Here is a 144,179-nt window from a genome sequence, read left to right on the forward strand (position 1 = left end):
TAGGCGCCGAAAGGCGTGATGAAAGACGTCTTGATCTGATCGTCCTTTTTGAGAGCGATCTGGTGATAACCAGAGTAGCAATCGAGAAAGGAAAGGAGCTCACAACCGGCGGTTGAATCTACGACCTCGTCTATGCGAGGTAAGCCAAAGGGGTCCTTAGGGCAGTGTTTGTTGAGATCAATGTAATCAACGCACATTCTCCATTCATTATTCTTTTTGTGTATAAGAACTGGGTTGGCTAACCATTCCGGATGATACACTTCTTTGATAAATCCGGCTGCCAAAAGCCGTGTCACTTCTACCCTAATCGCCTCCTTTTTGTCGCGAGCGAACCGTCGTAGCTTCTGCTCGATAGGTTTGGCCTTGCTGTTGACATTTAAGGAGTGCTCGGTCAAATTCCGAGGTACACTGGGCATGTCGGCAGGTTTCCATGCGAACACATCCACGTTGCTCCTCAAGAACCCGATGAGCGCATCTTCCTATTTGGGATCCAGGTTGGCCCCGATAAGGGCCATTTTGCTGGAGTCACCGTCGACCAGCTGGATCACCTTGTGCTCCTTTGACTTGATGTTCTTGCATGGAGTCTCGAGGTCTGGGATCTCCAGGTGGTCAACTGAGGTCTTCTTAGCGTCGAGCACGGTCTCGGCCATGCGAATAGAGAGGTCATGGGCCTCTGCTATTTTGAAGCTGTCGTCCTCGTAGGTATAAGCTGCGTATACGATGCCCCTGAGGGTTAGAACTCCTTTCTCGGTAGGCATCTTGAGCACTAGATACCTGTAATGAGGTATGGCCATGAACTTGGTGAGCGACGGTCGACCAAGAATAGCATGGTAGGTGCCGTCGAAGTCAGCAACCACGAAGTTGACGTAGTCGGTGCGAAAGTGGTCCAGAGTCCCAAATTGCACAGGTAACGTGATCTGCCCGAGAGGTGTAGAGCTCTATCCAGGGAGAACGCCCCAGAACTATGCCTCGTACGGCTTGAGGTCCGCCTGGGCTATTTTCAAGGCAGGCAGGCTGTTCTTAAATAGTATATCGATAGAGCTGCCACCATCGATCAGTACTCTATCGAACTGAACCTTGTTGATACAAGGATCAAGGACCAGGGGAAAACGCCCTGGCTCAGGTATGGCGGCCCATTGGTCCTTCCTGCTGAAGTAGATTTCGCGGTGAGACCACGGAGGGAGCCGTGGATCGGTGAGAAGGTTGTCGGTGTTTGCCACATTCAAGCAAGCGCGGGCGAGCAACTTGCGTTCTCGTTTGGTCTCAATGGACACCATGCTGACAATGATGGTGTGTACGCGATCAGTTGGCTTGACGTATTTATGACGAGGGTCTACATCGTCGTCGTCGTTATCTTCGTTGCGCTGTTCCCCTGCGTCGTTAGGCTTGTCGGACGTATCCGGAGCCTGTTGATGCGTGTAGATAGTCTTGAGGACGCGGCAATTCTCCATGGTATGGTTCGACTTAGGATGGAGCTGGCAGGGCCCCTTCAATGCTTTGGTGTAGTCGTCTTCGTAGTTACGACGTCTGCCCCCCTTTTTAACGGTATTGACCTCGCCGTCGTCTTCCCAAGCACGCTTGCTCCTGTAATCGTCACGGTGGTTATGCCGCTAATTACGTTGGTCACGGTGGTCGCGGGAGTCGTTGCGCTGGTTGCGGCGGTCAAAATTGTCGTTCCGACCACGACTGCCGTGGTAATCATCGTGGTGTGGGGGGTGGTCGGAATGTGGAACCCTTGCTGCTTCTTCAACAATTATCTTTTTAGCGTCGTCGACATCCGCGTATTTCTTGGCGGTGGCCAGGAGCACTATGACTGATTCAGGTCTCTTGTGGAGGAGCTTGTCCCTTAGGGCGTCATGGAAGTGAAGGCCAGTGATGAAGGCCTCGATTGCCTCGTTGTCGGAGATTGATGGGACCTTGATGCGCATCTCCGAGAAGCACCGGACGTACTCACGTAGTGGCTCATCTTTTTGATCTCGAATTCGTTGCAGATCGTATTTGTTGCCTGGCTGTTCACAAGTAGCGATGAAGTTGTCGATGAAGGCTTGCTTGAGCTCCTGCCAAGAGTCAAAGTAGTTTGTAGGCAAGCTAACCAGCCATTGGTGACCTGCATGGCCAACAGCGACTGGGAAATAGTTAGACATGACGTGTTCATCCGCCATGGCTGATCTGCACGCGGTCTCATAGAGCATGACCCATAATTCGGGGTTTTCCTTGCTGTCGTACTTTTGAAGTTTTTTGAGTTTGAAATTTTTGGGCCATATGACTTGGCGAAGGTGTGGAGTAAACTGCTTCAAACCCGGCGGGCCATGAGCAGTGTCATATTCCATACGGCGATAGCTTTCATGGGATGCACGATCATTGGCTCGCTGGTTGATGCGAGCGTGCAGATCATGTCCACCGAGGTAATGGCGGAGATTGTTATTGCCATCATGGCGATCTCGATTGACATCTTGATTAGCCCTACAACCGTGGTTATCACGGTGATTGTCGCGGTTATCTCGGCGGTTGTCATCTCAAACGTCGTGGCGGTTATCCTCCTGGCGGCGGTTGTTGTCCTGACCACCATCATGACCACCGTTTCTGCCTTGACGGTTGTCCGATGGGTCGTTGTTGCGCGAGCCACATTGGTTGAGTGGCTGTGAGCGACTTGAGTATTGGCGGCTGTGGCTTGATTCCACTGAAACGGATGGAGCCCAGGCTTGATTCATCATCTCTGCGGTCTGAGCCATAGCAGCCGTCAGATAAGCTTGTATGTCGTCGCGAACTGCCTGGGTCTCGGGAGTGTTGGGTAGCCACTGCATTGTCGCCATGGCGACGGCTATGTTGGCGCTTGGAGTCTTGAAGACTTGTTTGTCCCCCACCCTATCGAAAGCATTGTTGAGGTCACGTGGCTGGACCCTTATGCGTCATGCCTCCTGGTCTGCTTCAGCTTCGATCTGTCGGTGATTAAACTGGTCAATATTGCGTGCTTCGCGAGCAGTTCTTTCTTGTTCTGTTTTGCCAACTGCTGGTGGCTCGTCATTGCCGACAACATGGATCAAATCCCCTCGTCTTGGCGGGAAAGACGGAAATTGGGGGAACCCGGGGCGTGGTCTGGGAGATCCAGATCGTATTTGACGCCTTCATCTACGTGATGCTGAAGCTCGGTGTGGACAGATGCATTAGATGCGATGCCAGACGAGGAGCTGGAGTCACCCTCTCAGACTGTGTGGATGGATCCTTCTTGATAATCTTCAATCTGGACCATGTTGATGAAGTTGCGTGGCTTCGGCTGAGGTCGGTGTATAGGACACAGATCCAAGCAGCGTTGTAAGTTATACGCATAGCTGGAGGTAGCGTTTTGCAGGCCGTAGGGCTGGGCCTGGTGTCTCTCCGTCGAGGCTTCATACTCAGAGAGTTAAAGACCCGTCGCGAAGATTGGCCGGCGACGAGCGGAGCGCCCCTTAGGAGTAGATATGACCACGAGATCTATACCAAGTCATGTAGGACGACTGGCCTAAGCTGGTCGGGTAGATCTGTTGTGGGAAGCGGTTACCTGCTTATTAGGTTGACTTTGAATCGTACTTACTAGAGCTAGGGTTTCAGCGAGTTTGATGCCGACCCGATCGATGGAATCGAGCAGGTCGGTGTTGTCGATCTGCTTCCCTTTGTAGCGGGGAAGCGGATGATGGGTTGTCGGCATGGCTGAAGACGATGTAGGCGTGGTCGGAGCCAGATGTACCATGGTCGGAGCCATATCCGTCGTGGTCGGAGCCGTATCCGTTGTGGTCAGAGCCGTAGCCGATGCAGGGGAAGTAGTGGTCGGCACAGACTGAATCCACGCCTTCTCCGTGGTCATGGCGACGAAGTCGTCGGAGCCGGCGGTCCATGTGATCTGGCCGACGGTGAACGTGAGGCCGCTCGGCGTAGCCATGGAGCCGGAGGAGATGACCATCTTGTTTGCTTGGAGAGCAGTACGCACACCCCCTACCTGGCGCGCCACTGTCGATGAAATATGGTCGGCAGTCTACCTAGGGGTATGCCCAAGGTAGTAGATTGTCGGCAGACAGATGCGCAAGCCACAAACAAGACGGTGACGCAAGACGGACACGAGGTTTTATCCAGGTTCGGACGCCAAGAAGGCGTAATACCTACGTCCTGCGTCTGATTTGTATTGTTGTATGTCAATGAGAGATGTTTTTAGAGGGATCCCCTGCCCGCCTTATATAGTCCGGGGGCAGGGTTACAGATCTGGAAACTAATCCTAGTTAGTTACAATTGCCATACGTGGCCGGATAAGGATTCCTATTCTAACCGACCAGGATCTTGCTTGATCGCCAAATCCGCCTTGACTCCTTGCGCGGGACTCCAACCAGGTTGGTCGGGCCGCACGTCGTCTTTCGGATGGACCGGACCCATCGATCCGGGCCGGCCTAAGCTTAGCCGTAAGGGTATAGGGGTTAATACCCCATAGAAAGCCTACACAAGTTTGGTAAGGTGTAGAACCTGCTTCAATTACGGTCACGTCTCAGCTATCTGTCTCTCAAAATAGTGCCTTTAATGCCGCTACCGCCTAATTTTCTGTTCGGAAGATGGAAGGTCATAGAGCCCCCTATTATATTCCAATCAGTCCCCCCATCTCGACACCTCCATCTCCACTGTGCACCCCATCTCCCCGCATACACCAACAGTACAACCCACTTCCACCACCGCCACAGCGAACTAGGCGGTTGATTCGTGTCCTCACATCGCTAAGGGCTTCAGTCTTGCTGAATCAGCGGCACACCCTCTGCTATGCCATGAGTTCTTTGTGACAAGCTGCTACACACTACAGAATGAAGTTGTAAGGTCCTTGTTTGGTTTTGATAATTAAGTGACAACCTAGGTGGACTAATTGTGTTTAATGTGAGATACATAGGAAATTAGTCCACAGGTACATGTGTAATAAAGGAGCTTATTGCATATGAGACATGACATGGAGTCATGTGACTAAGGTGGAGAAGATCAAGACAAGACTTAGCTTGATGGACTGGTTGCAAGAGTGAATGGCAAGTTAGAGGCTTTGAAGCGATGGACTGCGTGGCGGTGAAGCTTGAGCAAGACTTGACACCGATGGACCAAGGCAACGGTAAAGAACAAGTGTGAACCAATAAGATCACATGATGATATGAAGTGGATCATATCATTTTTTATCGTGTTGGTGCATGTGTTGTATCGACATTGGAGGAGATGGAATGAAATGCGCAAGGCAAATGCATAACCTATAGGGCATTTTATTTCACCGATCATAGGTGTGAAGAGAAGTTTATAACTGGGTTTTGGATAGATGGCCATACTATCAAGAGGGGCAAACTTATTTGCATATCGGCCATCTAGTGCTACTCCAGTGATCTAACTTTGCACCGTTGCTAGGATCAAGTGGCGTGGTGAATTGTGTGACTAATCCTTTGAAAAATGTTAGTGAAAATGCTAACACATATGCACAAGATGGTGAACACTTGGTGGTGTTAGCACATTTGCAAAGGTGTTGAAGAAGGAGAAGAAATAGCACATAAAATGGTGAATTTAGTGGTGCTAACTCTCAATAAGCAATTTCCATTTCTCACAAAGAAATTCTTGTTGTTAGTGAAAGAGAAAGTAGCTCAGCCAGCAATTCTCTTTTCTAACCAAGAATTTCTGGTTGAGGAAAAGTGTGTGTGAGAGAGAGCTAGCGCAGCGTTGGACCTGCTATGTCTGACGGTTTGGCACCACGCCCTATAGCCATTCGCTTAGAGCATCGGACCGGCGCACGTAGAGGTGTCGGACTGGACGCTGGAACTGTTCACACGAACGCAGAAATGATCGCGCGCAGCTATAGGGTGTCGGACCCTGAGACTTTGGTCCGACACCTTGCATAAGACCGGGTCCAATGATCCCTGAAACTCTCGGGTGCTCTCGATGTAGAATTTTAATTGCATAGGACTGAGCGTTGGACCGGTCCGACGGTACAGTTCAACGGTCTCCTGAGTATGCGCGTGAGATAGCCGTTGTGCTCCAATGGTCGGCTTTGAACGGCTAGTAACACATGGCAAAATCTACGGCGTAGGACCATCACTGTAGTAGTCCGACACTACTATAGCAGTCCAGCCCAACGCCCCCATAGAAAGCTTTTGAGCAACGGCTCTTTTGCCACTTGTGACTATAAATAGACGGGGTGTTCGGCCATGGCTAAGGTGGAGCACCTTGGGGATGTGTTGTCCTTGTGTGTGCTTGGTTTGATAAGCCTCTAACCCACTTGTGCTTGCGAGAAGTGTGAATCCATTGTGAGTGAGTGATTCTAGTGCATTGCATTGAGAGATTGCAAGAGTGGCACTAGGTGATCGAGTTGCAAGCTGGTGGTGCTTGTTACTCTTGGAGGTTGCCACCTCCTAGATGGCTTAGTGGTGGTCTGCATCGAAGCATGCAAAGAAGATTGTGTGGTGCTCCAGAGAAGTGATTGTGAGGGGGATTGTGCTCACTCGCGGGAGCCGCGAAGAGCAACTCTAGTAGAGCGAGACACGAAGGGCGACAAGTGGTCTGACTAAGTCAAGTGCTAGAGCTTGTGGTAACCACTCCACGTGGGAGAGTGTGACTTGTGGGTCACCACTAGCAAGAGGACCAGCAGCAACCTTGGAGCTTGTCTCAACGGGGACTAGCATGTTGGCAAGCACGTGAACTTTGAGATAAAAATCACTATGTCATCCTTGTATTCCCGTTGGTTTGCATCCTCATTACACAAGCTTGTATTTATTTCATTTACATTGTGCTTGAGTAGTTGATTTTGTAATTAGTTAGCTTATGTAGCTTACTAGTTACCTTCTTGCTTGTGTAGCATAGAAGTAGCTCTCTTACATGACTAATTTGGTTTGAGTAACCTTGTTAGTCACTTTGCTTAGTTTGTGTTGCTAAGTAACTTGCGCTCTCTAATTTGGCATCAGTTGCCTTGTTATTGAGCATTGCTAGTGAACTTAGGTTTTGTGCTTTTGCTTACTAGTATGTGTATCCCTCGTTGTTTAAAGTACTAGTGGCATAGGTTTGTATGACCTTGCTCCTAGAATTGGTTAGGTGAGCTCTAGCTAGCCCGGCACCTTAGTTGCTTGTTTAGGATCTTTGTAAGGTGCTAGGGAACTTACATAGAGGGTATAGTCTTGGCTAGACTGATAGTTTATTTCCGCATTTGTTTCGGTTAGCCGGTGCGTTTAATTTTAGAAAGGACTATTCACCGTCCCTCTAATCCGCCATCTCAACCCTACAGAAGCTGAACCCACCGGTTTGGAAGGTGGATTCCAATAGTCTTGCCACCGCCCTTCGCTCCTTCTTCCAAGAGATTCATCTAGTTCGAATCTCCAAGATCCAACCTTGCCCTCTTGGTAATGCATATGTTCGGTTCAATAATCCTTTAGAAAGAGAAAGGTTTCTAGGACTGCCATTTCATTTTGGCAATTACACCATGTTAGTCATTAAGCATGATGAAGCAGAGAACGCTCGTTCAATTGACCTTGATCGTGAAGCCTGGGTCCTTCTTGTCGCTTTTCCTAAAGATCTGAAGAATGCGGCTGGAATTGCTAAGGTAGTTTTAGGCTTCGATATCCTGGTTCATTAGCATGAGACCAACAACCTAGCCAGAGTTGTTGCTAAGGTTTATTTAAACGATGATGCCAATATTCCAGACTTGGTGAAGGTGAATGTGGGCTTACCAGAAAAGGGACGCTCCTAGACAATGCACTGCTTTGTCTTAAAGAAGCACAACATCACAGTTTTGCCTAATGAAGAAGCTTTTGTCACTAAAGGATCACTGCATCCTCTCCCATAGCCACCTCGTTGGGATGGTCTAGTGCCCCTGTAGGATTAGATGCTACTCCAGCTGAATCCAACAATGGTTCATTCATGAATGTTGATGGAGTTGGACCTAGTCATTGGTAGTAGCAGGTAGCCCCTAGGGAAATAGAGCATGATGCTGTTCAAAAGGAGACAATCCTAGTTGAAGTTCAAGGCACTACTGACAATGTGGATGTCACTCCCACTTAGCTAGCAACTAAGATGTTCCAAGTCTTCAGTGCAGTTCAGGCTCCCCCTAGCCCTAAGGTCAGTCATCATTGGCCCATCTGCTCCAATGGACCCAAAGGATCCTCTTGTCACTATGGTGGCATCACTGATCCAAAAGGTACTTAACTTTTTTACCTCTAGCCCATCTGCCAATTTATTTAGTCTCTTAACTCATCTTTATATTGATTATGATATTGTCATTCCTCCCTATTTTAATAAAAATCCTTACTATTCCATCTGGCTTTCATTCTCCATCCCCAGAATGGTGACCATGCTCTAGAAAAGCTTGATATGGACCACATGGAAGAGGAGGATGAAGATTTGGATGTGGAGGTGCTGGAGACTGCACCAACTGTGTTCATGACACCACACAAGAAGACCTTCAAAGTGAGGGAGAAACTTGATGACAACTTCTTAAGGCGCATCAAAAGGATTTCCAAAAAGCTTGATGGCTTCAAGGATGAAGAAATTGCTAAGAAGGCTAAGCAAACTAAAAAGGAAGATGAGTGTTGACATTCCTTAGCGTCACTACTAAGAACAGAGTTGAATCTAGTCCCCAACAATGACGTTAGAAATGCTTGTTGGTATTTATTAACTTGTCACTTGTTTAAGTAGCCACCAAATGTTGTTGACATTTCTTAACATCACTTTTGCTAAGTTGTCATCCCTAGCTGGGATACCAGAAATGCTTGTTGGTACTTTCTAGCATCACTTAAAATGACACTAAAAAGTACTCTAGTATTTTATGTGACTAGAAAGCATATAAATATATATATACGGATCTACAAGCACACAGATAATATACCATTGTAGCACTTCACTCGGGAGTAATTCAGGTATTGTTATTTATATTTTTACCACAAGGAAGGATGGGCAGTTAGAATATATTGATAACTTATACGTATGATGGAGAACTAAACCATAACAAAACTTCTACTCACAACAGGGGTAAGTTAAGAGATAAATATGATAAGTAATGATAAATGATAAATGATCACTCAGAGTACTCCTTTATATGGCATTAGCATTGCTAAGTAGAAATTAGAGGAATAATTCCTAAGTCATTCTTAATTACAAGTCAAAGCATACGTTGATTAATGCAATTACACTTAGTAGTCATCGCTAAGATCGACTTCATATCTACACATAAGGGATATTACTAAGGAAGATTAAGAATAGAGCTTGTCTTCCTTCATAACTAGATCCTACTTGTCCTATATTCAGGGAGTGGACTATAAAGGACTCAATGAGAGTGTTACATCCGCAATCTACTACATGGCCCGGAATATAGGGTGCATCCATAGGTAAACAACATATAAGCACCGCGCTTACACAATGTTGACCACTCACCCCGTGTACTTTAGAGCAAGTGCTATATGAACTTATGCTTGAATATAATGATAATCTAGCTATACTTAGCATATAATCAAAGTAAATGATGAACATGATAACTAGGAACATGAATAATATTAAGAACAATGTCGAATCAATTGTAGCAAACATATGAATAAAGAAAATTACAAAAGAGGATACAAGGGGCTATACTAAGCCACGCTTCTTAACACGATTAGGAATCCAAGCGAAGCTTGCCTCCCTCTAGATCTATCCTAGCTAGCTATGCCCCAGGATATGGTGGAGCTCTGAGGATGATTAGGGTTTCTGCCTTCTTGACTAAATGACTTAGCCAAAGGGAGGGGGTAGGGGCCGGTATATATTGGGCGAAGCATCTATTCTGAGCCCTCGGATCAAACCGACTTGAAAGAACGACGTAGATGCAAACCCTAAGGCGGTGGAGAACTGACATTTGGAGGAGGATGCTGACACTAGGCCCAGGGGCCGGCCGGCCTACAGGTGGGGATGGCCCCACTTGGCATCGCTTGTGGTCTTCTTCGGTGGTTTGGCTTCTGGTGTCCTCTAGAACCTTCTAGAGTTGTTTTCGTCGTGGATAAGCATAATTACTTCTTACATATAGGTCCACCTTGACGGATTTTTGAATATGCCCTGCTAAAAATATAGATTCACCAAAACTCATGAAATTTGTTAGTTTAAACCCCCTAAGTCTAAGTTGATGATTACTTTCATGCCCTTATCCAAGTTATATTGATAGTTTATAATGTTTGTTAATTATCGTCAACAAACTCCCCCAAGCTTAACCTTTGCTCGTCCCTGAGCAATGCTAAACTTAGCAATGGATCAGTAGTTTCTTCAATGTTTTTACTCCTCAAAAGAACGCATGCGTTCAAACAAAAATTCTCCTCCGGATTAGAATAAACTAATCTGACTTTCAAACTTACCCATATTACCTTCAACCATGGGGCTTCTTAGCCTTCACTTGGATCTTGAGTAATTGAAAGACAGAATGATCAAGTCAAGCACTATGTCGCAAGTTCTTTGCTCAACCATTATTCTAGAGTTTTTATAGGTTTTCAAAATAAAACTCAGAGCTTCTATTATATGACACTCTCAAGTCTCTCAATATATGTGGTATTTGTAGATCCTCACCAAGGCAATAGTGATGTTATGCCTTTCTTTCTTCCTACAACTAAGGCTTATGTGGAGCTCATAGGAGTGGAAATAGCATAAAAGAGCATATTTGCAATACATGTATTGTAAAGTCAAACCTCGGATCCAAAGAGAGTTGAGTCATACAATCAAATCAAGATATGCATGTGTATGGATATATATGGTGGCTAACCTAATTCTACTATGCTCCTTGAAGACATCTCTCTTTTAAAACTTGGAAATACTTCTGCAAGAAAACATGGGCTATCTTATTCATCTCTTTCTTTTTTCTTCTTCTTTTTTCAGGTGGGTATCTGAGTACCCATTGTTTTCGATATCTCGGACACTTGTCCATTTTTAACTCTTTTCTTATTTTTTTATGAATAACTTTTGCATAGCACCATGCTTCTTTTCTGCAATAAAATTTTTGAGAGATAGCAACAAGAACTTAGAGCATTTATTTGGTGGAAAATCCTATCCAAGCATATTTTTGATGTTCACTCCCAGTGTAGGAGTAAATTTTTTTTGGGTGGATCTAGATGGAATGGCATGTTTTTGTGCCTACCCCCAATGTAGGAGTAGTGCATATGTGGGTGGTGTGTACTTGATCTTGATTTTAAGAGTATGACAAACCTCTCATAAGGATCAACAAAGCTTGACTAAGCACAATGTAAAACAAGCAGTATATATGAGTGGAAGTTTTTCTAGTCTAAATAACATATATGACTCTGGTAGGAATTCAAGCCTTGTCATATAGGAACTCATCATGTAGTATTTTTATGTTTTCAAAAAATAAATCTCCAGAACTTTAGTATTACTTGGAACAAGATAAACAACAGCTCAGACCATCTCATATCATATCCGTCAATTACCTAGACTTAGATCAAGCATATGCTACCCACGAGTTTCAAGCTTAGAGTAAATTTTTATATCAAAGCAGTCTTATCCCAAACTCAGCAGAATTCAAGGCTAAAAACTAGATACTTGAAAGGAATTACAACAGAGTAACTATTCATTATTTCCATTCAAGAGATTATCTTTAGAGTCCATTTTATTCAGCTCTTAAAAATCAAACTTAAAGAAAACTAGACACACACTTTTTATTTTGTTTTCATTTTTTAGATCACACATTACTAATATATCTAATACAAAGACAAATTTTTATTTTGCTTTTAGTTATGCATTCTTTTTATGACTTTTAAATAATAAAACAAAAGAGAATAAAATACTTATCTAGATACATGGGGGACGTCTTTCCCCCAAGCTAGTTGTTGGTGTGGTTTTTCTTAGAGCGATTTCACCGATGGATGTTCTTCTCATCCATTAGGAGGTTGGGTTTCTCAATGGCTCTAGCCTGTTGGAGCCAGTTTAGGAGGATATGTACTCCTTATGGAACAAGATGAAGTCGACCGGATGAATTTGCTCTTGATCTCATGTGCATCATCCTGCAAAAATGTCAACAAGAACACCAAAACTCGTAGAACGGATTAGGATAAAGAGTTAGTGGTCAGCTGTCCTGAGATTAGTTGTTCTTGGAAATATTTTTGAAGTAGCAGAATTCTAGCAGGATGTCTGTCTAATATTTTTTTTTTGAATAATGCATGCATGGTATTTTTATTTTTACGCCACCACGGTGAATATTCTTGCAGGGTTTTACACACCGTAGAATTATTCACATGGGGCTTAGGATTTTATAATGCAACAATGAAAATTTTATTTTATTTTCTCAATGCAATGTAAATGCGAAAAAGTAAATATGCTAAGTAAAAATAATTCATGCAATGCTGAAGTAAATATAGATAACTACCGATTTATCTCTCGGCGTGGGTTCGGATTTTTAAGTCCTCCAGACAGGACTTTTCTCCAGTCTTGTTCATTGCTTGGGTGCATGTGTTGGTCCTAGTGATGGAGACCTTGATGGTTGCACCTCTTGTGATGGTGACTCTAATGATGATGTCACCTTTTCTTTCCACACCTACTTGGTATGTGGACTTGATTTTTGCGGAGTAGGTTCATCCTTCACAACTTCTTCATTTTCCTCCCAATCATTCTTGGGGAGTTGATTCCTTTGACGTTGAGATGCTCAATGTCTCCTCTTGGAGCGAGTCTTCTTTGACAGTTCATAAGTGGTATAACTATTAAAATAACATTATACCTTTTGTCTAGAGAATTAGAAGTGGACTTGTCTAGATCCGACGTAGATGATCGCGTTGGTAGTGTTGAGGAACGGTCTTCCAAGGATGATAGGTACGTCTTCTCCTTCTTCTCCCATGTCAAGAACCATGAAGTCGATAGGGACATAATAATCTTGTATTCTTACCATGATGTCTTTTGCTATTCCTTCCAGAAATTAGATTGATTGGTCTGCCATCGGCAATTGCATATATGTAGGGAACAAGGGTTCATCACCAAATAAGTAGTCATACATTACCTTGGACATTATGTTGACACCCGATCTATTGTCGCACAAGGTGTTGTGGAAAATTCTTTGTCCAATTGTACACTCAATCATCGATACACCAAGGTCTTCTTTCTTGGTGAGGAATGGTGAAGCGAGGAGGTGGTCATACTCTAATCTAAGTGTATTGATCATCTTGACTGATTCTTCTTGTGACTGCCTGGCCTTGTTCTTCCTTCTTCGGTTATTTATCTTCTTGGTTACTATTATCTCTTCAGGCAGGTATGCCATCTGTGGATAACTAGGAGAATGTAAAATACGATTCTTGAAAGTGAATTTCTCCTTTCTATCATTTATTGTGAAGCAAATCTTGGCACTATCCGCGTAGATGATGGCTTTTGCGGTGCTTAGGAAAGGTCGGCCCAAGATAATGGGTGCTCTTACATCTCCACCTGTTTCCAAAACCACAAAGTCTATGGGTACGTACGATTGCCCAACTCGAACACAGATGTCTTCAAGAATTCCCTTGGGGTAGCAGAGTGACTGATCTAAAAGCTGCAAACACATGTTTGTGTACAATAGAGTATCTCCATTGATTTTATCATAGATTACCTTTGGCATGATGTTCACACTTGTTCCGAAGTCACAAACAGCTTCTTGGAATATGTGAGGTCCAATAGCTATGGGGACGACAGGTCTTCCTAGATCTCCTTTCTTGATGGGCAAGGAATAATAATCCCATCTTCCTGTCAATTGTTCTATGTAGCATTCTGCAGCATTGTGAATATCGACATGATTTGCAATTTTGAGATCTTTCGGTTGCTCCGGAATCTTACCTTTGTTGGTCGGAGGAATAGCAGCCACCAGCTAAGCTATTTGTGATTCTATCATTTTATTAAAGCTATGCTGATTTTTAATGGTAGAGGAGAAGCTATCCATTCTATTATTTATATTTTCTAAGATCTTATCATTGGGAAGCTAGTTTTCTAGATAAGCCTTCCATAATTTTAGCTTGGCCAGAAATATCAAGGGTGGCTAGTTATTGAAATTATTATAATTATTATCTTGATAGTTACCTTGGTAATTACCTTGGTAGTTTGGCCTTCGTTGTTGATTCCATCCTTGATTCTATTGAGGACGATAGTTGTTGTTGTTGATAAAGTTCACATCCTCTTAGGATTCAGACAGTTGTTCCCTGAATGCCTAGTGTTGCCACATTCATCATACGTCATGTGGGAATCATGAATGTGCATGACTTCTTGCTTCTCATTGGCTCATTCTTCAAGCTTCTTTATGAGCAGATCCATCTTGGCAGACAACATGTCTACCTCCTTGAGTTGATGGATACCTCCACCTCTCTTGTGGGTTTGAAGACTTTCTTCATTCCAACCTTGGTTGAAGACCATCTTCTCCATAAGAGTTGTTGCTTGTGCGATTGTGAGTGATAAAAATGCACCTCCAGCAGTGGCATCCATATTCTCACAGGTGCTATTTGTCAACCCATGGTAGAAAGTATGCATGAGTAGCCAATCCTCCATCCCATGGTGAGGATATTCCAAAATGTAATCTTGAAAGTGTTCCCATGCCTCTAGGATAGATTCATCATGTTGCTATTGAAAACTTGAGATTCTTCCACGTAGAGCATTGGTCTTGCCTGTGGGAAAGAACTTTGCTAGGAAGGCAGTGGAGCAATTCTCCTAGGTAGTATTTCTATCTTTGTTGGCGTAGAACCATTGCTTCACCTTCCCCAAAAGTGAGAATGGGAAGAGCTGAAGTAATATGACGTCTCTGGTTACTCCCTTGATGGTGAAAGTGCTACAAATCTCTAGGAAGTGTTGGAGATGAGCACTCACATCTTCATGTGCCTTTCCATAAAACTGGTTAGCTTGCACCATGTTGATGAGAGCTACTTTGAGCTCAAAAGCATTGTCTCCGATGTTGATTGCCGGTCTAGTATGGATGTTGGCCATAGTTGGAGCTAAGAATTCATGGAGAGTCTTGTTGGACATGGCTTAAAAAACTGGTGTTAAGCTTCGCCTTGTCTGGTTATCATCCGATTCTAAAGCTGGAACTTTCTTGAGTTTAGCTCTAGTCCTCCTGATTAATGCTTCTGGATCTTCAATGTAGTTTATCGAAAGGTCAAAACCGGTCATACATTACCCTGCATAAGATATGAAAACTCAACAAAACAAGGGTAAGCATGTTTGAGCAGAGGTCAATGGTTTCCTCAATCACATCAATATGTAAAAAGTTTATCAATATTCCTTTTTACCTAGCTACCTTTTCTCGACAACGGCGCCAGAAATGCTTGTTGTCATTCCTTAGCTTGCTACTAAGAACAGAGTTGAATCTAGTCCCTGACAACGGTGCCAGAAATACTTGTTGGTATTTATTAACTTGTCACTTGATTAAGTAGCCACCTAATGTTGTTGACATTTCTTAACATCACTTTTGCTAAGTTGTCATCCCTAGCTGGGATGCTATAAATGCTTATTGGTACTTTCTAGCGTCACTTAAAATGACACTAAGAAGTATTGTAGTATTTTATGAGACTAGAAAGAATATAAATATATATATATATATATATAGGGATCTGCAAGCGCACAAATAATATACCATTGTAATACTTCACCCAGGAGTATTCTAGGTTTCATTATTTATATTTTTACCACAGGGAAGGACGGGCAGTTAGAATATATTGATAACTTATATGTATAATGGAGAAGTAAACCATAACCAAACTTCTACTCACAATAGGGATAAGTCCAGAGATAAATTTGATAAGTAATGATAAATGATAAATGATCACTTAGAGTACTCCTTTACATGACATTAGCATTGCTAAGTAGAAATTAGAGGAATAATTCCTAAGTCATTCTTAATTACAAGTCAAAGCATACATTGATCAATGCAATTACACTCAGTAGTCATGGCTAAGATCGACTTCATATCTACACATAAGGGATATTACTTAGGAAGATTAAGAACAGAGCTTGTCTTCCTTCATAACTAGATCATGCTTATCCTATATTCAAGGAGTGGACTACAAAGGACTCAACGGGAGTGTCACATTTGCGATCTACCCCATGGCCCAGAATATAGGGTGCATCCGCAGGTAAACAACGTATAAGCACCGCGCTTACACAATGTCGACCAGTCACCCCGTGTACTTTAGAGCGAGTGCTATACGAACTTATGCTTGATAATAATGATAATCTAGCTATACTAAGCATATAATCAAAGTAAACGATGAACATGATAACTAGGAACATAAATAATATTAAGAACAATGTCGAATCAATTGTAGCAAACATATGAATAATGAAAATTACAAAAGAGGATACAAGGGGCTATACCAAGCCACGCTTCTTGACACGATTAGGAATCCAAGCGAAGCTTGCTTCCCTCTAGATCTAGCCTAGCTAGCTATGCCCTAGAATATGGTGGAGCTCTAAGAATGATTAGGGTTTCTGCCTTCTTAATTAAATGACATATGCCTGAGGGAGGGGGGTAGGGGCTGGTATATATAGGGTGAAGCATCCATTCTGAGCCCTCGGATCAAACCGACTTGAAAGAATGGCATAGACGCAAACCCTAAGGCAGTGGAGAACTAACATTCAAAGGAGGAGGCTAACACTGGGCCCCAGGGGCTGGTTGGCCTGCAGGTGGCATCGTTTCGCGATCTTCTTCGGTGGTTTGGCTTCTGGTGTCCTCTGAAACCTTCTAGAGTTGTTTTCACCATGGATAAGCGCGATTACTTCTGACATCTAGGTCCACCTTGATGGATTTCTGAATATACCCTGCTAAAAATATAGATTCACTAAAACTCATGGAATTTGTTAGTTTAAACCCCTAAGTGTATGTTGGTGATTAATTTCATGCCCTTATCCAAGTTATATTGATGGTTTATAATGTTTGTTAACTACTATCAACATTGAGCCTATCCTCTAGTTATCATTCTACGACCAGCTGCTGATGCTGCTCACCTGTCTAAATCAAACCTTGTAGGCATTGGCAAGGCTTTCCTGTAGATTCAGCCTGAGGCTATCACTGCTGCTCTTCTGAACAAGGACATCTCATATGATTAGTTTCAAAGTAGGGATCCAGGATGTACTACTCCTAGGGATAGTGCATCTCTTTCATTTTGGTTATGTTAGTGTTAGCTCCTGTCTCCAGTCTATGTACCGGACAAATAAGAACTCATGATGTTGTAACTAGTGTTTTAACACCCTTTGGAGCACTTTATCTTTTAATGATGTTAAGTTAAACCTAGTTGTTTACTCTGCTTTGATCCATATTTTTTCTATGTATTTCTTTATCATCATTTCTCTTGATGTTACTAGCTTATGCAATTTGATAGCCTCTGCCCATCTCTGGTTTGGCACTTGGTTGACCAAACAAGTATTTTCCCCCAACTTTTATTCTTGTGGATAACAACAAATTTAAGAAAATCTTAATTTGGAGTATCAGGGGAATCAATTCACAAGAAAAGTGGGATGCAATCGGAGACAAAATTAATGAAATTGCATGTCAGATTATCTGTTTGCAGGAAACAAAAGGGGGAGTTTTGATACATTTTACATCAAAAAATTTTGTCCAAGGTCCTTTGATAAGTTTGTCTTCTCTCCATCTATTGGAGCCTCAGGTAGACTCTTAACAGCATGGAATAGCTCCATCTATGATGGCACAATGGTTTAGGTCAACTCTTGTGCTATCATAGTCAACTTCCTTTGCAAGCTAGATCATAAGAGCTTCCACATCACTAATGTTTATGGCCCCTCTAGCTCTGTCGAAAAACTTGGCTTCACTACAGGGCTTATGAACTTTGATACCTTGGTTTTGAGGATTGGGCACTTGTTGGTGACTTCAACCTTATTAGGCATCCTAAAAACAAAAACAAGCAGGGAGGTGATATGGGTGAAACGAACATGTTAATGAGCTTATTTCTGATTTAGACCTGGTTGACATACCTTTCAAAGGCAGAAGCTACACTTGGAGCAATATGCAGTCTGACCCTCTGCTAGTCAAACTAGACTGGGTCTTTACCTCCTCCAGCTAAACTCTTTCTTTTCATTCTACTTTTGTTCAACATATATCAAGGCCTATGTCTGATCACGTACCTTTTGTCCTCCACATTGGTAGCAGTATTCCCAAATCTAACATTTTTAGATTTGAAAAATTTTGGCTGGATCACCCAGGTTTCTTTGACACTGTCAAACTTCATTAGAATTCTTCTCCACACTATGCCAATGTAGTAAGAAACGTATCCTCAAAGTTGAGACAAGTCAGAGAAGGCTTAAAGGTTTGGAGCAAAAACTTATCTAAACTAAGAAAGCTCATATAAACACTGTAATTGGGTCTTGATGCTCCTAGATGGCCTAGAAGATCATAGGCCTTTATCTAGAATTGAAACATTTAGCCTCTCTTTTGGAATCAAAGAGAATATACTAGAAGCAAAGAAATTCAGTTAGATGGGTTAAGTTGGATGATGAAAACACTCATTTTTCATACTTTGGCCACAATTTTCTCACAAAAGAAATCACATAGTTTGTCTGATAGATGCTGATGGCAATTATGTGATAGATCATGATCAAAATGCCAACTTGATCTAGATAGCTTTCAAAATGAGATGGGGAATCAGTGAATTCCAAGGCATGGCTTCCAATCTTAACACCCTCTTGATAGAGCATAGAGATCACCTGGATGCAGACTTTAGCCATGAAGAAATTGATGTTGTCATAAAAAATCTCCCCAATAGCCATGCCCTAGGGCCTGATGGTTTCAATGGTATGTTCATCAAAAAATGTTGGCATATTTTTAAACATGGCTTCATTAGACTCTTCAAGGATTTCTGTTCAAATAATGTTGATCTTAGGAGCATCAACTCTTCTTTCATAGCACTTATTCCTAAGAAGGATAACCCATAAATGGTAGAAGATTACAGACCTATTTCCCTATTGAATTACACTCTCAAATGCATAACAAAGTTTTGTCTACAGGGCTTAAGTTTGTTATCCTTCAACTAGTTTATCAAAATCAATATGGATTCCTTAAGGGCAGAACCATTCATGACTGTTTAGCCTGGTCCTTTCAATTCCTTCACATTTGTCACCAATCTAAAAAGAAATAGTTATCCTTAAGCTAGATTTTGAAAAGGCCTTTGACAAATTAGAACACCAGGTCATCCTAGAAGTGATGAAACATAAAGGTTTCTCAGAGAAATGGTTAAACTGGATTAGCAATATCCTGAACTCAGGCCCTTCATCGATCCTTCTAAATGGTATTCTAGGGAAAAGTTTCACCTGCAAGAGAGGGGTTAGACAGGGTGAACCCCTCTCTCCACTTCTTTTTGTTCTTGCTACAGATCTCCTCAAAATAGTGATTAACAAGGTCTGACATATTAGTGTGCTTAAGCATCCCCTTAGTGATCATTTTGATGGAGATTTTTCTATTCTACAGTATGCTGATGATACCTTACTCATTCTCCCTAGAGATGCTAGAACCCTTTTCAATCTCAAAGGTATCCTAAGATCATTTTCAGACTCCATAGGGCTACATGTGAACTTTAACAAATCTTTTTGGTGCCCATAAACATCTCAGGTGATAGAACAACTCACTTGGCCAATACTTTTGGATGCAAGATTGGTAGCATGCCCTTCACTTATTTGGGGTTCCTCTAGGTACCACAAAACCTTCTTTGCAAGAATAATGTCCCTCTTAACCAAGATTGAAAGGAGACTCTCTGGAATTAGCAAGTTTCTCTCTTATAATGGAAGCCTCATTCTTGTGAATTCTATTTTATTAGCCTTACCAACTTTTTATATGTGTTGTCTAAAGCTCCCTCCCCAGGTTGTCAAACAGATTGATATCTATAGACAACACTGCTTGTGGAGCAATGGTGACATCAACAGAAAAGGTAAATGTCTTGTAGTTTGGGAAACTGCATGTAAACCTAAGAAATAAGGAGGCCTGGGAATTATTGATATAAGCAATAAAATAATGCCCTTCTGATGAAGCATTTGGAGAAATTCTACAATAAAGAAGACATTCCATGGGTCTCTCACCTGGGCTAAATTCTATTCAAATACCCAGACCCCTGCTCATGCATGAAGCCTTATGGGATCCTTTTGGTGGAAAGATATCATGAAGCTTTTTGATAGTTTTTTTAGTTTTGCTACTTGTAGTCCTCATAGAGGCACCACCACACTCTTTTGGTCTGATTGCTGGTATAGGGAAGCTCTCAAAGACTCCTATCCCTAGCTTTTCTCATTCACCAAGAAACCAAAGTGGTCCATAAGATTTTTTATTGAACAAGAAGTTGACAAGATTTTTAGCCTTCCTCTATCAGTACAGGCTGCAGAACAATTGGAAGAAGTAGAGGCAATTCTGGCAAAAAGAACATGGGATGAGGATACTAATGATATATGGAATTACTCTTGGAGACCCTCGAAATACAGTAGTAATAAAGCATATCTTGTCCTCATTGGAAACTGTTGGTATAAATTAATGCACATAGAATAATCCGCAAGCGTACGGATGTTATATCGATGTAGCACTTCACCGGGAGTACCTAGTTTTATATCGAACTCGAGGAAACATTTGTGAGAATAACCAAATCTATATTAACCCAACTTCACAATCAAGGCTAGATAATAGGAGCATAGAGGAGATTGCTAAGGTCTTCTAGTTCTAACTTCGATAAGCTTTGTCTTCTATTGTTTAATTTTGGGGATATTACTAGAGAAAACACAGGCAGAGTATGTTTTCTATAATAACAAGGTCCTGCTAGGCCTACTAACGGGAGGTAGACTATAGAGGATTCAACGAGGCTATAAGAGTCACCCTCGCAAGCTACCATTGATCCGAAAAGTAGGGTAATCCATGAGTAATCGAGTCTAAGCACCACGCTTACACTATGAATACTACTTTAACCCAGGAGCTACAAGGATTAAAGTACTCAAAGAGAGAGTCGCAAACCTGAAGAATAATATGAACAAGATGCTTACTTGAATTAGAAGTCGATTACCTGAGAAATCTCAAAAGCAAGCTCAAGAAGAACTTGATTCCATCAGGGTACAAGCCATAGAGAGAGCACCGACAGGTCCGGACTCCTCCGAAACTCTTCCCTCTCACTCTCTCTAATACAAAACTAAATCCTATTGTTTGGTGATTTGAACTACAAGAAACAAAGTCATCTTTAACCAAGGTCAGGTTAACATCAGTGATTGGAAAAGAGAGTTCAAAGAAAAGCTTGGCTTAGTGTGTACCAAAGCCAAACCAAGCAGACAGGGCCCAATTAGTTTATGGAGAGATAGCCTTTATATTTAAGGCATTTTTTCTTTTGGGCCTAGCTGCCTTGTACTCCTATTTTTTGTACATAAACCATTATTTCCTTTAATGAGAAAAGAAAAAAAAAGGTAGGGGGTCCCCTACCAGTTTGGTCAAAAAAACAAGTTATTCATTGTATGGTTAATGTTGGATCGAAGCAAGATGTGGCTTGATAAGGTGAAGATAGCAAGAGAAGGTTTTTGAGGTACTAAGCAAGGGTGAAGTGCAAGCAATGGCTTGGCGGCCGAACGAAGGACCTAACTAATTAGGGTGAAGAAGAGAGTACTTGCATTTAGTCGAGGTATAAATCAGTGCAAGCTATGATAGTCATGTTGATGTGAAGGATCAAATCATATATGAATGTGATTTAAAGCCTATGGATGGAATTCAAATTAGAAGTGGTTCAAGTCACATGCTCAAGGTGGACACATGCTCAAAGTATGAAGTGATGAACTCAAGTATGCAAGATCAATGTGGGAAGCAATTGATGGATGAAAGCTCAAGTTGAGGTTAAGTTGTTTTTTGAAAAGGATTAGGCAAGCCTAGAGGGGGGTTGAATACACCTATTTAAAATTTAAACTCAATGTAGTGGTTAGTACAGGCGTGGCACTGCCGTACTTGCGCGCTGCTGCGCGGAAGTTCCGTGTACAACTGCAGCACTTTCCCGGATCAAAGTAACTCGAAACCACAATTCGAAAACTAATAAAGGAAAAGTAGATCGAGTGAAATACTAGTGTTCCTAGTAGTATAGTTAGGTCCTATTCACCACTTCTCCAAGGTCAGAAGCTCTTGTAAAAGTAGATCAAGAGCAAACCCTAGAATCACAACCAACACAAGTATAGCACAAAGAAAACAGCAAGAACACAAGGACAAGGTGTTTATCCCGTGGTTTAGCTCTCCACAAAGGCTTGCCTACTCCATGTTGTTGAGGAAACCACCAAGGCTTGGGTATCACAGAACCCTATCATCTTCTCAAGTTAAGAGAGAAAGTCTCTAGCTTGAGAGTTCTTACTAGATTTTTGGAGAGTGTACAAACTTCCCATAGCACCCACAAAAGGTTGTAGTGCTTTACCAGGCAACGCCTAACCGGCTAGGAGCCCTTTCTTAAAGAGTAACAAATGCAAGATGCCGGCTTGAACACGAACCAAGTGTTCTAGGAGTTGAAGCTCAAGATGGCAAGCTCTTTTGTGAATTCTCTGGAGGCTAATCTCTCAAGGAATCGCTAGGGATTGATGGGGAGAGATTTTATGCACTTCAATGGCTTAGAGAGAGCTTGTCTGCTGGCTGGTGTGAATGAATGTGTCAACTGACCGTTGGGAGGAGGAAGAAAGGGTATAAATACCCCCAGCCTCCCAACTAGCCGATAAGTCATAGAAGTTCCGCGGAATACGTGGCAGTTCCACAGTGTGACTGTGCTCATATTTATGCGGTACTTCCGCGTAAGCCTGCAACAGAAATTAGGAGTTAAGCTTTGGCTGGGTTGGTTAGATTGTGAGGAAACATGCAAGGTGGGTTAAGGTTGAGCACTTGGTTGCACATTAAAGTATGCATTTGGCATCCCCCTTGATAGTACGATGGTTCCTATACTCAATTTCAAAATATAAAATAAATTTAAACCTCCATAGAGTCAGCCATTGCAACCTTTTGTAATTGGGCGCTCCACCAAGACAATGTAGTATCCTCACTAAGTATTTTTTGCTTGTCAACTCGATAAATCTTATTAGTCCTCAAATTATATGGTCGTCATCACCAAAACCCACACTAGAGCCTGACTATACTTACAATCTCCCCCTTTTTGATAATTGATGACAACAAAATTTGAGCTTACAAATGAATAAAATATAAACTAAGATTTTTGATCCATGGGTCTAGAGACTCCCCCTAAATATGTGAAGCAAGATTTGAATTCTTGAATTAGCTTGAAAGGCCAATGTTTCACATATTGAGATAAGTGATGGCCCCCCTATATCCATGCTTTTGCGGGGTGCTGCACGCTATGTCATATAAAATAATCATGATGCAGATGGCAATTATGCACTTCAAAAAGATTCTGAACATGCCATGCGCGGCACTTTCGCAAGTGCACGCGGCACTGTTGCAGCATTTTGCGACACTGCCGCATAAATGACACTTAGTGAAAAAGAAACAAGCACTACACTAATTCATGTAGCTCCAGCAAATTAATTTCATCACCTGAGTCATCTGTACAACACTTCAAATTAAATGCATCTTTGTGTAGATTAACTGTGACTTCAGGAGAGACACATTGCCTATCAAACTCCACGTGTTTTAAAAGATTTACCGACTTACAAATTTTATTATTCGAGGATCCTAAAAAGACACCCACGTTGTTAGGGGCTGTTTGGTTCTGACCCTGGCAAAGGTGCCTGGGTTAGGCAGCTCCTCAGGCCATCGATTTTGAGCGCCTGGTGGTCGACGAATGGACCTGCCTGGGCGAGCACCCCAGGGCCACGCTGCAAACCAAACAAACCCCTAGTATTCTTGATAATTCTACTATCAGAAAAAATAGAAAAGGGTGCCCCAATAGTACCTTTCTTGTCTCGAGTATCTGGGTTCTTAGGTGCCTTGAGTTTAGATGCTTTTTTTGTTGAATGTTGGTCTGTTGTGGCCTCACATCTTTTGCTCTTGCGTGTTCGGGTGGCAGCTATTACTGATGATTTAGGTGTGAACGAGGGGTGAGGGGTAGGCACTTTTGTCTGTTGTATGTATCCCAGGTGACTTGTTCACGAAATTATCATCTAGTGCTGATGTCACGGAATTATCATAGTGTTGATGTCACGGAATTGCTTGCTGCCGAAGGAGAATATCTCAGCGCCCCTTGTTTGTGCCAACGACGCGGTCCAAATAATCCAAATCAATAGCGGAAACATCGAAGCCAATTGTGGGAAGGAGCACCATTGCCTGCAAATTACTTCGACCAGGATGTACTAATTGTAGTTTCCTATGCAGAGAACGAGCTGTGCTGTTTGTCTTATTATGTATGGCATAGCGCTATAACATCTAGCTGTATATGGTAGCGCAGCTTCATTTCGTGCATATATATAGTAGTGTACACATATGTATATGTGCTCACCCAAGTGTTATTCAGCTCCAAAAAGAAACGAGGAGGCAAGAGCTAGCAAAAAAAATGGTCGCAGTCGACTCTCCCTACCTTAAACTGATGCCGTCCTTTCAGTTTTGCTACTTGCTGCTGTCAACATTACTGTACTTGCCTCGTTATTCTACCTCACTTTCCTTCAACTTCGATTTCTCCCAACCGGGAGGTTATAACGCCGCAAACTTCAGCTTCGACGGCGATGCATACTTCCACACCCAGGTGATCGAGCTAACAAGGAATGACAGGAACCAAGGCTTGGACAACAGCGTAGGCCGGGCGTCGTACGCTCAGCCTGTGCCCATCTGGGACGAGGATTCCGGCGAGGTCGCGAGCTTCACCACCACGTTCTCCTTCAAAATCCTCCGAGACAACCAAAACAACATCACCGCTGGCGACGGTATGGCCTTCTTCCTCGGGCATTACCCGTCGAGCATCCCAACCGCGAGTGGTGGCGGTGGTCTCGGCCTCTTCAGCGCGGGCGAAAACAGCACGAACGCGACGGGGGATAATAGGGTCGTGGCAGTCGAATTCGACACGTTTAAGAACACAGAGTACAAAGACATCAGTGACAACCACATAGGAATCGACATCAACTCCCTCATCTCAAAGGCGTACACGGATGCCAGCGTCCCTGGAAAGAACCTAACGTCGGGCCTCGTGATGAGCTGCCAGGTGAGCTACGGCAACAGCACAAAGCGTCTCACTGCTGACCTCCAGATTGGCGACGCGACCTACCACGTCGAGACTAGTGCTGACCTCAGGTTACTCTTATCGAGCATGGTGGCAATTGGCTTCTCGGGAGCTACTGGTGCGGCTGTCGAGCTACACCAGGTTCTGGCATGGTCATTTTACTCCACACTGGATAGAGCCCCTGCTCCACCTGCACCTGCACCGTCATTTACACCTTCATCTTCAGCTTCACCTTCACCTGATGATAATGGTAATCGTCGTGGAGGTTTCTCCTCGAAGGTTCCATGGAAGATAGTTGGAGCAGTAATCGGAGTAGTTGCGGTAGCGGTAGTTGCCTTGTGTGCTCTCCTAGTACGTCTGCGGAAGCTGTGTGCAGGAAAGAAGCCAGCTTCAAATGACAAACTAGATGATGAGCAACCAGAAACACCAACTAGTTTAGACAGGGCTCCTACTAACGTTCCCAGGCCTTTCAGTTACCGTGAGCTGGCCAAGGCGACAAACAACTTTTCAGTGCAAACTAATAAGCTCGGGGAAGGGGGCTACGCCGTCGTCTACAAGGGCCAACTGAAGAACCCAGACCGATTTGTGGCCATAAAAAACTTCAAACTAGGAAAATCTGCCACTGACAGGAGGAAGGCATTCGAAGATGAAATCAAGGTTATTAGCCAAGTCAGGCAAAGGCACCTGGTTGAGTTAGTAGGCTGGTGTATTGATGAAGAAAAGGATATCGTGTCACTTGTTTACGAGCTTGTTTCAGAAGGTAGCCTCCACGACCATTTGCACAAGGGAAGGAGTTGGTTGCCATGGTCCAGAAGGTATGTACGCACTAGTTTTCTTATCTTATCCTTGAGCTGACACAGACATTCCTTCTTCCATTTATAGCAGAACATAACATTTTGATTATTCTCCTGTCTTTTGTTCAATTATAATTGGAGGTACTTTACATCAATAATTTACCGGTGCTTTGTTTGGTTGTTGCTTATATATTAGGTATCAAATCATCCTCGACCTCGGGTGTGCTCTACGGTATCTACATGGAGAATGCACGGGCTGCATCTTACATGGTGACATATCAGCATCTAACATATTGCTTGATTCACACTATGTTGCGAAATTAGCTGACTTCGGGTTGTCGAGGTTGATGGACCATGCGATCGAGCTGAAAACGACATGTAATGTAGCCGGAACGCCAGGCTACATAGATCCAGATTTTATAAACATTGGGAAGCGGAGCAGGGAGTCAGATGTCTATGGCTTTGGCATTGTTCTACTAGAGACAGTCACCGGCCGGAGCCCTGCTGCTGCTGCCGTCGATCCCACTACCGTCTCCCCTTTGCTAAAATGGGTATGGGGGATAAAGAACAGCGGCGCAGTCCTTGAAGCATCAGATCCGAGGCTCAAGCATGACTCTACGAGAGATGAACAAGAACAGATGGAGCGCGTGATACAGGTCGCGCTCTGGTGCGCACACACCGATCCAGCTCAGAGACCATCCATCAAAGAAGCCATGAGGGCCTTGGAGTCCACGAACGTGGCGATCCCTCCTTTGCCACTGCCGGGATTCATGCATGGGCCATCAAACCTTGTTGCTGATGACATGTCATGTGAGACCTCAGATAGCGTTGTATCACCTGCTGCAAGCCGGGCTTAGCTTTCATCTTGCTTGCATATTTACTTTCCGAAGAATAATCTTTCTTAACTCTCACATAGGGTACAAGTTTAATCTGTCTGCACAACTTTGTTCTTACATCAAACGTTAGATATTCCTTTTGTTCACATGTTTATTAATGTGCTGTCCCTGCGACCCTTCACCAATTCTTCCTTCGTCCATGTCTTCTCCCTCGTCTCTCCAGCAGTTATAAATCAAAAGATGAGCTCCTTGCAACCTTGTCTTGTTCCCATCAATCAATGTTCTCTTCTCCCTCCATCAGTTACTCCTCCAAGTAGTTGTCCTATCCGGTGAGACACGCTTCTTTGGAGAAGTCCATCTGAGATGAGATGGTCTGCTCTCCCATGTCCGATCATCTGAAGGATTTGAGAACCAAGATTTGGGGATACATGCATGTAACGACCCTTAAGATATGTCGCATTGCAACTTTTGGTTTGCTTATTATTGTGCCTTTTCAATGTTCCAACCAGATGTGTTCTTTTTGTTGCATATGTCATTGCACTTGCTCTAGGCATGGTTGTCATTTGGTGCATCTTTGCCACTGTACTTGTTGTAGCCACGAGTCTCATTATTAGAGCATATTGAAGAACCGAAATGGCGACTAGAGGGCTAAACCACATGATCACTGATATAATTACATGAACACGATCTAATCTTAGATGGATTGTGAGACTACATAGCCGGGAGGTGGGTACTCTGCCATCGATAGTGGAAGCAGAGGTCGTCGAGTGAAGTAGACGAGATGTGTCAATGCCTCTGCCTCCTCTGGACGCCGAGGAGGAAGCAGAGACGTCATGAGGGGTGGTGTCGGCGAGAAGAAGAGGTCGGTGCCTGTGGTGGCCTCCCCGTCACTTCATCACCTTGGTGATCGGATCTTAGGTAGCAATACAATACATATTCATAATTGTTATATACTCTTGTATGCACCATGTATAGTGCAACGAAAAATAATAGAAATAAGAAATCACATTTCACAAACCATACAAGTCAAGGTTTTAGCCAGCCTCCGTGTTTCATATATCATGTATCAACCACACAGCAACCAGCCAACCAACCACCATAGTTCATATATTATGTATCAGTAGTCAGGGTCTCAGCCTCTTGGACGTGGCATACGATGCGCAAGCTAGAGCGCCAATGCGTCATCACCGCCACCACAATGTGGTCTGGTGGGGGAGGGAGCACACTATCACAGTCGGTTTCAAACCGGCTGTGATGACCATGCCATCACCATTGACAATTCACTGTCGAGGCTCAAAACCGCCGGCGATGGGGGGTTACGAGCTAGCTGTGGTAGGCCTGCTATAGTTGTGACTCCGCATGTCACTTGCTTTCCATGACTAAACTTCATAGTTGAGCCATGTACATGTTCTTATGCAAGTTACTATCAGGGAGTATTGATATCCATATAATGCAACTCCAAACCATAATCAGTGGCAAGCAAGCATCATGACAATTCTAAATGATGTTTATGTGACACGGGAGGCAGAACTCACATGAACTATACTACGAGCCTTGCCTTGAAATTTTCCACCTTCCTTTTGAAATCACAAATAATTATATAGAGCCATCGGTAGTCTACTGTGATGATCCCATTAGGAATTTCTACTAAGTCCATACTTCATTAGAGCTCATATACTTTAACTCACCCTTTCATGGACTTAAGGCATTTAGGTGAGTATTTTCATTATGGCTCCTTGAGTAGTACAGGAACATATACCTTTTCAAGTCACAAACGTCTAACTAATGCCAGTGACATAGTCTTCATTAATGGTAGATTTCTACACCACTGTGATCTAAACAAGTCATTAGTCATCATAGGGGGTCTATACAGGCCATAGAGGTTTAATATCACAATTACCTCGCCATTACAAACTATAATATTGATCCATTACTCATAATTGAGCACTCAACTTCAGAACTTTAATTAGCAGATGTAGTCCCATATTTCATAGATGAGGAGTAAAGTCCCATGTCAATACCCAAACAAAAGAGTCGCAGCAATATGCTGTCAGGTAAAGATAAGTCTGGGCCGGCGTGTATTAACAATGAAAGCCCAGCCCAGGCTGCACCTATAGATTCCTTCCCGCGCTGCTCAAAGTCTAGGATCGCCCTTGGTAGAGAGACGATACAGGACATGGAGAAAAATACAAGACAAAACTTGTCCTTAAGTTCATCCTAGTCCCCATTCATACTTTCTACGGTGTGTGAACCATTTCTTTGCCTTCTCCGTGAGAGAGAAGGGAAAAATTTCCATTTTAGAGTTTCTTGTGTCATGCCAGAGATGCTCAGGCATGAACACATTTCCTTGAACTCTAGCAAGTGATGGCAGGGGTTTTCGTTATCAAGCCCAGAGAAGGGTTGTGCCCGAACCATGGCTATCAAGCCAGGGCGGAGTTCATAGCCAGATGAACAGGTGGTTTTGATAGATGGTGGCTCAGAGAACTCGCCCTTTGAAGCGGACTGGCATTGTATAGGAGTGGTTTTCATGGTGAAAATATTTTGTGCTTTTTTATATAAAAATGAAAAGATATAGCTACGAGGACGAACTAGGTTTGAAGGAAATAAAGCAACCGTTCCCCGGCAACGGCGCGAGAAATGCTTGTTGGTATTTCTTAACGCAAACAGAAATGATCCGCAATCACACAGAATTACCGTTGTAGCATTTCACCCGGAAGTATTCAGGGTATCGTATTTTCCGCAAGGAACGGAAGTAAATCTTTTACCTAGTTCGTCCAAGGACAACACAAGGATAGAGTAGGTAGAGGGTAGAGAGGATTCCTATGGTTAAGAGTCTAAGGATAGATAAACTCGACTATTACTTGCTTACTTCAGGCACCGAAGCGCACCTGGTCTGCCAGGCGATACCGGCTTATGGCTCTACGCCATGCTCGGACGTGGGGGATTACAAGGGACATACATGGTTGCCACCACATGCCGCCTACCCCTCAATCATGGAGTACGAGGCAAACGAAGGTAGCCCCTAGCCTAGACACCATGTATACGCTATCGACTACTACTCTAGTGTCATATAGGGTGATCCGCCTTTATCAGGAGCCCTCTACTAGACCATCCGCCATGGGGATGGACAACGAACCCGCAAACAAGTAAGAGTAAAGATTAACTAATCAAAGACTCCATAACCAAAACAGCCACAAACACTCACTTAGCGGGAGAACCCAACGAAGTATAGCGTAGGTGTTCGTTGAGCTACAAGACGGGGAGACACCGATAAGTTCAGCGCTTCCCCAAGCTCTCCCTCACATCTCTCCAACTACTTGCTCTAGATAGCTAGCTAGGGCCTAAGCCCTTGGGATGGTGCTGTTGGTGTTGCCCTTTGCTCCTTGAGGTGTTGTTCAAATGAGGAGGACGGAGCCTCCTTTTATAGGTGGAGAGGAGGGGGTTCTACGAAAAATTCCCCATTCCCTTATGGAAGGAGCAAACCGCCCTCCTCGGCATTTAATTTACCACCAAACCACTTGAACTGACCAAAGAGAGGCAGTATAAACCGCCTGGAGAAGGTTGGGCCCAAGGCGCGCCAGCAGGGGTGCGCCCGCACCATGGGTGCGCCTGCACCCTAGGTGGGCCACCTTGAGTCTAATTTTGTTGTGAGGTTTTCTTTGGTCTTCTAGAGTGGGTCTATGTGGGTTTGACGTTGATTGGTGGTGTTTGTATTTGGGTTTGTCATTGTTCTTTTCCCGTATGGGCCCTGATTCTTCTGGTGATTGGGCATGTCTCCTTTAGGCTTGTGTAGAATGGTGTTAGTGCTCCATTCTTTTGCACATTTCTTAGCCCTTTATGTGTACTTCCACAAATGCCCTCGTGCAAATAGTCAAACACTAAAACTTGTGGAAATTCTTAATTTTAAAGCCCTATTTCTAAGTTTGGTGTTTGTGTGCTAGGATTTTATGAGAGTGTTAACGGTTGATTATGTGAGTTAAGCACCACCAACAAACTCCCCCACACTTACCCCTTTGCTAATCCTCGAGCAAAGCTTAGGGATAAAAGTAATCATGAGCATAACATCCTAAGATGTATGGCTTACATGAAAGTTATTCCAACACATTCTTTACACAAGTGGGATTTGTGGCATTAGCTTACATGTTTCCTTGGGTTGTTGAAAAGAGGAACAGTTCTTAAAACAAAGTCATCTTCCCAATTTTACATCTTAGCTCATGTCTCTTCTTCTAAACCACATATTTAGAAAAAGATCATTATCTTTTTAGAAAATGGAGTATTTTTCTAACAAACATAGTTTTTTGTCTACTCCCGGTGTAGGAGCAGAATTTTTAGTGGATCTAGATGGAAGCATGTTTTTGCGTACTCCCAGTGGTGTAGGAGCAGCATGTGTACGTGATCTTGATCTTGGGAGCATGATAAAACTCTCAACAAGGGTCAACAAGACTTGACCAAACTCAACACAATAACAAGCAGCATATGTGGAAGGCTTGAAACTTGTAAAATGTTATATTTGGCTTTGGTAGGAGTTGCTCACCAAATGAGGAGTATGTGATACTATGGTTTTATAATATTTTTATCAAAACAAATTCTCCAAGCACTTTGAATAGAAATGGTAGGATTTCCAAGTCAGAACTATATCACACCTCCCAACAACTTAGTCAACATGATTGTCCTATTAGAATATTTTCCCACAAGTATAAGTGTATGTATATGGAACAAACTTTACGCAAGCTTCTATCTTAAAATATTGTAAACATGTCACTTTTCAAAACTTTGAATGAAGTGTGGTTTGACAAATTTGTATAGGGGCATTGTTGGTTCATTGAGTTTATTTTTAGTGATCAAGATTTTGTTTTAAACTCAAGGTTGTAGGGAGTTGAGGGTAGAGTTTGCACAAACCATCATTGAAGATAAAGGAGCTAAATGAGTCAGAAGTGGTTTGGCTAAACCTCTGGTTTAGCCAATCCTCTCTGGAGCTTTCTATCATGTCCTTCTACATGCTTGATTGTTGATGTTGTGCAACATGTTTGGGAGGGGGGAATCTCGAGTGTGTGTTATGCTTCAGAGATCTCCCCCACACTTATTCTTGTACCTGCTTTTGTTCAACAAAAAAATAGAAGTGGAACAACAAGGGGCCCTGCCTGTTTGAACACCGGGGAGCCTAAATGTTATTATTATCATGTTTTTTATATATTATTATTATTACTATTGTTGTTGTTATTATATATTATTATTTTTTAAAGTATTCACCAACTTTTATCTTTTAACATAACTCAAGCAAGGCTAAAGGTAAAGTTTGCAACATAATCATAGCCTTGATTTATCTCCATCATGTATTACCTCCATTGTTTTATGAAAGTAATTGCTCAAGTTCATTAACCAAAATTAAACACCATGTTTAAATTTGATTAAAGAAGATTATTTTAACCTGAGAAGCATGCTTAATTTAAAACGCCTATGGATGTATTGCTAGAGAATGCATCCAAACTAGAGCATACAACATAAACAAGGGAAGCATGATTTTATATTTCCATGAAGACAAATTTGAGTAAATGGGTTGGTGAACATTTTAGTTTCCTTTGCATACCTGAGTGTTCTTATTGGCTGCACATGTGGATGAATATTTGAAGTTGCTGCAGCAGTTGCAAGATTATGTGTGGTCCAACTCAGGTGAGCCTAAGGCTAGGCCATACACACAAATAGTGTGTATAGACCATGGGCCTCGGTGGTAACAAAGTTTTTAGAGGATGAGAGTCCTCTCTTCTTTTTTTGTTTATATATATCATTTTTTCTCTCCTTTTTTCTCTCTTTTTTATATATTTTTTAGCAAGATAGAGCTGTCATCATTTTTTTCTTCTTTTTGACCAAGATGGCTTTTGGTGTGTATGGAACTTGTGGTGATACACTCACCATCCTCCCCCACACTTGGACTTTTGTGTAAAAACCAAGTGTGTAATGTCGGGGTCTCCTTTTCGAGCATGTTCCATCACCAAAGATCATCATGGTATGTAGTCAATGCAGCTTCCATGTTTTTTAGGCATCATATGTCCCCTATTCTTCTTGATCTTCACTTGAAAGGGTTAGCAAACAAGAATACCCAAAGGTGCATATTATATTGACAACATGTTCTTGCTTTTTATTGAAGAGGAAGTAGTTGTTGTTTTTTCATTATTTTATATATATATATATATTTATGATTATTATTATATTATTATTCTTTTTTTACCATAATGCAGGGTATCTTCCAGCACTGCTTAGTTTATGGTCATAAGCTTAACCTTGGGAACTTCATCATGCGATTATTAATGGTGGTGTAGTTCCCATCTTCGCCACCAAGCATTTAGCAATGTCGTTCCAGCTGCAAGGTTAGTACCATAGTGCTACTACGGAATTTGTAATATTTGTCATAAACATATGCATCCACAACCATTCTTCTAAAAGTTTTGAAATGATGATTAGGAGAAGGTTGGAATCCTCGTAGAAACATCGGGTACTATAAGCAAGATGTCCATGGCACATAAGTTTTCGTTCTTGAGAGATATATCATGTAGAATCAACGTTGAATCTCGACCACTATTGAGAACAACATTTTGATGGTCAGTGGGACAAAGCTTTAGTTCGAGAGAGAGTGGTGATGAACATTTTGTTTCACAAGAAAGCTCAGGTGAAACAAACGGGGATATGAATTTCACCTCCCGAACTCTTCACTAAGGTTCCCTTGAGACGTTTTTTCTTGGATAAGCTTTTCAAAAGGGAAACCTATGAGGAGATCAAACTCGAGGATGGCATAGATATGGAAGTCCAAGCGAATCTCATTTTCATCTATTTTGATTGGCACGACCCGAGTAATCCCACAACATTCAAAGATGAATCCCGAGGGAATTTTGAAGAGCTTGTTGGTGGAGACTACCGGCATTTTGCCCAACAGGGTTTTTGAAAGGAATTTAGACATAATATTAGTCTCAACTGTGGGGTTATGTAGGGCTTTGACAATAGTTCCCCTTAACGAACAAGGCATAGTCATGGAAGGTGAAAGAATTCGAATGACTTCAGAAGAACATTTCACTTCCATTAACCATTCCTTTGATGGTTCTACCTTGGGGAAACTTCTTTGTGTGCTTTACGTGCCATGATATCTTCGAGGTATTGCCATAATCCTCGAATTTGATAGGGAACTCTGAAGGATGAATTACTCTTTCCTTCATCGTCCGTGATTCGGGTGAGAGCTCAAGAGTCGAATCTAAGAATGTTATGGGTTTGGATTTGGCTAATGAGGGCTCCTCAAAATCTAACATGACTTTTGCCTGGAAGGGTTTTATGATGGAAGAAGTGTGTTTGTCCATGAAGTGCTCAAGGAATGTCACCTGTTCCGTCATGGTTTTGTGTGTAAATCTACCTCTGGGGGTCATGTCAAGGCATAGGTCAGCTTCCATGTCAATACCCAAACAAAAGAGTCACAACAATATATTGTCAGGTAAAGACAAGTCTGGGCCGACATGTATTAACGCTGAAAACCTAGCCTAGGCTGCACCTATAGACTCTTTCTCACGCTGCTAAAAGTCGAGGATCGCCCTTGATAAAGAGACGATACGGGACATGGGGAAAAATGCAAGACAAAACTTGTCCTTAAGTTCATCCTAGTTCCCATTCATACTTTCTATGGCGTGTGTGTACCATTGCTTCACCTTCTCCATGAGAGAGAAGGGAAACAATTTCCACTTTAGAGTTTCTTGTGTCATGCCAAAGAAGCTCAGGCATGGACACATTTCCTCGAACTCAAGTAGGTGATGGCAGGGGTTTTTGTTATCATGTCCAGAGAAAGGGTTGTGCCCGAACCATGGCTATCAAGCCAGGGCGGAGTTCATAGCCAGATGAACAGGTGGTTTGAAAGGTGATGGCTCAGAGAACTCGCCATTTGAAGCAGACCGGTATTGGATAGGAGTAGTTTTCATGGTCAAAATATTTTGTGTTTTTTTATTAAAAAAAAGAAAAGATACAGATACGAGGATGAACTAGGTTCAAAGGAAATACAACAACTGTTCCCCGGCAACGGCACGAGAAATGCTTGTTGGTATTTCTTAATGCAAACAAAAATGATCCGCAAGTGTACGGAATTACCATTGTAGCATTTCACCCGAAAGTATTCAGGGTATCGTATTTTCCACAGGGAATGAAGGTAAATATTCTATCTAGTTCATCCAAGGACAACACAAGGATAGAGTAGGTAGAGGGTAGAGAGGATTCCTATGGTTAAGAGTCTAAGGATAGATAAACTTTATTGTTACTCGCTTACTTTGGGCATCGGAGCGCACATGGTCTGCCAGGCGATACTGGCTTACGGCTCTACGCCATGCCTAGACATGGGGGATTACATGGGATGGATAGGGCTATAACCACCAGCCACCTACTCCTCACTGTGGAGCACGAGGCAAACAAAGGTAGCCTCTAGCCTAGACACCACGTCTACGCTATCAACTACTACTCTATTGTCATTCAGGGTGATCCTCTTTATCAGGAGGCCTCTACTAGACCATCCACCACTGGGACGGATGATGAACCCACAAACAAATAAGAGTAAAGATTAACTAATCAAAGACTTTATATCCAAAAGAACCACGAACACTCACTTACGAAGTATAGAGCAGGTGGTACAAGACGGGGAGACACCGACAAGTCCGACGCTTTCCCAAGCTCTCCCTCACATCTCTCCAACTACTTGCTCTAGATAGCTAGCTAGGGCCTAAGCCCTTGGGATGGTGCTCTTGGTGTTGCTCCTTGTTCCATGAGGTGTTGTTCAAATGAGGAGGGAGCCTCCTTTTATAGGTGGAGAGGAGGGGGTTCCTTAGAAAATTCCCTATTCCCTTATGGATGGAGCAAACCACCCTCCTCAGCATTTAATTTACCACCAAACCACCTGAACTGACCAAAGAGAGGCGGTATGAACCGCCTGGAGAAGGTTGGGCCTGAGGCACGCCAGCAGGGGTCGCTCGCACCATGGGTGCAGCCGCACCCTAAGTGGGCCACCTTGAGTCCAATTTTGTTGTGAGGTCTTCTTTGGTCTTCTAGAGTGGGCCTATGTGGGTTTGGTGCTGATTGGTGGTGTTTGGATTTAGGTTTGTCATTTTTCTTCTCTCGTATGGGCCCTAAATCTTCTAGTGGTTGGGCCTCTCTCCTTTAGGCTTGTGTAGAATGGTGTTAGTGCTCCATTCTTTTGCACATTTCTTAGCCCTTTATGTGTACTTCCACAAATGCCCTCCTGCAAATGGTCAAACACCAAAACTTGTAGAAATTATCAGTTTTAAAGTCATATTTCTATGTTTCGTGTTTGTGTGCTAGGATTTTATGCAAGTGTTGGCGGTTGATTATGTGAGTTAAGCACCGCCAACACCCATATTTCCTCAAGATCAATGTCTCAGCTTCTAAGCTCAACTAATTCTGATTTCCCAACACAACTTGTTGTATGACTTTATTGGCCAAGTACTTTATCTGAATTGAATGACTTAGTGTTGGCTAAGCAGCCCATACACATCAGTAATGCAGCTGCCATTAATACCATAACTTCCACAAACTCATTGGCAATATGAAACAATTAAGCATGTGAACCATATGTATAAGGGCACAATTTCATTCCTCAGCTCCACATTATGTTGAAGTTTGCTATGAGTCATACACAGAGTAGACATGCTAATTAATGAATATGGCAATAGAACCAAGGGTTTGACTATTCTCTCATAATATTCCCCTTGTTGATCTGAAACTTGCGCACCTTAATATTAAGTTATGCTGATTTCTCATGCCAGCCTTTATGAAGTGCTTCAGATTAGTTCACTAAATGGAGAGATTTATCCATGATGAGAGTCAACATTAATTAAGGTAAGTAAATGAACTACAAGTCTACTAATGCCGCAAGGAAATGAACTACAAGAATCAAGGTTTCGAATTTCTAAATTCCCATATTATCTCAACTATTTGACATAACTTCTCTTGGTACAAGGTAGGAGCTGAGTAACATAAGTTTTAAATTAAGCCTGATACATGAAGTATCTCAGCTCTAATGAGAAGCTTTATTTCTCCCCTTCGAAATGTGGCTTAATCAATAAATGTTATAATTTCGATCAGGGTCTCATTTGTCATACTTCTCTTTATCATTAGCATAGCACATAATCATCATAGAATAATCATTTAGAGGCAATATGTAAACAACGACTCACTTCAAGAAATAAAATAACGTCATTGTTACATTTAATTCAATAAATTAACCCCGAGCGTACAAACATGATCAACTAATACAATGAAGAAACTCAACTAATATTCCTTATGCTGGGACATAGATTACATCGTTTGAGAAGACATAAACTAATGGCAGTATATGGCCTCATCTTCGATATCCTCATACGCTTTAGTTTGTCGGATTTGGAGCAGAGCGGATAATACACAGGTGTGGATGTGAATGTGGATTTTTCCGGATGTTAGAACTAGTATGGATACGGAGCAGAATCAGATCAGATACAAATTTAAATAGTCAAGTAATATGTGCATACATAGAGAATTATATCCTTGTCAATAATTAATTTTGTAAAGAGCGAATAACAAGTAGTAGTCAACAATCCTCCATTGTATTCCATGTTGGGGCTATGACACCAACACAATTAACACTTAACAAGTTACCCTCACTCACAAATGATAAGTTTTATCCAATATATAATAAGAGCAGCAAGATCTCAATTCAAAATTTATAACGTCAAACAACAACATCACAAAATAAGAGTTCTCAACTAATAAGCATTTTTTAAATCCTAAATTCCTCTAGGTTTTAGTGTAGGAACATAAATTATTGGATATCCTATTATAAACATCAGATAATCTGCATAGAATTTGCGGGTGATCCATATTCTTCGAATTTTGTTGATTCCATATTCTACCCCACATCCACAAATCAGATTTAGATTATCCATATCCTAGATATTAAAAGTTCTTCTTCATCTTACTATTACTAATTAGATACCCATTAGAAGCACCACGTTAATTCTCACCAGATGCGCTAAGAAAAAAGATAAATTCTAGAAATTCTCACAATAATTAGAAATATCTGACCTTTAGTTTGGGAGACTATAATCATCGTCATCGATAATAGTCAGCCAATCTATCATAATTTATAAAAACATTACCCACCTATGCCGTTATGAAAAATACATAAAGTAACCCTCTAATTTTCTATCTAAATTACCCATCTCTGCCATTACGAAAGATAATTGAAAATACCCCCCTAAATTTGTATGTAAGTTACTCACAATTGCCATTGTGAATTAATTCAAAATAATCCCCTAAAGTTATATCTAAATTACCAAGCTTTGATATTATGAAACATAATTAAAAACCCTAACATTGCATCTAAATTACCCACTTTTGACGTTATGAAAGATAATTTAAAATACTCCTAATCATTTTATAAATAAACCACTTTTGTTATTGTGAAAGATAATACAAAGTAACCTCCTAAGTTTGTATTAAACCTACCAATATATGTCATTGTGAAAGAATATAAAATATTATTACAGAAAATATATTTGTATCAGCTCAGCCAATATAAAAAATAAAAAAACATGTCTCTCACATTTACATATAGATACTATGTTATTACAGAAAATGAATCAATATCCATAGAGTGTGGGAAATAATTTCTGTATATATATAACTACTCTATAGCTACAATAAATCAATATCTATAGAGTGGAAAATAATTTGTATAATCAATATCCATATTCGGTGGCCACACTAAGTTATGGTAAATACTATTCTAATTCACGAGATTATAGTAACTCCCTCCAAAGTGATTTACTATAATATTATGGTAAATATCATCATGAATTATACTAACACATATATCGTAAATATGTATTCACTTTGTCGTAAATTAGTATAAACATTAACGTAAATCAATGTGGCTATAGAAATATCTATAACCATTCTAGATAGATGATAACAAATTCAAAAGTTGTTAAGCATAAAGTTGTATAACATTTCGAGATTTAAAACTTTTGTCTTGGTAGTTCTCCATCTGAAGTCGTTTAAAAATTTTGAATTTTAATATGTAGTTTTACTGTTCAGCGCCTATTTTTAAAGGTAGTCATCTCTACGAATCTATTTGTAGGGGTGGTTGGATCTAGAGCCACCCCTAAAAATAGAGTCATTTGTAGAGGTGGCTAGAAATATCAACTGCCCCTACAAATCGATTTGTAGAGATGACTCGTTTTAGAAACTATATTTTTAGAGTCAGTTTTAGATTGAGCCGCTCCGCAAAAGAAAAAAGAGGTGTCTAGTAGTGATATATACAGTGTTGGCCACGACACGATACTCTGCTTGAGCGCTGGTACGAGATACTTGATCAGGAAGGACCATTGAGACGAGATTGTCACTAAAAAATGACATAGTCAGATGTTGACTTGCCCTATCTGGACAACCTGCCCAATTAGCATCAAGCCACAGGAGGAGACACAAGTGACAAGTGTAGAGTGCTGCAAGCATCTGATTCATATGTAGGTTCCTTGTTAGGCTGTCAGTTACAACTTTTTGAAAGTAAAACTAAAGAAATTAGCATTAGTATTTTCCTTTATGTTTACAAGTTCACATGATTGAGTAATAGTAATTAATGCAAAGAAAAATAACTAGGGATGTATTTTCAGTGGGATTCTGTTACGGATCATAAACAACCGCTAAAGCATTGCATAAATACATATCGAATTTCATCATTTGGATCATTCGCTCTTCATTTGCTCTCTGAACGAGAATTGCAGCCGCCAGTCGACGTGTCACTGCCGGTGGACGTCTCCCCGAAAGACAGATCGCCGTAGCCATCTCCTCCCATGGTTACGGTATGAAACGTGTCGCCGCTGTACATCTGCGGCCGCAGCACCGGCAACTTCACCACATCCGCCGTGGACTGCAGGACGTGCATGGCACGCGCGATGGACGGCCGTTCGCTGCGGTCCGGGTGAGCGCACCAGAGCCCCACGACCAGCGCTCGCTCCATCTGCCTCCGCTCCTCCACCTCGCCATCATCGCCCTGGAGGCTCAACAACCTCTCGTCCACCGCCTCGGCGATGGCATTCCTTCTGTACAGGCGCCACACCCACCTCACCAGCACGAACAGGTCGTCGCTGTCGTCGGGCTCCTCCACCGGGCGCCGGCCGGTGACGAGCTCCAGGAGGACGACGCCGAAGCTGTAGACGTCCGACACGGCGCTGGGGCGGCGCGTGTTGACGAGCTCCGGATCGATGTATCCCGCGGTGCCCAGCACCACCTTCGTCGTGGCAGGCCTCACGCCGTGGTCGATCAGCCTCGCCAGGCCGAAGTCGCCCAGCTTGGCGTCCAGCGAGGAATCCAGCATGATGTTGCTCGGCTTGATGTCGCCGTGCACTACACACTGCTCCCACTCCGCGTGGAGGTACCGCAGCGCAGAGCCGAGGCTGATGATGATCTTGTACCTGTTGATAGAAGATGATAAGGTTTGTATGTATGTATAAAAAGGAAAATTGTTACCAGAATAGTATTTTGAAACATAAGATTGCCAAATAATTAATACCATATAAAAAATTGTGGCATTGCTAAAATGTTCAAGTTCATGGGAGGTTATAGCATCTTAATTTTCACTACACCATCATTACCCGTGGGTGTGCTTGGATTATATGACCAAAAGTTACCATATTTCTTTCCCAAACTTCATAAAATGCGTGGCTAACAATTTATTCACTCACACCATAAGTATTGTTTGGCAAAGAAATGGATCAATTGACAAGTGGGGCCGAAGAATGGCATTATGGCAGAGAATTCAACAATAGCTTAAGAAATTATGGCGCACCTAAACTATAGCGTGGCTGCGCTTGCCCATAAACCAAACAAGCGGATACCATTACACCTAGATAGTGCCTATAACTCATGGGTAAAATTAACTGTAACTTTATTATAAATAACTAAGGTTTAAGAAAGTTCAACTGATAGCATCTCTAAGAGTACCTAATATTTTCTTCCTAAAAATATGAAGTTTTACAACTCCTTAAAAAAAAGTATTGGAAGGAATAAAGAAGGCCATCTCTAAAAGTTTCTAATAATCCACTCCTAAAATATAGAAGACAATTTTACATCAGGAATCATATACTATTTCTAAATTATCCTAACCACTTTTATATATTCTTTCTCTCTTGTACATTTGCATCAGTAACTCTTTCCTACTATTTATTCTTTCCACGCCCTTCCACCTTTAGATTGGCCGACAAACACGCGCGGAAGAGAGAAGATACGCACGACTCAGAAGCGTGTAACTTTACGCGGAATAGGGTGATTTTTCCCAAGTTCTAAAAGATTAGGATGATGGATTAGGAGTTGTTGGAGAGGGGGGTTTTCTTATCTTGCTAAAAACCAAGGATTAGAAATGGATTTAGGAAACTCTTGGAGATGCTCTAATACCCACACCATCCTAAAGCATGAATCTTAGTTAGGTTTCATGTCTATTGGGAAACTAGGCAAAATAATCTTATGTACTCTACCCGTTTTTCAAAATAAATAATATTTTTTCAGAAATTTTCAGACAAATTAAGGACTCATCTTCTTTTAATTTCTTTTCTGGAGAATATCTCTTGGATTTGGTAGTTATTGTTTATATGCCCTCATGATTAGCTTCCGCATTACGAGGCAGTGTCCTATGTTTTTTATAGAATGTTTTTTTTTTTGACAAATTATAAACTTTAGAAATTTATTTATTGGAGACGAAGGGAGTATGTCTTAGTAATTGGCAAAAAAAAACTTTGTATGAGCTATTTATCTAGATATAATATTTATCTAGATATATAGTAAAAAGCTATATATATATATATATATATATATATATTAAAAAATCAGAATGTTTTATAATTTGGAACATATGGGGTAATTGAGATGATAGGAAGGGCATGCATTTGATACTTCAACAGTATGAGCTATTGAATGTTGAGGAATTTCCAGCACAATCATTATTCGTATAGGAGAACAATTAAGGCTTTGCTCTTCGACAGTTCCATGTAAACATGTAATGCAGCAAAAAAAAAAAAAAAGTCGATCATACCTTTGAGGCCAGGTAAGCAACCTCGTGTTTTTATACATGTGCCTGTCAAGGCTGCCCTCCGACACGAGTTCGTAGACGATGAGGAGACCTTTGCAGCTGTCACACCAACCGATCAACTGCACGAGATTGCGGTGCCTCAGCCGGCTGATGATCTTCACCTCGGCCTCGAACTCCTTCCTCCCCTGCACGGACGACTCCGAGAACTTCTTTATGGCCACATGGCGGTCCTGGCCGTCGATCTTGAGGCATCCCTGGTAGACGTGGCCGAAGCCGCCTCTCCCCAGCTTCATCTCTTCAGAGAAATTGCTCGTCGCGGCCGCAAGTTGGCTGTAATAATACCTCTTTGGGCCGACGCCTTTCTCAAACTCAGCCTCGCCGCCGTCGTGTTCCTCGTCGAGTTCGCCGCCGCCGCCGCCGGATCCGGATGCTTCCTTGGATTTCTTCCAAATCCTCAGTTTCCGCCTCAGAACAAACCCAATTAAAGCGCATATAACCACAAACACAGCTGCAGCAGCAGATACTGCTATCATGCTGCTATGCGCCTTGGAATGCCTTTTGGAGGTGATGGCTTGAGAGGGCACAGGTGCAGGTGCTTCCCCAGGTGACATGGCGAGAGAAGAGTTGAAGGACCACGACAGGAGCTGGTGCGCCTCGACGTTTTTGCCGGTGGCAGCGGAGAAGCCGACGGCCACCATCTGGGGCAAGCTTCTCCTCATGTCGACGTTGGCGCTGACACGGTACGGTGCCCCGTTCATACGGAGGGTGACGGACAGCGTCTCCGTGCTGTTGTCGTAGGCGACGTCGGCGGCCAAGGTCTCACCAGACTTGATGCTCTTGTTGGGCGAGATGGAATCAGCAGAGAAGATGGAGTTGACGTCGATCCCGACGTGGTTTCCGTCCACCTCTCCCCACTCGGCGTTCTGGAACGTGTCGAACTCGACCGCCACGACGCGGTCGTCGCCCCTGGCGTCCCTGTTGGTGCTGTCGTTGAAGAGGCCCAGGTTCCTGCCGAAGCTGCCGGGGGGCGGCACCCCGGACGCGTGGTGCGCGAGGAAGAACGCCATCCCGTCGGCGCTCGGCTCCGGCGAGTCCTGTCGAGCCGGCTTGATCCGGAATGTGAAGGAGGTGGTGAAGCTGGCGAGCTCGCCGGTGGTGCCGTCCCAGAGAGGCATCGGCTGCGTGTACGTCAGCCGGCCGACGCTGTGGTTGTTGCGGTCGCCCATGTCGTTCTTGGTCAGCTCGATCGCGTTCTCGGTGCTGTGGAAGTAGGCGTCGCCGGAGCAGGCCAGCTCTGCATTATGGGCGGTGCAGGTGGAGTCGGGGTCTGAGAAGTTGAAGTGGAAGGAGAGCGAGGCGGCGAGGGGGACGTGGATGGAGGACAGCAGGTAGAAGAGGCAGCACAGCGTGGACAGAAGGCAGCGAGAGCTCGTCACCGCCATTGTTGGAGCTTGGTCGTAGCAGGGAGAGCTGCTAGGCTTGGTAGGAAAATTGTTGCACAGAGACACTCATGCTGACCAGGTCTGCAGGTGTCTCCATAGGAGCAGGACTAGGACGCAGCACTGCGGCTTACCACGGAGTGTCCAGCGGGAGCCCTGGACACATTAGCCATTCTTCCTTAGGAGTTGTCTATGGAGTACATCTCGTATCGTCCTGTTGTGTTCTGGAAGCAAGCATAGTAGCCGGCCTGGATGCTGGATTGAAGTGATATCCAGCTATTTATCAGGCCATTTGGCTGGTTTGGGATTTCGAGGAGGAGTAAATAGGTGTGTGCAGGTGAGCACCAGAGCGGCCATACAAACGAGACAAATGAACACGGCCAAACTGAAAATGGACAGGTTGTTGATGGACTCCAAACGGAGGAATGCGATGGGAAGATCGGGTTCAGAATTCTGAAGAGTGCTGAGAGCCATCTAGCCATTCGGGAGAGAATCCTTCTGCTTTCACCTGATGGGCTGCGGAGGAAGAGTCCAGGTGTCCGGCGCAAAAGCATAGCGTGGGTGTGGCTATAGTAATGGCCTAGGCTAACCCGTTTGTAACCAAACTCGGTTGGTAAGGCCACACCAGTCATCACTCATTAGTAGGACGAACGGACAGGATACCGTCCTATACAGCGACAAGGTCTCTAAAACTTAACTTTAACTTGTTATTTTTATAGAAGTACAAGGTAGCGTGCCCTTACGTTGCTACGGGGTAATTAAACTTTTGTACTAAAAACACATGAATCGCACGATAAGATAACAATACTACAAAATTAAATACCAACATGAAAGTAACATTTAATCAAAAAACAAGGTTCGTAAAATTATCATAATCACGGATAGCGCGGAGTCGTAGGCTCACAAACTCTATTGTATTGACATTTCCATGCGTTACAACGGGAACAAATAATGCCCTGATAGTTCGAGCATGAACGTGTTGTATTGTTACAAAAAACGATAATGCGAGCGTAATGTTCGGAATATCAATATTACAAATTGAATTTTGTGCATGGCTAAAATTCTCATTGACGGCTTGCAATCATCAAGGTATGCATTTATAGTATTGTGCATTTGTGCATACGCACATAAAAGTTCATATCACCATGACAAGATTAATTGATTCCTCAACCAATTTTCCTAGATCTAGGTGACCACAGAAGCACCTTCTGCTATCATAAATTCATAATTACGCGAGAGATGTGGCCATGGCGGTGGTGCTGAAGACATTTGTTTCATCAAAGCCATGGAATGCTCCGCTGCAATAGTTGCATCTTAGGTTGCACCTCAAATTCATCAAACTGTGTCATGATCTCTACAGTTGAATTGGCAAGCACTGAAATAATGTCATGGGAAGCAGGATCAACGAATACACGAATACGGTTTGAGGCGCAAGTGATGCAAGATTTAGATGTTTTTATTGAGCAAACTTACAAAGGGGATCATATGTATTGTTATCAAGTTTTGTTTCCACAGGACTCAGCAATCGTTCAGCATGTATACATAGGACATAAAATTCTTTAGAAACATTCAAATTTTAGGGAATGAAATTTTGATCCTGTAGGAATAATATTTACAGATATGTTTTGGTGGTAATTTGTCTACACAACAGTCATTGGTTCTACTCATGGCCATAATATTTTATAGCAACAAATTGTAGGGTGTTGTTCAAGGAAAAATGAGGACCTCACCTTCAGTTCTTTACCGTAATCAAAATGTGAATTGAATTTACCAACACTGGAAATGACCTATAATCAATTTGAAAAATGTTCGGAACTTTGTAAACTTTGGTTGGGCCAAAAATCCAGCCTCCTCCACCATCCATCTTTTTCTTTCTCTTATTCGCAGCCCAGCTCCCTCCCAAAAAAGATCTCTTTCCCTCCCTCTCGCTTACACATAGGACCTGCTCGTCAGCCACAACTCTATCCCCTTCCCTTCTTCCTCCTATGGGAGATGCAGACGCCGCCGCCCTCGTGCGTGGGTGGCCCCCCACACAGCAACCCCGGTGCCCCAGTCCTGCCCCTCCCACCTACTCCCCGCCCCACCTTCGGCACCGCGCACGCACCTGCGTCGTCCCAGGCCCCACAACCGCCTCGACATCTCCCTATGTGCGCAGGCAAAGAGCTGCCACTGCCCTGCTCGTCACGAAGCGCCCGCGCAGCCCCTCGGCCCCAGTTATACTTCACAATAACTCAAAAAAAAAGCTCTATAGCCGCTGCAACTCCATGTATTAGCCAAACAAAATTGTTAAGCCCAAATATGTCTACGATATCATTTTTTTACCATCAACACCTATACATGAAAATTAATAAAATTTATGAAGGTTTATTTATGGAATATAATGTCCCAAAATATTTTTTCATGGCGGTTTTTTGAACCACCTTCACGAAATATTTATTCCGTTGGTGCAAAGGAAAGGTAGCTCAAGTAGTATTCTTGAGTAGATTTCTTGTACCCAAGGGTTTCAAATGAATCATCAATCATTTTGGGGAAAATTGGATGCATACCATTAAAAGATCCTGACTTTGGACAAATACCATCAAAAGATTTACAGAAATAGCATTGAAAGGTTGCTCCGTTGTTGATTTCAACCATTTTCTGTTAACTTGCCGTTGATTTGCTCAAGTTGCTCATAAGATAAAAGAACGCAGGACTCGCAGGAAGGCTGCCATGACCAAATCCACAGCCATGAGCAGTCGGCAACGCCACTGCTCGCATTCAGTCCGCCCTGCGCTGCAGTTCACGGCCACGGCCCACAGCCCATGGAGCTGCTCCCTCTCCCCTCTCCTTCACCACACTAAGCTCGTCGTGCCATCTCGAGCTGCTGCTTGCCGTCCATCATCTCCAATTTCTTCCTTTTCTGTTGTCGAGCACAGAAGGAGTTCACACCTGTCGATCCATGACGCCTGACCACCGCGCGGTCCGATTCCTTCGACAGTGAGCATCCATAGACTCTCCTCCACCTTTTCCAAGCCGTGCCCCTTCCTCTCCTTGTCTGTACCGAACTGCTCTTGATCATCAGAGCCGCAACAATGGCCGCCAATAGCGCTCGATAGTCGATACTCCCCTGCTCCCCCCCCCCCCCAACACACACACGCTGTGAACCCCCAAAATGGAAACCCCTCATCCTTCTATCTCTCCCTATACCCTCAGATTTAGGAATGGTAGCCTAGAACTGGATTTCAGATTCAGGAATGGTAGCCTAGAACTGGATTTCAGATTTAGGAATGGTAGGTGAAGCTCCACTAAGCACCATGGTGAGCACGGTGGCGGCTCATGTCGATGGTCGTCGTCATTGACTCAGCCCAGGCCGGACTGAACGGCAAGTTAACAGAATGGTAGAAATCAACAACGGAGCAACCTTTCACTGCTATTTCTCTAAAGCTGAATCTTTTGATAGCATTTTTTCAAAGTCAGGATCTTTTAATGGTATGGATCCAATTTTCCCATCATTTTGGGATTTACATCTACAAATGGGATGTCAACTGAAAAAGGTATAAAGGATACTATGTACCGAGCATTTTCAGAATCAAAGCTAGATCAAAATTAAGACAAATGCAGACAAGATAGCCTAACAGACATATTGTACATAATCTATTCCCATTTATGTAACCATTTTTTTCTTCAAATTTGTGCGCTAAGTAGTAAAGGTGCAAACTACAAAGGGAGATGCAAACCTGAAACCTGCATCTTTCTTTTGGCTGTAGGAAATGAGACCAGCATGGAACCTTTCTAGAAACTTGCCACTGCTTATCCCAGGATTGTTTGGTGTAAGAAGTTGAGTTGATGGTTGAAAGCGTCAATAGATTTCGAAAATATACGTCAACAGTTTTTGCTATTTGTGGGCAATCAGCAAAATAGATCCCAAGCTCCTTGATCAGCAATGCACGTAAAAGTAGTGCCACACAGGTTAACCAACTTGCTTTCTCAGCACTATACTTCAAATGAAACCGAACTTTTTTTTTGTCGGGTATACCTGAGTAAGGGATTTCGAATCATTGTTTGCTGACCCTATGTACACATCCTTTTTATCTGATATTAGACCTTTGAATGCACAACACCAGATCCCCACCAATACCCAAAAAGAAACAGCTACATTCTCAACATTTGGTCTTCCTGTGGCCAGATCGGTGCTCTCTTGGTCAAAATCAGGAGAAAATCCAGAGTGTTGGACAATCCTGAAATGATACTGCAGTTATCAAAAGAGAAAATAAATCTCTTCGTTTGCCTTATCACTTCTTCCTTCTTCGAGATTCAGTTGTGACACCAGGTTTGCTGTTGGCATACAGCTATGTCAATATTCCATATTTTAGACCGACATCCTCTCACTACTAGAATCGGGATCTTTGCCGAGTGCAAATTGCTTTGCCTGAGTGTTTAAAAATTGGACACTCGGCAAAGACCTTCTTTGCCGAGTCTTTGCCGAGTGCCGCACTCGGCAAAAAAAGGCTCTCGGCAAATGACTTATTTGCCGAGTGCCAGGCTCTCGGTAAAAGTGCGGCACTCGGCATAGGCTATCCCGCGTAACGGTGTTCGGCCACGTCCTTCTTTGCCGAGTACCTGTTGTTAGGCACTCGGCAAAGAAGGTTTTTTTTAAAAAAAATTCTTTGCCGAGTGTCCCAAATCTGGCACTCGGCAAAGATTTTTTTTAAAAAATACTTTGTCGAGTGCCCCTGACACGGCGCTCGGCAAAGAATTTTTTTTCGAAATGTCTTTGCCAAGTGCTCTTGTGAAGGCACTCGGCAAAGAGGATTTTTTTTAAAAAATTCAAAACCCTCTTTACGAGTGTCTTATTCTTGGCACTAAGCAAAGACCCCCAACCACATATTTAGAAAAAGATCATTATCTTTTTAGAAAATGGAGTATTTTTCTAACAAACATAGTTTTTTGTCTACTCCCGGTGTAGGAGCAGAATTTTTAGTGGATCTAGATGGAAGCATGTTTTTGCGTACTCCCAGTGGTGTAGGAGCAGCATGTGTACGTGATCTTGATCTTGGGAGCATGATAAAACTCTCAACAAGGGTCAACAAGACTTGACCAAACTCAACACAATAACAAGCAGCATATGTGGAAGGCTTGAAACTTGTAAAATGTTATATTTGGCTTTGGTAGGAGTTGCTCACCAAATGAGGAGTATGTGATACTATGGTTTTATAATATTTTTATCAAAACAAATTCTCCAAGCACTTTGAATAGAAATGGTAGGATTTCCAAGTCAGAACTATATCACACCTCCCAACAACTTAGTCAACATGATTGTCCTATTAGAATATTTTCCCACAAGTATAAGTGTATGTATATGGAACAAACTTTACGCAAGCTTCTATCTTAAAATATTGTAAACATGTCACTTTTCAAAACTTTGAATGAAGTGTGGTTTGACAAATTTGTATAGGGGCATTGTTGGTTCATTGAGTTTATTTTTAGTGATCAAGATTTTGTTTTAAACTCAAGGTTGTAGGGAGTTGAGGGTAGAGTTTGCACAAACCATCATTGAAGATAAAGGAGCTAAATGAGTCAGAAGTGGTTTGGCTAAACCTCTGGTTTAGCCAATCCTCTCTGGAGCTTTCTATCATGTCCTTCTACATGCTTGATTGTTGATGTTGTGCAACATGTTTGGGAGGGGGGAATCTCGAGTGTGTGTTATGCTTCAGAGATCTCCCCCACACTTATTCTTGTACCTGCTTTTGTTCAACAAAAAAATAGAAGTGGAACAACAAGGGGCCCTGCCTGTTTGAACACCGGGGAGCCTAAATGTTATTATTATCATGTTTTTTATATATTATTATTATTACTATTGTTGTTGTTATTATATATTATTATTTTTTAAAGTATTCACCAACTTTTATCTTTTAACATAACTCAAGCAAGGCTAAAGGTAAAGTTTGCAACATAATCATAGCCTTGATTTATCTCCATCATGTATTACCTCCATTGTTTTATGAAAGTAATTGCTCAAGTTCATTAACCAAAATTAAACACCATGTTTAAATTTGATTAAAGAAGATTATTTTAACCTGAGAAGCATGCTTAATTTAAAACGCCTATGGATGTATTGCTAGAGAATGCATCCAAACTAGAGCATACAACATAAACAAGGGAAGCATGATTTTATATTTCCATGAAGACAAATTTGAGTAAATGGGTTGGTGAACATTTTAGTTTCCTTTGCATACCTGAGTGTTCTTATTGGCTGCACATGTGGATGAATATTTGAAGTTGCTGCAGCAGTTGCAAGATTATGTGTGGTCCAACTCAGGTGAGCCTAAGGCTAGGCCATACACACAAATAGTGTGTATAGACCATGGGCCTCGGTGGTAACAAAGTTTTTAGAGGATGAGAGTCCTCTCTTCTTTTTTTGTTTATATATATCATTTTTTCTCTCCTTTTTTCTCTCTTTTTTATATATTTTTTAGCAAGATAGAGCTGTCATCATTTTTTTCTTCTTTTTGACCAAGATGGCTTTTGGTGTGTATGGAACTTGTGGTGATACACTCACCATCCTCCCCCACACTTGGACTTTTGTGTAAAAACCAAGTGTGTAATGTCGGGGTCTCCTTTTCGAGCATGTTCCATCACCAAAGATCATCATGGTATGTAGTCAATGCAGCTTCCATGTTTTTTAGGCATCATATGTCCCCTATTCTTCTTGATCTTCACTTGAAAGGGTTAGCAAACAAGAATACCCAAAGGTGCATATTATATTGACAACATGTTCTTGCTTTTTATTGAAGAGGAAGTAGTTGTTGTTTTTTCATTATTTTATATATATATATATATTTATGATTATTATTATATTATTATTCTTTTTTTACCATAATGCAGGGTATCTTCCAGCACTGCTTAGTTTATGGTCATAAGCTTAACCTTGGGAACTTCATCATGCGATTATTAATGGTGGTGTAGTTCCCATCTTCGCCACCAAGCATTTAGCAATGTCGTTCCAGCTGCAAGGTTAGTACCATAGTGCTACTACGGAATTTGTAATATTTGTCATAAACATATGCATCCACAACCATTCTTCTAAAAGTTTTGAAATGATGATTAGGAGAAGGTTGGAATCCTCGTAGAAACATCGGGTACTATAAGCAAGATGTCCATGGCACATAAGTTTTCGTTCTTGAGAGATATATCATGTAGAATCAACGTTGAATCTCGACCACTATTGAGAACAACATTTTGATGGTCAGTGGGACAAAGCTTTAGTTCGAGAGAGAGTGGTGATGAACATTTTGTTTCACAAGAAAGCTCAGGTGAAACAAACGGGGATATGAATTTCACCTCCCGAACTCTTCACTAAGGTTCCCTTGAGACGTTTTTTCTTGGATAAGCTTTTCAAAAGGGAAACCTATGAGGAGATCAAACTCGAGGATGGCATAGATATGGAAGTCCAAGCGAATCTCATTTTCATCTATTTTGATTGGCACGACCCGAGTAATCCCACAACATTCAAAGATGAATCCCGAGGGAATTTTGAAGAGCTTGTTGGTGGAGACTACCGGCATTTTGCCCAACAGGGTTTTTGAAAGGAATTTAGACATAATATTAGTCTCAACTGTGGGGTTATGTAGGGCTTTGACAATAGTTCCCCTTAACGAACAAGGCATAGTCATGGAAGGTGAAAGAATTCGAATGACTTCAGAAGAACATTTCACTTCCATTAACCATTCCTTTGATGGTTCTACCTTGGGGAAACTTCTTTGTGTGCTTTACGTGCCATGATATCTTCGAGGTATTGCCATAATCCTCGAATTTGATAGGGAACTCTGAAGGATGAATTACTCTTTCCTTCATCGTCCGTGATTCGGGTGAGAGCTCAAGAGTCGAATCTAAGAATGTTATGGGTTTGGATTTGGCTAATGAGGGCTCCTCAAAATCTAACATGACTTTTGCCTGGAAGGGTTTTATGATGGAAGAAGTGTGTTTGTCCATGAAGTGCTCAAGGAATGTCACCTGTTCCGTCATGGTTTTGTGTGTAAATCTACCTCTGGGGGTCATGTCAAGGCATAGGTCAGCTTCCATGTCAATACCCAAACAAAAGAGTCACAACAATATATTGTCAGGTAAAGACAAGTCTGGGCCGACATGTATTAACGCTGAAAACCTAGCCTAGGCTGCACCTATAGACTCTTTCTCACGCTGCTAAAAGTCGAGGATCGCCCTTGATAAAGAGACGATACGGGACATGGGGAAAAATGCAAGACAAAACTTGTCCTTAAGTTCATCCTAGTTCCCATTCATACTTTCTATGGCGTGTGTGTACCATTGCTTCACCTTCTCCATGAGAGAGAAGGGAAACAATTTCCACTTTAGAGTTTCTTGTGTCATGCCAAAGAAGCTCAGGCATGGACACATTTCCTCGAACTCAAGTAGGTGATGGCAGGGGTTTTTGTTATCATGTCCAGAGAAAGGGTTGTGCCCGAACCATGGCTATCAAGCCAGGGCGGAGTTCATAGCCAGATGAACAGGTGGTTTGAAAGGTGATGGCTCAGAGAACTCGCCATTTGAAGCAGACCGGTATTGGATAGGAGTAGTTTTCATGGTCAAAATATTTTGTGTTTTTTTATTAAAAAAAAGAAAAGATACAGATACGAGGATGAACTAGGTTCAAAGGAAATACAACAACTGTTCCCCGGCAACGGCACGAGAAATGCTTGTTGGTATTTCTTAATGCAAACAAAAATGATCCGCAAGTGTACGGAATTACCATTGTAGCATTTCACCCGAAAGTATTCAGGGTATCGTATTTTCCACAGGGAATGAAGGTAAATATTCTATCTAGTTCATCCAAGGACAACACAAGGATAGAGTAGGTAGAGGGTAGAGAGGATTCCTATGGTTAAGAGTCTAAGGATAGATAAACTTTATTGTTACTCGCTTACTTTGGGCATCGGAGCGCACATGGTCTGCCAGGCGATACTGGCTTACGGCTCTACGCCATGCCTAGACATGGGGGATTACATGGGATGGATAGGGCTATAACCACCAGCCACCTACTCCTCACTGTGGAGCACGAGGCAAACAAAGGTAGCCTCTAGCCTAGACACCACGTCTACGCTATCAACTACTACTCTATTGTCATTCAGGGTGATCCTCTTTATCAGGAGGCCTCTACTAGACCATCCACCACTGGGACGGATGATGAACCCACAAACAAATAAGAGTAAAGATTAACTAATCAAAGACTTTATATCCAAAAGAACCACGAACACTCACTTACGAAGTATAGAGCAGGTGGTACAAGACGGGGAGACACCGACAAGTCCGACGCTTTCCCAAGCTCTCCCTCACATCTCTCCAACTACTTGCTCTAGATAGCTAGCTAGGGCCTAAGCCCTTGGGATGGTGCTCTTGGTGTTGCTCCTTGTTCCATGAGGTGTTGTTCAAATGAGGAGGGAGCCTCCTTTTATAGGTGGAGAGGAGGGGGTTCCTTAGAAAATTCCCTATTCCCTTATGGATGGAGCAAACCACCCTCCTCAGCATTTAATTTACCACCAAACCACCTGAACTGACCAAAGAGAGGCGGTATGAACCGCCTGGAGAAGGTTGGGCCTGAGGCACGCCAGCAGGGGTCGCTCGCACCATGGGTGCAGCCGCACCCTAAGTGGGCCACCTTGAGTCCAATTTTGTTGTGAGGTCTTCTTTGGTCTTCTAGAGTGGGCCTATGTGGGTTTGGTGCTGATTGGTGGTGTTTGGATTTAGGTTTGTCATTTTTCTTCTCTCGTATGGGCCCTAAATCTTCTAGTGGTTGGGCCTCTCTCCTTTAGGCTTGTGTAGAATGGTGTTAGTGCTCCATTCTTTTGCACATTTCTTAGCCCTTTATGTGTACTTCCACAAATGCCCTCCTGCAAATGGTCAAACACCAAAACTTGTAGAAATTATCAGTTTTAAAGTCATATTTCTATGTTTCGTGTTTGTGTGCTAGGATTTTATGCAAGTGTTGGCGGTTGATTATGTGAGTTAAGCACCGCCAACACCCATATTTCCTCAAGATCAATGTCTCAGCTTCTAAGCTCAACTAATTCTGATTTCCCAACACAACTTGTTGTATGACTTTATTGGCCAAGTACTTTATCTGAATTGAATGACTTAGTGTTGGCTAAGCAGCCCATACACATCAGTAATGCAGCTGCCATTAATACCATAACTTCCACAAACTCATTGGCAATATGAAACAATTAAGCATGTGAACCATATGTATAAGGGCACAATTTCATTCCTCAGCTCCACATTATGTTGAAGTTTGCTATGAGTCATACACAGAGTAGACATGCTAATTAATGAATATGGCAATAGAACCAAGGGTTTGACTATTCTCTCATAATATTCCCCTTGTTGATCTGAAACTTGCGCACCTTAATATTAAGTTATGCTGATTTCTCATGCCAGCCTTTATGAAGTGCTTCAGATTAGTTCACTAAATGGAGAGATTTATCCATGATGAGAGTCAACATTAATTAAGGTAAGTAAATGAACTACAAGTCTACTAATGCCGCAAGGAAATGAACTACAAGAATCAAGGTTTCGAATTTCTAAATTCCCATATTATCTCAACTATTTGACATAACTTCTCTTGGTACAAGGTAGGAGCTGAGTAACATAAGTTTTAAATTAAGCCTGATACATGAAGTATCTCAGCTCTAATGAGAAGCTTTATTTCTCCCCTTCGAAATGTGGCTTAATCAATAAATGTTATAATTTCGATCAGGGTCTCATTTGTCATACTTCTCTTTATCATTAGCATAGCACATAATCATCATAGAATAATCATTTAGAGGCAATATGTAAACAACGACTCACTTCAAGAAATAAAATAACGTCATTGTTACATTTAATTCAATAAATTAACCCCGAGCGTACAAACATGATCAACTAATACAATGAAGAAACTCAACTAATATTCCTTATGCTGGGACATAGATTACATCGTTTGAGAAGACATAAACTAATGGCAGTATATGGCCTCATCTTCGATATCCTCATACGCTTTAGTTTGTCGGATTTGGAGCAGAGCGGATAATACACAGGTGTGGATGTGAATGTGGATTTTTCCGGATGTTAGAACTAGTATGGATACGGAGCAGAATCAGATCAGATACAAATTTAAATAGTCAAGTAATATGTGCATACATAGAGAATTATATCCTTGTCAATAATTAATTTTGTAAAGAGCGAATAACAAGTAGTAGTCAACAATCCTCCATTGTATTCCATGTTGGGGCTATGACACCAACACAATTAACACTTAACAAGTTACCCTCACTCACAAATGATAAGTTTTATCCAATATATAATAAGAGCAGCAAGATCTCAATTCAAAATTTATAACGTCAAACAACAACATCACAAAATAAGAGTTCTCAACTAATAAGCATTTTTTAAATCCTAAATTCCTCTAGGTTTTAGTGTAGGAACATAAATTATTGGATATCCTATTATAAACATCAGATAATCTGCATAGAATTTGCGGGTGATCCATATTCTTCGAATTTTGTTGATTCCATATTCTACCCCACATCCACAAATCAGATTTAGATTATCCATATCCTAGATATTAAAAGTTCTTCTTCATCTTACTATTACTAATTAGATACCCATTAGAAGCACCACGTTAATTCTCACCAGATGCGCTAAGAAAAAAGATAAATTCTAGAAATTCTCACAATAATTAGAAATATCTGACCTTTAGTTTGGGAGACTATAATCATCGTCATCGATAATAGTCAGCCAATCTATCATAATTTATAAAAACATTACCCACCTATGCCGTTATGAAAAATACATAAAGTAACCCTCTAATTTTCTATCTAAATTACCCATCTCTGCCATTACGAAAGATAATTGAAAATACCCCCCTAAATTTGTATGTAAGTTACTCACAATTGCCATTGTGAATTAATTCAAAATAATCCCCTAAAGTTATATCTAAATTACCAAGCTTTGATATTATGAAACATAATTAAAAACCCTAACATTGCATCTAAATTACCCACTTTTGACGTTATGAAAGATAATTTAAAATACTCCTAATCATTTTATAAATAAACCACTTTTGTTATTGTGAAAGATAATACAAAGTAACCTCCTAAGTTTGTATTAAACCTACCAATATATGTCATTGTGAAAGAATATAAAATATTATTACAGAAAATATATTTGTATCAGCTCAGCCAATATAAAAAATAAAAAAACATGTCTCTCACATTTACATATAGATACTATGTTATTACAGAAAATGAATCAATATCCATAGAGTGTGGGAAATAATTTCTGTATATATATAACTACTCTATAGCTACAATAAATCAATATCTATAGAGTGGAAAATAATTTGTATAATCAATATCCATATTCGGTGGCCACACTAAGTTATGGTAAATACTATTCTAATTCACGAGATTATAGTAACTCCCTCCAAAGTGATTTACTATAATATTATGGTAAATATCATCATGAATTATACTAACACATATATCGTAAATATGTATTCACTTTGTCGTAAATTAGTATAAACATTAACGTAAATCAATGTGGCTATAGAAATATCTATAACCATTCTAGATAGATGATAACAAATTCAAAAGTTGTTAAGCATAAAGTTGTATAACATTTCGAGATTTAAAACTTTTGTCTTGGTAGTTCTCCATCTGAAGTCGTTTAAAAATTTTGAATTTTAATATGTAGTTTTACTGTTCAGCGCCTATTTTTAAAGGTAGTCATCTCTACGAATCTATTTGTAGGGGTGGTTGGATCTAGAGCCACCCCTAAAAATAGAGTCATTTGTAGAGGTGGCTAGAAATATCAACTGCCCCTACAAATCGATTTGTAGAGATGACTCGTTTTAGAAACTATATTTTTAGAGTCAGTTTTAGATTGAGCCGCTCCGCAAAAGAAAAAAGAGGTGTCTAGTAGTGATATATACAGTGTTGGCCACGACACGATACTCTGCTTGAGCGCTGGTACGAGATACTTGATCAGGAAGGACCATTGAGACGAGATTGTCACTAAAAAATGACATAGTCAGATGTTGACTTGCCCTATCTGGACAACCTGCCCAATTAGCATCAAGCCACAGGAGGAGACACAAGTGACAAGTGTAGAGTGCTGCAAGCATCTGATTCATATGTAGGTTCCTTGTTAGGCTGTCAGTTACAACTTTTTGAAAGTAAAACTAAAGAAATTAGCATTAGTATTTTCCTTTATGTTTACAAGTTCACATGATTGAGTAATAGTAATTAATGCAAAGAAAAATAACTAGGGATGTATTTTCAGTGGGATTCTGTTACGGATCATAAACAACCGCTAAAGCATTGCATAAATACATATCGAATTTCATCATTTGGATCATTCGCTCTTCATTTGCTCTCTGAACGAGAATTGCAGCCGCCAGTCGACGTGTCACTGCCGGTGGACGTCTCCCCGAAAGACAGATCGCCGTAGCCATCTCCTCCCATGGTTACGGTATGAAACGTGTCGCCGCTGTACATCTGCGGCCGCAGCACCGGCAACTTCACCACATCCGCCGTGGACTGCAGGACGTGCATGGCACGCGCGATGGACGGCCGTTCGCTGCGGTCCGGGTGAGCGCACCAGAGCCCCACGACCAGCGCTCGCTCCATCTGCCTCCGCTCCTCCACCTCGCCATCATCGCCCTGGAGGCTCAACAACCTCTCGTCCACCGCCTCGGCGATGGCATTCCTTCTGTACAGGCGCCACACCCACCTCACCAGCACGAACAGGTCGTCGCTGTCGTCGGGCTCCTCCACCGGGCGCCGGCCGGTGACGAGCTCCAGGAGGACGACGCCGAAGCTGTAGACGTCCGACACGGCGCTGGGGCGGCGCGTGTTGACGAGCTCCGGATCGATGTATCCCGCGGTGCCCAGCACCACCTTCGTCGTGGCAGGCCTCACGCCGTGGTCGATCAGCCTCGCCAGGCCGAAGTCGCCCAGCTTGGCGTCCAGCGAGGAATCCAGCATGATGTTGCTCGGCTTGATGTCGCCGTGCACTACACACTGCTCCCACTCCGCGTGGAGGTACCGCAGCGCAGAGCCGAGGCTGATGATGATCTTGTACCTGTTGATAGAAGATGATAAGGTTTGTATGTATGTATAAAAAGGAAAATTGTTACCAGAATAGTATTTTGAAACATAAGATTGCCAAATAATTAATACCATATAAAAAATTGTGGCATTGCTAAAATGTTCAAGTTCATGGGAGGTTATAGCATCTTAATTTTCACTACACCATCATTACCCGTGGGTGTGCTTGGATTATATGACCAAAAGTTACCATATTTCTTTCCCAAACTTCATAAAATGCGTGGCTAACAATTTATTCACTCACACCATAAGTATTGTTTGGCAAAGAAATGGATCAATTGACAAGTGGGGCCGAAGAATGGCATTATGGCAGAGAATTCAACAATAGCTTAAGAAATTATGGCGCACCTAAACTATAGCGTGGCTGCGCTTGCCCATAAACCAAACAAGCGGATACCATTACACCTAGATAGTGCCTATAACTCATGGGTAAAATTAACTGTAACTTTATTATAAATAACTAAGGTTTAAGAAAGTTCAACTGATAGCATCTCTAAGAGTACCTAATATTTTCTTCCTAAAAATATGAAGTTTTACAACTCCTTAAAAAAAAGTATTGGAAGGAATAAAGAAGGCCATCTCTAAAAGTTTCTAATAATCCACTCCTAAAATATAGAAGACAATTTTACATCAGGAATCATATACTATTTCTAAATTATCCTAACCACTTTTATATATTCTTTCTCTCTTGTACATTTGCATCAGTAACTCTTTCCTACTATTTATTCTTTCCACGCCCTTCCACCTTTAGATTGGCCGACAAACACGCGCGGAAGAGAGAAGATACGCACGACTCAGAAGCGTGTAACTTTACGCGGAATAGGGTGATTTTTCCCAAGTTCTAAAAGATTAGGATGATGGATTAGGAGTTGTTGGAGAGGGGGGTTTTCTTATCTTGCTAAAAACCAAGGATTAGAAATGGATTTAGGAAACTCTTGGAGATGCTCTAATACCCACACCATCCTAAAGCATGAATCTTAGTTAGGTTTCATGTCTATTGGGAAACTAGGCAAAATAATCTTATGTACTCTACCCGTTTTTCAAAATAAATAATATTTTTTCAGAAATTTTCAGACAAATTAAGGACTCATCTTCTTTTAATTTCTTTTCTGGAGAATATCTCTTGGATTTGGTAGTTATTGTTTATATGCCCTCATGATTAGCTTCCGCATTACGAGGCAGTGTCCTATGTTTTTTATAGAATGTTTTTTTTTTGACAAATTATAAACTTTAGAAATTTATTTATTGGAGACGAAGGGAGTATGTCTTAGTAATTGGCAAAAAAAAACTTTGTATGAGCTATTTATCTAGATATAATATTTATCTAGATATATAGTAAAAAGCTATATATATATATATATATATATATATATATTAAAAAATCAGAATGTTTTATAATTTGGAACATATGGGGTAATTGAGATGATAGGAAGGGCATGCATTTGATACTTCAACAGTATGAGCTATTGAATGTTGAGGAATTTCCAGCACAATCATTATTCGTATAGGAGAACAATTAAGGCTTTGCTCTTCGACAGTTCCATGTAAACATGTAATGCAGCAAAAAAAAAAAAAAAGTCGATCATACCTTTGAGGCCAGGTAAGCAACCTCGTGTTTTTATACATGTGCCTGTCAAGGCTGCCCTCCGACACGAGTTCGTAGACGATGAGGAGACCTTTGCAGCTGTCACACCAACCGATCAACTGCACGAGATTGCGGTGCCTCAGCCGGCTGATGATCTTCACCTCGGCCTCGAACTCCTTCCTCCCCTGCACGGACGACTCCGAGAACTTCTTTATGGCCACATGGCGGTCCTGGCCGTCGATCTTGAGGCATCCCTGGTAGACGTGGCCGAAGCCGCCTCTCCCCAGCTTCATCTCTTCAGAGAAATTGCTCGTCGCGGCCGCAAGTTGGCTGTAATAATACCTCTTTGGGCCGACGCCTTTCTCAAACTCAGCCTCGCCGCCGTCGTGTTCCTCGTCGAGTTCGCCGCCGCCGCCGCCGGATCCGGATGCTTCCTTGGATTTCTTCCAAATCCTCAGTTTCCGCCTCAGAACAAACCCAATTAAAGCGCATATAACCACAAACACAGCTGCAGCAGCAGATACTGCTATCATGCTGCTATGCGCCTTGGAATGCCTTTTGGAGGTGATGGCTTGAGAGGGCACAGGTGCAGGTGCTTCCCCAGGTGACATGGCGAGAGAAGAGTTGAAGGACCACGACAGGAGCTGGTGCGCCTCGACGTTTTTGCCGGTGGCAGCGGAGAAGCCGACGGCCACCATCTGGGGCAAGCTTCTCCTCATGTCGACGTTGGCGCTGACACGGTACGGTGCCCCGTTCATCCGGAGGGTGACGGACAGCGTCTCCGTGCTGTTGTCGTAGGCGACGTCGGCGGCCAAGGTCTCACCAGACTTGATGCTCTTGTTGGGCGAGATGGAATCAGCAGAGAAGATGGAGTTGACGTCGATCCCGACGTGGTTTCCGTCCACCTCTCCCCACTCGGCGTTCTGGAACGTGTCGAACTCGACCGCCACGACGCGGTCGTCGCCCCTGGCGTCCCTGTTGGTGCTGTCGTTGAAGAGGCCCAGGTTCCTGCCGAAGCTGCCGGGGGGCGGCACCCCGGACGCGTGGTGCGCGAGGAAGAACGCCATCCCGTCGGCGCTCGGCTCCGGCGAGTCCTGTCGAGCCGGCTTGATCCGGAATGTGAAGGAGGTGGTGAAGCTGGCGAGCTCGCCGGTGGTGCCGTCCCAGAGAGGCATCGGCTGCGTGTACGTCAGCCGGCCGACGCTGTGGTTGTTGCGGTCGCCCATGTCGTTCTTGGTCAGCTCGATCGCGTTCTCGGTGCTGTGGAAGTAGGCGTCGCCGGAGCAGGCCAGCTCTGCATTATGGGCGGTGCAGGTGGAGTCGGGGTCTGAGAAGTTGAAGTGGAAGGAGAGCGAGGCGGCGAGGGGGACGTGGATGGAGGACAGCAGGTAGAAGAGGCAGCACAGCGTGGACAGAAGGCAGCGAGAGCTCGTCACCGCCATTGTTGGAGCTTGGTCGTAGCAGGGAGAGCTGCTAGGCTTGGTAGGAAAATTGTTGCACAGAGACACTCATGCTGACCAGGTCTGCAGGTGTCTCCATAGGAGCAGGACTAGGACGCAGCACTGCGGCTTACCACGGAGTGTCCAGCGGGAGCCCTGGACACATTAGCCATTCTTCCTTAGGAGTTGTCTATGGAGTACATCTCGTATCGTCCTGTTGTGTTCTGGAAGCAAGCATAGTAGCCGGCCTGGATGCTGGATTGAAGTGATATCCAGCTATTTATCAGGCCATTTGGCTGGTTTGGGATTTCGAGGAGGAGTAAATAGGTGTGTGCAGGTGAGCACCAGAGCGGCCATACAAACGAGACAAATGAACACGGCCAAACTGAAAATGGACAGGTTGTTGATGGACTCCAAACGGAGGAATGCGATGGGAAGATCGGGTTCAGAATTCTGAAGAGTGCTGAGAGCCATCTAGCCATTCGGGAGAGAATCCTTCTGCTTTCACCTGATGGGCTGCGGAGGAAGAGTCCAGGTGTCCGGCGCAAAAGCATAGCGTGGGTGTGGCTATAGTAATGGCCTAGGCTAACCCGTTTGTAACCAAACTCGGTTGGTAAGGCCACACCAGTCATCACTCATTAGTAGGACGAACGGACAGGATACCGTCCTATACAGCGACAAGGTCTCTAAAACTTAACTTTAACTTGTTATTTTTATAGAAGTACAAGGTAGCGTGCCCTTACGTTGCTACGGGGTAATTAAACTTTTGTACTAAAAACACATGAATCGCACGATAAGATAACAATACTACAAAATTAAATACCAACATGAAAGTAACATTTAATCAAAAAACAAGGTTCGTAAAATTATCATAATCACGGATAGCGCGGAGTCGTAGGCTCACAAACTCTATTGTATTGACATTTCCATGCGTTACAACGGGAACAAATAATGCCCTGATAGTTCGAGCATGAACGTGTTGTATTGTTACAAAAAACGATAATGCGAGCGTAATGTTCGGAATATCAATATTACAAATTGAATTTTGTGCATGGCTAAAATTCTCATTGACGGCTTGCAATCATCAAGGTATGCATTTATAGTATTGTGCATTTGTGCATACGCACATAAAAGTTCATATCACCATGACAAGATTAATTGATTCCTCAACCAATTTTCCTAGATCTAGGTGACCACAGAAGCACCTTCTGCTATCATAAATTCATAATTACGCGAGAGATGTGGCCATGGCGGTGGTGCTGAAGACATTTGTTTCATCAAAGCCATGGAATGCTCCGCTGCAATAGTTGCATCTTAGGTTGCACCTCAAATTCATCAAACTGTGTCATGATCTCTACAGTTGAATTGGCAAGCACTGAAATAATGTCATGGGAAGCAGGATCAACGAATACACGAATACGGTTTGAGGCGCAAGTGATGCAAGATTTAGATGTTTTTATTGAGCAAACTTACAAAGGGGATCATATGTATTGTTATCAAGTTTTGTTTCCACAGGACTCAGCAATCGTTCAGCATGTATACATAGGACATAAAATTCTTTAGAAACATTCAAATTTTAGGGAATGAAATTTTGATCCTGTAGGAATAATATTTACAGATATGTTTTGGTGGTAATTTGTCTACACAACAGTCATTGGTTCTACTCATGGCCATAATATTTTATAGCAACAAATTGTAGGGTGTTGTTCAAGGAAAAATGAGGACCTCACCTTCAGTTCTTTACCGTAATCAAAATGTGAATTGAATTTACCAACACTGGAAATGACCTATAATCAATTTGAAAAATGTTCGGAACTTTGTAAACTTTGGTTGGGCCAAAAATCCAGCCTCCTCCACCATCCATCTTTTTCTTTCTCTTATTCGCAGCCCAGCTCCCTCCCAAAAAAGATCTCTTTCCCTCCCTCTCGCTTACACATAGGACCTGCTCGTCAGCCACAACTCTATCCCCTTCCCTTCTTCCTCCTATGGGAGATGCAGACGCCGCCGCCCTCGTGCGTGGGTGGCCCCCCACACAGCAACCCCGGTGCCCCAGTCCTGCCCCTCCCACCTACTCCCCGCCCCACCTTCGGCACCGCGCACGCACCTGCGTCGTCCCAGGCCCCACAACCGCCTCGACATCTCCCTATGTGCGCAGGCAAAGAGCTGCCACTGCCCTGCTCGTCACGAAGCGCCCGCGCAGCCCCTCGGCCCCAGTTATACTTCACAATAACTCAAAAAAAAAGCTCTATAGCCGCTGCAACTCCATGTATTAGCCAAACAAAATTGTTAAGCCCAAATATGTCTACGATATCATTTTTTTACCATCAACACCTATACATGAAAATTAATAAAATTTATGAAGGTTTATTTATGGAATATAATGTCCCAAAAATATTTTTTCATGGCGGTTTTTTGAACCACCTTCACGAAATATTTATTCCGTTGGTGCAAAGGAAAGGTAGCTCAAGTAGTATTCTTGAGTAGATTTCTTGTACCCAAGGGTTTCAAATGAATCATCAATCATTTTGGGGAAAATTGGATGCATACCATTAAAAGATCCTGACTTTGGACAAATACCATCAAAAGATTTACAGAAATAGCATTGAAAGGTTGCTCCGTTGTTGATTTCAACCATTTTCTGTTAACTTGCCGTTGATTTGCTCAAGTTGCTCATAAGATAAAAGAACGCAGGACTCGCAGGAAGGCTGCCATGACCAAATCCACAGCCATGAGCAGTCGGCAACGCCACTGCTCGCATTCAGTCCGCCCTGCGCTGCAGTTCACGGCCACGGCCCACAGCCCATGGAGCTGCTCCCTCTCCCCTCTCCTTCACCACACTAAGCTCGTCGTGCCATCTCGAGCTGCTGCTTGCCGTCCATCATCTCCAATTTCTTCCTTTTCTGTTGTCGAGCACAGAAGGAGTTCACACCTGTCGATCCATGACGCCTGACCACCGCGCGGTCCGATTCCTTCGACAGTGAGCATCCATAGACTCTCCTCCACCTTTTCCAAGCCGTGCCCCTTCCTCTCCTTGTCTGTACCGAACTGCTCTTGATCATCAGAGCCGCAACAATGGCCGCCAATAGCGCTCGATAGTCGATACTCCCCTGCTCCCCCCCCCCCCCCCAACACACACACGCTGTGAACCCCCAAAATGGAAACCCCTCATCCTTCTATCTCTCCCTATACCCTCAGATTTAGGAATGGTAGCCTAGAACTGGATTTCAGATTCAGGAATGGTAGCCTAGAACTGGATTTCAGATTTAGGAATGGTAGGTGAAGCTCCACTAAGCACCATGGTGAGCACGGTGGCGCTCATGTCGATGGTCGTCGTCATTGACTCAGCCCAGGCCGGACTGAACGGCAAGTTAACAGAATGGTAGAAATCAACAACGGAGCAACCTTTCACTGCTATTTCTCTAAAGCTGAATCTTTTGATAGCATTTTTTCAAAGTCAGGATCTTTTAATGGTATGGATCCAATTTTCCCATCATTTTGGGATTTACATCTACAAATGGGATGTCAACTGAAAAAGGTATAAAGGATACTATGTACCGAGCATTTTCAGAATCAAAGCTAGATCAAAATTAAGACAAATGCAGACAAGATAGCCTAACAGACATATTGTACATAATCTATTCCCATTTATGTAACCATTTTTTTCTTCAAATTTGTGCGCTAAGTAGTAAAGGTGCAAACTACAAAGGGAGATGCAAACCTGAAACCTGCATCTTTCTTTTGGCTGTAGGAAATGAGACCAGCATGGAACCTTTCTAGAAACTTGCCACTGCTTATCCCAGGATTGTTTGGTGTAAGAAGTTGAGTTGATGGTTGAAAGCGTCAATAGATTTCGAAAATATACGTCAACAGTTTTTGCTATTTGTGGGCAATCAGCAAAATAGATCCCAAGCTCCTTGATCAGCAATGCACGTAAAAGTAGTGCCACACAGGTTAACCAACTTGCTTTCTCAGCACTATACTTCAAATGAAACCGAACTTTTTTTTGTCGGGTATACCTGAGTAAGGGATTTCGAATCATTGTTTGCTGACCCTATGTACACATCCTTTTTATCTGATATTAGACCTTTGAATGCACAACACCAGATCCCCACCAATACCCAAAAAGAACAGCTACATTCTCAACATTTGGTCTTCCTGTGGCCAGATCGGTGCTCTCTTGGTCAAAATCAGGAGAAAATCCAGAGTGTTGGACAATCCTGAAATGATACTGCAGTTATCAAAAGAGAAAATAAATCTCTTCGTTTGCCTTATCACTTCTTCCTTCTTCGAGATTCAGTTGTGACACCAGGTTTGCTGTTGGCATACAGCTATGTCAATATTCCATATTTTTAGACCGACATCCTCTCACTACTAGAATCGGGATCTTTGCCGAGTGCAAATTGCTTTGCCTGAGTGTTAAAAATTGGACACTCGGCAAAGACCTTCTTTGCCGAGTCTTTGCCGAGTGCCGCACTCGGCAAAAAAAGGCTCTCGGCAAATGACTTATTTGCCGAGTGCCAGGCTCTCGGTAAAAGTGCGGCACTCGGCATAGGCTATCCCGCGTAACGGTGTTCGGCCACGTCCTTCTTTGCCGAGTACCTGTTGTTAGGCACTCGGCAAAGAAGGTTTTTTTTAAAAAAAATTCTTTGCCGAGTGTCCCAAATCTGGCACTCGGCAAAGATTTTTTTTAAAAAAATACTTTGTCGAGTGCCCCTGACACGGCGCTCGGCAAAGAATTTTTTTTCGAAATGTCTTTGCCAAGTGCTCTTGTGAAGGCACTCGGCAAAGAGGATTTTTTTTAAAAAAATTCAAAACCCTCTTTACGAGTGTCTTATTCTTGGCACTAAGCAAAGACCCCCTTTACCGAGTGCCATGCCCCGGCACTCGGTAAAGTTTTTTTTTTGCCTCCAAATTTTTTGTGGAGCCCTTTTAAAGTACCAGGAACTCCTAGTTAGAATTTAGGGATTTTTTTGTGGCTTTTTGATATATTTAGTTACTTTATTTTGTTTACTTGATTTTTTCGAAAAAATATAAATTTGAACTGCACGTGGTACGAATAATGGAATTTAATGATTCAAAAAATAATAGTCATGTTTTGAATCATTAACATGACTATCATTTTTTGAATCATTAAATTCCATTATTCGTACCACGTGCCGTTCAAATTTATATTTTTTGGAAACATTCAAGTAAACGAAATAAAGTAACTAAATATATCAAAATGCCATAAAAAATCCTCAAATTCTAACTAGGAGTTCCTAGTACTTTAAAAGGGCTGCACAAAAAATTTGGAGGCGAAAAACAAAAAAAACTTTGCCGAGTACCAGGGCATGATACTCGGCAAAGGGGGCATTTGCCGAGTGCCAAGAATAAGGCACTCGGCAAAGAGGGTTTTGAATTTTTTTTAAAAAAAATTCTCTTTGCCGAGTGCTTTCATTCACACGGGCACTCGACAAAGACATTTTCAAAAAAAAAATTCTTTGTCGAGCGCCGTGTTAGGGGCACTCGGCAAAGTATTTTCTAAAAAAAATCTTTGCCGAGTGCGAGATCTGGGACACTCGGCAAAGAATTTTTTTAAAAAAAACCTTCTTTGTCGAGTGCTAGGCCAGGTGACACTCGACAAAGAGGCGGTTAAAAAAATTAAAAAACCCTTTGCCAAGTGCCAGATCGGGGGCACTCGGCAAAGGGGGGATTTAAATCCTCCAGACTGGACCGGCCACGCACCCAGCACACACGACACACGCACGCGCCACCGGCCGCTCGCCCGCGCCGCCACCGCCCACGCTGCCCGCGCTGCCCGTGCCCTGCCCCCGGCCGACCCTGCCCCCGGTCGCGCCCTGCCCCCGACCGCACCCTGCCCCCGGCCGCGCCCCGCGGACAGCCCGCCCCGACGCCACCCGTGCCCGACCCCGTTCCCGACTCCGGTGACCCCGACTTCGACCCCGACGCCGCCCGCCCCTACCCCGGCGCCCATCAGGTATGCCTTCTCTCTTGTTGTTGTCGTGGTAGTGATAGTTGTAGTAGTATTAGTTGTACTAGTAGTTCTAGTGGTAGTGGTAGTAGTAGAAGTAGTGGTAGTAGTAGTAGTAGAATTAGTGGTAGTAGTAGTAGAAGTAGTGGTAGTAGTAGAACTGGTGGTAGTAGTTGTAGCAATAGTGGTAGTAGTAGTAGTAGAACTAGTGGTAGTAGTAGTAGCAATAGTGGAAGTAGTAATAGAAGTAGTGGTACTACTAGGATATATTCTTCTCCATGGATTGATATCCAAACTACATGGCTTCTCTTGAGACATATGTGCTTGTCGGCCATCATGCCGTTGTTTTTTGCAGGTTTTGGAAACCTCACCGTGCAGAGGAGGTTCTGCCGATTTTTTTTAAATAACAGTATTTTGTTCCATTTTTGTAGAGAAGAGCCTGTCGGAGCCAAGTTGGAGTTCCCGTCGCCATGTCGGTCTGCCTGCACCGCGTCACCTCACCACTGCACCGACCCGCCACGGCCCTGCTAGCCTGACTCCGCCGCCACCCTAGGTATAACCCCTCTTTCCATATCATGGTCGTAGATTGCGTAACCCAGTTAGGCGTCTCCCGTTCAAAAGAGATACGGTTGGAGGTATGCAGATCTTTGCATATCTATGACCGTATCTGTTTCGGATTGTCCATGTTTTTTGGACAGCCCACGAATGTGTAGATGGGTTAGTTTCCATGGTCTACTCCGGTCCGAGACAGAGTTTCAGTATTACCTCCCTGTTGTTCTCTGGATATGCACTCTTCTTTGGCAGGACATGTATCTGGAGAATAGCGAAGAGGTGCTGCCGAAATTCTATCTCGGATAGGAGTAGAGCATGGATACTAACCTCATCTACGCATCTGCGGGTGGGATTAGGACCTATCCTCGCCTATTAGACAATAGGAACACCATGTAGATGCAATTGATGGTTACATTACTCGCTGATACATATGTTAGAGGATGGATGACCGTTAGTGGATGTACATGGGCTGGAGAAGTCAGAGTGATTACACCACGGAATGGATGAACAAGACCGATGCTTTCTTGAACAGTGCATTTGGCAAGGCTGCTAAAGGACATTGCCTAGTTTTGTGTCCCTGCAGCAAATGTGGAAATAGGAGAAGGGTAAACAAGGTGGAAATGGGTAAACATCCTGTGAAGAATGGATTTACGTCGGACTACACCCGGTGGGTCCACCATGGTGAAGCCCATCGTATGAGAGAGGAGGTGGTGAGACCATGGGTGGAGGCTTTTGATGCTGATGCCGGGGTAGCAGACATGTTAGATGACTTTCACCAAGGACGGTTCGATGAGGGACGTGAGAAGGAGGAGATGGAGGTAGCCGCACAGACGTTCTACGACATGATGGACTCGGCACAGAAACCCCTTCACAATTGGTCAACGGTGTCTCAACTGGATGCCATTGGATGCTTAATGGGGTTGAAGTCTGAGTTAAACTTGAGTGGACCTGGCTTCGATAAGATGTTGGCCGTGATTGGCACCCTGCTTTTGGAGGGCCACATTCTACTAAAGAGCATGTAGAAGTCACAGAAACTCCTTCGTGCACTTAAGATATCGTATGAGCAGATACATGCTTATCCGAAGGGGTGCGTCCTATTTAGGAAAGAACACGAGCATGCAAAGTTCTGTCCAAAGTGTAAATCCTCCAGGTACCTAGAGGTAGACTCTAATGATGGCCAGAAGAGGCAACTTACGATCCCTGTGAAAATCCTATGGTACCTTCTGTTCCTATCAAGGATCCAACGGCTATACATGACCGAGGAATCCGCGAAACAGATAACATGGCACAAAAATGGCAAACGGTACAACCCTAACAAGATGGTACATCCACCCAATGGTGAAGCTTGGATCCACTTTAATGACAAACATCGTGACAAAGCAAATGAGCCTCATAATGTACGTGTCGCGCTGACAACAGATAGGTTCAATCCTTATGGAATGATGGCTGCCCCATACACATGTTGGCCCGTCTTCGTTATCCCCCTTAATCTCCCCCTCGGTGTCTCCTTTCAATGACATAACGTATTCTTGTCGTTGATAATTCCTAGACACCCAAGGAGTAATATGGGTGTGTTCATGGAGCCCGTGTTTGATGAATTGGTCCGTGCTTGGGATGAAGGGGTATGGACATACAATCGAGCTACAAAGACAACCTTCAAAATGCACGTTTGGTACCACTATTCCCTGCATGACTTCCTGGCGTATGGGATATTCTGCGCCTGGTGTGTTCACAGGAAGTTCCCATGCCCAATATGTAAGGAAGGTGTGAGGTTCATTTGGTTGTAGAAGGGTGGCAAGTATTCATCGTTCGACAGACATCGTTGTCGACAAAATATGGTAGGCAGTCTACCTAGGGGTATGCCCAAGGTAATAGATTGTCGGCAGACAGATGCGAAAGCCACAAACAAGATGGTGACACAAGATAGACACGTGGTTTTATCCAGGTTCGGCCGCCAAGAAGGCGTAATACCTACATCCTGCGTCTGATTGTATTGCTATATGTCAATGAGAGATGTTTTTAGAGGGGTCCCCTGCCCGCCTTATATAGTCCAAGGGCCAGGGTTACAGATCTGGAAACTAATCCTAGCCAGTTACAATTGCCATAGGTGGCCGGATAAGGATTCCTATTCTAACCGACCAGAATCTTGCTTGATCTCCAAATCTGCCTTGACTCCTTGCGCGGGATTTCGAACAGGTTGGCCGGGCCACGCGTCGTCTTCTAGTAGACCGAACCCCCTGATCCGGGCCGTTCCAAGCCTAGCCGTAAGGGTATAGGGGTTAATACCCCCACAGCTAGTCCACGAGCACCATGTATTATGCTGTGACACGTCGTTCGATCTCCTTCGACTAATGTGATCCATCTTTATGTCATCTCCAACTGATTGAAACATTGACCAATCGAATGCGCCAGCATTCTGGTCAGAACAGAGAGCAGTAGACCACAATCATAGCCGAAGATTCCGGTTGTCCGAAGAATGCATGATGCTGTTAAAGAAAAAAGAAAAAGATTTCTTTCCTTATCAAGTGTGCCCACTTGTATTTCTGAAAAGAAATGTAAGTGACCCTTGGACCGTAGTAATTCTGGCAATTAGTCAAAGCATAGGGGTCGCTCAAATAAACACATTCACCGCAAGGTGAAGTGTGCCCACTTAGTCCCCGAGCCTAGTAGTAGGTGACGTAGGCACATGGTGCTAGGGTCTAAAAAGAATTTCCACTGAAGTTAAGAATCCAATCGTGGTACAAGCAATACGAGATGCACCGGCAGGTGCATCGTACCGATGTAGTCCCCGAGCTTGCTAGAAGGCGACGTATAAGCCTTGTAGCAAGGTCCAAATAAATGCCTCTCGACTGTATGTGAGTACAAATCACATGTAGCCGAGGAGAGCGGTCTCCGAGCAGTGGTCGGAATAGTCCCTAAGCATGGTAGTGGTCGAAACAGTCCCCGAGCACGGTAGTGGTTGGAACAGTCCCCGAGCACGGTAGTGGACGGAGCAGTCCCCGAGCACGGTAGTGGTCGGAGCAGTCCCCGAGTACCATAGTCGTCTAGGCAGTCCCCGAGCACGATAGTGGTCTAGACCATCCCTGAGCACAATAATGGTCTGGGCAGTCCCCGAGCACGATAGTGGTCTGGACCATCCCTGAGCACGAGACGTGCGGCGAAGAATCAAATGCCACTTGTACTATTATTTGGTGTATTTATTTATCTTCTTACTATGTCAAGTCCAATCTGACACGTCTGGTAAAAAAAGTAGACAGGTATAGCACGTCATACTGCCTTCTTGTCACTTCAAGTAAACAGTCACTTGGGACCTATAAGGAGGTGCGTCAGTGTGGGCCCTCTCACACTGGTAACGAAGAGGCGCATACACTGATAATGAAGAGGTGCATATATTGGCATAGATCTCAAGGTTGTGAAAACAACCGTCTATGGCACGTGCGCACATCTCCCAAGAATCTCAGGTAGACGAAACGGTGGAACTCTTGGTTAAATATACTATAGAATTGGTAAGTTACTTTTTACCGAGCCCCATTACCATTTGCCGCTGTAGCCTTCTTCATCCTCTTGCCAACCCTAATACCTCCAAAATCATCACCAATCACTCCTCCACCATATCCACTTTCATCAGCAAGGCCGGATTCATGGCGAAAAGTGATGCCCAGAAGAAAGCCGGAGTCATGGCAAAGGAGTGGTGGAAGTCAAGAAGCAACGAGCAGACTATCGAAGACCTCATCATCATGGGAGTACTCCACAACAATGAACTCGTAGGATGGCGCATGCCAAAGGGTGAGGGGTACCCCGATCCACAACTAGGTGAGATTGTGGTTTTCGAAGATTTCTTCAAGCGGGGTTTTGGGGTTCCAGTGCACCCTTTCCTTTAGGGGCTCTGTCTGTATTATGAGATTGGGATTTGCAATCTGCATCCCAACTCGATTCTTCTTGTCTCCACCTTCATTCATCTTTGCGAAGCATATGGCGGCTTCCAGCCCCATTTTGACTTCTTTCGCCATCTTTTCTGTCTGCGGAAGAAAGGAAGCGGCGGCTCGAAGATAGCTGGAGGTGTGTACCTCAACCTTCATGATGGGATGAAGGCCCACTACCTGCACTACCCTTGGAACACATCGCTTGACGACTGGTATAAGAAGTGGTTCTACATCCGTAAAGAGCCGAACACGATCACACTGTGCGACGTGGGGTTCATTTCGAAGAAGAGGACCAGCTGGTTGGAGAAGCCCGAGCACCTGGAACATATCCCAAAACTACTTGGGATGATCCCGTGGAAGAAACTAGATGGTCCGAGTGTGGATGGGAACTTCATCCGCTGAAGGATTTAGCCCTGCTAGAGGAGGGTACACCCCGGCTACGAGTACCAAGGTAGCGCAGACCCAACGAGGACAAGGCAAGAGGCGCTTGACAAGATCGAAGTCAGAGCTAGAATTGGAGAGCTATTTAACTTAGCTGATCCAAATTATGTCAGATTGAGCGACATTGAGCACGCTTTCAAGCTCACCCGACCTCCCCCAAAGGTAAATCATCCTGCCTTGTACCCATAGTTTTATGTTGTAATAGAAACTTACTGTGTTATCTCCTTTGTGTTTCCCAGATTAATGGTCAGGATAGAGCAACAGTGTTTGTGTCGCCACCCCCTGGTGTAGATTGGCCGCAAGTTGCTGACCCAACCGCCTAGACCAGCACCAGGATCGAAGACGTCGACTGGGCCGTGCTCGGAGTTGGAGAGGAGGCAGCGGCCAAGGCTGTTGGTAAGCGGCCAGCAAGCGTCGTCATGCAATCTTCACTCTGTCGGATGATGACATAGAGGAGGGAGAGAATGCAGACATCTTCCAACTCGTCCCTTGGAAGAGGAGGAGGCAACTGGAGTCGATGGAGCAAGGTGGCTCCTCTGTGCTAGTGGGACCCACATCACCGACCACTGTAGTGCCAAGGACAAACGGTGGAGGGATCGTGCACCAAGCCCCAGCATCGATGCTGGATGTAGAGGGAGACCAGGTGTCACCCGCACAGCACGTGGAGCAAGCATGGCCGAAGAGACGTGCCTTTGCCACATCATTCCGCGCTTCCAATATGTAAGTATTTGTAACTTTGATGTAAGCTTGCAATTTTTATTGATTATGGTTGCCTTCTGTACCATATCTCGGATATACTAGGTCGGCGTCCACCGAAAATCTAGATCAACTAGCCGAGAGCGGCATGGCTCCGCCAGCAATTGTAGAGAAAACTGCCCAGCAGCCAGCCATGGAGGAAAACATAGCAGAAGGTCCACTGGAGCCTCAGACCACAAGCGGTCAGACAACAGTCCCCGAGCAGGGGGTTGAGGGAAGAGCCGAGCCAAGCACAAGTGCTCCGAGCACTAACCCTACTGAGGGCGACACTTTAGCACCAAGGATAACGGGATAGACCAAGGAGCAGCAGCCTGAGGTGATAGCACAGAGCACGTTTGTCGATGCTACGGCCCATGGGAAGGCCATAGTGATCGCAGAAGCTGCAAAATCCGGACGAGCACCGCTACCCGAAGAAGAGGCCAAAGAGGACAAAGTAGAGGAGGTCCTGGGCTGTCCACAGGACAAACGACAACATGTATATGTGTCGCGCTGGCGGAACAACCAATGGGTTGTTCATGAGGAAATCCCAGAGGTCAAAGAGACCATAAAAGTTGAACGAGCGGCGAAACGACTGGTGACAGAAGTCTAGGTATGCTTTGCTTCACCACCTGATCTTGCTATCCGGTCAAACTGTCTTACTTAGCTTTTTACATGCAGAACTTAATGAAGACTGCAAGGTACCAAAAGAAGTGCTTCGACCAGATTGAGGGGATCACAGCAAGCAATAAAGAACTGGCAGCCAATGTGGAACGCTTACGCCACCAACTTGAAGCCGCCAACCATGAGAGGACGGAGCAAGAGGCGTAGAACCAGAACCTGGTTGTCTAGCTCGGTAACAAAGAGCAGGAAAGAACAAGTAAGTTGTCACTTTATCACAATGAATGCATGACAAGTGCTGTTGCGTTGTTGGTAGTAACAGCTATAGTGTAGGCTTAGAAGCCGAAGTAGTCCGTCTCTGAGAGGAGAATAGCCGTGTGGTCATAGAGTGTGATCGCCTGAAAGAGGACAACAAGAAACTGGCACATGACCAGTCGCAACTCCAGGACCACACGACCAAGATGAAGGAGTAACTGAAAAGTAAGTGTTCCAGGCCCCCTTGCTCACTTTTGTTGCCTGCCTTATCTTGTCGTGGCATGATGTTTTAATGTCTTGTGCGATTTGTAGTTTTAAAAGTCAATGCTAAGAAGCATCTGGAAGCCGTGATAAAAGAACATGACAACTGGAAGGCATAGTGCCAAGAAATCACCAAGGATTGGGACGCATGGAAGAAACAGTGCCAGGAAGTGGCAATGGGCATTTTGCCAGTCCTCAACCTTATCAATCCAGCGCTTACAGAGGACATGCCGTGGACGCCACAGCTCAGACTGGTCGATAGATGCTGAAAGGCATGGGGATGGTTCCAAGAGTTCGTGAAGGAGGTGGGTGAGTATACAGGCGCACATGTACTAAGCATGGTGCGTGCTCACTACCCCTTGATCGACCTCAAATGCCTAGAGGCTGGATACTCAAAGGAGGTAGATCCAGACAAGGCTGAGGAGCTTTGGATGACCCAGCTGGACTTGTCAGCAAAAATAATTGGTGACATTAACCTGTGTGGAGGTGGGACAGCACCTGTATAGGGTACGCCATCAACAAGTCAGCTGGAAGCACCATCAGTTTTAAGCCAACCGGTGAAGCCTACGGTCTCAACCAGCTAGGCATCGGTGGGGCCATCCTCTTTAGCTCGACCAGTACAAGAGTCCCCGAGACTCAAGCACGATGTTGGGAGCGGCGAGCAGCAGGTGCCGCGTGCCCCGACCAGCCAACAGGATAGGCTATAGCTGTAGAAGAAGATGTAGTTGTGTTATTGTAAACTTGTACCTTTTTAGGCAAGCTTGTAATAACGTAACTGTATATCATCATAAGCTTGTTTATTTTGTATAAAACGTATTTAAGCTTGGAACTCGTGTTGGTGTAACTAAGTGAGAACACGTTAGCGTTCTGTTTAGTTATACCAGTTTAGTCAACACGTCATCCTGAAAAGTTTGTACGACCCTGGTTTGGCATGTGGTTAGAGTGTGAGGTGCATAGCCTGTGCACACATAGACGTAGACAAGTCAAACCAGAGGGGACCTGCTGATCACCCATAGCATAGAGAGCAGATCCCATGCACGCGTTGGGAGCAACCAGAGACAGGGCCTGCTCCGAAAACCTAGGAAGGAATGGTGGTCGGTTTTGACTGATTGAGTTAGAATAACCATAGACTTCGAAGTGACACATTAGAGTGGTCAGAGAAATCATAATAGCTTTATTGAATTAAATCGAAAGTACAAGAGGAGTACATATCTTAGTAGTTAAACATAGAAACGCCTAAGCTTGTCGATGTGCCATGAATTGGGTACGTCCGTACCGTCCAGGTGAGCTAACCTATAAGACGTTGGTCGTGTGACTCCTTGATCATGAAGGGCCCTTCCCATGGAGTTGCAAGTTTGTGGACACCAGCCTGATTCATCTTCCACTTTAGGACCAGGTCCCCGACCATGAAGAACCGCTCCTTAACGTTCTTATCGTAGTACCTGCGTAAAACAGCAAGGTATTTGGCTGTACGTACGCAAGAATCAAGCCGCTTCTCTTCTGCACTATTCACTTCTAGCTCCCGCGCTTCATTGACCTTGTCTTCGTCGAAGTTCTCTACCCTTGCTGATCTGAAGGCTATATCCACTGGTAGCACTGCCTCAGCACCGTAAACTATAAAGTACAGTGATACACCGGTATTACGACTGGGCTGGGTTCTGAGGCCTCAGACCACGGCTGATAACTCTTTGAGCCATCTTCCAAGAGCTTTGTCATTTTCTCTGTACATCCTCTTCTTCAGTGCGTCCAAGATCATACCATTTGCCCGCTCGACCTGTCCATTAGCTCTAGGGTGCACCACCGAGATGTATTTTACTATTATGCTTCTTTCATCGCAGAAGTCCCAAAAAGCATTCCCGGTGAACTGAGTACCCAGATCAGTGATGATTCTATTGGGTATGACGAAGCGGTAGATGACCTGGCCGATGAACGTGACAGCCTTTTCTGAGGATGCCTATACCAGAGGCATATACTCTATCCACTTAGAAAATTTGTCGATCAGCACAAAGACACATGTAAATTTCCTAGGGGCCAGTTTGAAGGGCCTGATCATATCCAGTCCCTAGCATGCAAAGGGCCAAGAGGCTGGTATTATCTGGATCTCATGTGCCGGTACGTGGATTCTCTTGGCAAAGAACTGACAACCCTCACAATGGCGGACTAGCTTCTCTGCATCGGCTATCGCTGATGGCCAATAGAACCCTGCTCGAAAAGCCTTGCCAACTAGCGTTCTCGAGGCCACATGGTTGTCGCAGGAGCCAGAGTGGATTTGGTCCAGGAGATGTTTGCCATCCTCCTGGGTTATACACTTCATCAAGATTTCCTCCTTTGCGTTCTTGCGCCATAATTTGCCATCGACAAGCAGATATTGCTTACTGCGATGCATCAGGCGCTCGTTTTCCATCCGATTGGTGTAACCACTGCCATCTATCAGGTACTTGATGAAAGGTACTCTCCAGTCAGGCTCATTAGTGGTCGGAGGTGGCTCGGTGGTGTTCGACGCCAGAACCGTAGCCACCAATAGCTGGTCTAGAGGCTTGTCGACCATGGGATCTTCCTCTTTGATGGAAGGTGTGAGAAGGTCTTGAATGAATACGCCATATGGGACTTTGGCTTAGGATGATCCTAACTTTGACAGCGCATCTGCTGCTTGATTTTTGTCCCAGACCACATGTGTGTACTCGATGCCGTAGAACTTGCCTTCCAGCTTTCTGATCGATTTGTAGTATGCATCCATCTTTTCACTAGTCATGTCCCTATCCTTGTTGAGCTGGTTGATGACCAGAGCCGAGTCTCCATAGACATAGAGACATTTGACACCAAGCTCGATCGCAATGCGCAAACCATGTAGGCATGCTTCGTACTCGGCGGTGTTATTAGATGCTGGGAAATAAATCCTGAGGATGTACCGAAGCTGCTCCTTGGATGGTGACACGAAAAGGACTCCTGCTCCTATGTTGTCGATGTTGAGAGAGCCATCAAAGTACATCTTCCAATACTCATCGGGCCCCTGAGAGGCTGGTGTGCTTAAGTCTATCCATTCAATGATGAAATCGATGAGTGCCTGAGACTTGATTATAGTACGGCTTGTAAATTCAAAAGAGAAAGGGCATAGCTCCATTGCCCATTTGACGATGCGCCTGTTCGCATCCTTGTTACGAATAATGTCTCTCAGAGGGTACTCGGTCATGACCACCACACGATATCCATCGAAGTAATGTTTCAACTTTTGGGATGTTATCAGTATGGCGTAGATCAGTTTCTGAATCTGTGGGTACCTGGTCTTGGATTCATTGAGTACCTCATTGATGAAATAGATTGGTCGTTGTACCTTGTAGGCATGGCTAGGCTCATCGTGCTCGACCACCATGGCAGTGGAGACCACCCGATTAGTTGCCATAATATAAAGTAGGAGAGTTTCATCTTCTCTGGGAGTAGTGAGGACCGGAGGTGATGTAAGGTATTGTTTCAGTTGTGTGAAGGCAGCGTCTGCTTCCTCTGACCACTCAAACTTCTTGGATGCTTTGAGCAGCTTGAAAAATGGTAGTCCTTTTTCTCCTAATCTTGATATGAAACGACAGAGAGCAGCCATGCATCCGGTAAGCTTCTAGACATCTTTCACCTTTTGGGCGGCTTCATGTCTAAGACAGCTTTGACTTTCTCCAGGTTAGGGCGTATGCCATCGTAACTGACGATGTTGCCAAGCAGTATACCAGAAGGAACACCAAAGATGCACTTCTTTGGGTTTAATTTCCATTGGAATGTATTAAGGGCTGCAAAGGTGCATTCCAGGTTGTCAACAAGGGTATGTGCTTCCTTGGTTTTGACAATTACATCATCAACATAAGCCTCAACAAGGTCATCTTTTATCTCGTCTTTGAGGCAGGCCTGTATGGCGCATTGGTAGGTAGCCCCGGCGTTCTTGAGCCCGAACAACATGGTCATGTAGCAGTAGGCGCCAAAAGGCGTGATAAAAGATGTCTTGATCTGATTGTCCTTTTTGAGAGCGAACTAGTGATAACCAGGGTAGCAATCGAGAAAGAAAAGCAGCTCGCAACCGGCGGTTGAATCTATGACCTCATCTATGTGAGGTAAGCCGAAGGGGTCCTTAGGGCAGTGTTTGTTGAGATCAGTGTAATCAACGCACATTCTCCATTCATTATTCTTTTTGCGTATAAGAACCGGGTTGACTAACCACTCTGGATGATACACTTCTTTGATAAATCTGGCTGCCAAAAGCCATGTAACTTCTACCCTAATCGCCTCCTTCTTGTCATGAGCAAACCATCGTAGCTTCTACTTGATACGTTTGGCCTTGTCGTTGACATTCAAGGAGTGCTCGATCAAGTTCCGAGGTACACCGGGCATGTCAGTAGGTTTCCATGCGAACACATCCACGTTGCTCCTCAAAAACCTGACGAGCGTGTCTTCCTATTTGGGATCTAGGTTGGCCCTGATAAAGGTCATTTTGCTGGGATCACCGTCGACCTACTGGATCACCTTGTGCTCCTTGGACTTGATGTTCTTGCATGGAGCCTCAAGCTCTGGGATCTCTAGGTGGTCGGCTGAGGTCTTCTTAGTGTCGAGCATGGTCTCAGCCATGCGAATAGAGAGGTCGTGAGCCTCTACTATTTTGAAGCTGTCATCCTCGTAGGTATAAGCCACGTATACATTGCCCCTTAGAGTTAGAACTCCTTTCTTGGTAGGCATCTTGAGCACCAAATACATGTAATGAGGTATGGCCATGAACTTGGTGAGTGATGGTCGACCAAGGATAGCATGGTATGTGCCGTCGAAGTCAGCGACCACGAAGTTGACGTAGTCGGTGCGGAAGTGGTCTGAGGTCCCAAATTGCACAGGTAGCATGATCTGCCCGAGAGGTGTAGAGCTCTGTCTAGGGAGAACACCCTAGAACTGTGCCTCATATGGCTTGAGATCTGCCTAGGTTATCTTCAGGGTTGGCAGACTATTCTTGAATAGTATATCGATGGAGCTACCGCCATCAATCAGCACTATGTTGAACTGAACCTTGTTGATACAAGGATCAATGACAAGGGGAAAATGTCCTGGTTCAGGTATTGCGGCCCATTGGTCCTTTCTACTGAAGGAGATCTCGCGGTGAGACCAAAGGGGGAGCCACAGATCGGTAATGAGGTTGTCGGTGTTGGCCATGTTCAAGCAAGCGCGGATGAGCAGCTTGTGTTCTCGTTTGGTCTCGATGGACACTTTGCCTCCAATGATGGTGTGCACGCGATCGGTTGGCTTGACATACTTGTGATAGGGATCTGCGTCTTCATCATCGTTGTCCTCGTTGTGTTGTTCCCCTGTGTCGTTAGGCTTGTCGGATGTATCCGGAGCCTATTGATGCGTGTAGATAGACTTGAGAATGCGGCGATTCTCCATGGTATGGTTTGACTTGGGATGGAGCTGGCAGGGCCCTTTCAATGCTTTGGCGTAGTCTTCTACGTAGTTACGACGTCCGCCACCTTTTTTAATGGTGTTGACCTCGCTGTCGTCTTCCCGAGCACGCTTGCCCCTGTAATCGTCATGGCGGTTACGCCGCTGATTACGTTGATCGCGGTGGTCACGGGAGTCGTTGCGCTGGTTGCGGTGGTCAAAATTGTCGTTCCGACCATGGTTGCCATGGTAGTCGTCGTTGTGTGGGGGGTGGTCAGAGCGTGGAACCCTTGCTGCTTCTTCGATAATTATCTTTTTAGCATCGTCGACGTCTGCATATTTCTTAGCAGTGGCCAGGAGCGCTGTGACTGATTCAGGTCTCTTGCGGAGGAGCTTGTCCCTTAGGGCGTCGTGGAAGCGGAGGCCAGTGATGAAAGCCTCGATTACCTCATTGTCGGAGATTGATGGGACCTTGATGCGCATCTACGAGAAACGCTGGACGTACTCGCGCAGTGGCTCATCTTTCTGATCTCGAATCCACTGTAGATCATATTTGTTTCCTAGTTGCTCGCAAGTAGCAATGAAGTTGTCGATGAAAGCTTGCTTGAGCTCCTGCCAAGAATCGAAGTAGTTTACCGACAAGCTGACCAGCCATTGGTGGCCTACATGGCCGACGGCGACTGGGAAGTAATTAGACATGACATGCTCGTCAGCCATGGCTAATCTGCATGCGGTTTCGTAGAGCATAACCCATAATTCGGGGTTCTCCTTGCCATCGTACTTCTGAAGCTTCTCGAGTTTGAAGTTCTTGGGCCATATGACTTGGCAAAGGTGAGAAGTAAACTACTTCCAACCCGGAGGGCCATGGGTAGTATCGAATTCCATACGGCGATGGCTTTCATGGGATGCACGATCGTGGGCTCTCTAGTTGATGCGATCGCGCAGGTCGTGTTCTCCGAGGTAATGGCGAAGATCGTTATTGCCATCATGGCAATCCCAGTTGCCACCCTAGTTAACCCTACGATCGCGGATATCATGGCGATTGTCACGGTTGTCTCGGCGGTCGTCATCCCGGAAGTTGCGGCGGTTGTCGCCCCGACCACCTTCATGGCCACCGTTTCTGCCTTGACGGTTGTCTAAGGGGTCATCGTTGCACAAGCCACATTGGTTGAGTGGCTGTGAGCAACTTGAGTACTAGCGGATGTGGCTTGACTCGACTGAGACGGATGGAGCCCGAGCTTGATTTACAATCTCTGCGGTCTGAGCCATAGAAGCCATCAGATAAGCTTGTATATCATCGCGAACTGCCTGGGTTTCTGGGGTATTGGGTAGTCGTTGCATTGTCACCATAGCAATATCTACGTTGGCGCTTGGAGTCCTGAAGACCTATTTGTCCCCCACCCTATCGAAGGCATTGTTGAGGTCACGTGGTTGGACCCTTATGCGTCGTGCCTCCTCTTCTGCCTCGGCTTCGATTTGTTGGCGATTAAACCAGTCAATGTTGCGTGCTTCGTGTGCAAGCCTTTCTTGTTCTGTTTCACCAACTGCCAGTGGTTCGTCATTACTAACAACATTAATCAAGTCCCCTCGCCTTGGTGGGAAAGATAGGAATTGTGGGAACCCCAGGGCGTGGTCTAGGATATTCAGATCGTATTCAACGCCTTCATCGTCATGATGCTAGAGCTCGGTGTAGATGGAGGCATTAGATGCAATGCCAGACGAGGAGCTGGAGCCACCCTCTTGGACTATGTGGACGGATCCTTCTCGATAATACTCAATCTGGACCATGTTGACGAAGTTGCATAGGCCATAGGGCTGGGCCTGGTAGTTCTCCGTCGAGGCTTCATACTCGGAGAGCTGGAGACCTGTCGTGGAGGCTAGTCGGTGATGAGCAGAGCGCCCTTCAGGAGTAGATGTGACCACGAGATCTGTACCGAGTCATGCAGGACGACTGGCCCGAGCTGGTCGGGTAGATCTATTATGGGTAGCGGTTACCTACTCATTAGGTTAACTTTGAATTGAACTTACCAGAGCTAGGGTTTCAGCAAGTTTGGTGCCGACCCGATCGATGGAGTCGAGCAGGTCGGTGTTGTCGATCTGCTTCCTTTTGTAGCGAGGAAGCGGATGATGGGTTGTCGGCGTGGCTGAAGATGACGTGGGTGTGGTCGGAGCTAGATCCACCATGGTTGGAGCCGTAGCCGATGCAGGTGAAGCAGTGGTCGACGCAGATTGAATCCGCACCTCCTCCGTGATCATGGCGATGAAGTCATCGGAGCCAGTGGTCCAGGTGATCTGGCCGACGGTGAACATGAGGTTGTTCGGCATAGCCATGGAGCCGGGGATGATGACCATCTTGTTCGCTTGGAGAGCAGTACGCACACCCCCTACCTAGCGCGCCACTATTGATGAAATATGGTCGGCAGTCTACCTAGGGGTATGCCCAAGGTAGTAGATTGTCGGCAGACAGATGCGCAAGCCACAAACAAGATGGTGACGCAAGACAGACACGTGGTTTTATCTAGGTTCGGCCACCAAGAAGGCGTAATACCTACGTCCTATGTCTGATTGTATTGTTGTATGTCAATGAGAGATGTTTTTTAGAGGGGTCCCCTGCCCGCCTTATATAGTCCGGGGGCCAAGGTTACAGATCTAGAAACTAATCCTAGCCAGTTACAATTGCCATAGGTGGCCGGATAAGGATTCCTATTCTAACCGACCAGGATCTTGCTTGATCTCCAAATCTGCCTTGACTCCTTGCGCGGGATTCCGAACAGGTTGGCCGGGCCGTGCGTCATCTTCTAGTGGACCGGACCCCCTGATCCGGGCTGGCCCAAGCCTAGCCGTATGGGTATAGGGGTTAATACCCCCACAATCGTCAATTCCTACCTCTTGACCATCCATTCAGACAAGACATCAAGAACTTTACGAAAGGTGTCAAAGTGACAAACCCTGCACCGCAGATGATGACTGGTGTCGAGGTTCATGCTCAGATAGATGCTCTTGTGCCTAATGAAGAAGGTGGTTTTGTGGGATATGGTGAGCAACATATGTGGACTCATATCTCAGGCATGATGAGGCTCCCCTATTTCGATGACCTTCTTCTATCACATAATATTGATGTAATGCACACTGAAAAGAATGTCACCGAGGCACTTTGGGCAATACTCATGGACACTAAAAAGTCTAAGGACAACCCTAAGGCTAGAGTGGACCTGGCAACGTTTTGTGACAGACCAAATCAAGAGATGTAGCCTCCTAGTCATGGCAAGACCTGGAGAAGGCCTAAGGCCGATTTCGTCTTGAAAAAGGACCAAAGGAGGGAAGTACTTGAATGGATCAAGACGCTAATGTTTCCTGATGGGTATGTAGCGAATCTAAAGAGGGGAGTGAACTTAGGCACTATGTGAGTCAATGGGATGAAGAGTCATGACTACCACATATGGATTGAGTGGCTTCTTTCGGTGATGGTTCGAGGCTATGTCCCAGAGCATGTCTGGCAAGTGCTGGTAGAGTTGAGCTACTTATTCCGCTAGCTTTGTGCCAAGGAGCTCTCTCAAACCGTCATTGATGACTTGGAAAAAGCGGCACCTATGTTGCTATATAAGTTGGAGAAGATCTTTCCACCCGGCTTCTTCTTACCGATGCAGCATTTGATTGTGCACCTCCCATATGAGGCACGGATGGGGGGCCCGTGCAGAACCGTTGGTGCTATCCAATTGAGAGATGTCTGAAGACTCATCGCAAAAAATGTAGAAATAAAGCCAAAATTGAGGCTTCCATTGCAGAGGCATACATTCTAGAGGAGGTGTCCAACTTCACAGAGAAATACTACATTGAGAAATGTCCTAGCGTTTATAATCCACCCCCTCGTTACAATGCTGGCGAAAATGAATTGAACCTCAGCCTTTTCCAAGGGCAACTTAGAAGCGCAAGTGCATCGACCACTAAGCAATTGAAAAATGAAGAGTGGCACAGTATCATGCTATATGTGTTGACCAACCTTGTTCAGGTGTAGTCGTTCATTGAGTAAGTTCTGAATGAACTTGTTTCATCTCGCCGTATGTCCTTGTTTCTTCATCCAACCCCCTTGTTTCTCGTTGGTATAGGGAATTTCTTCGTTAGTCCTGACATGGATCAAGGCAACCTACCCCACAAGAAAATGATACCCTTCTTTCACAGGGTGCGGGACCAGGGAGCCCCAATTTCATTTGTTGGTTCAAATAGAAAGCCCAAACTTATGCACCTATAAGTGATGAGCTGAGACAGGTTGTAAACGGCTGTGCCATTAGGGTCAAGTCATTTACCGGTTATGACGTGAATGGATATTGTTTTCACACAGCAAGCTATGAGCAGAGTTGGCCCAATCGAAGAACCACAAACAGCAGAGTTGTTACGCCCGGCACTGATGGACTCGATTATTATGGAAGAATTGAAGAAATCTACGAACTATCATTCTATGGTTCCAAACCTCTTACTCCTATCATATTCAAATGCCACTGGTTTCATCCTAGAGTAACAAGACAGACCCCTAAGCTTGGGCTAGTCGAGATTCGATAGGATTCCATCTATCCAGGAAAAGGTGTCAATATTGTGGCTCAACAGGCCGTCCAGGTTTATTATACGTCATACGCGTGCAAAGACGCCGAGTATCTTAAGGGTTGGCCTATTGTACACAAGGTATCGCCACACGGTAAACTACATGTCCCAAACGATGAAGATTACAACTTCAATCCAAACACATATGATGAAGAGTTATATCAAGAAGAGGGACTACAAGGGAGGTTTGACATAGACTTAACCGAAGAGATAGCAATGGAAGTAGACAATGAAAGGGATAATGATGAGGACGCTGGAGACGAGGTGCAAAATCTGAAGGACATACAAATGCTTGAGTGATTACGTTTAGGCAATGACAATGAAGACAACATTCCTCCTTTGGATAGTGTTGATGAGTTGGATAATGCTGATGGTGATGACGAGACCTATGATCCAGCTAATCTCAATCATGAAGATTATTTCTAATACATATAATACTAAGTTTTTTGTAATTATGTTTTATTCATTTTTGCAAATATTTCTAATACATGTATTACTATGTTTTTTGTAATTATGTTTTGTTCATTTTTACACCTATTTCTAATTTGTCACACCTGGTTTTAAGGACAAAACCTGATGCACACCATATGTGAGTCTTTAGAAACAAATCTCACATATAGCTACAAATGAGGGGTGTTATCAAATAACAATGGTTAATAACATAATGTACATAGTATAAAAGATATAACCTTAGAAACAATCAACGGATAAACAACTCTGATCTCTAGGTGTAGACTCCACACCACTGAATCCAAACTGACTGGTTGATCACAAGCCTAACTCCTTTGAAAGCTAGCAATCTAAACTTCGTCCTGAGGTGTGGGGGAAATTGCAAGAGTGAGTCCATGTCGAACTCAACAAATATAGCCAGGGGTTTATGAGGCTCAAAAAGCTGACGCTGGTTTACTGCAGTTAGCATTTAAGTAATCTTTAAGTTTAGCATTCATTAACATCAAGGTAGCAATAATCCCATAACACATGATCAATGAACATGAATAATCAATATCTTAAACAATTAACATAAATGATCATCTTAACAAGTAAAAGTCATTATCCCTTAAAGTAAGTGTTCCAAGGTCGCTCGTATCCGTGAGCACGGCTATTATACCAGATTGTTAACTCTGCGCAGAGGTGTACACTTTCACTGTGAGTCATGTTTCCCAAATGAGTGGGTGGATCAATCCCAAAACACCGAGAACCATATAAAGCCACCCAAGAGCTCGTCTAATCGGCCAGGGCCGCAGGGTCATCAGATATAGGAACCCCCCTTTCAATAATATAAAAGGTCGCTTCCATAGCTAGGCTTAACAGGACAGAGGCTGTCCTATACCCAACTCGCAGACCTCTAATCCTGGATAATCAGTTACAAGACAAGTCCTTATGTTGCTAAAAAGTCATCTTGTTTATGTTTATAGCATATTCATTAATCAAGTTTCAAGATCATGATTGTTGCACTAGCAATAGAACTACCCAATGCAAACCTCCTAGGGTGACAAGGTAATTGAGTATTCAAAAGCTAGGAAATCCTACCATAGGTAGCAAGGAAGACACATGCATATGTATTTTAGTGAGCATCATGAATAGGACAACAAGGAAGGTCCCTAGCTATACTTGGCTTAAACTTAGATCCTTCTTCAAATCCCAAAACCTCGTAGAATTGCTTCTCTGTCTCCAACTTCCTTTAAATCACCAACGCAAAGCTCACCGACTGGTCATTGTCAAAGAACACCACACAAGCATCCGAACAAACATGCATAGCAAACATAGTAAATTTAGAACAATACACCAATCAATAAAAAGGTTTGAAAACTAATCTACGCATTGCTACGAACACACAGGCGCGAAAACCACTCTAATCGGAGCTACAGTGAACAAGAAACAACTACCGAAAATTTGCTTTTATTAGATAGAGAAAACTGAGCTCCTATTATTTTAAATATAATAAAGCATGTGTAAGATATTTCAAATAAATATCTATATTATATTACGTCAAATTTATATTTGAATTAGAAAACTAAAGTAAAATTAATTATATTTTATATTTATAAACGACCTAGGTGAAAACTCATTATATATAGATTAATCAAATTAATATTTTATTTGATCTTTTATTTTTATATTGTTAGAACAGTTTACGAATATTATGTTACTAAATGCTAATAATTTATAATCCCTTCTAGCAACATAAATTAATAAAGACCAAAATGAATATTAACTTACAACTATACATACATACTTTTAATTATATACAAAAGGGAACATTGATATCGATGAGCTCTGAATGACAGACGATGAATTGATGGATACAAGAAGATAACCTGAATTGATCTAGAAGAGACGGTGTAGAATTTTGAATAAAGAAATAGCTGATGCATGATGAATATTTTCCATACATGTAGATGAGGCATGCATGTACACGTATGTCACACATGCATAAGCAGCGTGCGTCAGCAGTAGTCAAAGGCATAGTGTAATTCCCAGCGAGGAAAGAAAATATGGAGATGTGCTCAAGATGATTGTATGTGTATATGTATTTTCTGGATTTGTTTTTCTAAAGGAAAACGGCAAGAAAACAACATGTGATGTCATCAAGGCTAGATATGATGTCATGAATGCTAGGAACTGGAGAGAGCATGCATGCACGGTGCAGTGCAACTATGGCCGGCGATGGAGCTCGCTTCGACCGAGTTCTATGAAAGGAACCTACATGCCTCGTTTTGCTACGGGACCAATACCGGGAGATTGAGGGGGCAAAGGAGCTTACATAGGGGTTCTCGATGGTGGTAGACTAGTAGAGTCACGTCGCACACGCAGAGCTCGCTCGGCGGAGCGGCGGCAGCTTCCTGCGATACATGGACTGCGGCGTGAGCAAAATAGAGAGCAAGAAGCCAAGAGAGGAGGTAAGAGCATCAGCAGCTTCGTCACCTCGACGTGGGGGCTCGGCTACGATGAGTTGCGAGCGTTGGAGACGCGGAGGACAGCGACGATCGACGCAGCAGTGGCGGACGTGGTCTGCTCGATCGGCGAGATCCCAAAACCAGCGGCAGAGCTAGATAGCTAGGGCTAGGGGCGTCGGAACAGTGAATCGAGCTCGGCTGCGGTTGGCGTCGGCGTTGTGGGCTCTGGGATGGGGCGGCACGTGACGGGGCTCGGGTTTTATAGGGGCAAGGCTTGGGCTCCACGCTCAATCCTGGGAAAATCGGGAGTGCGGCGATGGGACTTGCACGGGCATGAGTCCGGCTCAGTTACGACGGGAGGTAGGAGGAAGAGCTGACATGCGGGGCCGGGCTGTCATGCACAGAGACAGAAGAGTGGGCTTCAGCTCCAATTGGGCCTTGGCCTAGTACTGCGGATGGACTTGAACGGCAAGGAAGGAGGGAGTGAGGTGGGCCAATTCGGCCAGAGCAGAGAAAGGGAGTTTTTTTTGTTTTTTTTTATTATACAGATTTTCAAAGGCATTTCAAAAAGTATTTTGAATCCTTTTAAATTTTAGTCAAAACCACTCAACTCAATAAATTAGTATGCAACAGCATGAATGCACAATCACGCATGTTGCTACTCCTATGATGAATTTTATTTTTTAAAAAAATATTACTTTTCCTATATTTCATGAGCACAAAAATCGATAACCATTATTTTAACTCTATTTTCAAAAGTGCAAAATTTTAGGGTGTTACATAATTACGTCTTGTTTTTCTTTTTTATTGCAGGTGATTGAACAAAGATGACGGCGACCGTCATAGGTCCGTGAACTCGATTTACCAAAGACCACGTCGGCTGCAGGAGGAGGCGGAGGAGGCGGCAGAGGGATCAGACAGGAGGACGAGGAGGAGGACCACCAGCCGCAGGAGGGGGCCGTCTCCTCCCACGCCGCGTGAGGAGGAGCTGGAGGAGGTGGTGGCGCCCATGGACGAGTCGGACGAGGAGCTGGTTCGGCAGATGGACGAGGAGGAGGAGGAGGGGGAGGCGACAGGCACGGGTTCCGCTTCCTCCGACTCCTCTTCGAGTGTCTACTTGCAAGGTCCCGCGAGCCTCCCATAGGTTCAGCTTTCTCACCAACGCCCAGTGATTCACCCCAAAGGGCAAAAGTAAGTAACTTTATATGTTATCGCCACTACTTCATATGATATGATGAAAAAAAACTAATATTTTTTCTTAATCACTTGTGCAAGAACTGGGTGGTTGTGTCGGGTGGTAGCGCACGACTAGTCAATGGCATCCTGGGTCTTCTGTGCAGGCAACACTTCCCCGGCATTGTCACGTACGCATCGAAGATGGAGCCGGCCTACTCGTTTGACCACTACGCCGTCGCCCTCGATGCGGAGTACCCCAACAAGGCAGCGCGGGTGAAGGCAGAGTTTTGGGTAAGTCTCCCTCGCACAACATTGCTTAATATGTCGCATTCATTGGACTTTTCTTAAAATAATTAATGGATACATCGCTTTTGTATGCAGACTTATTACAGATGCAAGGAGGGATTTGAGGCCAGGGCGGAGCAGGTGACTACCAAAGCCTGTAAAAACTCATCACCAACATGCATCACGAGGTGCGCATCCAGGCCATCGTAACCTACTACGGGTCAAAGCTTAGAGAGAGGAAAACCAAGAAAGATGCAAGAGAGATACAGCTGACCTGGGAGCGGTACCTTGAGGTAAATGAAGAACATCAATATTTATTCGTTTTGAGATTAAGTTAGTTTAATTTGATCTTCTTATATGTCTAATACTTGATGACGTGTAGATGATTCCCTGGTGGTGCCAAGCATATCCCGAGTGCTGGGCGATGATGGTGGAGAGGTGGTTCATGGAGGAGTACCTCAAGATGCACAGGGATGCCTAGGACCATCATTTGCAGATGCAAGGTCTAGCACACCATCAAGGCAGCCGTGGCCTCACCGGATACAAACAAGCATGGGTACGCGAATTCATTTATCTATTGTGACGCTCAGTTCTGCCTGATTTCTAATCATCGTGCTATCTTTCTCGCAGTCGACGTCACATAGTGGCCAGGCTTGCTCGGACTTCTAGGCATGGTGTATGGCCCACAAGGGCAAGGTGACATTCGACGTCTCCTTCAACCTGGAGGACCCGCCCAAGGCATACACGAACCCGAGCGTCCACTCCCACATCAGTGAGTACACTAAGGTGGCGAGGTCGCTCCATGGGTCAGACCATGATCCGAGCACCTAGGACTTCAATGGAGAGGCCGTCATAAGGGCGGGGTAAGGCAAGAAGCATGGGCGGTTCTAGCTTGGCAACGGCGTCATCGACACGGCCTCTACTTCCTCTCTCTCCCAGATCCGAGCATGGAGCATGAGCGAGAGCCCAACCATTCGCACACGGCCCACCGCTGCACAGCACCGGGTCGACGCACTCGAGGTTATTCCTGTTTTACTCGTCATACATTGATCTTTACACACCTTAATTAGCTTTGCATTACTGAAACATTGGAGCAAAATATTGCATGCCTGAGGATGGTGGCCTAGCTGGAGGCCAAGCGGGCTAAGCGGTAGGCCCAGGCACAGAGGCTGACGGACATTATGGAGTTCCTACAAGGGCTTGGGCAACATGTGGGCTTCTCTCTACTAGCTGGGCTGTTGGTTCCACCTCCACCTCCACGTCCTGTAGCTCCAGCTACTCCTGTGAGTATGAAAGTTTTTTACTTTCGCTTGTGCTTTGCTTGTATGGCCTCTACCTTCCTAGATTAGCTATCTAAATAATCTTATCTCACATGCAATCTTTTCTCCTTTGTGCAGTCTCCATCTAACGATGGTATGAATAATCTACTTCATGCACCTCCGAATGATGGAGCTAGGCCTTCACCACAGTCGCAGTGGCCGAGATGAGTACACGTTGTATTTTTTTCATTTGTTGTTCACTTGGTGATGGACTTATGATATACTTGTGATGCACTTGTGGACTTTGATGGACTTGTGGATTTATTTGGATGGACTTGAGCACTTATTATTATATATGTGATATATATTTTGATGGATGTGATATGTGCGGATGGATGTGTGGATGGATGAGATATATATGTGATGGATGAGATATATATGTGATGGATGAGATATATGATTGTATGAATTTATTTGTCATGATGGAATGTAAAAAAATTAAAAATTGCCGTTTTGGGTCACTTTGCCGAGTGTTGCACTCGGCAAAGGACCCCGTTGCCGAGTGCCATGGTCACAGCACTCGGCAAAGCTGGAAAAATGGGTGCTCGGAAAACCATTTTTCTAGCTTTGCCGAGTGCCATGACCATGACACTCGACAAAGAATTTTTTTAAAAAAATTCAAACTTTGCCGAGTGCCGGCCAGAGGGCACTCAACAAAATTTTTTTTAAAAATTCAAACTTTGCCGAGTGCCGGCAAGAGGGCACTCGGCAAAGAATTTTAAAAAAATCAAACTTTGCCGAGTGCCGGCCAGAGGGCACTCGGCAAAGAATTTTTTAAAAAAAAAATCAAACTTTGCCGAGTGCCGGCAAGAGGGCACTCGGCAAAGAATTTTTATTAAAAAAATTCAAACTTTGCCGAGCGTCGGCCAGGAGGCACTCGGCAAAGAATTTTTTTAAAAAAAATCAAAAAATCTTTGCCGAGTGCCTGCAGGGTTGGCACTCGGCAAAGCCACCGTCCACGGGGCCGGCGTCATGACGGTCGCTTTTCTTTGCTGAGTGCCCCCGGGGCTCTCAGCAAAGCCTTTGCCGAGTGCCCGATAAAAGACACTCAGCAAAGAGGTCTTTGCCGATCAATTTTTTGCCGTGTGTTCTTTGCCGAGTGCCGCACTCGGCAAAGGCTTTGCCCAGTGTAATTTGGCCTTTGCCGAGTGCCTTAGGCACTCGGCAAAGAACCTAAATCTAGTAGTGTCTACTCCTCCAATCATCCTATGACTAAGTAATCATTGACATTTCAGAAACTGATAATTCAAGTATCATACCAATACTTGCCTGATTTTGATCTTATGATCTACTGTCGCCTCACCTACATTCCCCTCTTTGAAAGCACCTTATCGGTAGGTCACAAGGGTAGAGATGTACCGCAAGGAATTAGGAGTTGGGACCAGCAACGAGCCATCCCATCTGCCCTGTAAAAGAAGCACAAGTTTGTGCATTTGGGGGCAGAGAAATCAGTAGGAGTTAGGGCCAGCGTCATGGAGTTAGGGCAGAGATGTACCGCAAGGAGGAGAGGAGGGTAAGCGCACCGGACCGCAGGCACGGCTCCAGCCCCGACAGAAGATGTAGGAGGTGGAGGCCCGCCACCATGGCTGTCATTCCTAGGCAGCGAGATCAAGCTTCTTGATCCTCAAGCATTCCACGGCGGCGCAGGCCGCCTCATCATCCATGCAGATCACCGCCGCCCTCCGCCATCAAGCAAAAAAAATCCCTTCGACTTCCATGAACCACGCGTGCCCCCAAACCCTAGGGTTTTGCATGTTCAAGGCCAGTGCGGCGACATAGGCGTCGTACTCCTCCTGCTACCGCCGGAGATAACGATGGCCTCGGTGCTGCGTCCATGTACACGCATCGGCTGTGACACTCATGGCCGGCAGCAGCGGTGTGGGCCTCCATGGCATGGCCGTCCTCAAAAAGGAGCCGTGGTGAGGCTCGGACTAGCGGATCTAGGAGGCGGCGGCCAGCGGGAACAGCTAGGGACGTGCAGGGGGATGGGATGCCACGCATGGATCGCACGAAGATAGACCGACGAGCCAAAGTTTAGGCGAGGGAGGGAGCGCTACCGCTACGAGCGGGCAACAGATTTTTGTTGCTGGTTTCTGATTTGGAAGGAGCGTGATTGATGTCAAGCGGGCCAAGCAGCGAGCGGGTTTGGTGTCACAGCAGGCAGGACGATGGGTCCACATTGCAATGTCACACCAAAATAGTATCCACTCTTTAGTCTTTTAGTTATAAATAATACTAGGTAGCGTACCCGTGCGTTGCTACGGGATAGCTAACATTTTATACTAAAAACACACGGATCGCATGATAAGATAATAATACTATAAAATTAAATATCAGTGTTAAAGTGACAGTTAATCCAAAAAGCAAAATTTGTGAAATTAACAGTGATGGAGAGCACAACGTCGCAGCCTCACAAACTCTACTGTATAGATCTTTCCGTGATGTGGCTAAGATAATGTTTTATATCGGTAGGAAAAAATCTCTGATATCCATTTCTTTCGTGCACCAATAAATCCACGAATAAGTTCTGCCATATCTCTATACCATTCTGTATACAGGTTCAAGTATATATATGTAAATATTAGTGCTTGTCACATGAGCAATACTGCGTCTCTTGAAAAATCTCTCATAAAACCTTAAAACAAAGTATGTTATACTCACAGTATAAATATGTGTGGCTTTAAGACTATTCCACGCAAACATAGATATCCACTTGAGTGTCTATGGTAAGATTCACCATCAGCAATATATGAAAATAGTTAAATCATAGGTATTATTATTACAAGCAATGGGTGATTCTGAGTTAACTTAAGAATCCTATGCACGTGCTAATGCTATGAGGCCATGTTAAGTTTAAAGTTGACTTATGAATCCTATGCAAACTATCTCGAACATGAAAATTTTGCGTTGTTGCAGCACATGGAACTTTACTTCATTATAAATTTATGATAGTGACTTGACAAAGTATTTATATTGATGAAGTCTAAAAGGGGAGGCACCAAGGCAAGTCAAAATGCATATAAACCAAAATATTTGTATTCAAATTCACTTCATGTTTCCCACATGTCAATTGCATCCACACTCAATACTAAACATTTTTTTATAGACAATACTAAACAATTAAGATATAGAGACAGATTTTCCAACTTGGCCTTATCTCTGAAAAATCTAAGATCACCAACTAGATTCAAGTGATGAACGTGTGTCAAAACCTTCAGCTCAGCGAGGAATTCTTGAGATGCCTTTGTATCCATTTTCTTTATGTGCTTTCTAGACACACGAAAGAGAGGGAAAATTATTTCACATCACAAGCATACCCCAGATGGACTGCCTCCTTTCATTTCATAGACATTAGTTGTCTATTGAACTGTGAAGTGCATGTGCACCAACTACATTGCCTATCCATGTTACACACCGAGAAAAGGCTGAGCTCACCTCGCCTATGAGCTCAGCATAAACAGAGCCAAAACCCCATTGCCCAATTTTATGCTCCATACTAAAGTTGTATGTAACATCAGGAAGTTCTTCATATGAGAACTCTATGGATCTATCAACCTTGTGCAACTGTAAAAAAACAGTAAAACATTCCAACACAATTAAATTGATACTATATGATAAAATTGTTAAACAAAAAATTGTATAATTCCTTGCAAAAAGAGACTAGTCAATTAAATGAAAAGAACCATAAAAGTCACAACTGAATGTTGAGTTGGTCGTCAGCCGTCAGTTAAGTGAAAAAACCATAAAAGCCACACAGTAAACCTATAATACCAACGAAATGGTATATTTAAGGACTACAATTTTTGCATAACCTAAGATTAGCCATTTCATTGTAAAGTCACAATTGTGATCAAACTAAACTGGACTACCGAGAACACAGTGACATGTTTATGCTACTCTGAGCTGTTCGCAAATTACCTAGCTACACTACCAAATTGAAATTTAAGCGGGAATCCAATTGCAAATACTGCAAAGGAATCAATTGCACAAACCCTTTCGTAATTCATAATTTCACACGATGAAACCAAATTGAGAATCGTACCCTCACCTTTCACTGGGATGAACACGATCCCCTTGAAGACAAATTTCTCTAATCTGTAAGGCAGCTCCAAACAGAAAAGTTTAAATCTCTCTAACAACAATATGATATGCAGCACCTAAAAAGCTTAGATGTTTCGAGTATTTGTAGAACATAGCAAATGAGAAGACTTTGAAGAACAACAGAAATAAATCACCTAGTAGGCCTTTGAGTGCATTAAAACATAAGCAAGTATACTCCACTAGTATAGGCCCATTCACCTATATGAGGAACATGATAAGGATTTTAACCAGACCAGAAAACTCATTGGATGTATATCTCAATATGTGAGCAATTAGAATTTAGAAACAAGGAAGTACCTGAGATGCAACCATTCGTGCTTTCTCTTTGGATATCCTCTGGCTCCCCTTGTAGTTCTGGAAATGCCAAACTCAAATTTAACAGACAATATGCACCAAAAGATCATGAGCTTCCATTTAATAAAATAATAATAACAATAAATAAAGTAATATGTAGTAAGACATAACACATCATCAAAAGTTAATTTGTAATTAATTTAGAGTGAGCAAAGTTGTACCAAGAGGAAGCTGATGTTTGGGAGCCTAGCAATTTTAGCAAAGCTCAAGTAACAAGCCTCCCAAAGAAATAGCACTTTGCATTTACCTTTTTCATGTTCAGCTCAACGACATTGCAGGTCAGTTTGTGGTTTGTAGTTGTTGAAGAAGGTTCCCTTCAGGGTCCTCTCGTTCAGGAAGTTCAATGTGTTCCAAGAATGTCCTGAAGGCATCATATGCACAAGAGAAACGAAACTCAAACACTGAAGTCCAATTGGAAACATTCAAGTTTGTGTAATCTGCGGACACATCAAATGTTTTTTCCCATTAAAAAATATAGATTAGCAGTTTGTATAAATCTAAACTGAATCTACAGTATAAAGCAAAACAATAATATGCTTGGTATACATAGGTAGGCCAAATGAAACTATCATGTTTTCTTTCGGGCTGTTGTTTGTTGCATGGTGCTAGTTTTTACTTCACGAAGAAGACATCTCTAAAACTACAAAGAGAAAAAAAAGGCACAAGCTCTAGTCTTTAACTAACACCCTATTGGTCTAACAAAACAGACGTTCAATTCCGATTTTTTTGTGAAGAAATATCCAGTGCTGAAATATTTGTAACTGCATTAAGCAAGAGCAGGGGCATGTATTACTGAGGTTAGCACAAACTACACATAAAACTACACATAATGGTATTCAGACATGACTGCTATTTACATGCATCAAAATTTATACAACAACTATTTCTTCACTGCAGTAGGAAAGTAAAGTTGACAAAAAGTGTATGGATGGTTCAGCTTACCTGGGAGTGGCAATGCCGTCGATGATGACATATTAGGACCCTTGTCCTGCCTTGAACCTCTTGCTGCTGCACCACTGCTGCTGCGTCGTCGTAGTCGGCGTTACGGGACAAGGGCCGACTCTGTATTGCATTAACAACCAACAACTCAGTGAGTTTAATCCAATTAATGTCATAACTTCCATCTAGTGCAAGAAAGAATCCACTCAGGGATGCAAATATAGCACTGCAATTTAAGCTATGAAGCTCTGAATTATTAGATTCATGCCCCTGGTCCAATATTAGCAAGAATTGCAGCTACAAGTGTCGGTAAGTTGGATTGTCTGTACAACTCCGCAAAGAAAAATAATACAAAATACATGTTCAAGTGACTTGTGCATGGAAAAGGGGAGAAGTTTCCACATTGCTGAGGAAGTAGACAAGGACTATCCTAACAATCTCAGCCATCTAAAGAGGTATTCATCCACCTGAACTGTATCTTGCCACTACCACAGCCTTGATAAATTCTCAATTTAGTTGGTCTAAGGTGAATGCCTTTTCTAATCGGCTGAATGTTTTTTCAGTCTTCAGGAATGTATATACTACTTAGGCATTAATATAGGCTACTCTCAAGAGGAATATATATACTACTTTTTTCATATGCAAGTCAAGGGAGCAAACACAATAGCAGATGTGTTAACTTAGGATTATCTGTGTTCACATTTATTTTTGACTCTATCAACATTGCAATTAAGCAAGGTTATACAATTAAGCCACCATCCTGCAAACTCATCATAGCCATATAAGCAGCAGTAGGCATAATTCTCTAGGTGTTGTTTATGTTTTCTATAATCTAGAGGCAGCCACCATCCTGCAAACTCATCATATCCATATAAGCAGTAGTAGGCATAATTCTCCATGTGTTGTTTATGTTTTCTATAATCTAGAGGCAGGGTTTGTGGAGGGGATGCCGACAGAAGTGTGGACATAAGATTAACTGCAGATTAGAGGCCAGCAAACAATACCTAAGAAGCAAAGGACAAAATCCACCCTGTACAAAAATCCATAGGGTAGATGTTCAAGTGCCTTGTTCGCATCAGCCAAAGATGCTCAAGGGAGACAGAGAGGGATGAGGATGTTACCCAAGGAAGGAGAGACATTGGTGGTATATTGTGATTTTGCCAACACATATGTTTTTTTGGTAACCATTAATTAATTACAAAAGAAAAGAAAGATTGAACTACAGAATACTAACCTTGCTGCTCTGATTTGACAGACAAACAACCTAGGGTAGATGTACCTGCACATGAATATCACCTCTTAGTAAATGTCTTACAAAGTGACCAACACCAAAAGGTCATTTTTCCAAGCCATGGTCCTAGGAAAAATGGGGTACAAACAGACTCCAAAGCTACAGTGGACACTGCAGAAACGGTTGCTGTATAGTTCTGATCGAGTCATTCCCTAACCCCTATCAAAGTAAAGCAAAGCTGTAGCAGCATATAAACTGCATGATTGCAGCACTACCTCCCACAAGCACAGCCTGAGTGATTGACTGATCGAGAAACCCAGCGTACTGAAACATGCTGAACCTCCAGACCATTAATTTTTGACACATCATCCACCGAATGACCGAACCATGACCAATATTGAAATCTAGAGCGACAGATAATCTGCCAGAGCAGGGAGGAGCGTACCAGCCCAAGCAGTGAGGATGGAGGCGATGGAGGTGCCGACGGTGAAGTCGTGAAGACGATACCGTGGTTCTCAAACACTTGCTACGGACCATCGGAAGAGCGCCCACGCCCGTGTCAGTGAATCAAGCAAAATCACAGCGGATACGGGGGACTTTAGGGAGGGGGCTAGGTTGTCTGTCGTGACCTTGGCGGACAAGGTGACGCAGATAGCGGCCCAGGAATTAGACGCCTGTCTCTGGATGTTGGGGCCGCTCGCGCCGGGAGGCGCCCCATCGCCGGGGATGACACGTCGCACCACTCCGGGCAGCCGAGCAGCAGGGTGTCGTGGTTGTGGATGGTTGGCGATGCAGCACAGGGATGCCAGATCACGGGCTTGCGGCTCGAGGCGGACGCTGCTGCTACACCGGATCGCCGTGCAGGCCGTTGGATCTATGCGCGACGTAGGAGAGGTCGCCGCAACGGCGTGTAGGGGACTAGTGGCGGCATGGGAGTCGGCGCGGCGTGCGCGATGGGGCAGAGGCTGGCTGGCGGCGTAGGAGTCAGCGCGGCGTGCGCGATGGCGATGAGCGAGGATGAGGGAGGCCGCGCGACGACGATGATTGCCGCTCGAGATGGATGGTGAGGTTAACTTTTGCGCAAGAGTGAGCCATCGTGCGCCAGGCAGGCCAAGGTAGCACTCATGGTATCCCACGGGCAGAGGCAGATCAAAAACAAATATAGCACCAAAAATTGTCCACGCTTTTTTTTGATATATGAGAGATTATAATAATATGTGGGATGGGATGTGAGAGATTTATTGAAAAGTGATAAATGTATATTTTTATAAAAATATTTTTCAAAATAAATCTATTTTTATGGTTTTCACATTTCCAAACACACCATGGAGGGAGTATTGTTTTTGTCTCAATCGATTTTGTATTTATGATAAAAAATAGTAACGGGACGGAAACTGAAATGACCAGACCGAGAACAAAAATGGGATTTCATCCGTATGTATAGTATACCATTTTTTACCAGGAATAATCCAGTATTCATGGTATTTTCGGTTTAATTGTAGAGTCTGTATTGTGGTAGCTTTATTTGTTGTATTGGGCCATGTACCAATGAATCTAGATAGCTTCAAAGTTTCTAGCTAGTTACTGTTCTGTGTAGCTTTATGTAAATTACAGATTTGGATGGAATTGCTTTGTGTCTCTGAGAACAAAAAAATTATGTACAATCAGTCAAATACCCCTCTCACTTACAATATTTTGTGTTTATGTATACGAGAATTGTAATCCTTGTCATGAACAGATTGGCACTGTACATATCATGAAATATTTGTGCCATGGAGAGATTCATCAGCAACAAAAATGGTTGATGATAGTCATGATCCTAAGTCAACTGATGAATCAAGCCGATCAACCAAAAGAAGGGCTAAGATTTGGGATTATGTTGACTCAAGAGTATTAGATGGCAGAGAAGGTTATTTACAAATATTGTAAACTCCACTTATATTCTATACTGAGGAGATGCAATTCTCATCTAAATAGGCATATTGGTTTCCATTGCCAAAACATTACACAAAAAGGACATAGATAGATTCTCAGCAATCTTGAAGTCACCAACGGAAAACAAACTATATTTGACCCTATTGTCGTCCAAAGTTTGATAACCAAGTATTTTGTTAGAGCAGATAGTGCAGTTCAGAAGGCAGATGATCCAAGTTTGATGGAACTATTGAACCACTAGATATTGTGAGTGTGAAAAATAGAGCAATGAAAGATATGCGAGTTTGGCAATACTTTAGGAGGTATGCTACTCATGTGTTGAATGTCATGGTTCAATCCTCGCAAAAAAAAAGAATATCATGGTTCAATTAGCCTTGAAGGTCATTCCAAATGTAGTTGCTAGAGTGTGAGACATTATCAAAATCGTAACATCTACACCATTTCTTATGCAGATCTTCAATTTAGTTGTTCAAACATCAGGACTAAAAAGAAAGTCAAAGTTGTACTAAATGTTCAACATCGTTGGAATTCAACTTATGACATGTTGAGCAAAGCATTCAGGTATAAGCAATAGATATACAACAGAGCAGCATCATGAATCTCCTTCAAAAGATGATTGGGAAAAGCAGACGTTCTCCATGTTTTTTTAAAGAGTTCAGTAAGGCAACAAAAGTTTTCTCTGCATACATGCATCCTACAACCCAATTGTTTCTGAAGGTGGTGATGGTCATTTGAGTTGTTCTACTCGATGAAACCTGGAGCTCCAATGAATTGATTAACGAGTTGGACAATCCAATGCATGCCAAGTTTGAAAAGTATTAAGCTAATCCTAATATTGTTCTTCTCATTGTTGTTATGCTTGATCCATCCTCCAAAGCAGACTTCATCAGGTTCTATTTGCACACTATTGGGGATAATGTCAAAAAGCTAAAATGAAAGAGATGAGACAATATTTGGGCAACTATTATCTAGAGTGTGAAAAAGGTCATAAGGAGACACAATTTGCCCTTGTTTATATTCCATTTTATGGGCATACTCTAAGTGAGGCTACACATGAGTCTGGTTTAAGTTGTTTAGGAAAAAGCCAGAAAGAATTTGCATCCCAAAACTCAAGTGCTCATGCCGAAAGATTAGAGTTGGATTCATACTTAGAGGATCATAGAGTTTTCGTGAGGGAAGATAAGAAATTCAATGTTCTCGCATGGTGATGTTGTCCAACTGAATTGGATGGTTGGTTGCTAAACTCACAAGTAGCGAGAGGAGCGAAGGATAAATTGAGAGGTGTGTCTTTGTAAACAATGATGTTCTGGTGACCTCATTCATGTGGAGCACTAATTATAGTGCTAAAATTACAACTCATGGACCCTAGATTCCAAGCATATTCCCATTCAAGTGGGTCATTTTGGTTCTTTTGGTTTACAAGAATATAAGTTGGAATTGTCATCCTTGAGGCTGACAATATCACATCCATTTAGCACCTTTAGTAGTCTCCCTCTGACTTCGCTAGGCTTCGCCCTTACATCACATGCAAACGTATCCTCAACACCACCCCTTGGCTCTTGGCATCGTCTGGGCCTCCTATTCATTCCCAGAGAACCCTCCAAGGTTCTAAAGGTGTCTTTGTGTTTCAAAGATGGCTTCGCATATGAAGACAACTTCATGCCTTGGTTCTTTCTCCCGCACGCTTCTTGTGAAATGCTAAATCTATCTTGTGATTTTGCTTAGTGAATAGACACCTACGATAAAGTGATGAGGGAGTGGGGAGCGAAGGGTTCTAGCCCTAATAGGTGGAAAAAGATTTCTAATACATTCCCAATCTTGCCTCGAATGGCTTGAGATTTTTTAGCTATTCTTGTGAGTGTTGTGTCATCAGTATCAGCTTTAGTGCAAGCGGAAGGATTTAGGAAAAATTACATCACTTGCTCCTGAAACACTTGAAGCAACTATTGGAAGCATTTGTTTAATGGGTTCAATGATGATAAGGAAGGTTAATTTGTTAACTCTGAACTTCAACTTTGTTGCACATGAACTACGTAACAGCTATTTTTCTTGTTCATCAATGCAGGTGAGCTACTGACCAGACAACACATGTTTACTTTGAACAATGAGGAAGATGACTAAGGCTACAAGCATGTGATATTTTTCTTGTCCAGTAGGTATTTTACCTATTTTCCTACTATTTGTGATAGTTCGATGTTTGAATTTTACTGTTTCTGTCATTCATCAGTCTTATGGGTAAAAGAAAACACCTTCTAATCTAAATATCTAGCTACTGTTGTTTGGTAGTTTGAGTTTCATTGCATATGCAGTAGTTGCAACTTGTCGGGTATCATTATTAGGGATACCCAAAGCAAGAAAGTTAACGACCATGCTGACTCTCCCAGATGGCTCGAGACGTATTAAAAGATCTCGCCCGACCCCAAGGACGTGGGCTCCATCTCGTCCGACCCCAAGGCCGCGGGCTCCATCTCGCCCGACCCCTCATTGTAGGTTTGAATGATGAAATAAAAAACTAGCATGCATAGGTTAAGTAACTAGACTTATGTTCATTTTATGGAAACTAGACTCTTACTTCTAATGTTGACCTCACAGGGTATTCTAGTTTTTGTGTATGTCTAGCTACTAATGGTGCTAAGGATGGTATATTGGTGCACTTCGATTGGTATCACGCTTCAAAGGTCCATCTCTTACACCTTAGCATCATTTGGTAGACAATGTCTCCTATATTTCTGATCTAAGCATATGTGCAAGCTATAATCCAAACTCTTAGCTAGGGATGAAAATGGTACGGATATTTTCTGACCGTATTCGAAACCAAATCCATTTAGAGGGGTTAAGATTTGTCCGTATCCGAGTCCGGATATCCAACATCCGATACCGTATCCGTATCTGAATACTCAAATCGCATATTTATGATGTCGATATCCAATCGTACCCTATCCGACATAGTTGACACTATCCGTATTTGAATCCAAATTCGGACAAAAATATGAAAACAAATGTAATATCAGTGATATCTATCCGTATCTGATCTGTTTTCATCCCTACTCTTAGCACATATGTAGGGGGAGCAATTGCTACCATTTGGGGTTTATGAAACTTGTCTATATCCTTTTACACATGGTAAATATGCTTGGGCAAGCAACATGGATTCAATAAAATTCCAATTCATATCTTTGTGAAAGGGTTGTCATCAATTACCAAAAAGGGGAAGATTAAAAGCTCTTGTTTGGTTTTGATGAATTGATGAAACCCTAAGTGCTAACCTAGTTTATCAAAATGATTATGAGATAGGTGGCATTGAGAGTGTAGGCACCGAAGATCAACTTGCTGATATTTTCACCAAGCCATTGGATGAGAAAAGGTTTTGCAAGCTAAGAAATGAGTTGAACATATTGGATTTCTTAAATATGTGTTGATGCACCCTCAACTTATATGGCATGCCTCTCCTTCGAGCAATCCAAGGTAAAAGTTGATTGGCATGGCATACATACTTGCTAAGGACATGTTTAGTGCATCTAGACATCTTTTACATTTAATAGGCTCATTCATGAAAATCAAATGAATTTGATGATTGTATGGTACCACTATTGCTTCTATGCTTGATTTGGTATAGTGGTAGCATATGACATGTTTGTGGCCTTGTAAACCTAGTGTTTGATCTAGAAAATGAGCTCTAAGTGTTTAACTCAACATGGTACAAGATAACCCTTATTTAGAGGTGTGAAGAAGCTTGTCCTTGGATCAAATCGAGTTAAATATCTTTGGTAAATGATCTAGATTGGACCAAATTTAGGAAAATGATCCTCACCCCATTGATTGACATTGATAATCTCAACCTATCTACATTTTGAACCTCTGTGGTCATTGATGACAAAGGGGGAGAAAAACAAAGATATTAGTGCTAAGAGGAGAAATAGTGTACTAAGATAGTGAAAAGACAACAAAGGGGGAAAGAAATAAAGAGATAAGTGATAGGGGGATAATTTGACATAGGGGGAGAGATATGACAAAGGAAGGGGATCAATTAAAATTTTGAGCACACAAGTAGGGGGGGCAAATTCATGAACTTGTATGGTGCATTTGAATGTGCATTTCATATGTTTGCTTGCATGGCACAAGTTTTAAATTTTAATATCCATGCTTGTGTGGTGTATGCTAGTTGTAGGTTTGGATGATGAAATAAAAAAACTAGCATGCATAGGTTTAAGTAACTAGACTCATGCTCACATTATGAAAAATAGACCCTTACTTCTAATGTTGATCTCATGGGGTATTCTAGTTTTTGTGTATGTCTAGTTACTAATAGTGCTAAGGATGGTATATTGGTGCACTACGATTGGTATCACGCTTTAAAGGTCCATCTTTTATACCTTAGCATCATTTGGTAGATATTGTCTCCTATATTTCCTATCTAAGCATATGTGCAAGCTACAATCCAAACTCTTAGCACATATGTAGGGGGAGCAATTGCTGCCATTTAGAATTCATGAAACTTGTCCATATCCTTTTACACATGGTAAATATGCTTGGGTAAGCAACATGGATTCAATTGAATTTCAATTGATATCTTTGTGAAAGGGTTGTCATCAATTATCAAAAAGGGAGAGATTGAAAGCTCTAGTTTGGTTTTAGTGAATTGATGAAACCCTAAGTGCTAACATAGTTTATCAAAGTGATTATGAGATAGGTAGCACTACTCCAAGTGGTAAAGCAAATGAAGATCATGACATGATGGTAGTGTTGCCATGGTGATGATCAAGTGCTTGGACTTGGAAAAGAAGTAAAAGAAAAACAAAAGGCTCAAGGCAAAGGTATAAGTGGTAGGAACATTTTTGTTTTGGTGATCAAGACACTTAGTGAGTGTGATCACATTTAGGTTTGATAGCCATACTATTAAGAGGGGTAAAACTCGTATTGAAATGCACTTATCAAAGTGCCACTAGATGCTCTAACTCATTGCATATGCATTTAGGATCTAGTGGAGTGTTAACACCCTTGAAAATGTTTGTGAAAATATGCTAACACATGTGTACATGGTGATAAACTTGGTGGTTGGCACATTTGAGCAAGGGTGAAGTAGATAGAGTTGAAAAGGAGTTAGTCACGCTGGTCATAGAGTGACCGAACGCGTTTGGTATGGAGACCGGACACATCTGGTATTAACGACCAAACTCTGGCTCGGAAAGTGATCGAACGCATCCGGTCGCCACACCGGACGCATTCAGTGTGAATCAGCGAGTCTCGGTGTTCAGCATAACAATTGATCAGACTCTGGGAGCATCTGGTCTAGTGTGACCGAACGCGTCCGGTCAGCCTAGAGCGGCTCTTGAAGCTCTCTAGACTCGATCGGACATTGAGTCTCTTGCGTCCGGTCTGGAGTGACTAGACGCATACGATTGGCCTAGAGCGGCTCTAAATGCTCTCTAGACTCGACCGGATGCTACATCTCCTGCGTCAGGTCTGAAGTGACCAGACGCGTTCGGTCAGATGTGGGAGCTCTCTAGACTCGACCGGATGCTACGGCTTAGCGTCCGGTCATTTTTAACAGCACGTCTGGTCACAGATTGAATATGGCAGCAATGGCTACTTCATTTTGAATTGAACACGTGGTGATCAGGTAGCGACCGGATGCATTCGGTATACACGAATGGTGCGTCCGGTGCACACGACCTGCGCGTCCGGTCGACGTGCAGTCAGCCCAATACTTGAGCCAACGGCTCTATTGTTTCAGGGTGTCTATAAATACCATTTGGTCAGCTCTAGCTCACTCTCTTGGTCATTTGCAGTGACATAGCAACCTTGTGAGCTTAGCCAAAGCCCTCCCACTCATCTCCATCATAGATTTATCATCTTTGTGAGATTAGGAGTGAATCTAAGTGCATTGCTTGAGTGTTTGCGTCTAGAGGCACTTGGAGTTCGTGTTTCACTGTGGGATTCGCTTATTACTCTTGGTGGTTGCTGCCACCTAGATAGCTTGGAGCAGTGAGGATCATTGAGCGGAGGTTGGTGATTGTCTTTGGCTCCGATCATGGTGATTGTGAGGGGTTCTTGACCTTTCCCCAGCGGAGAGCCAAAAGGTACTCTAATAAATTGCTCGTGGCTTGTGTGATCCTCATCTTGTGTTGGTTGTGTGGCACCCTATTGAGGGTTTGGCGGGTGATGCCAATTAGCTTGTGAACCTCCAAGTGAGTGAATTGCCACAATGAGGACTAGCTTGCTGGCAAGCAAGTGAACCTCAATAAAAAATCATTGTGTCATCATTTGATTCCGAGGTGATTGGTCTTCATTGGTATTCATTCTTGTGATTGATTGGTTCATTTATCGACTCGGCGGTATAACCATCTTGCTCACTTTCTCTTTACATTACCGCAAACTAGTTGTCAAGCTCTTTAGTGTAGCTAGTTGTGAGAGCTTGTTAGTTTGGTTAGTGTTGCTCTTTAGTTAGCCTTTGAGAGCACATTACCTTAGTGTAGTGACATAGCCATTGTGTGGATAGAGATGATAGAAACTAAAATTGTGGTAGGTGGCTTGCATTTTTAGTAGGCTAGCACAACACTCGCTTTGCCTCATATTTGTCTAACCGGTTTGTTAAGTGTTGTTGTAGAAATTTTTAATAGGCTATTCACCCCCCCCCTCTAGCCATTAGGACCTTTCATCCGATCGCCCCAATTTTTTAGGGGACAGAGGAGCCAATGGCTCTATTCTTGGGGGCTCTCTATTTAAGCCCCATAGCTGGCTCAAGCTCACTCTCTTGACCATTTGCATTGACATAGTAACCTTATGAGCTTAGCCAAAGCCCTCCCACTCATCTCCATCATTGATTCATCATCTTTGTGAGATTGGGAGAGAATTCAAGTGCATTGCTTGAGTGATTGCATCTAGAGGCATTTGGTGTTCGTGTTTCGCTGCTGGATTTGCTTGTTACTCTTGGTGGTTGCTGCACCTAGACAGCAGCGGAGGAGGATTGACACGAGTTGGTGATTGTTCGTGGCCATCTCCCGGTGATTGTGAGGGGACTTGTGCCTTCCCCGGCGAAGCACCAAAAGCTAACTCTAGTTGATTGCTCATGTCATTGAGTTACCTCACTTGTGGGTAGGTTCTTGCGGTGTCCAATTGTGTGGACGAGGTTCATGCAACACCTCTTAGCCGCCAAACCACCAAGTGTTGGTCGACACAACGGGGACTAGCGTGCCGGCAAGCATGTGAACCTCAGGAGAAAAATTGGTTGTCTCTTGCCCTATGGTGTTCTCCCGATGATTAAATTGATATTCATCTTGTGATTGATTCACTCCTTCATGTGGCAGTATAATCATCCTACTCACTTATTTATATTCTCGCAAACTAGTTGTAGCAAGCTCTTTAGTGTAGCTAGAATTGAGAGCTTGCTTTGTAGTTTGAGTTCATCTAGTGGAGCTCTTTAGTGTAGCAAGTGTGAGAGCTCTTAGTGAGTAGTGACTTAGCAAATTGTGTGTCTAGTGATCATAGTAACTAGAATTATTGGATAGGTGGCTTGCAACCCTTATAGAGTTAGAGCAAGTTTGCATTTCGCTATTTGTCATACTAATTAAATTGCTCTAGTTGGTTTATAGATTTATAAATAGGCTATTCACCCCCCTCTAGCCATATTAGGACCTTTCACCAATGACTCCATACGACCCTAAAGTCATGGAGCTTGATGAGGATCCAGCGATAGAGCCCGACCCTCTAGATGACTAGAGGACGCCTTACCTCAACTACCTCCTCCGTGAGGAACTGCCAACAGACAAAACGGAGGCTCGGCAGCTCGTGCATCGCGCCAAGCCCTTTGTCATCATTGAGGATGAGCTCTACAGGCAAAGCCACACCAGGATCCTACAGCGCTGCATCCCCATCGAACAAGGGAAGCAGTTGCTGAGTGATATCCATGGTGCGGTCTACGGGCACCATGCCGCGCCTAGGACCCTAGTCGGAAATGCGTTCTGACAAGGCTTCTACTGGCTAATCGTAGTAGTCGACGCTGAATAGATTGTGCGCACCTATGAAGGGTGTCAATACTATGCTCGGTAGACCCACCTGATAGCCCAAGCACTCCAAACGACCCCTATCACCTGGCCGTTCATGGTCTGGGGGCTCGATCTGGTCAGACCTCTCAAGAGGGCGCCTGGGGGATATACACACTTGCTTGTCAATGTAGACAAGTTTACAAAGTGGATAAAGGCTCGACCGATCTCCGCGATCAAGTCTAAGCAAGCCGTGTTGTTCTTCCTTGACATCATCCAACACTTTGGAGTTCTGAACTCTATTATCACGGACAACAATAAGCAGTTCACTAGGAAGAAGTTCCTCTGATTCTGCGATGAATACCACATCCGCATCTATTAGGCCACCATGGTGCACCCCCGTAATAACGGGCACGTCGAGCGCGCAAATGGCATGGTCCTACAAGCCCTCAAGCCTAGGATCTTTAACTGGTTGAACAAGTTTGGCAAACAATGGGTCATGGAGCTTCCCGCGGTGCTCTAGAGCCTGAGGACGACCCCTAGCTAGGCCACCGACTGCACGCCATTCTTAATGGTCTACGGTTCTGAGGCTATCCTCTCGACCGACCACGATTATGGAGCATCAAGGGTCAGGACATACGATGAACAGGGAGCCAAGGCATCCCTCGAGGATGCCATGAACTAGCTAGATGAAGTGTACGATGTTGCCCTCCTCTGCTCAGCCAAGTACTAGCAAGCATTGCACCGATACCACAACTGTCGAGTGCGGGTTCAAGCCTTCAACGTCGGGGACCTGGTGCTCCGCCTTGTCCAGAGCAACAAGAACTACCATAAGCTCTCTCCACCATGGGAGGGATCGTACGTCATCATGGAGGTGCTACGACCAGGCACCTATAGGCTCAAGGCCATCGATGGCAAAGTCTTTGTCAATGCCTAGAACATCAAACATCTACATCGCTTTTACCCTTAAATCTACGCACGCTTTCTCTTATCGTTCTCGCTACCGACTCCTCAATCTTTAGTGACACCTGACCCTAGCAACAGCAAGGGGCACAGGACCATCGACAATGAAGTCTTCATCAACTCCTAGAACATTGTACAGCTATGTCACTTTTACCCTTAAATTTATGCACACTTTCTCTTATCGGTTTCGCTATCGACTCCTCGATCTTTAGTAAACACCCGACCCTAGCAACAGCAAGGGGTCGGGCCTCACTCGAGGACTGATAAGAGCATATCTATTCGATAGATATTCTCTATGCCTGACCCTTTCTCATATAAAGATCTAGAAGCAAGGGTTGCGGAAACAAACGCTGAGTAAAACTGGTCGGACCGCAAAAAAACTACGCCCCAGCGGCTAAGGTGTTTTTGCTCACCAGCGTGATCAGTGTTCTTTGCCTGCACCCTGAGCTTTTTAGCCTTAACTATGGAAAGAATTGGAACGCATTAAAGAGTATATCTACCCGAGAAACATTCAATGTGTCCGACCCTTTCTTACTTTAAGATCTAGAAGCAAGGGTTGCGGAAATGAACGCTGAGTAAAACTGGTCGAACTGCAAGAAACCTACGCCCCAGTGGCTATGGCGTTTTTACTCACCAGCATGATTAGAGTTTTTTCACCCACACCCCGAGCTTTACAGCCTTAACGACAAAAAGTGTCAGAACGCATTAACCTTTTTATATAAAAAGGGGAGAAGAGCTAAAAATCTGTTTGGCCATAACAAAATTTAAGAGCTTGTCCACTTATTACAAGTTCGCCGTCTGGCTTATCTACCTAACTAATTTCTTAGGAGGATAATCTCATCCTCTATCTCGGCAGGTAAGTCCTTTGCCAAAGGGGACATCTCCTTCTCGATGATGTCTAGCTCGGCGTTGGTACAGACAGGCACGAGAACTGTCACAGGTAAGATGGGACACGGAGCTGAAAATGCTCCTACGACCCATTCAGGCCTAGGAGTTCGAAGGCTGGCCCTCCGACGGGTTCACAGTCGCTCTGGGGCGCCCTTAGATTGAGGGGTGGAAAGGGATGGGCCCACTAGCGGCCAGTACTCGGGCGGACAAGGGCTGCGAGCATCTCAGCCCACATTCGAGTCTTAGTCGGTTCCCAATCCATGGTTTTTCCTCGAAGAAAGGCAATGAGCCCTTGGGATCGGTCGAACAGACCCGAGAACTATATGGATTGGCCACTGAGAATCTGGAGTCGGTCACCAGCTAACCCATGCTAGACCCCCACGAACGGGAAGCCGGAGCCCCACTCGGACTAGCCCGTTAATAGCTCATCGAGCACCATGTTTCGTACATTGAGGAAAAACATGGCATGGCTCAGCCCCTCTATTTTATCGAAAAAAAATGCTTGAGGGATGACGATTACAAAGACGACCCGGCCCTCGACCGGACCCCTGCAATGTGTGGGGGCTCGAGGGAAGTTGGACTCGCAAGGAGACTGAATGTGCGGACATAGGATGATGGCTCGGATCCTAGGGAGGGTAGGTGCAAAAACTAAGAATAACGTTTCTAAAACAAAAAATGCTCTTTCTTACCAGTTTCGCTAAGCAACATGGATTCAATAAAATTCCAATTCATATCTTTGTGAAAGGGTTGTCATCAATTACCAAAAAGGGGAAGATTAAAAGCTCTTGTTTGGTTTTGATGAATTGATGAAACCCTAAGTGCTAACCTAGTTTATCAAAATGATTATGAGATAGGTGGCATTGAGAGTGTAGGCACCGAAGATCAACTTGCTGATATTTTCACCAAGCCATTGGATGAGAAAAGGTTTTGCAAGCTAAGAAATGAGTTGAACATATTGGATTTCTTAAATATGTGTTGATGCACCCTCAACTTATATGGCATGCCTCTCCTTCGAGCAATCCAAGGTAAAAGTTGATTGGCATGGCATACATACTTGCTAAGGACATGTTTAGTGCATCTAGACATCTTTTACATTTAATAGGCTCATTCATGAAAATCAAATGAATTTGATGATTGTATGGTACCACTATTGCTTCTATGCTTGATTTGGTATAGTGGTAGCATATGACATGTTTGTGGCCTTGTAAACCTAGTGTTTGATCTAGAAAATGAGCTCTAAGTGTTTAACTCAACATGGTACAAGATAACCCTTATTTAGAGGTGTGAAGAAGCTTGTCCTTGGATCAAATCGAGTTAAATATCTTTGGTAAATGATCTAGATTGGACCAAATTTAGGAAAATGATCCTCACCCCATTGATTGACATTGATAATCTCAACCTATCTACATTTTGAACCTCTGTGGTCATTGATGACAAAGGGGGAGAAAAACAAAGATATTAGTGCTAAGAGGAGAAATAGTGTACTAAGATAGTGAAAAGACAACAAAGGGGGAAAGAAATAAAGAGATAAGTGATAGGGGGATAATTTGACATAGGGGGAGAGATATGACAAAGGAAGGGGATCAATTAAAATTTTGAGCACACAAGTAGGGGGGGCAAATTCATGAACTTGTATGGTGCATTTGAATGTGCATTTCATATGTTTGCTTGCATGGCACAAGTTTTAAATTTTAATATCCATGCTTGTGTGGTGTATGCTAGTTGTAGGTTTGGATGATGAAATAAAAAAACTAGCATGCATAGGTTTAAGTAACTAGACTCATGCTCACATTATGAAAAATAGACCCTTACTTCTAATGTTGATCTCATGGGGTATTCTAGTTTTTGTGTATGTCTAGTTACTAATAGTGCTAAGGATGGTATATTGGTGCACTACGATTGGTATCACGCTTTAAAGGTCCATCTTTTATACCTTAGCATCATTTGGTAGATATTGTCTCCTATATTTCCTATCTAAGCATATGTGCAAGCTACAATCCAAACTCTTAGCACATATGTAGGGGGAGCAATTGCTGCCATTTAGAATTCATGAAACTTGTCCATATCCTTTTACACATGGTAAATATGCTTGGGTAAGCAACATGGATTCAATTGAATTTCAATTGATATCTTTGTGAAAGGGTTGTCATCAATTATCAAAAAGGGAGAGATTGAAAGCTCTAGTTTGGTTTTAGTGAATTGATGAAACCCTAAGTGCTAACATAGTTTATCAAAGTGATTATGAGATAGGTAGCACTACTCCAAGTGGTAAAGCAAATGAAGATCATGACATGATGGTAGTGTTGCCATGGTGATGATCAAGTGCTTGGACTTGGAAAAGAAGTAAAAGAAAAACAAAAGGCTCAAGGCAAAGGTATAAGTGGTAGGAACATTTTTGTTTTGGTGATCAAGACACTTAGTGAGTGTGATCACATTTAGGTTTGATAGCCATACTATTAAGAGGGGTAAAACTCGTATTGAAATGCACTTATCAAAGTGCCACTAGATGCTCTAACTCATTGCATATGCATTTAGGATCTAGTGGAGTGTTAACACCCTTGAAAATGTTTGTGAAAATATGCTAACACATGTGTACATGGTGATAAACTTGGTGGTTGGCACATTTGAGCAAGGGTGAAGTAGATAGAGTTGAAAAGGAGTTAGTCACGCTGGTCATAGAGTGACCGAACGCGTTTGGTATGGAGACCGGACACATCTGGTATTAACGACCAAACTCTGGCTCGGAAAGTGATCGAACGCATCCGGTCGCCACACCGGACGCATTCAGTGTGAATCAGCGAGTCTCGGTGTTCAGCATAACAATTGATCAGACTCTGGGAGCATCTGGTCTAGTGTGACCGAACGCGTCCGGTCAGCCTAGAGCGGCTCTTGAAGCTCTCTAGACTCGATCGGACATTGAGTCTCTTGCGTCCGGTCTGGAGTGACTAGACGCATACGATTGGCCTAGAGCGGCTCTAAATGCTCTCTAGACTCGACCGGATGCTACATCTCCTGCGTCAGGTCTGAAGTGACCAGACGCGTTCGGTCAGATGTGGGAGCTCTCTAGACTCGACCGGATGCTACGGCTTAGCGTCCGGTCATTTTTAACAGCACGTCTGGTCACAGATTGAATATGGCAGCAATGGCTACTTCATTTTGAATTGAACACGTGGTGATCAGGTAGCGACCGGATGCATTCGGTATACACGAATGGTGCGTCCGGTGCACACGACCTGCGCGTCCGGTCGACGTGCAGTCAGCCCAATACTTGAGCCAACGGCTCTATTGTTTCAGGGTGTCTATAAATACCATTTGGTCAGCTCTAGCTCACTCTCTTGGTCATTTGCAGTGACATAGCAACCTTGTGAGCTTAGCCAAAGCCCTCCCACTCATCTCCATCATAGATTTATCATCTTTGTGAGATTAGGAGTGAATCTAAGTGCATTGCTTGAGTGTTTGCGTCTAGAGGCACTTGGAGTTCGTGTTTCACTGTGGGATTCGCTTATTACTCTTGGTGGTTGCTGCCACCTAGATAGCTTGGAGCAGTGAGGATCATTGAGCGGAGGTTGGTGATTGTCTTTGGCTCCGATCATGGTGATTGTGAGGGGTTCTTGACCTTTCCCCAGCGGAGAGCCAAAAGGTACTCTAATAAATTGCTCGTGGCTTGTGTGATCCTCATCTTGTGTTGGTTGTGTGGCACCCTATTGAGGGTTTGGCGGGTGATGCCAATTAGCTTGTGAACCTCCAAGTGAGTGAATTGCCACAATGAGGACTAGCTTGCTGGCAAGCAAGTGAACCTCAATAAAAAATCATTGTGTCATCATTTGATTCCGAGGTGATTGGTCTTCATTGGTATTCATTCTTGTGATTGATTGGTTCATTTATCGACTCGGCGGTATAACCATCTTGCTCACTTTCTCTTTACATTACCGCAAACTAGTTGTCAAGCTCTTTAGTGTAGCTAGTTGTGAGAGCTTGTTAGTTTGGTTAGTGTTGCTCTTTAGTTAGCCTTTGAGAGCACATTACCTTAGTGTAGTGACATAGCCATTGTGTGGATAGAGATGATAGAAACTAAAATTGTGGTAGGTGGCTTGCATTTTTAGTAGGCTAGCACAACACTCGCTTTGCCTCATATTTGTCTAACCGGTTTGTTAAGTGTTGTTGTAGAAATTTTTAATAGGCTATTCACCCCCCCCCTCTAGCCATTAGGACCTTTCATCCGATCGCCCCAATTTTTTAGGGGACAGAGGAGCCAATGGCTCTATTCTTGGGGGCTCTCTATTTAAGCCCCATAGCTGGCTCAAGCTCACTCTCTTGACCATTTGCATTGACATAGTAACCTTATGAGCTTAGCCAAAGCCCTCCCACTCATCTCCATCATTGATTCATCATCTTTGTGAGATTGGGAGAGAATTCAAGTGCATTGCTTGAGTGATTGCATCTAGAGGCATTTGGTGTTCGTGTTTCGCTGCTGGATTTGCTTGTTACTCTTGGTGGTTGCTGCACCTAGACAGCAGCGGAGGAGGATTGACACGAGTTGGTGATTGTTCGTGGCCATCTCCCGGTGATTGTGAGGGGACTTGTGCCTTCCCCGGCGAAGCACCAAAAGCTAACTCTAGTTGATTGCTCATGTCATTGAGTTACCTCACTTGTGGGTAGGTTCTTGCGGTGTCCAATTGTGTGGACGAGGTTCATGCAACACCTCTTAGCCGCCAAACCACCAAGTGTTGGTCGACACAACGGGGACTAGCGTGCCGGCAAGCATGTGAACCTCAGGAGAAAAATTGGTTGTCTCTTGCCCTATGGTGTTCTCCCGATGATTAAATTGATATTCATCTTGTGATTGATTCACTCCTTCATGTGGCAGTATAATCATCCTACTCACTTATTTATATTCTCGCAAACTAGTTGTAGCAAGCTCTTTAGTGTAGCTAGAATTGAGAGCTTGCTTTGTAGTTTGAGTTCATCTAGTGGAGCTCTTTAGTGTAGCAAGTGTGAGAGCTCTTAGTGAGTAGTGACTTAGCAAATTGTGTGTCTAGTGATCATAGTAACTAGAATTATTGGATAGGTGGCTTGCAACCCTTATAGAGTTAGAGCAAGTTTGCATTTCGCTATTTGTCATACTAATTAAATTGCTCTAGTTGGTTTATAGATTTATAAATAGGCTATTCACCCCCCTCTAGCCATATTAGGACCTTTCACCAATGACTCCATACGACCCTAAAGTCATGGAGCTTGATGAGGATCCAGCGATAGAGCCCGACCCTCTAGATGACTAGAGGACGCCTTACCTCAACTACCTCCTCCGTGAGGAACTGCCAACAGACAAAACGGAGGCTCGGCAGCTCGTGCATCGCGCCAAGCCCTTTGTCATCATTGAGGATGAGCTCTACAGGCAAAGCCACACCAGGATCCTACAGCGCTGCATCCCCATCGAACAAGGGAAGCAGTTGCTGAGTGATATCCATGGTGCGGTCTACGGGCACCATGCCGCGCCTAGGACCCTAGTCGGAAATGCGTTCTGACAAGGCTTCTACTGGCTAATCGTAGTAGTCGACGCTGAATAGATTGTGCGCACCTATGAAGGGTGTCAATACTATGCTCGGTAGACCCACCTGATAGCCCAAGCACTCCAAACGACCCCTATCACCTGGCCGTTCATGGTCTGGGGGCTCGATCTGGTCAGACCTCTCAAGAGGGCGCCTGGGGGATATACACACTTGCTTGTCAATGTAGACAAGTTTACAAAGTGGATAAAGGCTCGACCGATCTCCGCGATCAAGTCTAAGCAAGCCGTGTTGTTCTTCCTTGACATCATCCAACACTTTGGAGTTCTGAACTCTATTATCACGGACAACAATAAGCAGTTCACTAGGAAGAAGTTCCTCTGATTCTGCGATGAATACCACATCCGCATCTATTAGGCCACCATGGTGCACCCCCGTAATAACGGGCACGTCGAGCGCGCAAATGGCATGGTCCTACAAGCCCTCAAGCCTAGGATCTTTAACTGGTTGAACAAGTTTGGCAAACAATGGGTCATGGAGCTTCCCGCGGTGCTCTAGAGCCTGAGGACGACCCCTAGCTAGGCCACCGACTGCACGCCATTCTTAATGGTCTACGGTTCTGAGGCTATCCTCTCGACCGACCACGATTATGGAGCATCAAGGGTCAGGACATACGATGAACAGGGAGCCAAGGCATCCCTCGAGGATGCCATGAACTAGCTAGATGAAGTGTACGATGTTGCCCTCCTCTGCTCAGCCAAGTACTAGCAAGCATTGCACCGATACCACAACTGTCGAGTGCGGGTTCAAGCCTTCAACGTCGGGGACCTGGTGCTCCGCCTTGTCCAGAGCAACAAGAACTACCATAAGCTCTCTCCACCATGGGAGGGATCGTACGTCATCATGGAGGTGCTACGACCAGGCACCTATAGGCTCAAGGCCATCGATGGCAAAGTCTTTGTCAATGCCTAGAACATCAAACATCTACATCGCTTTTACCCTTAAATCTACGCACGCTTTCTCTTATCGTTCTCGCTACCGACTCCTCAATCTTTAGTGACACCTGACCCTAGCAACAGCAAGGGGCACAGGACCATCGACAATGAAGTCTTCATCAACTCCTAGAACATTGTACAGCTATGTCACTTTTACCCTTAAATTTATGCACACTTTCTCTTATCGGTTTCGCTATCGACTCCTCGATCTTTAGTAAACACCCGACCCTAGCAACAGCAAGGGGTCGGGCCTCACTCGAGGACTGATAAGAGCATATCTATTCGATAGATATTCTCTATGCCTGACCCTTTCTCATATAAAGATCTAGAAGCAAGGGTTGCGGAAACAAACGCTGAGTAAAACTGGTCGGACCGCAAAAAAACTACGCCCCAGCGGCTAAGGTGTTTTTGCTCACCAGCGTGATCAGTGTTCTTTGCCTGCACCCTGAGCTTTTTAGCCTTAACTATGGAAAGAATTGGAACGCATTAAAGAGTATATCTACCCGAGAAACATTCAATGTGTCCGACCCTTTCTTACTTTAAGATCTAGAAGCAAGGGTTGCGGAAATGAACGCTGAGTAAAACTGGTCGAACTGCAAGAAACCTACGCCCCAGTGGCTATGGCGTTTTTACTCACCAGCATGATTAGAGTTTTTTCACCCACACCCCGAGCTTTACAGCCTTAACGACAAAAAGTGTCAGAACGCATTAACCTTTTTATATAAAAAGGGGAGAAGAGCTAAAAATCTGTTTGGCCATAACAAAATTTAAGAGCTTGTCCACTTATTACAAGTTCGCCGTCTGGCTTATCTACCTAACTAATTTCTTAGGAGGATAATCTCATCCTCTATCTCGGCAGGTAAGTCCTTTGCCAAAGGGGACATCTCCTTCTCGATGATGTCTAGCTCGGCGTTGGTACAGACAGGCACGAGAACTGTCACAGGTAAGATGGGACACGGAGCTGAAAATGCTCCTACGACCCATTCAGGCCTAGGAGTTCGAAGGCTGGCCCTCCGACGGGTTCACAGTCGCTCTGGGGCGCCCTTAGATTGAGGGGTGGAAAGGGATGGGCCCACTAGCGGCCAGTACTCGGGCGGACAAGGGCTGCGAGCATCTCAGCCCACATTCGAGTCTTAGTCGGTTCCCAATCCATGGTTTTTCCTCGAAGAAAGGCAATGAGCCCTTGGGATCGGTCGAACAGACCCGAGAACTATATGGATTGGCCACTGAGAATCTGGAGTCGGTCACCAGCTAACCCATGCTAGACCCCCACGAACGGGAAGCCGGAGCCCCACTCGGACTAGCCCGTTAATAGCTCATCGAGCACCATGTTTCGTACATTGAGGAAAAACATGGCATGGCTCAGCCCCTCTATTTTATCGAAAAAAAATGCTTGAGGGATGACGATTACAAAGACGACCCGGCCCTCGACCGGACCCCTGCAATGTGTGGGGGCTCGAGGGAAGTTGGACTCGCAAGGAGACTGAATGTGCGGACATAGGATGATGGCTCGGATCCTAGGGAGGGTAGGTGCAAAAACTAAGAATAACGTTTCTAAAACAAAAAATGCTCTTTCTTACCAGTTTCGCTATTGTCTCCTTGATCTTTAGTGAAACCTAACCCCGGCAACGACAAGGGGTCGGGTTTCACTCGGGGGCTGATAAGGGTATATATATCCTTTCTGAAATAGTTGTTGTGCCCGACCCTTTGACACATTAAAAACCAAGAACAAGGTTTGCGGAAACAAATGCTGAGTAAAACTGGTCGGATTACAAGAAACCTACGCCCTGGCGGCTACGACACTCTTGTTTACCATCATGATCAGAGTTTCTCACCCACACCTCGAGCTCTACAGTCTTAACAATAGGAAGGGTTGAAACGCATTAACCATTTTTACACATAAAAGGGGAGAAAAAATAAATTTGTTCAAACGAAACAAAAGAACAAGCTTGTTTAAATGAAACAAAAGGGTTGGAACTTGTTCGCTTATTACAAACGCGCCGCCTGACCTATCTGACTAAACTAACCCCTCGGGGAGATGATTTCATCTTCTATCTTGGCAGAAAGGTCATGCGCTAGGGGGGCCACCTCCTTCTCAATGTTGTCTAGCCCAGCGTCGGTATAGACGGGCGCGAAGCCTTGGCTCATCGTCGCTAGATCGATGTTTTCATAATGAGAATGGGCGATCATGAACGATCGGTGAATGTCAAAGTGAAGCACGCCCCTTGCCATATCACATGCCCAGTCCGTGATCTGGGTGGCGTGAACAGCGAGCAAGCTTGTCTCCTGCTCCGGGGCCAGCTCAAGCTCGTCGTAGACCAGCTCGTCGGCGATGCGTAGGTTGTCGTGTTCATTGCTGTCCTTCTAGAGGGTGTCCATCACCTCGCTGGGCTCCTTCTCCAGGCCACGGCTCTTCACCACCTCCACCCTAAGCTTGTCGTCGAAACCTGCCCCAAGTCACATACCGACCGTGTCAAAAGGCTTACAACGGATTCTAGGGAGAAAGACAACAAGGGAAATCGGAGACTTACCATTCGTGTTCGCCTGAAGCCTGTGCACCTCATCTTGGCGCTAACCGACCTTCGCGGCGAGCTCGACGGACACACCCTCGGCTACAACCTTCAGGTCCCTCTCCCTCTAAACCTCAACCTCGAGGTGGTCGATCCGCTGCTGAGCGTCGGCGCGCTCCTGGCGAGCCATGTCAATCCCCGTGCGGAGCTCCTCTATGGCCCAGAGCAAATCATCCCACTCCTTCTGTAGCCGCTTGGCCTCCATGGCATCCGTGCGTGCCCCTCGATCAGGGCCGCGAGCTTCTCCTTGGCCTCGCGGGCGTTGTCGCGAGCGTCCTTCTCCCTGACTCGGAGGTCGACCACTTCCCGGGCGGCAGGGGCAAGCTTAGCCACCTCCTGACGGGCGACAGCGATCTGTGCGGCCAGTCCCTCACTCCACCACGTCTCCTCAGCAAGGAACTGGGACTTCTCCTAGCTGCGGGCCATAAGAATCTGCGAAGAAGACAAGACTTAGAGGCGTGGAAAGAGAACATGAGGGTCAGAAACATGGTCATATCATACCTAGCCAACCGGAGCGACAATGTCGCACATCGAGCCCAGCATGGTGGTCAGGGCGCAAACCGCATCCCCAACCTCCATGTGGATGCTCCCCCATTTCCTCTCCTCTGCTGCTTCATCGAGGGTAGTCATCCGGACCATAGACCGGGACGTTCCCACGTCGACCTCCCTTGCGGCGACAGCTCCTCCAGAGCGGCTCCTCTAGCGATAAAGGGGGCGGGTGATGCGAACACGGAGGCCTGCCCTATCGCCACATCCACGAAGGATGCCTTGGGTGTGCCCCCTTCCATCCACCCCGCCGCGGACACGGCCACCTGCACGGACAACGGCTCCGGTCGTACCGCCTCGGCCCGCGACGTCGAGGACATGACGGGTCGTGCCGCGCCCACCACAGGCACCCCGGATGCACCCTCCTCCGTCTGCTCTCCCATGGACGCAGCCAACAGCTGCGCCTCCCCGGTCGATGTCGTGGACTTCCCAACGCCACTCACGCTCACCACCGGTGCGGCGCCAGTCGAATCCTTGCGCGTTTGCCAGAGGAGGATCTTTTTTGGAGCGAGCCGCAAGAGAGTCCCACGTCCTCCGATGCTGCAAGGGACATGGCGGTCAATTCGTGGCAAAAATCGTTAAGACAAAAGGACAAAAAAAATCTTGACTCACCCTGACGCCATCATGCGATGACGTTTTGGGGCCGGCTTGCTCGACCCCAGCTGCTCCTCATCGGCATGTTGCCGCTTCGAGACCTCCCTCGGCTCGGAGGGCTCGGACGAATCAGAACGGTCGCCTCCCGCCGACTCCGGAGGCACCGTCGAAGGCCCAGACAAGGCGAGGCGGCCTGATTCCGCCGGTTCCGAGGCCGCCGTCGAATGTCCGGACGGGGCGGGGCGTGTTAAATCCGTCAGCTCCGGGGCCGCGTCCTCCCCCTCCTGCCCCGTGGCATGCCGCAGAAAGGTTTGTTCTTAACCGCAACCGATATATCCTTGTTACCGATGATGCAACTGATAGGATTTATAGGACCTCTGGGTGTAGATCTAGCGGGTGAAACTTAACTTAGACAAAGAAGTTGTCGATGTACCTCCCAAAGCGTAGTCGCGGCCATGGCGCCGTAGTGATGTGGCCTCGAGTATCGGAGTAGAGGTAGTTGTGCAGTGGAGGTGCGATCCAGTGGTAATGGTGAAGACGGTGTGGACTTCCCGTCGCTTACAGCGCGCTCTTCTAGATTGGACTAGGGCTAAGAACCTCGGTGGGGCGCTGGCGGCTACGGTGAACCTCGTACCTTGCACCTCGGCCCCCACTTTTCTTTTTATAGTGCCGCGCGACGGGGGGCCATCAGCCACGAAAACGGCTGGGCGTCCCCGATCAGAACATGGATCAAGGGTCCAATTGGCCGTTGGACCAACGGGTGAAGAATCTAACAGCAAAAACGTATTACACTTACACCGTCGTCAACCATCTGATGTTATATATGTAGGTGATTCGAATTCCAGAACCGGACTAAAGGTTGCTCTCGGAGTTACCAGCTCCATATCCATCCTCCTCTGCCTAGCAGTTGTTGCACTGCTCCGCGCACTAGGAAGGAAACACCTGGAGTTGGCTGAGATACAGCTAGAATCGGAAGCTCGAGGCAAGCTCACGGACGAGGACTTTGAGAAGGGCTCAGGGCCCAAGCGGTTTGAGTACGGCCAACTCTCTGTCGCAACCAAAGGCTTCTCCGAGGAGGAGAAGCTCGGAGAAGGCGGCTTCGGCGCGGTTTACAGAGGATTTCTGAGAGAGCTAGACCTCCAAGTCGCCATCAAGAGAGTGTCGAGAGGTTCAGAGCAAGGGAGGAAAGAGTACGCCTCAGAGGTGAAGATCATAAGCCGGCTGCGGCATCGGAACCTTGTGCAGCACATCGGGTGGTGCCACCAGGGCAGGGAGCTACTGCTGGTGTATGAACTGATGAGCAACGGCAGCCTCGACACCCATCTCTACAACCCAGTCGTTCTCCTAACATGGCCTGTCAGGTTCAAGATCGTGCTGGAGTTGGGATCTGCGCTGTTGTACCTTCACCAGGAGTGGGAGCAGTGCGTGGTGCACAGGGACGTCAAGCCCAGCAACATCATGCTGGACGCCTCCTTCGGCGCCAAGCTGGGCGACTTCGGCCTCGCGAGGCTCGTCGACCACGGCCGCGGCTCCCACACCACCAACCTGGCGGGCACCCTGGGCTACATGGACCCGGAGTGCCTCGTCACCGGCCGCGCGGGTCCGGAGTCCGACGTGTACAGCTTCGGCGTCGTGCTCCTCGAGATCGCCTGCGGCCGCCCGCCCGTGGTGCTCGACCAGGTGCACCAGGACCAGGGCAGGACGCGCCTCGTGGAATGGGTCTGGGGCCTGTATGGGAGAGGGTCCGTTCTTGAAGCCGCCGACGAGCGGATGGACGGCGAGTTCGACCACGGCGAGATGGAGCGTGTGATGGTGGTCGGGCTGGCGTGCGCCCATCCAGACCCCAGCCTGCGGCCTTCCATCAGGCAGGCTTCAGTGACTCAGTGTGAGGTGACGCTGCCAACGCTGCCTGAGAAGATGCCCACTCCCAAGTACACCTGACTCAGTCACTCACGAAATGTCCACCCCGAGCCCGAGCCCCAAGTACAAATGTGTATGTATAGTTTGCAGTGTAGTGCTAAGGGGTCAAGAGAAATAGTTCAACGTCAACTGTGACATCGAGCGTGTTAGACAGAAATAAGGATGAAATTAGAGTTCCTATCTATTTTGTACTCGAGGAAAATTCATAGCGGGTCCCTTAACTTGTACGAGATGTCACTTAGGTCCCTTTATTATTAAAATGGTATTTCTGAATCATGAATTTGGCTTCAAGTATCATACAGGTTCAAATGAGTCCTAACCCGCTCTGTACGTTAACGTGGCCTACGGAGTGGGCATCTGACGTGTGGGACCCATGCGTCATGTGGGAATAAAAACACTCATCCTCCGGCTCGCGTGCGCAGGAAGCGCCGGAGCTCATTGGGCTCGCGTGCGAGGGCGCCAGCGCGGAGGCTGCCGGCGGGAGCGGGCACGGCCCCAACCCCGGCCGGCGAGGGCGCCGGCGCAGAGGCTACCGGCGGGCGCAGCCCCAGCCGGCGAGGGCACGGGCGAGAGCGCGGAGGCTACCGGCGCAGTCAATTCTTGGGCATTGACTGCCTACGTGCGTGCGTGCCAGCGAGCAGCAGTTGCGCGCACGGGCCGTGCGTCCGCGGGCGACACGGCGGCACGGCACACGGCTCCGACTGAGCGAGCGCCTGCCCGTGCGGCGGTCGGTTCCGGTCCTTGGCTCGTTGCAACGCGCGACCCCCGTCGTTTACTCTGCAGTCTGCTCCGTGCACTTCAGCGGCGCCGCACGGCGAGATCTTGACCGTCTCGTGCGTGCCGTCCTGGACAGTCGTTCATCGTCCCGCTCGTGCAATCAGCAGCGTGCACTTTCCGTGTGACAGTGATGCAGCTAGCCACGGCGCGGTCGAGGGCGCAGCCCCGGCCCGGGCAGCGAGGGGGCAGGCGCGGGCGCAGCCCCAGCCCGGGCCGGCGAGGGCGCGGCCGCGGCGCGGCGGCTTCCGGCTGGCGAGGGCGTGATCTGCAACGCCGAAACGCAGAGCGGCGGCGCGGAGGAGCAGCATGGCGGAGAGCGTACTGTGCCAGGCCACGACAGCGAACGCGGCGCCAAGCTCGGAGACGGACCGCGAGGCTATTGCGGAGAAGAGGCCAACGGAGCTCAGGACCCTCACCGGCCGGGGCCGCGCCCACCGGCAGCCTCCGCGCCGGCGCCCTCGCCGGCCGGGGCCGCACGCGCGCCCAACAACCGCGAGCTCCGGCGCTTCCTGCGCAAGCGAGCCAAAGGAAGAAAAGTTTGTTTTTTTTATTCCCTTGAAGCGTGGGTCCCACATGTCAGATGCGACCCAGATGAATAGATGATAGCTGAAACCCACGAATACCATTTTGATAGTAGAGGGACCTAGATGATATATCGTGCCAATTTAAGGGGCCAGCCATGAATTTTCCTCTTTGTATTTCGTATATAGCTGTTCGGCTAATGGTTTCTATGGCTAATAAACCGACTAAAGCTGATTTGTTGTGAGAGCAAAATATTATATCATGGCTGATAAGTTCAAGCAAACAGGGCCACATGAAATGAAAGTATTCACATGCAGAATAAGAACCAGATAACAAGAAAGAAATATGTATAGTGGCGTGCAAACAGAGAGGTACCCACTACCCAGAGAAGTCAGTGATGTGAGCTATATTTTATCAGAAATATTGGATATGATGGGTAACAATTAATGATGCATCCTGAGAACTCCTTAAGGTAATTGGTACCAACTACCACAATATCTCTGTGAATAGTTCTACCGGACATGTGAAAATGATGTGGAGATTTTTCATAAAGTACTTCAATAGTATCATAATTGTATTGAAATAAATAAGCACAAATACAAAGTTGTGTTTTGAGACATCCTGTGTTGGTTTCTAAATCAGTAATTTAGTGACCAGATGCTGTAATTACCAACAAATTAAACTGATAGAAGCCAGACCAAGACTAAGCATGTACTAATGGAGAATGGCTTCTAAACACAGTTATCCAACAGGGTTAAAGATCAAGCAAATGCAAAGTACGAGGGAGAAAAAAATGATAAAAGTGATGAGCAAAGATGGAAGGACAACATTCAAATTCGCAAATATACCACGAAGGACATCAGATTGAAGGATGGGAAGTCAGATGTACAACTTGCTCTGCTATCAGCCATGCTGTATTTTCAACAATTCAATTTCAGTAAGAAAACAATGGCTATATCTGGTCACATTCATATTGCCATTTTAGCCCACACGATTCATGAATCCATACTTCATACTTGGACACAGATGTTTGACATTTTTTACATGCCCTCAAAAGTTTCCTAAAAAACAATTGTGACCTGATTGTATTGTGGGTGTGCAAAATCCAGAAGAATCCCAGAAATTTCCTAGAGCAATCCCCCAAATATTTCTCAGCACAAACACGTCTTAGATGAAGCAAACATAGTATGCATGACCTACAGATTTCGATTTTATCTTGTTCTAAATTCTTATTTTCATTTTGGAATATTTTCATCTGTACCACGGAACGATACTGTATTAGGTACAGTTCTCCAAATTGATCAACAGCAGCCATTTCAACAGAGAAAATAGTGCAGGACAGTGTTCTTAAGGTGCCACCTTAGGTGACAAGGTGTCCACGCGGTCCTGGGCGTCTACGTCAACAAAGAGGGGAGGGAGAAAGGGAACAAGCAGCAGAAGCCTACACATCCCTGGCAGCTCTGCCACTGGTGGCCGATGCAAACATCTGCCTGTTCAGCAGCGGCGGTGACTGATCTGGAAAGGGAGTGGCAACTACGGCTAATCTGGATGGGGGAGCAGCGGTGGTGATTCCACTCGAGGGGCAACGAAGCAACGGGGAGGAGAGGCTAATGGCTGGTATAGAGAGGGCATTGAGAGCACCTGAGGTTATAGACTGCTTAATTCACTATGGGAGGGGAGGGAGGGCTGCTTGGTGGGCTGGGCCAGTCTCCTTCCAGTTTTCTCCTATTTTTCTTCCATCCTTCTATGCTGTTAGTTTGGTGTTGCTAGACTGGTACGGAATCACCTCACCTTGCAGGTGCCTAGACATTGCCTAGGTGTTGTGAGGGGGGTGGGTGTTCACACCTCACTTCACCACCCTGAGACCACACTGTAACACCCTAGGTGTTTGGCTTCCACTAATTGCATTTCATTTCATAAACATGTGCATCATCTATCTCAGCATGTCATTGTTACTGAAACATGCATATGCAACATTTTCAATTGTGTGTGTTTCATGCTTGATTGCTTAGAATGGTACTAGTGCAACATGTGAATGTAACATGAAATTCTCATACCTTGAAACATGGCAACATGGTAGTAATACGACAAGTATAAAATAACCACAAGGTCATGAAACATGTGAAACATGGAATTGAAACATATGAATGAATTGCTTGTTTTAATTGCTTTATCACATGTGATCATTAAAAGTTGGTATAACAATTTTGTAAAGTGGTTGATTATGGTCTATTACACCTTAACTACACTTAGGTTACTTGTTGGGACATTGTTCATGTAGATCAAAATGACCAAAATGCCCTCAAGTGAAGGTTTGACTTTTAATAACCCTTGGAGTGTCACTGTTTGACTGATTCAAAAGACCAACTTGGAAACTTTGCATGGTTGTGCACTCTTTACCAAAGTTGTAGCTAATTTATTAAGGAATAAAAGTTGTTTTATGATCAATTCATGAAAATGGCTAGAACATGTTCAAACATGGCCCACAAGTCAAAATTTCATGCTGATTTCAACACTGAAAAATATGTTAAGTCTTAACTGCAATTTCAGTTGGATCAAGCCCACTTTGGCTTGATGTAACTGCTGATCCATGGAGAATTAGGTCATGGTCCTTGAAAAGAAATTGTAGATGGATGGTACACCTACAAATTTCATGTACATAGTTTTTGCTAAGGGTCATTGGTTTAGCCGTGTTGACACGAGGAATACTCACTGTCAGTCGGATCAATCGATGACTGAATCGCAACATTTCTAAAAATGTTCAGTGAGCACGGTGGCCGACCGGCTCTAGCGACGCTCGCTGCGTGGCGCGCAGGCTCTGCCGAAGGCTCCACGTCGCGCGCCCGAGCTCCAGAAGAAGGCCAACTCCTCGCCACTCTCACTGCGTCTCGCCATTTCCCTCACTGCCGTCCCCTTCCTCCAAGCGCACGGCGACCGGGACACCGTGACGCCGCCGAGCCAAATCCACCATCACCGAGCGCCATTAACCAATTCATCCAAGCCACAGCCCCGCCGTGAACTTCTCTACGCCTGCGACACCACCGCCACTCCATTTTCGCCTCAGGTAGAGCTCACCGTGAGCGCGGCTCCACCGGGTCGCCATGACCGCCGCTGGCCTAGCTCGCACATGGCTGTGCTGCTCGAGCCCCTTATCGCCCCTTCTCTCCCTTGCGCTAGCCTCTATGTGTGACGCTGAAGCTTGTTGAGTGTGCCACTAGGGCCATGACGCCGTAGCCTCGCCAGAGCCGGCCATGCCGTGGCCGCGCGCCGCTGTGGCCATCACCACCCCCTCTAGCTGAGTCATTAGCTACAATAAAGGGTTCCCCTAGGTGCGCTTGGATGAGGCGAACACGTTGGCACCATTGCCTTCGCTGGAGAAGCCACCAGCGACGAACTACGCCACCGTCCGTTCCTCCTCCCCTGTTTCTCTCACTGACGCGCGGGTCCCCATCGTCAGCCGCTGAAGCGTAGAGGCGGGAGCCTGACCTGGGCTGCGCTGCTTCTGGGCCGCGCTGGCGTATGCGGGCGTGGGCTTCGTGGGCCGACGGATCTGTTCGGGCCGGCCCAGTTGCGAAGTTGATTTCTTGTTTTTGGTTTTGTTTATTTTGTTTTTCACAGAATTGTGTGCATGATTCAAAAATGTGTATCTCCTAATTGGTAGCTCCAAATGCTATGGTTCCAATTTTGTTGAGTTCCTAGTAATGTCTAGTATTTAATAAAAATATTATATGAGCACATGTTTTAGAAATTTTGGATGAATGAAATAGGACTTTGAAATGTGTTTTTAGATGCATGCAAAATTGTTTGAATTTTATCTTGAGTTTCTGTGGTCCAAAAATTATAAAATTTTGTGGGTAATCTATTATTGCTTAGTAGAAGCTCTGGTTAAAATTCCAAAGCTAGTGCATGTATAGTTTTTGAGTTATAGAATTTCTTTTTATCATTGGATGGATCTTATGTGAATTTTCATAATTTTTCTATAGATCCAGTATAGGTAAAATTTGGTGAGTAAGGTTCTTATGCTAGAATGATACTAGAAAAAATGAGAAATCTGTTGCTTGACACTTTTCATTAGGGTTTCCTAATTATGCTAAAAATGGACATGCCACTTGTTATTTTGGATACAGCAAGTTCTACTTGCTCAATGGCTTTGAAATTTTTATGGTAGTCTATGTGAAGCATGAGATAGCTACTGTAATTTTTATAGATTTTTATGAACAGTTTTACTATATATTGCTTTAATCACCTAATTAACTAAATAAATTGGAAAAGGATATTAAATAATTTATTTGGAAGTTGGCACTATACTTTCTAGTGTTTCTCTGGTATGTGCAACAAGTTGGTTAACTTGGATTGGTCAAATTATGCTTTTGCATTATCAGTAAATAATTAAGCTAGTAACCCTGTTAGTTCTGGACAGATTCTAGGTTTACTGGAAATTGATTTGGTTAACATAAGAATCATGCTTTGCTGTTTACCATTGATTTGTAGAAAATTTCATAAGCTTTCCAGAATGTCCTCATGCAAGTCATTTGGAATTATAGAACCCTGGTTGTGATTGAATTAAGGGAATACTTGTATGCATATGAAACTTTAAATGTTAAATTATGTATACCTTTATTATTTCTAAGTTTGTGGTAATGTTCCTAGGTGTTAGGCCTTTAACTGAAGATGAGCATCTTTATCTTAGGTTATGCAAGTTAGGTAAGTTGATCTTGTTTTTTAAGTTAAGTTAGATACATGCTTAAAGTGATTTGAATAGAGCTATTTTACTCGGTAAACGAGTGTCCAGTGATGCTGTCGTAAACACTTACTGTGATTCATTCATCAGGAGCATCATGTCATTCCTTATGCATCCATGATATTTATCTCATGCATCGGCATGCAATAGGTGTACCGGAGAGAGTAACACTGCTGGAATTCGAGGAACCAAGCGAGCAGCAGCAGCCGACACCAGAGATTCGGGAGGAGCAGCCTTCAGGAGAAGTGCCAGACGAGGTCGCCGTTAAGTGCCCGGATCACCGTCCTTGCAACTTTGTGAAAGGCAAGCCCCGGAGCATATTAAGCCTCCTAATTTCCGAAATGCAGTTATAGTATTATTATTACATATATTGTTGCATTAAGTTTAGGTGTTGGATGCAAACACTTGCTGCATTAGTTACCCAATCCTTGTCCAGACATTGTTACCCTGAATCCTATGTAGCTCAGGCTCGTGTAGTGCTTAGCCCTGCTTAAACACAGTAGAAGTCAGGTGATTTCCTGTCACCTGCGAGATATAGGAAGATACATGTGGCACGATTGGCTATATTTGCTATCGTGGAAAAGAACCAATCTTAATTTGAAATGAAGACCGGACGGAGGCTTGCCGGTTTGCAGTGACTCCGTCTATGTCGCTTAAGGACTGATTCTTGGAGCCTTTCCTATTCATGTTGAACGCATGCCTCTCTCTTAGTTGGCCGTGTCTGAAGACCGACCGTGAAGCCGAGTAGCTCACCTCAGGCCGGGAGTCGATAAGTATAAAGTACGCCTCGAAAGGGAGCCGTAGGCGTGAGTCCAAGGGCAGGTGATTTAAAAGTCCTGATCATCCTGGCAGAAGGGTAATCCCTAAGAGTGCTGGCGCTGATCGAACTCGTGAATTTGGTTCCTGAGTTGTCCCAAAGGTGACTGTCGACGAAATATGGTCGGCAGTCTACCTAGGGGTATGCCCAAGGTAGTAGATTGTCGGTAGACAGATGCGCAAGCCACAAACAAGACGGTGACATAAGACAGACATGAGGTTTTATCTAGGTTCGGCCGCCAAGAAGGCGTAATACCTACGTCATGCGTCTGATTTGTATTGTTGTATGTCAATGAGAGATGTTTTTTAGAGGGATCCCCTGCCCGCCTTATATAGTCCAGGGGACAGGGTTACAGATCTGGAAACCAATCCTAGTCAGTTACAATTGCCATATGTGGCCGGATAAGGATTCCTATTCTAACCGACCAGGATCCTGCTTGATCGCCAAATCCGCCTTGACTCCTTGTGCGGGACTCCGATCAGGTTGGCTGGGCCGCACGTCATCTTTCGGGTGGACCGGACCCATCGATCCAGGCCAGCCCAAGCTTAGCCGTAAGGGTATAGGGGTTAATACCTCCACAGCTAGTCCCCGAGCACCATGTATTATGCTGAGACACGCCATTTTAACCTTCTCCGACAAGTAAGGCTTGAGTTCTTGACATTTCTGACCACCGTCATCGTCGAAGAAGTAAGTTGTCCAAAGAATGTATGGTGCTCTTTAAGAAAAAAGAAAAAGATTTTCGTCCTGAGAAGTGTGCCCACTTGTATTTCTAGAAAGAAATGTAAGTGGTCTTGAAGCATAGCGTCCTTGAATCGTCGAGGTGTAGGGGTCAAAAAAACCAACACATTCACCGCAAGGTGAAGTGTGCCCACTTAGTCCCCAAGCCTGGTAGTAGGTGACGTAGGCACGTGGTGCCAGGGTCTAAAAGGATTCCCAGTTAAGTTGAGAACCCAATTGTCATACAAACAAAAACGAGATGCACCGGCAGGTGCATCGTACCGACGTAATCCCCGAGCTTGCTGGAAGGCGATGTATGAACCTTGTAGCAAGGTCTAAATAAATGTCTCTCAACTATATGTGAGTACAACTCACATGTAGCCGAGGAGAACCATTCTCCGAGCAGTGGTTGGGACAGTCCCCGAGCACATTGATAATCCTCACAATCATTCAAAGCACAGGGGTCAATTAAAACACATTCACCGTAAGGTGAAGTGTGCCCACTTAGTTCCCGAGCCTAGTAGTAGGTGACACAGGCACGTGGTGCCAGGGTAGAAAAAAGAATTTCCACCGAAGTTAAAAATCCAATCGTTGTACAGGTGATACAAGATGCACCGGCAGGTGCATCATACCGACGTAGTCCCCGAGCTTACTGAAAGGCGAAATATGAGTCTTGTAGCAAGGTCTAAATAAATGTCTCTGTTGATGCAAAAGTGATGCAAAAGTGATCTGCAAACACAAAGGGCTAATACCCGAATCGATATCCAAAGCGTGCCAGTCGATTTGACCTGCTAATCGACAAGGATGAAGATACGAACACTTTGGTCCTGACAACAGCGATACGCCCGGAAGTCACGGCCAAGAGGTGCTCACGCGGAACTCGAGAATCGCCGAAGGTCGCACTGAAGCGATGCAGCTCGCCGAATCAATGAGAACTCGTAAAAAGGAAAAATATGCAAATTGACGAAGTCGCCGAAAAGTAAGTAGATGCAAATAGGAGTAAAAGTTGGTTTTGATATTGATTGATATATATATTACATTGCCCCTTACTCCATATTTATACCCTGATCTAAAGAGACACAACCAAACACAACTAGGACACCAATCCCATATCTAAGGAAACACGTGACTCTTACATGAATCATAACCTAACAAATACAGAAAAGGAAATCAACTCCTATCTATTTCCCTGTCCGCCTCAATTACGATGGAAATCTCACCGTCCTCCTTCCCATCGGCATACTCCCTATTTCATCGGTAGTAGTCTTCAAGTCTTCCTTCATCGGCATACTCCCTGTTTCATCGGCAGTAGTCTTCAAGCCTCCCTTCATCGGCATACTCCATGTTTCATCGGTAGTATTCCTCAAGCCTCCCTTCATCGGCATCGACAATAACACCTCCAACCTCATCGGCAACGCCCGAGTCCAAATCAACCTTTCCATCGACCATCACCAGCTATCGGCAACCATCTTTACAAACCATCTTTCATCGGCTATCAAAGTATTCAATTACTTTCCCCTTGCCGATTAGTCCACTCCGATTATTTTGACACGTGCAAAAAATGGTGTCAACACATGCCCCCCAATTTCAGAGTATAAAACCATTAATGCTCCGAAATTTACTCCAGATAACGCTTGCCTTTGCCCGATTACCGTAACTCATTCTCCAAGCCAAAACTTGATTTGTTATCAAATCCAATCAAATCTAATCTTGATTCACGCACTTCAGTAAATATTGCACAATCGCCAACCACTCTTGCCTTGATTATAGTTAAGATACCAAAACAATAACCCACCGGCAAGATCTTAACATGATAAAGCTGCCATTTTCAGAATTAAAATATCATGTACCGATATCCCTTCCAAGTCATGATTACTTGTTATCAACTCATCTGTACAATCCCCTGATTATCGCGCGAACAGTTACCATATCCCTCTGAACCGCCTTGACCTATATGCGCGCGACATAGAGATAAGTCCAAAATACCCTTATTCTGGGCGGCTTATAAATAGATTTCTCCGGAACCCTCATTTTCTATCTTCAGCCTCCAATCCTTGGCATTCTCTCTCTCCGGCGGCGACTCCGACAAACAACCGCGCGACCTCAACCAACAAGAACCCTTCTCCGGCGCTAACTTCAAGTTTCCGGCTCGTACCTCCACCTTCCTCAAGACAATGGCCATCAACTTCGACGTCCCCGCGGTTCGCTCCACTTCCATTACCTTTTACTTTGATCTTTTCGCAAATTCATTCAGTTGGTGATTCTTCCTCTCTTCTGTCTTCTGGATTTCATAACCTTAGGAACTGCGCAACAAATTAGTTATCCCAACCGATCAGCCGCACGTCCAATGCCTTGGACCAATGGGCAACCCAGATCCAACCGATCTGATCAATGCAGAGGTTAACAGAATCCCCTTTAGAGCCCAAAATTTCTCTTTGAATTTGTGGAAAGATACATTCCGATCTTGGCCCAAAACCACCAAAGGGTGGAAAGATTGGTACCTGAGGGTTAATAGATCGATGCAAGTATACTGGGCAGAACGAAGATTAGACCAATGCATCAGGCTCTCTATTGCCGATATGCAGAAAAATGAATCAATGATAATTGCAGCTGCTTATTTTTGGTCAGACACGACCAATACTTTTATGTTTGGACATGGCCCAGCTACTCCTACCCTTGCCGATGTCCACATGCTTACTGGCTTGGACATCTCAACTGCCGATGAAGGCTCCATCTATGGTAGAAAGTCTGAATATAGGGTGAATACCCGCAACATCGGCGGTTGGACAGGATATATTCAAGAATACCAGAAAACCGGGACACTTAGCCAGAGGGAACATGCCACATTCCTGAATATGTGGTTAGAAAAATTTATCTTCTGTGGTCGATCAGTAGGACCAACCAACGCCTTCCTCCCTGCAGCTGAACTTTTGGCTAATGGCGTAAGGTTTCCTCTTGGCCGATACCTTCTGAGCTCCACTTATCATCTTCTTCATCAAGTGTCTCAGAAACTTTTGCTTGGCGAACCCATCGGCAACCTGGGAGGCCCGTGGTGGTTCATCAACATGTGGTTGAATGCCCATATGCACAAACGTTTGCAATGGGACTTTTTTGCTCAACAATTCCCACGAGAAATTGCTGAAGACTATGTGCTCGGAGATGATGAATCGGCAACACGCTCACCCCTCAATTTTGGTGAAGCCATAATTGTCCTTCCTGGAACAGAAGCCAACGAAGACCAAATCGGCAGATTCTTTCAAAGCTTCTACAATGGTCTTTCTCGTGATCATAGGGCCTGGGTGCCTTATATCGACGAAGAAAACAGATTCCCCCTTCTTTTCAACTTTGCCGATGACACTCTGAATCAAGATAATGAGCTCATGATGGCTATCATCACTCCCAGGGCAATTCCAGTAAACACATTCGGCAGCGGGAAAAACACCAACATTACATATGAATTTTACAACCCATCGGCAGTATCCCGCCAATTGGCTTTTGGGCAACTGCCAATCAAACTCTGCTTTGCCGATGTGATCAAACCCAGGGAAACAATCACCTGCGGAACAGACTGGAACAAGGTAGTACAACTCTCTCCTGATGCCGATACTACAGATGTTGATATATCCACCTGGACACCAATATCTTTCATCACCGAGTCATACAAGCAATGGTGGCGAGAGTGGAAAGAACAACTGTTCGCAACTTCTGCTCACACATATCGGCACATGATCGACCCTGAATATGCCATCCCTGACGACGCGGTAAGTTTCCTTTAACTCCCTTCTGCTTTTCCCTTCATTTATCAGTAACTGATTCTCTTGTAACAGGTTAACAACCCAGCACCATCGGTGAGCAAAAGTGGGAAACCCTTCAATCTCCGGCCTGTTTCCCCAACATCGCCGATCGGCTACAACGCTCCCACCTTAGCCGCTTTGACCCACCAGAAGATTCGTACCAAGACCATCACTTCTAAGTCCAAATTGGCTACATCCAGGGCTACTCCATCGGCCGCTGCTACAACCTTGGTCAAAGCCTTTAAGGTAACAACCTTGTTTATTTTCACTTATGCCGATCACAAACTGTATTAACTTTAATCATCAGGGGGTAAGAGCTGCTACTGGATCGTCATCGGCAATTCCGCCGATATCAAGCACCACTTCTTTCGATAAACCTTCAGAGGTAGCTTCTTGACTTTACATCTTATCTGTTAAATATCATATCTTACACTTGTTTTGCAGCAACAATTGGGTACATCGGCAAACGTACCAGATGCCCAAGCTTCACAACCAACAAGTGTCGATGCCCCCCAGCCAATCATTGCCGATGTCCAAGCAAAGCGCAAAGCTTTAACAGATACTGAAGCACAGCCAAAACGACAAAGGTCTATGCCGATCCCTACATCTGCCCCAATGTCATCGGTCATCATACCTCAAGAACCCACCACCGATGAAGTCATAGAGGATATCCCATCGGCAAGCTCAGCCGATCCTCCACATGACATACTCCAGGTTGCTTCCTCTAGTCAAGCACAGGAAATTGCCTTGAAACAGGTAAATCAATCAGCCTATCTGATTTTACAATACTCATACTTACCCCTAACTGATCTCCTTTTCTCTCTCTCAGGAACAAGATTCCCCGAACAGCCTATTTTCCTTTGCCATTGACATTTCTGACGACGATGGAGAGGAGACAAGTTCTTCCCTTGCACTGGGAACAATATCGGCAGAGACTAAATCCAAGTTGGAAACCCTCCTGAACTTGCTACAGCAAGGTACCGCCCAACTGGTAGATGACTCGGACCCCGCAAAAGCAATTTTCAAAACAATTCGCGGCCAAGTCCCTGCCGATGTTGAAGAAGTACTCTTCCCAGCAGCTCACTTAGAAAGCCGCCAACTGCAATATCAACGGGCTGCTCAGCGCATTGCCGATAGAGCAGCTCAAGCTCAACTTAAAGAAGAGATGCTACAACTGAAACAAATCGCTGATGAGAAGCACAAGGGCATCGTCAACTTGCAGACTTCGGGTGCTGCTCTTAAGCAGAAAATCTTGGATCTATCAGCAAGGAAGGTAGCTCTACTGGCTGAATTGAAAGAAATCGATGCAGCCTTAACTCATGCTCAACAAGAAGAAAGCCAGCTACCCAATGCCGTCAAAGCCCTTCAGCAAGAAAGAGATATCCAAGCTCGCAAGGCTTTAGCCATGAAGAAAAAACTCAAGCCTGTGGAGGGTACTGCCGATGACGATATCAAAGAAATGGAGGAAGCCGACCAGATTCGCCTGCGTGCGATATTAGCTATCCAATCCTTGTTGAACGTGTAATCTTATTTATTGTATCGGCACTTTATGAGACATTGACATCCTTGCATAATTCTAGCCGATAGTACTGTTATCGGCACTTGTACTTTTATGCATCTATCCAGATACTAGGGTAATATTTCTTTAAATATTTTCCATTTAACGCTCTGGGAAACACAACCCCTTCGAGGGTTTCTAAAATATATGCATTACCAGGAACAGACTGATTTATCCGATATGGACCTTCCCAATTGGGAGACCACTTTCCAAACTTTGAACTTTTAGTCCCAATCGGTAAAATCAATTTCCAGACCAGATCTCCATCGGCAAACTCTTTTACTTTCACCTTCTTGTCATACCATCTAGCTACTCTTTTCTTATTTTCTTCGATACTAACTAAAGCCCTTAACCGATGACCCGCCACATCTTCCAACTCATCCTTCATAAGAGTATTATAATCATCGGCTGTCAGCTGATTTTGAGAATGTATTCGTCTAGAGCCAACCTTAATTTCCCAAGGCAATACTGCATCGTGTCCATATACTAACTGATAAGGCGTTACTTTGGTTGCACCATGATATGACATCCGATATGACCACAAGGCTTCATTTAATACTGTATGCCACCTCCTAGGATTTTCTTCAATTTTGCGCTTAATGAGTTTGATGATCCCTTTGTTAGAAGCCTCAGCTTGACCATTAGCTTGAGCATAATATGGAGAAGAATTTAAAATTTTAATTCCCATACCTACAGCAAACTCATCAAATTCTCCTGATGTAAACATAGTACCCTGATCGGTAGTGATAGTCTGAGGAATACCAAATCGGTAAACAATATGCTCTTTCACAAAATCAATCATATTGACCGATGTCACCTTTTTTAAAGGAATTGCCTCAACCCACTTTGTGAAATAATCGGTAGCAACCAGAATAAATTTATGTCCTTTACTCGATGGCGGATAAATCTGACCAATGAGATCAATAGCCCATCCCCGGAACGGCCATGGTTTGATTATAGGATTCATAGCCGATGCAGGCGCTCTTTGAATATTACCAAACTTTTGACACCCCTGGCATCCCTTAAAATATTTAAAACAATCTTCAAGAATAGTCGGCCAATAGTACCCATTCCTTCTGATCATCCATTTCATCTTGAAAGCCGATTGATGTGCCCCACATACTCCTTCATGAATTTCACCCATCAAGCTTTTCGATTCATCATTGCTAACACATCTGAGTAAAACTCCATCTATAGTTCGATAATATAATTCATCATCGAGGAGCACATATTTGGTAGCTTGGAACCTTATACGTCTCTCAACCTTTCTATATGGATCCTTTAAATAATCGACAATCTCCTTCCTCCAGTCATCGGTATCAACTGCCGATGTTAGCACTTCCTGAATAGGCTGATACCTTGAAGCATGCTGAGCTAGTCGATTAGCTTCCTCATTATGCAATCGAGAGATATGTTCAAGACGAAAATCTCTAAATCCTTTCAACAATTGCAAACATCTTTCATAATACGAAATCAAAGCTTCACTTCGGCATTCATAAATTCCAGCCAATTGATTTATAACTAGCATAGAATCACCAAAGATTTCAACAACATCGGCACGTATCTCCTTCAGCAATTCTAACCCCTTTATCAAGGCTTGGTATTCAGCTTGATTATTTGTCGCTGTAGCAACAATCGGCAATGAAAACTCATACTTCTTTCCTTGAGGTGAAATTAACACAATGCCGATACCTGCTCCTTCACCACATGTGGACCCATCGAAGAAAAGTGTCCAGGGAGCAATCCCCAGAGAATCCACCGTATTACAATGCTGAGTGACAAAATCAGCCATCACTTGCCCTTTAACTGCCTTAGTTGATTTGTAGCGTAGTTCAAATTCTGATAATGCTAAAATCCATTTGCCGATTCTACCACTTAATATCGGCATCGACAGCATATACTTGACCACATCGTCTTTGCATATGACCGTACATTCGGCAGATAACAAATAATGCCTTAATTTGACACAAGAAAAGTATAAGCACGGACACAATTTTTCGATAGCCGAATACCTTGTCTCAGCATCCACTAATCTTCTGCTCAAATAATAAATAACACGTTCTTTCCCTTCAAATTCTTGAATAAGAGCTGAACCAATAACTGCATCATCAGCTGACAAATATAACCTGAAAGGCTTCCCATGTTGAGGTGGAACTAGCACTGGAGGATTTGATAAATATTTCTTAATTTCATCAAGGGCTAATTGCTGTTCAACTCCCCATACAAATTCCTGATCAGCTTTCAATTTAAGTAGTGGGCTGAAAGCCTTGATCTTACCCGACAGATTAGATATGAATCTTCTAATGAAATTAATCTTACCGATCAAAGATTGCAATTCAGTCTTATTGGCAGGAGCAATCACCTTGTTAATTGCATCAATAGACTTCCTACTGATTTCAATGCCCCGCTGATGCACCATAAAACCCAAGAATTGTCCTGCCGATACACCGAATGCACATTTATTAGGATTCATCTTCAATCCATGCTTCCTTGTGCACTCCAGTATCTTTCGCAGATCGGCTAAATGTGCTGTGATATCTCCAGACTTAATCACTACGTCATCAATGTAGATCTCCACTAATGTGCCGATGTACTCATGAAAAATAAAGTTCATAGCCCTTTGATAAGTAGCACCGGCATTTTTCAAACCAAACGTCATGACTATCCACTCGAACAACCCCACATGACCTGGACATCTGAAAGCAGTCTTGGGAATATCTTCCTCAGCCATGAATATTTGATTGTAACCTGCATTACCATCCATGAAGCTGATAATTCGATGTCCAGCCGCAGCATCAATCAACAAATCAGCAATCGGCATTGGATAGCCATCCATCGGTGTGGCTTTGTTGAGATTCCTGAAATCAATACAGACACGAAGTTTTCCATTTTTCTTATAAACAGGAACCACATTAGAGATCCACTCTGCGTATCGATATTGCCGAATAAACTTTGCTTCAATTAATTTAGTTATTTCGGCCTTAATGTCAGGAAGTACATTAGGGTTGCATCGGCGCGCTGGCTGCTGATGTGGCCGAAATCCAGATTTGATAGGTAACCGATGTTCAACTATCGATCGGTCTAATCCAGGCATCTCAGTATAATCCCAAGCAAAACAATCTTTATATTCTTTTAACAAATCTGTTATTCGCTGCTTACACTTGGAATCTAACTTAGCACTAATAAAAGTAGGTCTTGACCTATCACCATCACCGATATCTACTTCTACTAAATCATCTGCCGATGTGAACCCTTGACCTAATTTTCCATCATCGGCAAACCTATCCATTACAACTCCTCTTCAGAACCGACTGCTTGGATCGGTGGAATTTCATAATCAGCAACTCTAAGGAACTCTTTTTCCCAAGCTTCTCCTGATATGCATTTAGTTCGCTCATAAGTATCTGATTCTGCCGACGCGATGATATAAGAAGAATCACCAGGGACGACCTCAATCTTATCCCCAATCCACTGTACGAGGCATTGATGCATTGTAGAAGGAACACAACAATTAGCATGAATCCAATCCCTCCCTAGAAGCAGATTATATGCACCCTTGCCGTTGATAACAAAGAACGTCGTTGGCAAGGTTTTGCTGCCGATGGTCAATTCAACGCACACTGCCCCTTTAGCCGGTGACACATTGCCTTCAAAATCTTTCAACATCATATCGGTTTTGGTCAAGTCTTGATCTCCCTTACCAAGTTTCCGATACATCACGTAAGGCATAATATTAATCGCAGCCCCTCCATCAATAAGTACCTTAGACACAGGCTGCCCATCAACTCTGCCCTTCACAAATAAAGCCTTAAGATGCTGTCTCTCGTCATCGGTAGGTTTCTCAAAAACAGCCATCATTGGATCTAGTGTTAGCTGAGCTACTTGATCAGAGAGAACAACTTCTTCCTCATTATCAGATAGTGCCAGAAACTCCATCGGCAACATGAATACCATATTAACATCTGCCGATGGACCCTTATTTTTGTGTTTTACCTGCCACTGCTGATGACCAGGCCTTTCATTGGAGGAATTTTCCTCCTGGTATAAATCCTCCTGATGCTCACGTTGCATCCTCCTTCTCTGCGTCTTTGTCAGACCCTCTGGGCACCATCGAGGAAACTTGGTTTTCCAAACCGGCTGATAACAAGTCCTAGTTGGTTCTACACGACGTATATTAGGGTCCCTGTAGAATATTTCCTCATCGGGAACTCTTGCGTTTGCCATCTCCTCAAGCTTCTCTTGATTCCTTGGAAAATATCCAGCGCGTTTACCAAGCCTCTCATGTACACTAAGTCTGCCCCCCAGCCGATCATGCACTGATGCTCTGCCTCTGATCGGCTCGTTGATAGACAAACCCTGATTACCACGTTGAAACCTCCTTTCTGAACGATTGACTCCGTAATAACCATTACACTCAGGGCAATTTTCAACAGTTGGCAATTTAATACCTTCTTCCCAGCAATGGATGAAAAACGGACATCTCCAATGATCTTTATGTCGATTCCATTCTTCCTGACGTCTCATTTCTTGCTGTTGCCGATATCGGTCATTACGTTGACGCCAACCCTCCTGCTGCCTTCGATGAGTAATCACAATGCCAGGTCGAGGATGATTTTTGGAACTACTGCTTTCTCCTAGCAAACTCTTACTCTTTGCATCATCGGTAGTTATCCGATGTTGGGGGTCCACTGACGCGTTTTTCTCAGCAGCCTCTGACGTCAATACCTTGGTCTTTCCTTTGGCATCCAACATATTTGCTGGAAAAGGGTGTTGATCAATTTTCATCGGCTTCTGGGTCTTGGAAGTACCAAACTTAATTCTCCCAGATTCAATAGCCGATTGTAACTGTTGCCTGAATACCTTGCATTCGTTTGTACCGTGTGAAGTTGCATTGTGCCATTTGCAGTACAAAATCTTCTTCAACTCTTCTGCCGATGGGATCACATGATTAGGTGACAGCTTAATTTGGCCCTCTTGAAGCAGAAGATCAAATATTTTATCGGCCTTGGTGATATCAAAGGTAAACTTTTCTGGCTCTTTTTGACCAAAGGGACATGATATCGGCTTTTTATTCTTAACCCACTCAGCTAAGCCGATAACTGGTTCTTCATCAGAGTCAGAATCTCCTACTTCTTCAACAAATGATACCTTTTTACTCCAGTTTTTTTTAGGTTCAGAAACCCTAGTATCTTGATCAGAGATCCTTTGCACAAGATGACTGAGACTTTCAAACTCCTGAGAAGCATATCTGTCCCTAAGATGTGGCAATAACCCTTGGAAAGCCAGATCGGCAAGCTGCCGATCATCCAGCACCAGGCTGTAGCACTTATTTTTTACATCTCGTAGCCTTTGTACAAAGCTCTCCATCGATTCATCATTACGCTGTCTCAATTTTACTAAATCGGTAAGCTTCTTTTTATGGATTCCAGCAAAGAAATACTTATGGAATTGTTTTTCTAGATCAACCCAAGTAATAATAGAATTTGGTGGTAATGAAATGAACCATGTAAATGTTGATCCAGACAAAGATGATGAAAATAATCGAACTCTTAATTCATCTCTGTTAGCTGCCTCTCCACATTGAATAATGAAGCGATTGACATGTTCCATTGTTGATGTATCATCTTGCCCAGAGAATTTAGTGAAATCCGGTACCTTGTACCGATTTGGGAGAGGAATTAAATCGTATGCAGGAGGGTATGGAGTCCGATAAGAATAAGTATTGACCTTGGGCTTTATCCCAAACTGATCCTTCATAATTTCTGCTATCTTATCGGCCCAAAAAGCATCAGCCTCCTGCTGACGAACTGGTTGAATTTCTACAGGAGGTGCCTGCTGACATCCCTCCACATATCTTTGTGGCCCACGATCTCCAGCAATCGGCATATTTGCCGTTACTTGTGGTCCATTAACCTGTTGGAAAGGATTCATCGGCTGGGCTGCCGATGGTTGATTCTGGAAACCAGCTTGCATATGACCTTGTTGAATCCCTGCAACCTGCTGATTTCGCTGAACTGTATGTTGAACAGGTAACTGTCCTGACCAATCATTATTAGAACTCATCGGTACAAAACTTACCGATGGCTGGTAATTTGCTGATATTGTTGGATAATTATAACTGGTTTGAGGCATGAACTGAACCCCAGTTTGACTCATAGCAGGGGCTTTCTGCTGCATCGACAGTAAGCTCGCCGATGGACTTGAATTGAATGTTTGAACCATAGGCATCTGGAAACCTCCTGGAGTTGGTTGCGCAGAAGTAGTCGCGGCATATTGAGGCACTTGAGCCATCGGCGAAACGGCCGATGGTATAGGCGCTCTTCCTACTGCATCAAACACTTGAGGTAATCTAGGATTGAAAGCAGAGGACTCTGGAGGCATGCCATATCCCCACCAATTAGTAGGAATCTGGCTATTCTGAGACACAGGGCCTGACATAGCTGATGCCGATAGATCTGTATTAAGCTGAACTCGCCCTCCTGGTAATACCTGATCTGATTGTATCGGTGTAGATTGAATATTAGGTGAGCCTGCCAATACTGGAGGGGAAGTAACTTCTGTACCCACAACGACCGAAGGAGCCGATGGAGTTTTGACAGATGCCGGCTCTGGTTGATGATAGGCAGGCCCAATGTAATGTGGTGCCGCTTGTCCTTCTTTGAGAGTTCGAACCACAGCATTATGAACAGTATTGGACAGCACATTGGAATGATTAATCAAAGCATGATTTACTGCAGAATTAACCATCTCTTGAAGTTTACCAGGATTGGAGTCAAAGGTAACCTGCCGAGGCAACGGCAAATCTTGCTTCTGGATGACTTGTCCACTCTTGTTCAAGCTAAACGATCTCAGACAAAGCTGCTTGTATTCTTCTACAGCCTTTTCCATAGCCTGCCTCTGTTCTTCCTTGAGATCTTCTTCTGATACTGCGATAATGTTCCCTGGATCGATCTCGGAATTGAACATATTGATTGATTTGTCCCACCGGGCGTGCCAAAAGATGTGTTGATGCAAAAGTGATCTGCAAACACAAAGGGCTAATACCCGAATCGATATCCAAAGCGTGCCAGTCGATTTGACCTGCTAATCGACAAGGATGAAGATACGAACACTTTGGTCCTGACAACAGCGATACGCCCGGAAGTCACGGCCAAGAGGTGCTCACGCGGAACTCGAGAATCGCCGAAGGTCGCACTGAAGCGATGCAGCTCGCCGAATCAATGAGAACTCGTAAAAAGGAAAAAATATGCAAATTGACGAAGTCGCCGAAAAGTAAGTAGATGCAAATAGGAGTAAAAGTTGGTTTTGATATTGATTGATATATATATTACATTGCCCCTTACTCCATATTTATACCCTGATCTAAAGAGACACAACCAAACACAACTAGGACACCAATCCCATATCTAAGGAAACACGTGACTCTTACATGAATCATAACCTAACAAATACAGAAAAGGAAATCAACTCCTATCTATTTCCCTGTCCACCTCAATTACGATGGAAATCTCACCGTCCTCCTTCCCATCGGCATACTCCCTATTTCATCGGCAGTAGTCTTCAAGTCTTCCTTCATCGGCATACTCCCTGTTTCATCGGCAGTAGTCTTCAAGCCTCCCTTCATCGGCATACTCCATGTTTCATCGGCAGTATTCCTCAAGCCTCCCTTCATCGGCATCGACAATAACACCTCCAACCTCATCGGCAACGCCCGAGTCCAAATCAACCTTTCCATCGACCATCACCAGCTATCGGCAACCATCTTTACAAACCATCTTTCATCGGCTATCAAAGTATTCAATTACTTTCCCCTTGCCGATTAGTCCACTCCGATTATTTTGACACGTGCAAAAAACGGTGTCAACAGTCTCTCAACTGTATGTGAGTACAAATCACATGTAGCCGAGGAGAACCATTCTTCGAGCAGTGGTCACCAAGCAAACAAAAACGAGATGCACCGGCAGGTGCATCGTACCGACGTAGTCCCCAAGCTTGGTGAAAGGAGAAATATGAGCCTTGTAGCAAGGTCTAAATAAATGTCTCTCAATTGTATGTGAGTACAAATCACATGTAGCCGAGGAGAACCATTCTCTGAGCAGTGGTCGGGACAGTCCCCGAGCACATCAGTTGTCGGAGCAGTCCCCGAGCACGGCAGTGGTCGGAGCAGTCCCCGAGCTCGTCAGTGGTCGGAGCAATCCCTGAGCACCATAGTGGTCGGAGCAGTCCCCGAGCACGTCAGTGGTCTGGGCAGTCCTCGAGCACGGGAGTGGTCTGGGCAGTCCCTGAGCACGTCAGTGGTCTGGGCGGTCCCCGAGCATTGTAGGAGTCTGATCCATCCTTGAGCACGAAACAAGCATCAAAAATACGAATGCCATTAATGTATTTATTTAGTGTATTTATTTATCTCCTTTCTCTGCCAAGTCCAGTCTAACACGTCTGGTCAAAAAAGCAGATGGGTATAGTATGTCATTCTGTCTTCTTACTCTTTTCTGGCAAACAGTCGCTTGGCACCTGTATGGAGGTGCGTCAGTGTGGGCCCTCTTACACTATCAACGAAGAGGCGCGTACACTTGTAACGAAGGGGTGCATTTATTGGCGTAGATCTCGAGGTTGTGTGAACAACCATCTACGGCGCGTGCGCACGTCTCCCAATAATCTCGAGCAGACGAAACGACGGAGCTCTTTGTTATTTATAATGTAGATCTGGTAAGTTACTCATACCGTTCCCCATTGTCATTCATCGTCTAACCTTCTTCTTCCTCTTGCTGAACCCTATTCCTCCGAAAATCATTGCCAACCCCCTCGCCACCGCATCCGCCCCCTTAGTAAGGACAGACTAATGGCGAAGAGAGACGCCCAGAAGAAAAGCGGAGTCATGGCGAAGGAGTGGTGGAAATCACGGAGCAATGAGCAGACCATCAAAGACCTCGTCACCATGGGAGTGCTCCACAACAAGGCACTCGCGGGATGGCGTGCACCAGAAGGAGAAAGCTTCCCAGATCCACAACCAGGTGAGATTGTGGTGTTCGAGGATTTCTTCAAACAGGGTTTTGGGGTTCCAGTTCACCCTTTCCTTTAGGGTCTCTGTTTGTATTACGAGATTAGGATTTGCAATCTACATCCCAACTCGATTCTTCTTGTCTCCACCTTCATTCATCTCTGCGAGGCTTATGGTGGCTTCCAGCCCCATTTCGACCTCTTTCGCCACCTATTCTGTCTGTGAAAGAAAGGGAGCGGCGGCTCGAAGATAGCCAGAGGCGTCTACCTCAATCTTCGTGACGGCATGAAGACCCAGTACCTGCACTGCCCCTAGAACACCTCGCTGGACGAATGGTACAAGAAGTGGTTCTACATCCATGAAGAGCCAAACACAATCACCCTCTGCGACGTGGTGTTGATTCCGGAGAGGAAGAACAGCTGGTCGGAGAAGCCCGAGAACTTGGAGTAGATCGCAGAACTGCTCAGGATGATCCCGTGGAGAAAACTAGATGGTCCAAGCGTGGTCGGGAACTTAGTCAGCCGAAGGATCCAGCCCTGCCAAAAGAGGGTACATCCTGGCTTCGAGTACCAGGGAAGCGCAGATCCAACAAGGACCAAAAAAGAGGCGCTCGACAAGACAGAAGTCATGGCCAGGATTGGGGAGCTATTCAACCTGGCCGATCCCAATTACGTCAGGTTGAACGACATCGAGCACGCCTTCAAGCTGGCCCGACCTCCCCCAAAGGTAAATGATGTTTCCTTTTAACTGTAGAATCATGTTGTAACAAGAAATTGACTGTTGTCTCCGTTATGTGTCTTAGAGTAATGGTCGTGACCGGGCAGCAGTGTTCGTGTCTCCGCCCCCCGGTGTGGACTAGCCACAAGTTGCCGGCCCAGCTGCCCAGACCAGCGCTAGGACCGACGACGTCCACTGGCTGGCACTCGAGGCTGTGGAGGATGCATCGACCAGAGCCGCTGGCAAGCGTCCGGCTGCCAACAAACGACGCCAAGCCATCTTCCCCCTTTCGGACGACGAAGCAGAGGATGCAGACATCTTCCGGCTCATCCCTCGAAAGAGGAGGAGACAAATGGGGTCGATGGAGCAGGGTGGCTCCTCTGTGCTAGCAGTGATCGCATCACCGACCACTGCAACACAGAGGACAAACAAAGGAAATGCCGAGTATCAAACCCCGACGCCTGTACCGGTGGTGGAAAGAGTTTCGGTGGAACCTGCCGAACACGCGGAGCAGGGGTGGTCGAGGAGACGCTCCTTCGCCACATCATTCCGCGCTTCGAAGCTGTAAGTATCTATAACTTTGATGTAAGCTTGTAATTTGTATTGAATACTATTATCTTCTGAACTTTTCTCTGATAAATTAGGTCGGCGTCCACCGAGAACCCTGACTAGCTAGCCGGGTGCGGCACAACTCCACCAGCAATGGCAGGAAAAACTGCCCAGCAGCCAACCGTGGAGGAGCCTGTAGAAGGAACTCCGCCGGGACCTCAGCAGGCGGATGGCCAGACATTAGTCCCTAAGCGGCTGGTCGAGAAGACAGCCGAGCAGAGTACAAGTGTTCCGAGCACAAACCCTGCTGAGGCGAATACCTTGGCGCCAAGGGAGCTGGATCAAGCCAAGGAGCAGCAGCCGGAAGTGGCACAGAGCACTCTTGCAGATGCAACGGCTCGTGGAAAAGCCATGGTGGTCGCGGAGACTATAGACTCCAGACCAGCGCCGTCCCCCGAACAGGAGGCTGAAGAGGACGAAGTAGAAGAGGTCCTAGGCCGTCCCCAAGATAAGCGACAACATGTCTATGTGTCACGCTGGTGGAACGACGAATGGGTTATGCACGAAGAAATCCCAGAGGTCGAAGAGACCCTAAGAGTCGAACGGGCGGCAAAGCGTCTGGTGACAGAAGTCCAGGTATGTTTGGCTTGACCACTTGACCCTATTATGTAGTCGATCTGTCTGACTTAGCTTATTTATGTATAGGACTTGATGAAGACCGCGAAGTACCAAAAGAGGTGCTTCGACCAGATTGAGGAGATCACGGCGAATAATAAAGAACTAGTGGCCGAGGTGGAACACTTGCGCCGCCAACTTGAAGCTGCCGACCAGAAGAGGGTAGAGCTAGAGGCACAAAACCAGAACCTGGTCGGCCAGCTTAATAACGAAGAGCGGGAAAGAATAAGTAAGTTGTCACTTTGTCACAGCAAGTGTGTAACACGTATTGTTGTGTTGTTGGTAGTGATAGTTGTAATGCAGGCTTAGAAGCTGAAGTAACCCGCCTCCAAGAGGGGAATAGCCGCGTGACCGCAGTGTGGTCGTCTGAAGGAAGACAACGAGAAACTGGCACGCAGCCAGTCTCAACTCCAGGACCACACCACCAAAATGAAGGAGGAACTGAAAAGTAAGTATTCCAGACCACCTTTCTCATTCTATTGCCCGCCTTGTCTTGTCGTGCCATAACATTTTGATGTCTCATACGGTGTTCAGTTTTAAAAGTCAATGCCAAGAGGCATTTGGAGGCCGTGATCAAAGAGCGTGACGGCTGGAAAGCACGATGCCTCGAGGCCACCGAGGAGCGGGACACGTGGAAGAACCAGTGCCAAGAAGTGGCAACTGGCATTGTCCCCGTCCTCGACCTTATCGACCCGGCGCTCACAGAGGAAGAGCCAAAGACGCCCCAGCTCGGACTGATCGAGAGATGCAGACAAGCGTGGGGATGGTTCCAAGAGTTCATGAAGGAGGCGGGTGAGTACATGGGTGCCCATGTACTAAGCATGGTACGTGCTCACTACCCCCTGATCGATCTCAAGCGCCTGGAGGCTGGGTACCCGAAGGAGGTAGACCCAGACAAGGCGGAGGAGCTTTGGACAGCCCAGCTGGACTTGTCGTCAAGGATAATTGGTGACATT

The 144,179-nt window shown here is 44.5% G+C and overlaps 4 protein-coding genes and 1 non-coding gene across 5 annotated transcripts; 3 read left to right on the forward strand and 2 right to left on the reverse strand.

Annotated features, from left to right (window-relative positions):
• Positions 1 to 14,482: 14,482 nt before the first annotated feature.
• LOC136547669 (small nucleolar RNA R71) lies at positions 14,483 to 14,591 on the forward strand. Its single transcript, XR_010781632.1, has one exon. It is a non-coding gene; the product is annotated as a small nucleolar RNA R71 (small nucleolar RNA).
• Positions 14,592 to 24,455: 9,864 nt separating this feature from the next.
• LOC136543996 (L-type lectin-domain containing receptor kinase IX.1-like) lies at positions 24,456 to 119,379 on the forward strand. Its single transcript, XM_066536290.1, has 3 exons — positions 24,456 to 25,285; positions 30,120 to 30,139; positions 118,268 to 119,379. The coding sequence occupies exons 1-3, from the start codon at positions 24,456 to 24,458 to the stop codon at positions 119,377 to 119,379; spliced, it is 1,962 nt and encodes a 653-aa protein (XP_066392387.1).
• Positions 25,367 to 26,733, forward strand: LOC136542899 (L-type lectin-domain containing receptor kinase IX.1-like). Its single transcript, XM_066535524.1, has 3 exons — positions 25,367 to 25,385; positions 25,459 to 25,897; positions 26,073 to 26,733. Exons 1-3 carry the CDS (start codon positions 25,367 to 25,369, stop codon positions 26,731 to 26,733), a joined length of 1,119 nt encoding a protein of 372 aa, XP_066391621.1.
• On the reverse strand, positions 39,403 to 43,248 carry LOC136541867 (L-type lectin-domain containing receptor kinase IX.1-like). Its single transcript, XM_066534030.1, has 2 exons — positions 41,810 to 43,248; positions 39,403 to 40,196 (listed from the first exon to the last, which is right to left on the reverse strand). The coding sequence occupies exons 1-2, from the start codon at positions 43,246 to 43,248 to the stop codon at positions 39,479 to 39,481; spliced, it is 2,157 nt and encodes a 718-aa protein (XP_066390127.1). The 3' UTR covers positions 39,403 to 39,478.
• On the reverse strand, positions 56,564 to 60,410 carry LOC136541868 (L-type lectin-domain containing receptor kinase IX.1-like). The gene is made up of 2 exons (XM_066534031.1): positions 58,972 to 60,410; positions 56,564 to 57,357 (listed from the first exon to the last, which is right to left on the reverse strand). Exons 1-2 carry the CDS (start codon positions 60,408 to 60,410, stop codon positions 56,640 to 56,642), a joined length of 2,157 nt encoding a protein of 718 aa, XP_066390128.1. The 3' UTR covers positions 56,564 to 56,639.
• Positions 119,380 to 144,179: the final 24,800 nt, after the last annotated feature.

Source organism: Miscanthus floridulus, chromosome 3 (assembly GCF_019320115.1).
Source record: "Miscanthus floridulus cultivar M001 chromosome 3, ASM1932011v1, whole genome shotgun sequence".
In the NCBI taxonomy this organism is placed as follows: Eukaryota; Viridiplantae; Streptophyta; class Magnoliopsida; order Poales; family Poaceae; genus Miscanthus; species Miscanthus floridulus.

Coding starts and splice junctions, on each gene's coding strand:
- LOC136541867 (XM_066534030.1), bottom strand. CDS start 43,248: ATGGCGGTGACGAGCTCTCGCTGCCTTCTGTCCACGCTGTGCTGCCTC. Junction 40,197..41,809: donor TTGCTTACCTGGCCTCAAAG/GTATGATCGACT, acceptor TTCTATCAACAG/GTACAAGATCATCATCAGCC.
- LOC136542899 (XM_066535524.1), top strand. Junction 25,898..26,072: donor TGGTTGCCATGGTCCAGAAG/GTATGTACGCAC, acceptor CTTATATATTAG/GTATCAAATCATCCTCGACC.
- LOC136543996 (XM_066536290.1), top strand. CDS start 24,456: ATGCCGTCCTTTCAGTTTTGCTACTTGCTGCTGTCAACATTACTGTAC. Junction 25,286..30,119: donor GCTCCACCTGCACCTGCACC/GTCATTTACACC, acceptor TCAAATGAGGAG/GACGGAGCCTCCTTTTATAG. Junction 30,140..118,267: donor GACGGAGCCTCCTTTTATAG/GTGGAGAGGAGG, acceptor TTATATATGTAG/GTGATTCGAATTCCAGAACC.
- LOC136541868 (XM_066534031.1), bottom strand. CDS start 60,410: ATGGCGGTGACGAGCTCTCGCTGCCTTCTGTCCACGCTGTGCTGCCTC. Junction 57,358..58,971: donor TTGCTTACCTGGCCTCAAAG/GTATGATCGACT, acceptor TTCTATCAACAG/GTACAAGATCATCATCAGCC.